The following is a 108008-nucleotide window of genomic DNA, read 5'->3' on the forward strand; positions in this document are numbered from 1 at the left end:
TGCTTCTGCTTTTTAACACTCAGGTGAGACGTGAGGTCCTGTTTCTTCAGCGGTGAAACACCGTTTCCATATTACGCTGATGTCTGCCTGCCACGGGGGCCATACATCTTCATCATACGTTTATTTACCCTGCGGCTACATTTCTGCGCTTTATATTACTGGTACTTAATATTAATAATTATGAAAGTCAATCCCCTTTATCAAATGCAGACACGCTGTCCTAGCTGTAGTAGACTACTATCCGGGAAACATCAATCACTTTTCTTTGTGTGTGGCAGAGATCGTAACGTGAAAAGCTAGATGAAGGCGCAGGAATGCTATTAAACGGAGAGCAATAATCTAAAAGTCATGCTGGCAGCGATGTGTACTGTATAATGCAATGTGATTCCTAATACAGATCACAAGAGAGGTATCCCCGGGTGTTCGAGCAGCACGGGTTAATGCGGGTCTCGGAAGGCATAAGTAATATCTTATTTCAGACTCCATGCATTTTCTTCTCTTGGTATTATTGAAAGTGGCACTCACCATCAGAGGCTGCGATGCTGGTGTCTCTAAAATAACTGCGCTGTATTTACATTATTTTTTGGAGAAACGGTGTTGGCAGCTCGACACGTATCAGAAAAGGCTGTTCCATTTTAAATGTGTGTGTTAAAAAGAATGAGCATTGTTATTCTTTTGTAACTTATCCTAAATTATTTAAGGGCTAAAAGAGATTAACTGGCTCGGAGGTTCGGAGTTTTTGTATCTGTACCGGCAGAACACTAGATTATGTGAGTATCCGTGGTGTACTGTACGGAAAAGGTTTGTTGATGAACTCAACTAGATACATTATACAATAGCGTGTCCTTTGATCTCGGAGTGAACACAATGTTTCTTTCACGTGTTATTTTCGATTATAATCCCATGCCTGTTTGATATACTAGGCTGTGAAATTAGCCCTGTGCCCAATGGCATACCCTCTCTAACAAAACAAGACACATGCCTCGGAATTTACCATGCACGTTTCCAGCCTGATTGGCTCATTTGGATTCCCCAAAACACTGACAGTTCCCGACGCCGTCTTTCTATGCAGTTCTGAGATAATCAATAACATCAATAACTTCTACTCTTAAAACGAAGGCGGCGTTCCATTGGACGGGCTCGGTGTCTGTCAGGAGAGCTGCCCCGCCCACCCGCTCTTTTCACACCCACTTTGCCCTGCCCCCTTCTCCCGATTGGCGAACCCTTCTGCCCGTCATTGCACTTCTGGCCAATCCGCGGCAAGGGGGCCGAGCATTTCGCCTAGTACACTCTCGCACTAAGCAGCATTGTAGGCTCGGACCGACCCCGTGCGCGCTGTGGAGAAGAGTAACGGCGAACGAAAGAAAAGCGACTGAACCGGGAGGAGGCTGTGGTGTTTTTTTTTATTTCTTCTCCCAGCCGACAGAAATAATTACGATTTTTTTTACCGGGAAGGGCCTGTTGCCACAATCGAGTAGAATCGTGGGGGGGGGGAAGCGAGGGACCTGTCCAGCAAGTTTTTGTTTTTTATTTTTTTTTCCGGGGGAGGGGGGGGACTTTAAAAAGGAAAAAAAAACCCCAAACAAACACAAAGAGAAAAAAAAAGAGAGAAAGGATTGTGTGTTTTGTGTATCATCTCGGTTCAAAGATGATGGTGGGAGAGATCGAAGTGAAGGAGAGACCGAGGCCGAGTCCCGACTATCTGATGCAGCTACTCAACGAGAAGAAGCTGATGGCGAGTTTGCCCAATCTCTGCGGCATCTTCACGCACCTGGAGAGGCTCCTCGACGAAGGTAAAAACAACGATAACAACAACGGCGGCGGCGGTGGTGGTGGTGGGGGGAACCCGTGACAAAATGAAGGTGGCTGTAGGGGGAGGCGGGGTGAGAGGGACGAGGCGGCCGGGGGATGTGGCACACCGCGCTAGGCAGGGCAGGACTGGCCGCGCCGGGGGGGTGCGGCGCCCGGGCAGCCAGCGGGGCCAAGTCCGGTCCGGTCCGCCCCGGGGGTGTCCCAGCCTGGACCAGGGCTGCTCAGCCCGCTCCGGTCTCTCCTTGCCTTCACGGCTCCGCTCGAGTGAGGGGAAGGGGGAAGCGAAGAGAGGGCGCACAAGACAAACAAACAAAAACAAAAAAAAAAAGTTTGAAAGAAGTGCTCTTTCGCCAGCCCCCGGCTCGCACGCTACGGACCGCGCTGCTGTTGTGCTCTTGGGGCTCTCCGCCGTGCTTGTGGTCGCTTTCGGTCCAGTTTTCTCCGTAGGGAGAGATGAAATCTCTGGCTTTTTGTTTTCTGAAGGAGGGGGGGGGGTTTGATCCCCTTTGCTTTCCGTTTTAAAAGTATGTAACTCCTGTAGTTAACCGTGTTGGGTTGTCCCGAGCTGGAGTCAAAACTTTTTATTAAAAACAAAACCCCCATGTTTCTGTAAACATCATACAATAACGTCAATATTTACCACTGGTGTTTACGTTGTTAACGATAATAAACACGGAAAAAAAGATACAGTAAAATAAAAGCGGAAATGCCTTCAGAATGACTTATTGAGTCTAAACCACGCTGTTCCGATTGGCTCTACGACAAAAGTTTGAGACCATCCCGGGTTTGGGGCAGTCTCCCAGTCTTAACTTTTCCTTTTGATTTGAAACCGATTGGTTTTGGTTCTCCGCGGTTTGAATACCTCCACTCTCGAAATAGGCCTGTTGCGCATTGGAAATAGCAACGACTTTTTTTTAATGAATTGGCAGGCTGCGATCTTTTCTGAGTTTACGCGAAGGACCCTGCTGTGGTGTGTGTGTGTGTGGGGAAGGGAGGGTTGTCTTTAATAATCCTGGTATTCACAGACGTTGCGGGTTTTTGTTAAACCCGCCAGGTCGAAGTTAGAGTTCGAGGTGGGGATAAGGTTTATGTAATTTGGTGAAATATGTGACGCTAGAGAGCGCCACTTTGCCCACGTTTTTCGAATGGCTCTTCAGAGAAACTGCAAACAACGGGAGTTGAGGACGGATTTTTAGATCCGATGGGATTGTATTGTACTTTTCCTCCCTGTAAAAAAAAAACTTCCGTGGTTGTTAAGGCGGATAAATTAATGCTGCAAGTCTCATTATACGTTCTGAGATCGAAGGGAAGATATGAGATTAAAAATTGAACCGTGACACTGGCAAGCTACACATTTAGCAAGAGAACTGACATCCACACCGAACTGGCAGTTTCCGCATTGTCTCCAGCTGTTCTCAGCCCTGCTTACTGTAAGATGTTTTTTAGATGCTTTTCAGGTTCAGTAAATTCTGGAAGGCAACATTCTTGCGTAAATACAGAGCCGTACCTCCTCTGGGAACATTGCGCGTACCTTTCTAAATACCGTTGTCTTTTTGTGGCACATCTGACTCGTGAGAGAAAAAATAGAAGCAGAAAGTTTTTTCACCGGCTGAACAAGTTTTTCGAGAAGCGAGGTGGCATTTCTGACATGTTTCTTAAAACGTCGTAGATTCTTTGTGGCCGTCTTGGGTTTCAGTTACGCACTTGGACTTCTCTGCATCGCACGAATGACGGTATTTTGCCTCAAACACACAGCACCTATCACCACTTTGTGCTTGTTCAAGTTAAAATTTCAGGGATCTCCGTTCTCGTTCCGTCTTTTTGCCCATTCCATGAACATTTGCCACGATCATTTCGGTGGATTGGCAGCAGTTTGTAATGACCTCATGCGCTGAGAATGGCCTTTCTGTCAGCGATTGGCCAGCTGCTCTCTCTCTACTCTCTGCCTGGAGCCCGAGATAGTCATTCTTTTGCGTTATGTTGGGCCCTTGGATGGCTTAAGTTTGCTAGGACATCTAAGATTTTCTCTTGTCCTTTAGGCATTTCTTGAATTGATGTTTTAAGAGGAGGGATTCACCACTTAATGCTCCCCCACAACATTAAAAGGAGCTTTTTTTTGCAAGGCTTAGCCAGACTTGGCGTCCCATCCAGGGGTGGGATGAGCATCACGGTTTCTCTAGTACATGTAGTGCTGCAGAGACCAGAATCTGGGACGAGCTCTGGTCCGACAAGCTCACAGGGCGCTGGTATGGACATCGCCCTTTTAGCCAGACTTGCGGCTTACCGTTTCAACAGTGTGCCCCTTCAGACCCTTCAGCCCTGTGCACAGAGCCCCCTTTTCCTCCAGAGAGGGGACAGGATGTGAGGTCATTGGGGTGGGAACCTGTGTATCACAGGCTGCCTCTGTTTTCTCTCCCCCTTTCAGACTGTCTGAATTCTAGGCCCGGTCGTTATGCTTCACATTCACACAAAGGGTGGAAGCATTGCTCGAGAGTTCGGCTGAGTGCGGACATCTGATGCCTGGCTTTCAGATTCGGGCACGAGATCCTGAAAAAGTGTCCAGGAAGGCGCTTTCTTGGCTACCCGTGGGATTTTGCACACATTCACCCATTTCAAAGCTGTTTAGCTCTGTGGATGTGCTTGGTTTGTTGCTACTGAAGCACAATTCCTCTGGCCTGTTCTCTGTGTCCTTGTGTGGGGTGGCAGTCTAGACAGTTCATCTGTGCTCAGTTTGCATGCTTTTGTAAAATGGACAGGAGGAGGGCTTGCTTCCTCCTCAGTTTATACCACGCTGTGCTTCTTGTGCAGAGAAGCACATCTCTTTTCGTGCTTCCAGCAGCGGATGTTATCCAGTGCTCTCCTTCCATGCAGTGGCAGTTAGGGATGGAAAAGTGATGCAGCGTTATAGTCACGACATCAAAAAAAGTATGTTAATATTATAAGTCAGAGTGGCGCGGGATTCATTTCCCTTTTATTAGATAAATGAAAAGACTGGCTTTTTTAAATCAAAAACAACAGTATAACCTCGTGATCTGAAGTAAAAGGAGAGTTGTTTTTTGCTGTGCTCCGGGCGTTGCTGCAAAACCACAGTCCCCACCCCAATGTGTCTGCTATTTAGCAAGGCTGCAGTGAAGGCTCCTGGAGTTCTTGCACAAGCACAGCGAGTCATGCTGCTATTCTGGTAGCGGAGAGATGCCACTGGAACAAAAGCAGCTGTCCACCGGTGTTCAGTGTCACCTTGACGAAGTGCGATCAGATCAGAACACGCTCTCTAAATAACAGGCACTGACAGGAGGGCTTTCTGGGGAGGATTTCTGCGTGGCCACGCTTTGTTTGCCACCTGCCCAGGACTGCCCTGGCAGCTGTGCCCACATGTCTTCCCCGTTCTGTGAAACTTGTGCCGTCTCTGTGTGGCCGTTGCCACGGCAAAGTGTAATTGACACCTCCGCTCTCCCTCGTGAGCCCAAGCACTCCCCTCCCCACAGCAACTGCTGCGGGCTCCTGGCAGGAAGAGGGAGGTGGCTGGTCCCCCCTCCATGGCAAGGTGGGTGGGGGGTTAAACGGCCCAAGGTCAGCTCATGGTGTGACTGGCCTTTTCCAGATTCCTTTGCCTTGCAGTTGTGCGCCTTTCAGAGGTGACACCAGCTTTTTTGTTTGTGGCACGAGGGATCGCCTTTCACTTTAAAGGAAGCACGCGGAGAGATCCAGTTAGCAGGGTTTAAGAGTGCGGCGGCAGACGGCCTTACTGGTTTGCGAGTTCCAGGACTTCAGTCCCTTGTAGGAATGTCTTTTATGTGCACTACTGGTTTGAAAACAGCTCGAGTTTTTCTCCATGTTATTGAAAAACATGAATCCCAGGCTGCTAGTGACTGCACAAGGCCAGACTAGAGAAAAGAACTGACCAGCTGCTCCATACATACTGTCACTGGAATACATGTACATTCCCTTTACTGCTGTTGCTTTGTGTCTAATGCTTCTGCTACCTCAGGTCTGCTTTAAATCATCAAAGATCGGAAAATACAGAGAAGAAACACAGAGAAAGAGTGATGTTAAAATGCCTTGAGATTCTCCACTGAGGCAGGGAATCTCATTTACAGACACAGTCAATATGTAGGAAGTGCTTTTCAAACAAGTGAGTAGGTAAAAGCAGAAAAGAGCAAGCCGTAGCCCGACAGAGATACAACTGGTGTTGAAGTCTGTGCCTTTTTGTTGTATTTCGAAAGACTGCCATGAGAGGCCTGTGGTGAAACAGATTATGAAATAGTTCCTCTGTTGGCGAGTCTGGGCCCAGATGCTTGCTGTGCTGTGCTCCGGTCTCAGAGTTGAGTGCCCCCTGCTGATTTTCTCTGATCCTCTTTGTTTTGAGGGAGGCATTAAAGTCCTTGGTTACTACAGAGCTGTCTTAGCTCTCCAGACAATACAGAGGAGTAATTCTGTGTTGTAATTGTCTTCCAGAATGTGCTCTAAAGTTCCAGAACTCCTGTTCAGGCATGCAGTTGTAATTGAATGATGCTGTGCTATGAATACTGTCATGATGAAGTGCTGCAGAGGTGTGTTATTAACGAGTTTGAAGTGCTTTTTTTTTTTTAAAGTGGACTAATCGTTTTGTATCATTACGTGCCAGAGTGTGTGTAACAGCAGCCTGATGATTTGCGTCACTCTTATTTGGTCAATCGAGGCTTTCTTCCCAAAACAAGAGTTGCTTTATAGCCGTAGATCCCCAGTGAGGTTCTTTTTGTGAGTCTCTGTTGTATTCAGTTATCTCTGCCACACTTAATTTCCTATAGAGGTCACGGTTTCTGAGTATTGCAGCAGGCCGAACTCATAACCCTTGCCACACAATCAATGTTTATCTAACAAGATTGAGTGTGGAGGATCGTGAAGGAATTACCAGCAGCTTTGAAATATTCCCGGTGGTTGGTAATAATTCAATTCCATCCCCCCACACAGCATTTAGTGCTTGAAATTAAAATGACACCACTAAGCTGGAAGGAGAACTGCCTGATGATTATGAAACGCAATTATGAGTTCAGTGTCTCTTTTTTAAAAATGCGACTTGGCATGTGCCACTGGGAGGCACAGAGTTATGGATTGGGCCTTGCTCAGCTCTGTTGCTGGGTCATGTTATAAATGGGAGTTGTGAAAAATTTGACGCGTTTCAGCAGCGGGTCCTAGCCAGAAGCCTGATAGTTGATAGCCTTGCTGTCTGATTTCTGCATGTAATGTGTTCATGAGCACGATGGCATCTGGCATTCGTCCTAGTTGGGCCTGACAGTCAGGTAAAGCTGTGCAGTGCTTGTCCCCTTTTATCTCAGCCTCTTCTGAAGGCAGACAGCGACAGGCCTTTTATCGGAACAGTCTTGATAGAGCATAGAGCAAAAAAACAACAGCCCTTTACCCTTTTCTCTTGGTTCAAAGATACAGCATTTTGTTTAAATTTGTGCTTGTGTCTATCTAGAAATGAATCTCTTTGTTCTTTTTTACCACTTCAGGCAGACCTGAAGAATATTTGAAAAATATCGGATTGATATTTTTTTAGGCTAGGAGTTATGTCCTTGTGAAATGACGTTTCCTTTCACTGCAGTCTATAGGGTGATTGGTGGAGTGCATCTCTCCTGTTAGGAAAAACTAACAAAAGTGTGGTGTCGAATGTGGCGCCAGGATAGATCTCCTGTCACCTGGTGCTGGAACTCTGTTTAAGTTGTAGAAAAGGGGTTTTCGACTTGGATGCAAGAAACTGTTCTAACGAAGGAAGTAACGCCCAGCTAGAGACAGGAAAGCTATTGAATATTTGTTTTTCTGGAAGTGAATCGCGTAACTACAATTTCAAAAATGCCATAGGAGTGTACAAAAATTTGAAAGCCAGTGTTTAATTTTGTATTTCAGATACAGCTGTCATTTAGTTTTTCCTTTTCGGTGGGCTTCTGTTTTTTTTTCTTTCACTCCCGAAAGCGCATTCTTCAGGAAGGCAGAAGAGGCCTCACCCTGTGCATTCTTCAGCTTCCTGAAATACCTCCTGAGGCACAGTGGCGCAAGAGCACTGCTTGTTTTGCATTTAGTCTCTGTAGTTCGGAGTTGTGTGTAAGGAATTTGATGCAGCACTACTAAAGTAAATTGAGTCAAAACATTTTTTTTCTTTATCACGGTTATCTCCAGAGACGTATTTCCTCATCTTGCATTGCTTAATCTTTATCCTTAAAATACTATATTAACTATAGAGGCTGTTGCATTTCATTTCTCATGGGTGGGAGTTTGCTGGTTGTGGTGTGCTGTGAATATGAGGCTTCGGAAATGTCTGCTTTAGTATTGTTGAGTCTTATCATATGAAATTTAGATTTTATGATTTTAATCAATGGGCTAGTACAGTAACATTTAATGACGTTTTTTATTCTTATTGGTTATTGTAACTTATTTTATTTATCACATGAGGCTTAAATGGTGTAAATCATTTTCTTTCATGCAATTTTGAAAGAAAAGCATTACCTTTAATCCAGTTGGACTAGACCAGATCTGTCTGCCCAGCAATGCATACTTCTCTGCATGTCAATCTCGTGGTCTCAGGTTTGCAGGAGCCTCCTGTATTTTGCTAGTGTCAACACAACATTCACCAGCAGAATGTACCCAGTATCTTATCAAAAGAATTCCAGGAGACATTTGCAAAGCCCGCTCTTGACCTCTCTCTGTTGCTACATTTTGACGAGCATGAATTCAGCTTCTTTTTTTAGTCTGAATTGTTTTTTTCTTAATCAGTTATGCTACTTTTCCCTCAACATTGCTTCTTAATTTGGTTCCAGTTTTAGTAAATACAGATTGTTTTTTTTTAGATTAATGATTTGCAGTTTATTCCATAATGAGTCTCAAGACCAGGACTGCGCAGCTGTGTATAGGAAGACACTCAGCTCTGAATACATTAAAGGAAGAGCTCCAGTAAGATTGTATAATATTTCAGTGCCACTCATGTCAGTGGGGATAATTCAATGACAGTATTGCAACCTCTAGATTTCTGGATTATAGAGCTGTAAACATTTTGCATTGCCTAGAAAAGAGAGTAGTATTGACGCTGACTTGTGCAACATGAAAAATACACAATTACACCATTAGACCCCAGTGAAAATTCGACTCTTTACGGGGCTTTGCTTAACAGTAACTTAAAATGTTAATTTTTTACGTATTGAGTGACTCTTGCCTGTGAAAGCTTTCATTGATCAGTTTGCATCCCTGCTACTCCTGATGATATTCTGTGTTATAAATCATCTATGAATAATTTACCTGGCCCTAGCAGCTTGTGTCGTTCCTATTATACTATGGCATGTATTTCACAGGAGCAAGCGTGCATTAACCTTCGACTAGAAATAAGAGCCAGCCATTTCTTTTTCAGTGCTTCCTCGTCAAATATGTAGAAAAGTTTTGTGTTCTCTTTAAGGATAGAAACTTCAGCATTTGTCTTCCTACAGTTTGTGGTGGTTTTGCATCACTGCACTGTTTTTTCAAGATGGTACAGTATTTTGTAACCTCCTGGGGAAGGTCTGTAGCCTATTTTAACAAACATCTCTAACGGACATGAGCGGTCGGAATACCAATAGCATGTCAGAGCTAAATAATACCAATACAGTAAGTGTGCAGAGATCAGAACAAATAAACAAGTTGCATTGCTACTTGAAGTGCAGTCTCCATGTACTATTAGTGTTTGACTTGCTAGCCTTTTTTTTTTACTCCATAGCTTTCTTTCTGTCGCTGCCTTAGAAATCACATAATGAGAGAATAAAGTAACTGGAAGTCCCGGTGGGGCTTGGGATGATTAGACTACGGATGCTGCCAGAGTGGCGAATTTCAAGACCTAGGATTCAGGTTTTGAGGCAGTGAGTACTCGCAGGCTGCTGATCCACAAGTAAATGGAAACAAGCATCATTAAGCACAGGGCACTTAAAGGACGGTTTTACCCTGTGGTGGGAATTTTAAAAATCTGGGAACAGTTGGCGCCATAGCTCTGTGTAACCCTTTACTTGAGACTGAACGGAGTGTATTTCCGAAGAGGCTAGATGCCACTTGAAAATGTGACTCGTCGCGTAGTGGATGTATTCAGATTTGAAGGCGTTTGTTCCAGGTTTTCATTGAACAGCAGTGAGGCCTTCAAAATCTTATGGTAGAAACGTGTGCTAAAGGCTGAGCGATCCTAGTTTTGCTTTCTTTGTGGTTCAGGCATTAAGAGTATTTTTTTACTACTTGGGATCTTGCACTCCCTGCAGTTTTTTTTTACAGAAAGGTTGGAAGATTCCAAAATCCTCCAGTTTTTCTTGGGACAAATGAACACTTAACTGTTCAGTCAACTGTGTCCAACAAGTGGTCATGTAGGTGTGGGCGAGTGCTGGGTTTGATTCTGGGGTGAGGGGACCTTCTGTGTGGAGTTTGCACAACCCTCTCACCTTCCCGAGACTGGCTGGCCAGGTTGATTGCCTGCTTGGATGTCCTGTTTGGGGTGTGATCCCACCTTATGCCTTGTGCTTTTAGGATGGGCTCATGGTTGAAGCAGCTCTCAACCAGGAATAAGCTCCCTCTGGTAGTGATGAGCTTATATGACTAACAGTCTGTTACAAGTTCTTCATTTGTTGTTCTGGGGTGAATAAGCACACTAAATAATACCAAATATAGTAAGTGTGCAGAGATGAGGACAAATAAAGATTTGTTTATTACACCTGGGTCCTTTTTATTGAGTACACTTTTAAGCCTGTAGTAGCTGGAAATGTGCAAAGCACACGTAGTAAGATCCTGTGGTATATAGTACAGTCTGCCAAAGGGGATTTTTTTAATTCTCCAATTGGAGAGCCACACACCTGACCTCAAATCTGTAAAAGTGATGCGAATTCTGTTCTCAGCGCTTTATTTTCCGCAAGCAGGCACTTTTCTCTGGAGGTTGCCCCCATGTATCTGCTGCTTCTCCGTTTCTAGCCCTCTCGGCTGCTTGAAATGGTTTTGCTTTGTGCATGGCATGGCGGGAGAGGGGTTAATACAGCGTCAATTTTAAATTCTCAGTCCACTTTGTTTTTGTCAAAAACTGTATTAGCTAATGGTGTGCGCTCTGTTATTCAGCCAGGCACTGGTGTCAGATGTGTTTGCTGAATAAGCTGTGAACAGTGTCCCGGAAAAGTTTCTGAACTGGAGGACACCAGATGCAGCTGGTTTCCTGTATCTGTTGTACTGTGTTGGCCTCTTCCTTTATTTTTTTTGAGAGGTGGCAGATGCTGAAAAAAAGCTGACATGTGGTCTGACAGGTTTGACTACTTGTTTTTCCCTTACTATTTGTTTATTGAATGTTTCACTTGATGGCAACTGTGACTCTTGTCTCTTAAATAGATAATGAAGGCAGTCTGATGTTTGTGACGAGTCAACTCTTTTAGTAGGATAGTTTACTAAATTGCAAATTCCAGTTTTTAAAAATCTGGTAAAATACTGCTTTGCTAGAGTCACGTGAAATGGCTAAACATAAGTTAATAGGACAGTTTTTGAGGACTGTTTTATCAGCTTGTTTTATCAGTCTCTGGGGAGGGCACAGGCAAAATAAACAAGAACTCAGATAAGAGAATTTTGGTGGAGGAACAGAAGTGTGTGATAATGTCTCCTCAGATAATATTCAAGAGAACAGTGGAGGAAAAAACATACGATTTCAAACATCGGAACAAGGATATGGGACGTCTCCCGTCTTTACTTGATGGCTGTAGGCCACCGAGTTCATTTCATTCACTAAAACAACAGTTGCAGTAGAAGTCAGTCTGTTTTCGATGTAGTGGAAAATCACCTGTATAAAGGTGTGGAACCCCAGCCCTGGAGGACTGCAGCTCTGCTCATCCCTGCTTCAGAATGAAGCTCTGGGGTTCAGACAGGGGAGATTGGCATATTTTGCCTCCCGTGGGCTGCCAGTGGGCTTATTTCACTGACTGGGTTTAGTGACCAGTCAGTCTGTGGCCATTGTAAAAAGTGGCTGTGGTCAGGGCTCTCATTCTGAGCTACAGTCCAGAAGTTACCCCTCTCCTCCAGCAAAACTAGCACTGCTGTCTGAGGCGGCTCAGGGCCACCTCGAGTCATAAAACGATTAACTAGTGCTTTCATTTCTGTGATAAGGTATAGCAGCCACTCTGACTACCAGCTTTTTTGTGTTGAAATGAAAAAGTAGGGTGAGAAAACTATAGTATCTTGCACTCCTTTGACAAAACGTTACCCACTCCATGTGTGGCTATGCTTGGATTGTCATTTTTGCAGCCGTGTCTGAAGTAGAACATACCAGACTTCCTCACTGCAGGTTTACCTGCTGTAGACCTCTGTAGCAAAGAAATTGTCACGGTCTTGTGGTTATTTTTAGCTTTATTATTGTTTAATTGTGTCATTGTCCTGCACCTTAGAAGTGTGAAAAACACATTGCTGCTTCTTAAACGGTGTGAAGAATAGTGAGCTCTTGTATACCATAACATCACTTTATTAGCCCTGTACAATTTCTTGCATTAGGAATTCATCTTTTCACATACCCCAGCTTGCTCTCCATGAGACACAGACACACAGACAGGGAGAGAAGCTTGGGGTCAGAGCGCAGGGTCTGCCATTGTACAGCGCCCCTGGAGCAGTTGGGGTTAAGGGCCTTGCTCAGGGGCCCAACGGAGTAGGGTTCCTCTGCTGGCTACCTTCCAGCCCCAGGCGCAGATCCTTAGCCAGAGAGCCACGCTCCGCCCTCCCTGTTGTATAATAGTTTCATGGTCTTTCGACAGTTGTACTTTTCTTCAGTAAGAAAATCTTCTGAGTACCTAAAATGAACAAGGTGAGTGTTTGTACACTGATACGTACACTGAGGTTTATTTTATTCCAAAAAAAGCAACAGAATTTAAAAGCTGTTCAACTTTATTTCAAATGCATTAGCATGTGTTTGTACTGTGTGGATCTGGCTTTTCATTATTTTTAATGGTGAATGAAAACCTTTGTGTATTGTAAAGGTGTTATTTGTCAGTTTTAGCACCAGCAGTATAAAGGACTTCCCGGGGTGACACTCCTGTATCTGTCACTCATTCACCTGCTGAAGCAACACGAGCGTCTGTTGTATTGCAGTGGGCTCTTTGTGTTCTGCAGGCTTGCCGTTTTGGGTTTTGTGAATATGAATGCAATTCAGAGAGAAGACAAAGCTTCCTACGGCGAACATGCATTAATGCAGGAGGTGGGACTGCGAAGTTCATCTGACGGGGGGTTCAGGCTGATCGTGGGCTCAGCTTTTGAAGCAGATTTTTATGAGAGAGTCTGATGCTTTTGCAGGAACACTTGTCTGATGCCTTTTTACCAGAGTAGCAATGGCATGCGAGTGCCCACTCTGTGGCATTGGAATTATGGCCTCTGCATTAGCCTTCTGTGACAGTGACACAGCTTCACTCTTGTGCCAGTATTAACAGAAGGGAGGCTTCTGGCACCTGTAAGTTAGTAGTGATTCTTTTTTTTTAAAAAAAAGAACACGATTGATAGGTTTCTGTTTGTATGGGTGTCAATATTTCTGAAACAATACTGCTCAATGTACAAGTGATCCAGATTAAATCTGAGATGTGTGGAATGACTAAGCATTTTGAGATGTTAACCATGTTTTCTGATGTATTGAGAATTAAATAATTTCAAAACACTGAACCTCACAACAGATTAAAATGATGTGACTTATTAAAAAGTCACATTTTATTAAGTCACCATCTAAAATATTTCTTTTTTGGTGGTAATGTTGGTTCTTAAATCAGCTTCTAAAGACAGTTGATTATTCTTCAGCACATAACTGCAGTTATTTGAGTGGCAGGGCAAGAGAACAGTGTGAAATAGATCCTCTTATGGCCCTTCGTAAGTTTTTTTTACACAAATGTAGACATATTTTAAGCTTTATCAAAGGTGCAGTAAAGTAGTCTTAGTGATTCAGAAATTGGCCCACTGCAGAAACCTCTTATCCTGTAATTGATACTGATAAGGTGTGCATCAGTGATTTCATACATCATGCAATGGTTTCTAAGATTAGATACAGAAGGGAGTTATTTCTTGAAGGCCTCTGTCACATGGCATGGACCTGTTTTAATAGATGTTTATTAACATTGCGATTTGGTAACTTGAGCATGTCAGAATGACATTTCTCATGGGGCAATGTCAGCTTTTAGGCTGATGAATTCCATTAAAGAATGTTTTGGCATCTGAAGTTAGGAAATTGTAGACTTAATTTCTGTTAGAGATGACATTAAGAATTGATATGTGTGAGAATGGCTATGCAGAATGGAATATTTTTAGTGCCACGGAACCCTGCAGTCAATAACATTCTGTTTTGGGCTTACATATGCTTACATACGAGCAGAGGCCAGTTGGTCCATCTAACTTGTTTGGTTGCTAACAGGAAGCTGATCCAAAGATCTCATTCTGGGAAGAGCACTAAAGAGCCCTGGTCTACCTCAAGTCTGACAGACCAGTAATATTGTTAATAGTTCCTATATACATAGCAAGCTAAGCGTTACGAAGGTCATGTTCAGAATGAAACAGCTGTGCTTCATGTCGTACTATCTCTTTATGCTGTTTCCTCAGTTTAAAATGCAGGTTGAATTTGAGTTCACATGTAAAAGTGATCCCCTTCAGCCCACAATAGTTTGGACACTTCCTTCCTTTGTTTGTGTTTTTTTTAAAGTGAGAAACGATACTGTATCTTAAAGATTCTTTAATCGTGCCTTTCAGAGGTATTGACACTGGCGGTATGTATGTGGCAGAAACTGAACTAAATCAGTATTTTTCTGTTCATTCACATTCTGGCAATTAAATCTTTTGTTCCCTTTGTTGCGGGGAATTAGGTGTTTTCAGAAAGTGACTTTGGACTTAATGACGGGGTGCTAATATTTCTGAGAGGCCGCAGGGTGCTGTGTGTGTGGAGGTGGGGCCCAGCCTAGAGTGGGGATAGAAAGCTTGGCTTGAGTTATCTGCGCAGAGCACATGGAGTTGTCGGTTCCTTCCTTCCTTTTCTGACGGCTGGAGCCTTCCTGTCATTGTGTGTTTTGAATTTAAGAGCAGTCGTGTCCTTCCTGTGTGTGTTCACAGGCCTGCAAATAAAGATGAAAGAGCCGACTATTGAGATCGGTAACTGGAACTGCAAAATTCTTATATGCAAACTTTATAGTGTGGAATTCAATGTAAATTTTAAATGATACTGTATTTCCCCAAGTGAAAACTGCTTTGAGTAGCTAGAATGAGTCTTTTTTTCCATTTTCTTTCTTTTCCTGCTTGTAAACAACAAATAGCTTGATCTCCTGCCTCATGTGACAGATTCAAGTCCAGTTACATGGCACTGGCTTAGCTTCGAGATTAAAGAGGCAATGGAAATGTTTTAAGACGTTCAATTTCCCTTGGGTTTTGAGAGTGGAATTATTTCCAAATTACTCCAGGAACTTAATTGATTTCCATTTATGAACACCCCTGCTCCACTATTGCTTCACCAGCGGCTGCTCTTCGAACAGTTTGGCCAGAGGGAGTGAAAGGAAATTAGGTTCAGCTGAATTCAAGAAAATCAGGCGCTTTAAACTACAGGATTGTAGATATGGGATCCAAGCAGCCAAGTCATGATGTGGATGCTGGGTCCCTGGGGCAGTCAAGAGAAGTCTTGCTGGAGTTCGTGGATCATTAAGTTGCTAAAAACCAGGCGAGCTAGAGGGACTGAACAGCCTCTTCTCATCTGTAGCTTTTCTTTTGTAGCTGCTTGTGCTTTGACATTGCAATCTTTGGGGACCCTCTTTTTCAGGCTTCGTCTGGACTCTCTTCCAGGAACTCTCGTCTTAAAAAGGCCGTGGATATCCTGTTGTTTTATTCCTTTGTATATGCAGTGTTTCTTTTAAAGGTTTCCCGTTTCCTCTTTGTGAAAATTGTGGTCCTGCTTAAGGTATCCTCTGTGTGGGAAGTTGTGCAGACGTCTCATGAGGCATCCGGGGAAATAAACTGGGGGAAGAGGATCAGCGCCAGCTTCAGCACTCGGGGTTCTGAAGAGGTTTCATTGTTGGACACCGGCACCCCTCTTCCTCTGAGTCAAGCTCAGAGTTTTTCAAATTAGCTGGTTTTTCTGGCCTTGTTGCTCAGCACAGCAGTATGTTCATCAAAGCAGAAGCATAAACAGAATCGAGCAGAACTCATTCGAGTGGGCAAAGAGTAAATGGCATAGGGAAACCCAGGTGATATGAAGTAGGCAATGGTATCAACTCGCTCTTTTGTGCTTTGGGATGCATGTTTTCAGAAGTGAGACTAAAAGACAAACTGTGCTGCTTCTTAACCTTTTTTTAAACATTCCTTCTATAATTATTGCATAGTTTCACCCCAGGGAATCCCAGTGCCCCTTGCATGTAGGCTGGACACCCTATATCCAGTATTGAGGTGTGGCACCCATTGTGCACCAGCAGCCCCACTACACAGCTGATCAGTGAAAAACTGCATCGCCAGCTGAGTAAAGATGGAATGTTAGGTAGGCTAGATGGTGCCACCTGTGAGTGGCAGTGATGATTTTTATACATAGCAGGCAGGTCTGTAGAGTGGGAGGGTTTGAATCAGTCAGAACAGATATTTCAGCCCATAGTGAGGGATCCTAAGAGGGCTCTGAGAGAGCAGGGTGGCTGAATACTTTCTGTGGAATGGCAAGAGGTACAGACCTGCTCTGAGAACATTGTTTTTGTCACACTTGATTGTGAGCTGGCTGCAGAAGGAGTTGGACAAATAATAAGTTGCTTAAAATGGGTGCGTGGTGAGTTAGTGACGAGGAGTCTGGTGAAGAAAAAGTTCATGGACTCGTCAGGAGTCTGCTAGCATGCCTGACTCAGTTTTAGTCATGTCTGAATGACTTTTTTTTAAAATGAAAACATTGCAGCCGCCTTTTCTTTTTCCCAGGGGTGGGGAGTGTATTATGGACTTATAATTTCACTGGGGGCGTCATTTCTTTCCTGCTCAAAGGTTTTCAAAGTGTGTGTGCATCTGGCATATTATTTACTTAACTCTCCAGGAGCTTACTTTATTAAATTAATATGTAACTTCAATTTAACGGTATGAGACTGATGTTTGATTGAAAAATGTACGTGTTTGCAAGCAAAGAAGACCTGCTTTATTAAAACGAGCATGGATGTGCTCTGGATACAACACTAAGCAGAAAGCACTGCATTTCAATTACACATTTTAAGTTATAGGTATGTGTTTATTATTTATATTCAGCTGTTCACTTTTCCTTATGAATGTTTTTCTAAGTATGAAATATGTATACCCCTTTTGTTTTTTTGGTTAATATAAAAAACAAGCAGGAAACAGAAGGCACAGTTATACTGGTTATTTTAGAAAGTGTGTCTCAAGTAGGGCCCAACTAAGATGCTAATTCAGAAGGCTGGCACATTTCACATTAGTGTGTTTTTTTAGGGAAACTTAATTTTTCATTCAAATGTGATGCCTGTGTGTTGTTTAGTCTGATCTCTGTGTTTGAATTGCGTAGCCCAGGTCTTGCTGCGATAGTTAACTGTCATTGTATTCCACAGTGTGTAATACGCTATTTCATGTCACCAGTAGTTCAGGCGCAGAAACCAGTGTGCTTCGTCCAATAAACGTAATGTGACACACGAGAGCCAATGACTGAATGCAGCAGGTAATACACAAATTCTAGCAAGCTGGGTTCTTACTGCGGTGTAGGGGTGTCCATTAAAGAATACTGATCAGGAGATTAAAAGTTCATTTGAAGTTTGTCTAAACTCTTTCCGATTGGAATAGTTGGCTTTTCAACATTTCAGTTTTCATCATTGTCTCCATAAAACCTCCCCTCCCCACTGTGATTTTTTTTAAACGGGAGTGATGGAGTCACTTAATGTAGTGATGGAGTAGTTCAGCCTTTTATTCTCGGAGCTGAAAGGAAAAGGTTGGAGCCTGAAGCGCTACTCCTGGAGTAATCTCGCTTTTCTCCCAGATCGCCGCCTTTTCAAATACCTTTTTCCAATGCTCCCCTCTTTCAAAAACCTTGCCAGCGTCTCTGCTTTTCCTGGCTGGGGGGATATTACCCAAAGAGGCACATATTCAAAAGGCCTTGATTTTCAAAATACTTTTTTGTAGCGATTTCACTTTTGCAAGCTGGCTGGGGTTCCGATTTGGGCCGCGTGTGTTAAAGGCCCAGGAATTTGGTCTCTGCCACAGGCGATTCAAGTTGCCAATTTCCCTAAATTTGAGGAGCAGCAAGCAAAAGGTAATATAGATGTATTGTAAAGCTATGGCAACTACTCCAGTAGGTGGAAGATTTCTGGTTTTGGAAAGGGTTAAGAAGAACTGACGTGCCTCTGAATACAGTAGGGATAGAATTTAAACTTGTTGCTCCAAATATTGTTACCCAACAAGGGTATCTGCTGCACAGCTAGGAGTGCTCCTTAAGATTTTCGTGTTGGGGGGGGGGGGAATGAAAAGCCCAGTTTAATAAATACTTTCTTTATGAATGTCTTTTATCTTCAGAAGCTGATTTGAGAAAGTGGGCACCCTTGGTAAAGGTAACAAAACCAGTCCTGAAGAGCCACTGTCCAGTAGCTACTTAAGAACAAGAAGAGTGTTCAGCTTGTTATTGGGTAAATAAGGGCTCAGGTGGAAGGGAAAGAAGCCTTTTGGCCCTGGAGTGGACTTGTGCACCCCTATGGCTGTGGGTGTTGTTTGGGTAAACCTTGCAACAGGTTTCTAGGCAGAAGAAATGTTTTTTTATTTCGGCATGCTTTATTTTTGTTGTAATTCTCTTGCTCTATGTTCTGTTTTCAACACTGTTGTCAGGATGTTTCACAATAACAGGAACTACCAACTAGACAATTTTTGGTCTTGCAGAAGAAATCCGTGAGGGCTTCTAGCAAGATACACAAAAGATCAGGATTGTTTTTTAAATACAGTCTACTGACGCCAGCTAAGTGGGTTTGACAGACATTAACAGAGCTGTCATGTTTCTGAGTCTGCACTGTTGCCAACAAAGTCACATTAAGTCACATTGCAGTTGGCAGCTCTAAACCATAAAACATCTTTAACTTCAGAAGTGCTCAAATATTAATAAGGCAGCATTTGGCAGATGTTTTGGCTTCTGTTGTTGCAGGGTGCTGTTTAATGAAGTGAAATTATTAGCTTAGTATTTTTTTCCTCCCTCAGAAGTTGGCAGTCAAGGAAGAAACTTCTCATTGGGGGTTTATTCCAAGATGAAACATGCGGGTGTTGAAAGGTTCAAGTAAATTCAACTTTTGTAGCCTAAAGATTTTTTTGTCTTTCAAGTCTTAAAAGACAAGCTTGCAGTTTTTTTTTGGTTTAGTTGCGTTTTACCTTGGGTGGTTGAAAACCCACACTCTTTATCCCCAAAACAGAATTGACAGTATTGTACTTAAAAAAACCTACTCAGTGTTTGAATTCGCCTTAACATTATTGCCAAATTTTTGTTAGCCACTTTACCTTACCTTATATCTGTAGCCACTACAGGCTGTCAAGTAATGGTGATATTCCATTGATTTAAAGTAGTAGTTTTCTATCTCGATATTTACTCTACATGACTGACACATTTACAGTGCTAGTCTTAAGTCAGGAGTAAGGGGGGAGATCAGTACTTTAGGGCCATGCAGCTGGGTGCTTGGATAGTATTTTCAGTCCCTTCCCAGGAAAGGTTATCAATACAGTTTGGGCTAATGCAAGAGTTCCCAATTCTAGTCCTAGGAGACCACATACCCGCTGGTTATCATTTTAGTTTAGCTTAAGGACATAATTGAAACCTTATGTGATCAAACAAGTTGCTCATTTTAGACTACATATAAAATACATGTAAAGTTTTATTTTCTATACAAAAGGTTGAGATTTTACTTATGAAATACAATATTTCCCTACATGTTTAAGCATTGACAGTAGTCAAACATTTTGATTTAATTCTATTAAGTCAATTAAGAGTTCTGTTGTGTAACACATCTTGACTTTAGTTGGTGAAACATCTGTAAATGTTGCTGCTTATACAAATGAATACCCCTTGCAGTTTAGAAAAGTGTTGAAATCTACGGTCTGATTTTCAGGACGTTCTTTAAAAGCAAGTTGAGGGATATAGCCGTTTATTAGTTCAAGATGAGCAACAATAAGGCATTGTCTCAAAGCAGACCTGTCAAGTTATACCCTCCCTGCGTCCTCATTATGGGTAAAGCTCTTGTAGTGTGCTCTGATCTCAGTGTGCTATGGCTTCTTGGTTTCTTTTTTTTTTGATGCGTAGGTTGATTTCTGAAATTAGACAGTGTCAGAATATTCTTTATAACTTTTACTTTGTTGCATCAGAGTCTCCAGTGTATCTTGATGGCTGAACAGAAAGGCATTTGTTGAGAGAATTGGTTGGTTTGATGCCTTTGACTTACGAAAAGTCTGAGTGGCTGGGTGTGTACTTCTGTATCGTAACCCATTACTCATTTCTCCATTTCATCTAGTATTTTAGTTTTTTTTGCCTCCTTTTTCCTCTCTGTTCTCAATTCACTCTTTCTGTGCTTTCAACCCTCCAGAGGAACGCATGGAGGCTGCCTGATTGAAACAGTTTGATAGTCAGTTTTATTTAATGAATATCTAAGTAAAGATCTGTTGATGGATATGTGTTCGCAAGGATGAAGAAAATTCTCGTGCCCAGTGTTTGCCTAGTTACTGTTTTTGATGCTCTTCTTTTTAAATTTGTTTCAAACCACCCTGCGGTCTGTGTGGTATCTAAAGCCCTGGTATAGTGGCTGGGACACTACACACAGTAGTGGGCGCTGTCTTTTGGATGAGTCATTTTAAACCGAGGTCCTAATTCTCAGTGGTCATCCCGGTGTCCAGGCCAAATTTCCTCCCTTGGCCTTTGCCGTGACCTCCAGATTGTCCCCGTGTATTATCGGTTTGCGCTTGCCCCGCGATGGACTCGCTCACTGCTTGCCAGGCTCCGGCTTCCCACAACACCTCATGGTATAAAGCGGTTTGGCAAATGACATGACATGAGGTGGAAGCACCTCTAAGCTCCACTGAATAAAGTGTGGGCTGTGGGTCCTGTTCAGTAGTAAAGTGAAGGATGGCTGTTGTGTTGAATCTGAGGATAAGGGTGGCGTGGCAGGAAGTGAGCCAGCCTGTCAGGTGAGCCCTCAAATGCTGGAAGAACCCTCATGCCTGACTGGACCGTAAGTAGTCTGGTGCTTGTATCGAGCAGAATGTGTGGCTCAAGAAATAGTCAGAGGTCTGGCTTCATCATGAATTAACTCGGCTGCAGGGCGTCTCCTGTAGAAATGACATCATTGTTTTTGGGGTAAACACTAAAAAGAAAGCTAAATTGAGGTTCTAGCTGCACAGATTGCAGAAATCAGCACCTTGTGTAATATAAGACTCCTTTCAGTGTAAATACTGCAAAATGTAGTATAGCAATTTAAAGTGAAGAAGAATGAGTTGGTGATGTGTGCTATATAATGTAAGGTAGTAAACAACTTGACTATGAATGCTGCTGATTTCTGTAAGTGGTTGTATGGTGCCTTTGCATCAAAGGAGAAAAAGATTGCACGTTCTTAGAAAACCCATAAGATTTATTTTATTGCAGACGATAATGTGGATCACAGTAGATGAAACCAGTCAAATATCTTGGACTAACCCCCAGCTGTGAGCCTCTGATGGGTGGTGGGGTGTGGATTAAAAAGATTGACAATTCGGAAAAGCCACCTGACAACGTGTTAAATTTTTCATAAAGGCTGACTGATGTTCCATTTCCTGTACAGACATGTTTAACTGGTATTTCTGAATTATCTCAGAAGTGCATCCCTTCAAAGTAGAAGAACTTGTTCTTATTTGTGGTAAAGCCCCCATCAGATTTTGCTCTGATTGATTTTAATCTATGCTTTCCAACATGATAGGTGCATGTGGAGATAGTAAATGTGTTTTAATCATGTTTACTTGCATCTCTCTAAAGTACATTCCAAGCGACTACTTCAGCTTCTCTTTAGCTGAAGGAAAAAGGCTCTAAAGGGATTGAAGACTAGTGAGATGGTATTCCTGTTTGCTTAGATCTGTTTAATGTCTTTATGATTCATAAACTCAGGTGGGGTGTATTACCAGCTAATTCCTTTAAAAAGACCATTCAGTAGACGTCTTCTAGAAGAAATTAATGCCAGATTATGGCAACAATTGACAAGTGGTTCTAAAGCTTAGGTTATAGTCTCACTGCATGATGGCAGTGGAGCATAAACAGTAAAAACAGGGCCACAAACAACTGCCAGAGAATTTTTTTTTCAGGTACGGTTTGCCACAAACCCCTTGCTGTACGTCAGGTTTGTGACCTGGAGAACATTTTTTGAGGTCATCTCCATTGTCCTTGGTCTTTGCTGATATAATGTGATTGTGTGCCGTACACAAATACAGCAGAAGGTAAAATGAGTCTTAAAGACACGGCATATACGTTATGCTTCCTACTGTGAGTTACTGTTAAGCTTGGTGATTGTGGCAGTAATGTTGACATCTTCAAACATGAATATTGTAATAATAATGAAGTTATTCAGAATAATAATAATGAACTGTATTTATGTGGTGTTTTTTTTTAAAAAGATCTCAAAGAGCAGTTCATGTGTAAAAGTGAATCCACTCCGTATTCTACTGAGGCACGGCAGCTATTCTGTGCCAGCAGCCCCAGTATAGAGATAACCAACTGGAGAAGTGAGATGTTAATAAACCAGTTAAGGGGGAACATTAGGTAGGCCAGATTATGATAGCCCAGGTGGACTTTAGGTCTTCCATCCCAGCCCAGCCTTGCTCATTAATTTAAGAGATGCAACAAGATCAGGCTGTAGAGTGGTAAAGCTAGTGCTTGTCAAAAGCTGGTATTGCAGTGAGTGCTGGACTTTGTCTGAATGATTAGATTGGGGCTTCAAGAGTTTTTTTTTTTACAGAAAGACTTTGTGTACTAGATTGGTTACCATTTAATTCTTAACGTTTCCTTGCTGATTTGCACTACTAAATCTTTATTTTATTTTCAGTATGTACATTTACGGTGTTAGCATTTAGGCTGTCACAGATTAATGTGCTGATTGAACAAAATTTAGTGTTGTACATAAATTAGAGGTTTACACTGGCTGCAGTTCACAGTATGATACTAGCAGGTTTGAGAGTGCTCTGGTATGCAACTATTGATTTGTGTTTTCCACCAGAGATAATCTGTGAGGAGCTGTGTTGGCAGTGTAGTATGCTACTGTTAAGTATTAGAAGAACGATGTAAAAATGTTAGGCTTAGAGCAACTTAGGCGACAGATTTCTGACTCTGCAGGAAAAAGAATAATAATACAATGCACATACAGGGATTCACAGCGGAAATGAGGCTAACAATAAGAGCATCCCTTAAGGCTGGTCTCTTTGACACTGGCAAGAAGTTGTGGCTTGATGTTCTGTGTTGCCTGTCTTTCCCTGTGGTCTGTCTTGTTTAGATATAGAACTAGTCATTGCTCTAGCACATGTGCTACTGAGCTGTCTCTGCATGTATCACAGCAGCAAATTGGATTACTCCTAGGGAAACATCAGATTAGACCCTAAACTCTAATCAGGATTTGTGCTCTCAAAAGAAGCCGAGATTATTTCTAAGAAATGTTTTTACAAAATTCACCCAATGGCTAACTTTTACCACCTACTGATAATGGGCTTCAAAGTTATTTCCATTGCACTGACAAATGCACTAATGTTTCTATACATGAAACCTGTCTTGCTTTAAAGATAGATCCATAATGATGTATTTGATTACTGTAGGTAGGGTTTTGTTTTAGAGTAGACGTTGGGATGTTTTGCTATAGCTCAAGGTGGTTTTGTATGATCCTTGAGAATGTGGTGCTTGTGGTTGAGGTAATGGACGATGCTCTCAAATTTCCAGATTTAACAAACTTGTTTAGATCTCAGCAGGCTTCAGTGAATTTATACGCAACTGTACTGAGTCGAGTGCAGTTCTGAAATCTCCAACCTTGGAAAGAGTCTTGGATTTCACACTGAACAGGTATCTGGATGAATGAAGTGGATGGAGAGCAGCAGCAAGAATGATAGGATATCCTCTAAAGTAAACCGATGGGTTTGAGTAACAATGGGGATAATAAAGTGTTGTTATAAAATATCCTAATTTTCAAATTAAAGTTTCCTCTTCCTAATGTATTATTATTGTAAAAGCAGTGCTGGGCAATTGTAGATTTTCGAGGCACTGCTGAGATCACCATTTCAGTCAGAAGTGGTCTTACAAGCTTACTGTTCTATACAGTACCTCACTCCTTTACCTGGCTATTTTTAGGATCTAAGGTTCACCAGTTCAGTATGGCTTCTGAGGTTTCATGGCTGTAGGAATAGTGTACGTTGAATGTCTAATTTGACTGGAGTGCTGTTAACTGGAGTTATGGACACTGTTGAGGTTAAGTTAGGAAATGTGTTGGTAGTATTGTCAACCTATAGTTTGTGAATCACAAAACAAGCTTTCAGCAAAGTGTGAAAGCTGTCATGGGACAGTTTATGCAGTTTTAGAAGTGTGTAATAAAGATCCTTTTTTGTCTAGTCATTAAGATATGTTTCCTTAAATCCTTTAATAGTTTTATGTAGTGCTTGCAAATTCAGAAGGAAATTACTTGGGCCTTTCAGAGTTGATTTGCATATTGAAAAATGAAATTGGGCAGATATGGCACTGCTTACTTCTGTTTCCTCATCTGTTGGAGGCCCTTTTTCTGAGGCCAGCAGATCCTGTGTTCACTGGCTGCACCAGATGGCTGTTCTGTTCTTCTGGAAGTCCTCTCCTCCAGGAACGTCGCCACTGTAGTGCAGAGCCCGAGGCCTTCCTCTGATAGGACTTGATATCCATCTGGGATCACGTGGAAACGCCTGATGCTCCCTTGAAGATTGGAAATGGATAAGAGTGGCTCGGAATACTGGCGTGATCCGCGTGGCAGATTGAGGGACACTCCCCTTCTCCGATTTTATGAAAGTAAAAGTAAAACAATGCATTTATTAAAAGAAGTCAGCTTTTAAAACTCTTTAAAATTAATTCTCTCAAAGGCTCCTCCTCTTCAATACCTCTGAAATCTTAAAACAAGGCAAATGGGACCTACACCTTCCCTGAAAAAATAACCCTCACACTCAAGTGTAAGAAGAAGCAGTGTCAGATTTTAACACTACCATGTTGTACAAATGAGCACAACACTGGAGACCGAAGAGAGATTTGAATCCCACAGACAGTATCTGAGCAACTTCTTATACTGACATTGCAGTCTTTGCTGTATCAAAGTTAAATTTAAAGTTACATTTAACTCTTTGCAGTTTGGAGTAAGCCACCCCCTCTCCTGCCTTTTTTGTGTTACAAAATGATCTCTTATATCAATAACTTGGCAGTTGTTCCTGAAGTCACTGTGTACAGCAGCAAGTAGAAGCACTACTTTTAGTATCATGCAGCACATATATCTTGCTCTGTGACAGGCTGGTCTAAAATATCTCTTCTTCCCGAAAGCAGGCGAAAAGCTCCACATCCCAGAGTCCTTTGTATACCATAGGAGAGTAACATAGCGACAGATGCTGCTAATTTATGTCTGAACACACGTTTCTATTAGCGGGTGCTTGAGTAATAAATTGGGAGCATTACAGCTTATTGCTGCAGTACAGTGGGGTGTCGAAGCAACAGCCTCTATATCATTCTGTTCAAATTGCACATTTTTAATTGCACATAAATATCACTTACCAACTTAGCTGTTTCCTAATATCTGTGTTGGTGGTGGGGTGGAGTTGGGAAAAGCAGGATATATAGTTGGTTGACTGGGGGTTTGCCCACCCTGTATCGCTGTTTCCATTTTTTTTTCTTATTTGCTTGACTGATTTTAACGCATTATAAGCAATTTCGGCCTTGAAAGCTACATTTGCCGGGGAGGACAAAGACAAATGATTTGAAAGCGAGAGAAGCGGGGGCTAATTTTTTGGTAAGCCAAGCATTTAAAAAGACTTGCTGCAAGCTTGCAAGCTTAAATTAGAGGTTGTCATGTGCTCCGCGCCTCCGTGGATTGTCTTGAGTGGCCGTTTTATGCTAATGTGGCATTTCAGTGGGTGGGGAAATAAAAGCCAGACCTTTCCAGGGAAAGGCTCTTAGATGAATGATCATTTGTAAACGAAGACTGCACTTCTGCCGGCAGTTAGCAGTCGGGCAAATGGTGCTGTCCTCTGGAACCTACCTGAAGAAAAACTCCAAATCTCCGTTCTGAACCTTTCTTAGCTGAAGACCAGGAAACTCCCGTTTGTGATGCTGGAGAAAGTGGTAGCTTCTCAACCCCATTATGTCTGATCTCTCTCTCCAGACATGTTGAGGGGTTCCTGCTCACTCTGGGGAGGAACATGGTTTCACACTGACTGCAAAACGTGAAGCTGTCGTCTCTTGCCATTAAGTTAGAGGATAGGCTCTAGTACTGGTGCTATAAAGCAGGGTTTCCTAATTCTGGTACTTAGGACCCACACACACCCTGGGATTCGTTCCAAAAAAGCACCCAAAATGAACGCTTGAAAGACCTATAATAGGTTTAATTTGAACTCTTTGTTTTCAGTTCCTAATCATGTAGGTGGTTGCCTTTTGAACTATTGCTTTTCTTAGTAACTTTTAATCTCCAGCCTTTGAGTAGAACAAAACTAGCAAAGGTTCTGACCAAGTAAGTTGTAGGATCAGTTAAGGACTCATTGAAGTAAAGGGGTGAACTGCAGGGAAGACCAGTAGGTGTGTGTTCCCGGGATCAGGATTGGGAACCCCTGACAATAGCATTGTAGGAGATGTGTAGTAAAGTTCAGTCTCCTGATCTGTACCGAATTTAGAACAATCAGTAAGAAACAGTCATTGTTTTATTGGGAAACTTCATCTGAGCCAGCCAGTCAGTCATTGCCTTTGTGTTTAACCTTTTAAAACTGGGTAAATGCACATTTATTATTACAGACGTGTATTGGCTTTGAAGATTTCCAGATGGCAGCACCGCACATGACTCTGAGACAGCAGACGCACACAGATTATATCAGATTAAAATCAAATACAAGCAGTCCAGCCAGATCTGAAATGTAATATTCCTGTATCTGTTTAAACTGTAGCCTATACAAAAAATAATTTAGTGGGTCATGGCTGCCACACAACAAATTTGAGATGCCTTTAGCTCATGGTATCCCTTGCTGCAGCCAAGCGATGACTTCACTTGTTCCTCCAGTGGTGTCCTTGTAGAGTCCCCTGGTGGTGGCTATTGCATGAGAAACCAGGACTTCACCATGGATAAATATACTGAGTAGCATGGCTGTATTTCGATTCCAATGTATGGGCTGCCATTTGTTACACTCCTGGCATGCATAGGTCTTTGTTCCAACTCTGTCAGGTGTTGTTCCCCCATTGTGCTAGCCCCTATTGTTTTCACCACTGCTTCTATCCATCTGTTTCACAGATGTGCCTCCATTATGAATTGGTATCAATCATTGGGATAAATCGCTTGCTGTGGATTCAGAGAAGACTGCAACAGGCCGTGTGACACATCACTTTGGCTTGGGAGATGCTAATGATTCACTGCCATATCCCCTTCCAGTAATTCTCACATGAGGAATACCCTGGCAGAAATATGCTCATTCGTTCCATTGTTTTTTTTAGATGGGGAGGGTTTCTGATGAAGTGGGGGGAGTGCAGACCTTGTGTTCGGATAGGATTTCTAGGTTAGATTGGAGCTCTACACCCTGAAAGTGTGTCTTGGCCACTGATGTTTCAAGTTTTGTCTGTCATAACATTTGCAATCCTCCTGTGTCTGTTGGAGGGATATTGCTTTGGCAATACTTTCTGGGGTTTTGTTATGTTTTGACTATTAGCTCCTTGCAACATGCTCATACTCTTTTCAGACATGACAGGAATGTCTTTTTTTAAAGATTAGCTGTTTTATAACTGTAATCACCATTTTCCAATATGTTTGACCCTGATGTTTGAACAGAAGTAGTTTAAGCCTAGTGCAGTGTGTTATAGTTGGAAGTATGACTAGTGTCTGTACATGAGGCTTTAATCACAGTGTTACGCCAGACATCTGCTCTCATCTGTGCACTGCATGGGCTGCCTGTGACTAAAGGAAGGCCTTGTCTTGTTGCTGCGATGAACTCATGCTTCAGATATTTGGCGAAACAGAGTGTGTAGCCTGTGTTGCTCGAAATGTCTCATTCTGTTCCCCACGCATGTCAGCAAGCTGTACAATTGTGGCCGTTTGTTTTATCTGACAGCGTGATCAGAGTTGGAGGCATTTTTCACCGTGAAAGATTGCTTCTTTCTCTCCACCCAACCCCCCCCCCCCCACCCCCCTGCTCCTGAAAGGGACGATTTAAGTAGACATGTATCTTGGGATTTGGCGAGAGCTGAGCCTTTTTTTAACTCTTTGCTTACAAAATGTTTTTGTCCCCAATTTCACAATCTTTACACACTTATAAGGTAGTGGATGGGTACGTTCAGAATATACAGCATATGTATAACCTGGCCGCCTTGTTTTATATTGTGATCAGGGAGCTCTTGGTTAAATGACAGTTTTCTGTCTCCTGTTTTTCACTACTTAAAACCAGTGTCTGCTGCTGTTACATACTCATAAAGGCCATGACTGATTCCAAGATCATTTTCTGTCCTTTTGCAGCACTTCTGACAGTGAAGGTCTTTTAAATGCAGTAACTCTTAAGCAGTACCCTGGGTATTGAAATGGCAAGCAAAGCTCTATACTCATTAGATTCTCATTAAATTAAAAGTTGGAAGATGTGCCAGTGAAATATTGACCTAACATTGGTTTACTGAACGTTTCCACATCTGTTTTCAGTAAAATGGCAAACGCTATCAGTTGTGGGAATATCAGAATGTTTTCAGCTCTTGCAGTGTTTTTATTAACCTGGACTTTTCTTTCTTTCTTTCAGAAATCAACAGAGTACGGAAAGACATGTACAATGACACAGTCAATGGCCTCATAGAAAAGCACCCTTTGGAATTACCAGAGGCAGTCGGGCCCATCGTACACCTACAAGAAAAACTCTTTGTGCCTGTCAAAGAATATCCAGATGTAAGTACCTGATCATGCCTGCCCCTTTTGAACTGACACAGTGTTACCTGGTCCTACTTTGCTTATTTATTAATCCCTGTTAAATTGTATGGTAGAAACAATAAAATTTTCCACTCTGGGAAGGTGGCTGAGACCAAGCAGGCTCTAATCTAAAACATTACTGAAATACCATGAATGCTGAACTATTCTAACAAAATTTCAAATAAATTTGCTACCTGCAAGGCACCAGAAAGTCTGAAACCGAAAATATAGCGAACGAGACGCACACAAAGTATTCTTGACCTTTAATCTAAGACACTGCTTCACTGAGCTTCAGAGCTATGAACTTTCTTCTCATTTTCACTGTAAATCTATATTCACCGACTTTCAAATGCTGGAGCTAGATACCGGTGAAATTGTAGAGCATAAATGCTATATAGAAAGTGGGGGAAAATTGTTTCCCCTTCAAAAAAATCTGAACTGCTCCTTCCCATCCAACAGTTGGGATCTTTTATTTTTAATCAGGCCCAGCATGGCCTTGCAAGCTTTAATCTGATTTGCGCTGAAGTAGTCAGTCTTTTCTCCCATCTTCTAAGCGTCCCAATGTCCTGTGTGGTCAAAGTGGAAGAATATCCATGTCGCGTTTACAGGGGAAACATTTCTCTTTCTAATCTGTCCATTGGAAGCAGGGCAGCTAGATATTGGACTAGTCAAGCATGAAATGCATTTTCCCCTTGACAAGCTTGATAAAGGGCTCCATGCTGGCTCCCAGTACCCCCTCCCTTCCTGTTACACAGCAAGGGCCATAGGTACCAGGAAGAAATGCTTAGCTCTGGTCTGTCTGGACAGAGGGCAGTTCCATACTACTGTTTGAGGCCGAGATAAAGATTAATATTTGTGTGGTCCTAAAGTTGCATTTTGTTTTTATTTCAAGTCCACCTTTTAATTTATTTCGTGTGGTTGTGCTCTGCATCCTCCATGATGACTCGCTGGTTGCTCCTCGTTTGAAGAGAAGCAGTAAAAACACTTGAGACATAGCAGGTACTCTCTTATGGGGGACGGTGTCCTGGTGTGAACTCTCAGCTGCTCACATAAACCTCTCCAGTACAGCTCAGTAAGGTGTTGTGAAGGTGTAAATTAAGCCTTTCTTTTTTAAAAGTCATTTGCATTCCCTGGTGGATCTAGAGAGTCATAGTGGTATGTGCTTGTACTTAATAATAGTGTTTTAATTGAGGGGCCGTTGTGCATGACCTTGAGCATCTAAGTGATGCTAAACTAGGCCCGTATTGTATACTTCTTAGAGGAAGTTCAGTTACCAGATGAATGTCTAAATACTTACTGATTGTGAATCTGAAAAGATAGATTTGCTGTGACAGATCTTAGTACAGTATAAGAAATGCATAATTTTAAAGATAAATGATCTCACAGAGTCAATCATCTGATTTGCCTAAGCTGTGGGTGCAACACTAGTATTGTGGAACAAGAGTTCCCCTGTCCTTGGCCTGGAGAACCACACATCTCCTGATTTTCACTTCAGCTGAGCTTAACTTGTGGATTTAGAAGCCTGACAATTTTTTTTTACTTATGAAATTGAATAGTTAAAACACCACCTCAAGCATACTTGCATATCAAGCCCATTAAGGGTTTAATTGTATAACTGGGAACTCAGCTGGAATATAGACCAGCAGGCATTTGGACCTCCAGGACCAGGATTGTGAATTCCTATTGCAGAAGACTGATGCAAGATGCCATATCTGAAAATAAATTTGTACAAGTTCTTCTTTTAATCTTGACCCAGATTGGGAAATTCATTCAATAATTGCTGATAATTAAATTTGTATAATGCTTCTGTCCTACCTTATTAATTTAACAGCTCTCTTAATGGGCACTTCAAATGCCAGGGCTTTTGGTGCTAGCTTAAAATCTGTAACTGTTGAGATTTCAAAGTGCTCCTTATATTCATGACTGTACTGTTGAAGATCTGCAATATTAGGTCTCTTAGCTCTCTGAATTATCTTAACAGGCTCATTAGAAGCTGTATTAAAATATAAACAGGCGACTTTTTTATGCTGTTTTGTTACTCCAACACTTGACGTTTTGTTTATAAATTGGCTGCTGTCAGCAGAGTATTTGGCTTTCTCTGACTTTACCAAAAATATGCGCCAATGATATTGGTCTTATTTATTGCTGAGCACAGAGCTACTGTTCCCTGTTAATAACATGAAAAAGACATCTGGTCAGGGACAAAGTGAAGGCTACTGTACATTTTTCTCATCGCTCCCAAGCCTGAATGCCTATTTTTCTAATGCTGGGCATGCTGGATTACAGAATTTATTCTGTATGGAAGAGCTGCAGTTTATTTCGCATTGATCGCAGTGTCTCTCGTTTCTCGTTTGAAAGTAAAACAAAACCCCCAGCCAATCAAGAAGTTTCTCAAGTTTCCATGGGGGAAAATGTGGTTAAGGCCAGCCAGTTTAAATGTTCTTGTGCAAGCAAGACTTTTGAAACTTTCTTCCCCTACAATCGCAGACGTAAGTATTGGCACCCTCCACCTCTGATTTCCGCAGATTTATGAGGTGTTTGCTGAGCCATGCTTCTCTGACAGTGGCACGTCGTTGTAATTTATCGAGCGCATGTTCATCTAAGCCAGTGATAATTAAGATTTCAAGTGAACTAATTTGAAAGACAGGGTTTGAATACATATTTTGAAATCTCCATCCACTTAGAGCCTATGGACTTACATACATAAACACATTCATTATATACAGTCACAGCAATATTTCATAAAGCAAAATACTAATCTAAGAGAACACTAGAGAGACATGTTCTACTGAGAATTATTTTTTTACACTGCAGTTCCAATGCCAAATGTGTTATTGGCCCTGGAGGAAAAGGGTGCTTATGTCTCACCACCCTGTATGATCCTTAAAAAGCTCGGCTGCTGATCTTGTAGTTCTAGAGACTGATTGCTTTACCCATTATTGACAAGGTGCTGTAGTTCTGTTGCAGTAGTGTTTTTGTCATAGGCTTTGAGGGAGGGGGGTTCGGCAGTCTGTCAGCAAGTACATGGCTGACAGAGTTAATTTTACACCCTGATTTAGGATTGTGATTTCTTTCCCAAATCCAGGGAAATCGCAAAGGTTTCCTAACTGAACGGTGAATGTTTTATGCGATAAGGTTATTTGTTTTTATTCCCTGCTGGTTTTTTAGGTTTCTGACACATCTTCAGAGGCCTCTGATATTTGTCAGTGCTGCGTGGCGTGTTTGAGGCTGTGCAAGCCGGTGACTGCTTTCCAAGTGCACCCTGCCAGCGATTGCTTCACTCCAGCAATTCTATTGAATCCTTTCCCCCCCGAATGTTCGTTCCGAGACCTAATAATTAGATTGTTTTTGTTGTCGCTGGATTGAAGATTGGCACAGTGTGCCAGCTAGAAAAAAAAATACATTTTGCAAGATGCTGCTTATAATTTCCCCGAATACGAAATCTGTAACGCTAGTAGGAGACTCCGGAAGATGTTAAAAGTTTGACATTACATGCATTTTCCAAGCCCCAGAGGGAGGAGAAATATGGAACTGCTCATCAACGTCAGTTTATATTCGCAGACTTTTCAGTGACCCTTAAATCTCTCTCTTTAGATCTTAGTAGGAACATATTGCATCTGTTTTATTTCCGATTTGTTATTTTTGGATTTTTCGCTTCCTGGATCTCAGTGATTTTGTATTGTACTTTCACAGCTCTGACAATTCCAAGAAAAGGCTTCTGAAAAAGATTCTCTAGGCTGAAGCCTAAGAATCCTTTCTGTCTTGAGCACTTCTTTCTGTGCTGAAGCGATGAAATCGGATGCACTGTAGAAAACCAATGAAATGGCTGGAAAAAGAAAGGCAGATGATGAAGGCTAACCTTTTCCTTTTGAAGGAAAGTGTTTTGCAGTTCTGTATTGTGTATGTCGTTTGCAGTTACTTTTCGATGGAAGGAGGAGAAAAAAAACGGGGGAAAAAAGCCTGTTAGCAGTGAGATCTGATTAGTGTTTTATTTTCAAATGCCTTTACTGGCTTGTAAAAGCCCATTTTTCTTCCCTCAACCAGCTGTTCAAAAACGAGTTTGCGATAAAGACAAACAGCTGCCTGAGTCACTAGAGCTTTTGTTAAATAAGGCCTTGAGTCCTAATCTAGCTCCTTCAGGCTAATAAGCGAAGCAGAGCTTGTGCGCAAAGGTCCTTAGTAGATGTGTTGTGCTAAGTCTTAAGGGAGATTAATACAGATGCTTTGAAGAGAACTGGCAACAAACCACTTACAGGAAGAAACTTTATGGGGTTATAAAAAGAACTGATATATTGCTTGGTAACACAAATTCTTGTTCGCACATCCACTTGGAATTTAGTATTTTTCTTTGTGAAAATCGATCTTTTACAGCTCAGCAAAAGCAGTCCGTCATCAAAAAGCAAACAATCTGCAATGAAACTTTTTAAAAACGCTGTGATTTGTGGATCGGGCACAAGCTTTGCAATTGGGGGTTTGTCTCAGCCCTGTAATAAGTAAATGGAAGCTGTTAGCCGCCTCCGGTGTCCATGGGTTTCCGTAATTGCCTGTGCTCTCGAAATCTGGCCCCTCTTTCTTTACCTCGAAGTCTGCAACTCTTATGGCGAATAGATTACTGGCACGGTAATAGGCTCATGTCAGCCAGCACAAAGGGCTCATTATCAAAACTGACCGCAGCCGAGCTCCTCCAAACTTCACTCTGCTCCTGGACTCGTTTCCCCCATGAATCTGAAGGTCGCCACAGCTTCTTACAGCTGCCTACTGCAGCAGATCTTTAAATTGAGAGAGTGTGCGGGTTAACAGAAGAATCCACTCGTTAGGCTTGCTACCATGTCAGTATTCCTTCTGTTGGTGTAGGTGCATCTGTTTGATTCATGCCAGCCATTCCTTGTCTTAATTTGCGGGTTATTAAAGCAACTTTTGAAGCGGAATGACTTCAATTGAGCATCACAAATGACTTCCAGGTTTTCAAACAGCAACCTGATTCATCAAAATTTAGTTGCCACATGTAAGGCATTGGGGGATATTTATAGAGCGTTTTTTATTTTATATTTTCTTTTCCAGTCTTGTATGTAACAACTGCATTCATAAAATGATGTATAACTTGTTAAAATATTTTTTTTTCAAAAATGACACCAAACAATCCTGGTATTTTAATGTCGGGGCTTTATTCACAATATCAAGTCTGCTTTTGTCATTCAAGATGCAGATAAATTGTCAGCTTTCTATTTTGCAAGAAGTTCAGGACAGAGCAAGCATGTTAGAAAAGACTATTTGCAACTTAAACCACTGAGCTTTTTTAAGTTTATATTTGTCTTTCTTGTTACTGTTTCTCCACTGGCCTTGATAAGCCTTTAAACCGGTTGACAAGCAGATGGAAAAATCATACTCTTCTTTACATGCTTGGTAGACTCATGCAATTCCAATTTCCTTTTTTACAGACGCAGGAAATTGAAATTAAAGAACGTGAAGTAACTTTTAATTGGGCTCTTTGGGGTAGGAAATTTCAGCCTACTTGCCTGCCTCCACTTCAACATAGTAACACTTTTAGGGGCTTTTTGTAGATAATTGCTTGTTAGCTGTAGTGTGTGGTTTTTTCTGCTTTCTGTGTGAATACCAGTGCCACAGAATGAGCTGAGAAAGGCCAGTTTTATGACTAGTATCTAAGTTGCATCAAAGATTCCAGGATGACTTAAAAAACTGGCTTTTCTGAATTTCTGAGTGCTTTGTTGTAGATAGCTATTGTTGCATTTAAAATAAGATGAAAGGACTTCAAATATGCATTCCTCACTGGATAGACTAAAAAGTGCATACTTCTTTTTTATATATATTGGTAGATACAGCCTACATTTGGAATTCTATTTAACATTTATCATACTCGGACTAGGATTTTTAGCAGTCAAAAAGATGGACCTGAGAAAAATCAGGTAGTTGTAAACTTGGAAGCGTCTTGAACCTATTTCATGATGGGCTGCAGTGTATTTTACTGCTGTACCAGAGGAGATTTCTATTTCTGAATCAGCTGATACTTTGGTAGGAAACAAGTGCAAGTCTTTTAAATGACAATATGCAAAAAGAATTGAAAGCATCCTTTTCGTTTCCAACTTTGCAAACTTAATTAGGGTTTGGTTGATTGACCCAATAACCTTGTGGATTCTTAGAGTATGCTGGATTATGCAGTAAATTGACTTTGTTGAAGAAGGAAAACTGTATTGGGCCAGAGTAATGGTATGTTGGGTTACAAATAATGGCTTACTGGCCTTCACTGTTCAGACTAAAAATAGTACACGTTTGCTAACGTTTGCTGAATAGTAGGCCTGTATACGTAATGAAGACCTATTTTTTACTACTGCTCCATATCGGTAGCCAAGTAGGAGTTTGGATTATGCATAGGCTTTCAGAGACATGAATTCCAATAACTATTCCGCCATGACTCAGTATTTCCTTACTACAACCAGGTTAGCTTGTCACGATTACCAATCATATTACTTTTCCAGTTTCTGTAATACTGTTAAAAACGGGATAGATGCATTTTCTCTCTCCCTTTTCAAGGCTCAGGTCCAGGATTCTAGCCAGAAGGTGTTTATCAGTGGTGATCAAAGCGTCTTTCTAGGTGTTGGTATAATCTGTCTGAATGATAGGCTTTGGAGCAACAGTACGAAATGTAGCCGTTAAATTGAGAATCCATCTGAAGTGATTGCTAGTATTGTCTTACGCTGTTTGTCACTGATCTTTAATACAAAAATCATTTATAATCTTCCCTGCATTCAGTGCTTGAATGCCAAGGGTGAACTCTTCTAAGCTTAGTTCACTCTTATCTCTGCCACAGACTATAGAGTTTTTATTTATAATGAACATTATTCATTCCTGCTCAGCCTTGTTTTCTGTGCTGAAATGCCTTTGGTCTGTGTTGCCACAGCCTTTTGTAATGCCTATATCACCTGCAACTGTCGGGGCTTACATGGACAGCATTGCACTTGTCTGAAACCTTTAATGCCATTTCTGTGCACACAATGATTTGCTGTATGCTTGATCTCTATAGCGTATTAGCCTTTGTCAGATGTTGCAAAAATCAGCTTTTTTGAGCTGTGTTCTGAAAGAGAATTGTACATTAGCAGTAAGTGGCACTTTTCCGTGTAACAACACGTATAAAATGCAATGATGCCTTTTATCTATTCCCATTTATTTATCTGTAACATGCATCCATCCATTTTCTAACCACTCCATCCGATTCAGGGTCGCGGGGGAGCCAGAGCCTGTCCTGGCAAGCAGCAGGCGCAAGGCAGGGTATAGCCTGGGTGAGATACAATTCCCCCTCAGGGCAGAAACACAAACATGCAAACAGTTGCACCAGGATATTACTCTAAGCATCTAATAAGGTAAAATATTTTCCCTATAAATTGTAGATTACAGGGAAATTATAGATTATTTCTTGCTGATGAGGACATATCACACTGTGCTTGCAACCTTCAAGTATCCATTCATCTATTTTCTAACTGCTGCTTCCAGTTCAAGGTTGAAGGCAAGCCAAAGCCTATTCCAGCAAGCAACGGGCCCACCCTGGTCAGACCATCAGTCCAGCACAGAGCCAACACAGACGCATACACACTCACACCAGGGCCAGTTTTTCCAGTTTAATCTTCCAGTATGTCTTTGGACTGGAAGGACATGGGAGAACCTGGAGGAAACCCACATGGAACATGGGGAGAACATACAGATTTGGCCCAGATAATACCCAGGTCTGGAATTGAACCCTGGGGCCCCAACACTGCGAGGCTACAATGCTGAACACTGCTCCACCATGCCACCCTCATAACATGACAATAAAGGGAAAAATAATATGATTCTGTGTACCCAGTTGTTATCTTGCTTGGTTGGTTATTGTCCATGTTCTAGGTTGAGTGCTTAATTTGTGGGGTTTACTTCAGTCCACCACACACAGAATGGAAAAACGTAGACGTGAACGGTGATTATTTCAGAACAACTGTCACGCTCTTTTAACAAAATCTTCAGTCCCCCCGTCCAGTGGATTAATGTGGAATGTCGGCTTTATATGAGATGGTCAAAAGGCTGCTGTCACTCTGTGACAGCTATATCTCTTTCCTAATGCTCTATTGATCAGTGTTAATCAAGTTCGAACATAAACCCATCTGGAATTTCTTTTCTTTGTTCGCCTTCTGCTAAGAATTGTTTGCAGAACTCAGTCAGGAAGAGTTCCTTGACCGGATTTAAGCCAGAGCCTCTGATGATAACCTTTGCACTTCTGCATTCCTTTGATGCAGTCCTCTTTCGTTCCGGATGGCCTAGATAATTTTCAATTCCAATAGCTATAAAAAACGGATCTATGCTGTGCAAACCACTAAACCTAATTAAAATTACACAGGAGAAATGAACTATGAAGGCAGTGCATTTAAAAGGGCCTGTTTACTGTGTTTGTTTCATTAAGTGTGCTAGTGCTCAAATTCTCCAGTGCTCCAAACTGGAGGCCGTGATTAAACGCAGTGGCTGAAGGGGGGCTGTCAGCTTCGCTGATCGCCTTTCCCGAACAGATTTAATTACAAATCCCTGAACTGAAGGTCCCGGCGCACGCACTTTGTCCAGATCTTGGAATTTCTTTCATGTACCATTCTGCCAGCAAGGTCATTACCACAGCTTTTCCTGGAATCGTTTCCCAGTAGCACGAGTCTTGAATTATGATGGTATAATAGTTAGACCGTTTTACCCTTGATTTATGAAATAATTATGTTCCTTAGTAATATATATTTTATAAATTTGTATTTGTCATAAACTTTCTTAAAACCTTTGTCATAACCCTTCTTTATTTTTTATTGATTGTTTTCTTCCCAGTACAGTTGAGGGGAGCTGTTTAGGACAGCGGATAACAGCCCAACATTTTACTGCTCTACATTTGCTTCTGGTCACCTGAACTCCTGGTGTGCATTGAGCATACACTGATCTTTGTGTCTGTGTGCTGCAGGACATTAATTGTTATACAAGTTATTCATGATGTAGAATTATGCAGAATGGTACTTAAAAAATGAATGTGTATGACTCCAAAGTGATCAGCTGTAATTATTGTAGGTTAAGCATAGTGTGCATTTTCTATGTGTAGTTCAACAAGCCTCTTGTCGTGTTTATATAGAGTGACGGTAGTATTCTGTTTCTGTTTACTGCTATTTTTAGACGTTGATACTGGTCTTTAGACCAGCAATTGTTACAGGTGATCAGGGATGACTTATTTTTCTTTTATTCAGACTGGGGTCATTTTATGTAGCCTTGATTTATAAGAATTGCTCGATGTCTTTTCTTCCCTCTTATTATCGGTGGCCAGGAAAATCAGTCTTTCCCTTTTAATGGTGACATTCAGTGTAACCTCCCCTCTCTGCCTTGTGTGACTTAATGTAAAAGCCCCGTGGCGCTCACCACAAGATGTAGGGGTCATGGGATATTATCATAACTAGACGTTGTGAGTGGTGTACGACTTGACGAGGTTAATTGGTACCAATATTGAATGGTGTACAGTCTGCTTGCACACAACTTTATTTGGGCAGAGCTGAACAAAAAAAAAACTTAATTGAATGATGTGGCAGCAATATTAAATTCCACAGAGATGAATTGATAAACTCCAAATAGTCTTTTGGAAAATTGGAGAGAAGGGGCTGATGGGTAGTAGGATGATTTCTTGGGTGAGGGCTGTTCTCTGTGGAGCCTCAAGTGGGTAAGACGTCTCTGCTGGCTCAGACGATCCTTCCTGCTGGAGGCCAATGGACAAGAAGGCTGGGGCGAGGGGTGGCAAAATTATGACATCTCCTGGGATTCCGGAAAACTTTGCCCCATCCTAGTTTATCCATTTGGCTTTCTTTCACAAGAGGCAGGTGACGGCCTTGAGATTGAGAGAGGGAGAGAAAGAGTGCTTGTTTTAAATAGCTGTGCTCAAGCCAGGAATTTACTGTCTGCTTTTGAGACCTAAATTTGTGGCTTTTTTTGTACTTCGTTTGTGGTTTTCAGCAGAACGGTGCTGTGAGATGCGTATAGATTTGGAAGAAAACTTCAGCTAGTTATTGATTTTACCTTTTTACAGGGTCATTTTAACCACCTGTGTATTTATTTCACCTTATTTTATGGGCATCACCCGGTCGTACCAGCAAATAAACACCTTCCTATTTCCCCCGTCAAGCGTCTGTGTGTGGCTCATAGCTCCTGCTGAGAAGTAGAATCCACCCATTTGAGCTTGCTTTCACAAATTCTTCTGTGGGAGCCAAGCTGAGTCTGGAGACTGAGAGTTCTGCATAGTTCTCTTTTTCTCTCTTTTAATGTGAAATACTGTCGCAATTGGAACTTGTTGCTCAATTGCTGATGTGACTTCACTCTCGGAGGGGGGGATGTTTTAGGAAGGAAGTGCCTGATGTTTAAAAATACTTGGGCTCCGTCACAACCAACTTCTGGTTTTAGAATGTAATGAAAATAATTTAGTCAAATTCATTCTGATTTTGAAGGTATGCTTTGAGTAAGACATTCTAAATTTGCTTACACTGTTGGGGGGAAAAAAAAAGTCTTCCAGGCACCCACATGTGGCCTTAGCGGTGATAGATTAAGATGAGATAAATCTTTTCTTTTAAAGCTTCTTTTCTTTCCGCATTCTCCTGAGGTCAGTCCAGTGTAACAGCTACTTTTTTGTTCATCTCCATAACTGGAAGTCCTTAAACCAAGTTACAACGGTGTTGTGCACTACAGTTACCAAGTAGCTGTAGAAAAGCATGTTTAGTGTATTATTAGTTTGAAATGCAGAGCAGCAGATAATAAATTCTCCACCTTTTGCTGATCTTAGACTTTTTTTTAAATGCATACAGTACAGATGGATTGGAGAAAGGCCTGCATTAGCTTTTAGCCCTGAAACTTTTTTAATTCAGCGTCACACTCAATTCCACAGCCTGTGGGACCTCAAACCTTTACACTAGAACTCCACTTACTACAGTTTCTCTGCCTGTCCCTACTCGCCTGTTTACAGCTGATAAGAGGGTAAACAAAGGCCCCTTTAATGTAAGCATAATCCAGTCCTATGAGGCCATTTGGGGGGAAAATATGCCGATTTGCTCATTTTGAGGAAATGGATAAAAACATGATCAGGAAAGGTCTGTCTCTCTAATCTCCTAATGCTTTAAATTAGGAATGGGAATAACGTGATGGAAATGGTCCCCTGGAACAGCAACTGGAGAAATATTTAGCTTGCAAGAAAATATCGTCAGTTCCATCATTCAAGTCTCGTTAATAAAAAAGACATTGGGTGCATTACTGTTTTCATATGTTAAACTGTATTACATTATAATATATATTCAGTTAAGATTGGATTGTCCAGGCGGGCTGAACAAAACCACAGTATGCATTTCTGCTGTGAAGCTGAAGTCCAGCATGATTTTATTATAAAATCAGGAGCAGGTGTGTAATCTGTTAAAATAAGACTGTATGGAAAAATCGCACTGAGGTCAGATGCTGTATACAGTTACGAGCCCACTTACAATATGTGCTCCTTCAAGTGCTTGTAAAGGGAAAATCAAGCACTGTTTGACCAGTGCGTATTTGCCTGGATGCCTTTCCTGACACTAATTGTTAGGCTGTGTAAATGTACTCAGTGGCTGCCACGAAGCACAGGAATGCTGAAGCTGGGGATGTAGGCTGTCTTGGTGCCACAGAGGATGTGCTCTTAGTTAGAGGTGTCCTAATCCCTCCATAAATATGGCATGTCCTGTTGTGGGCTGTTATTGACACCTGCTGAGGCCACTCTTCTGATTGGATGTGCTCCTACACACTGATGGCCAAAGGGCAGTTAGGATTAGTGATTGAAGGCTGGCGGGGTCAGGACCTAGTGTCTGTGATTGATTGACTGCCCCTTTACATGCTGTAGTTTTTATTTTCTAAAAGCAGGAAGGCTTTCCAGGGAAGCCAGACTCCGTTCCCACCCCAGAGATGAAACACTTCTGGAATGTCTCGTCATGTAGGGAAGTGCACAGAAGGCTACAGGGTTAGGGGGCTGGCTGCAAGAATCATTTGCCTTTGTCAGTAATGCTGGCACCCTGAGCAACAATCCCTTTCCAATCTCTAGAACATTTGGCCAGATATTGTTTTACATCCTTGGAGCTTAGCATCAGTGTTGCCCTTGGAAAGGGCAGTTTGTTAATCACCTTCTCTCTCCAGGAAAACTGTCCAGAATAGCAAAAGAATATTAACTCAGAGCTTTGTAGTTTAGCCCTGGATTAGTGCTAGTCTTGGACTGCAGAAATCAGCTGCCAATGGAATGACAAAAAAATGAAGCCTTTATTTCTGGACACCATTAACCTCAAGCTGTCATTGATGAGCCAAAGCAATGTGGAACCTTGCTATGAGTGTTTATTCATATTGTGAAATATTTTATTTCTTCAACATACAATGTTGTTTTGCAAACACTGCAAAAAGCCAAGTTCTATAATTCCGTGTTGATGCCATCCACTGTGTTCGTTCCACCATCCAGTGGCACATCACCTTCTACATGCAAAAGGCTGAAAAAATAATTTGAAGCTTTAAGGCCCCTTCAACATTTACTGCAGAAGAGCACTAATTCCTCTTCTGTGGTGGTGGTATGGGGTATGACCAAATGGCAAAAGGTTGGAGTTTCAGTTAAATCCCTTGTTTTTTAAAAATGTCCTACTTCAAATTTTTGGTTGTCTTGTCTGAGGTAGGATAAAGAAGACTTCCATCCTCCCGTCAGTGTGTGGTAATTCTTGGTAGTTTTAGATTTGCATTGAAAGAAGCAAGATTTGTGTCTTTGTGATCTGTCTTTGATCATCCAGAGCCATTTCATCCAGAGAGATGCTTTGAAGATGTAGTGACGTTGTCCTTGCAACAAAAGCGTATTCCCAAATCCTAAATTGGTATGGCTTCGAATGACATTAACATGGGAGCCACACCATGCCATAAGTTTTGAAATCTTGAAAGAAACAGAAACATCTAGATGAAAAGCTTGGATCAAATTGGATACTAGTCACTAAATAAACTACATGTGCCAACTGAGACTTTATTTGTAGCTTTTGTTATGTATACAACTGGCTTCTCTGATCCAGAAGTCAGTGTTCTTCCCTTTACATTTTCACAGCAGAAAGTAAGACTGATTCCAGCTTGATGTCTGCAGGTTTATAGTGATGTGAACAGACAGCTCACTCTACCCTGAGGTTATGGGAATAAGTTTCTTGATATGCTTCAGGCTCAGAGGCTGCTGCAGAAGTGGCAGGTGTCCCTCAGGCTCCGTCACATTTTATCATCGTCCCGGCTCTCTGGGTTAACTGTGCTTTGACTTTGCATTGCCTGGATTGACCCTGACAGCCCCCCCCCACAGAATACACATATCTCTAAACATTGCAAGTGATTCTGGCTGCACTGTTAATCTGTGTGTTAGAAGACTGGCAGCCGCAAAAGAAAATATGTACTATCTGAAACAATCACGGGATTCAGATGAACAAACTGGCCCTTACCAAGAATAGAAAAGACCCTATTTCATAATAGGGGACTCAGGAGTTTAGAAAATGTTTTTTTAGGACTTCCAGCCTGTAGTTTGTTTTGTCTTAATTTGTGACCATGTGGTAGATTTCTATCCCCTTATGCATATTGATGAATGAATACATGTATAATGTTCCCTGTGTCCATGTGCTCTACAAAAGTAGCAGTGAGCAGATTCAATGCCAGTAGTAATATTGTGCTAAATGTCTAAAAAACAAGGAGCTACGCCAGATTGAACATCTTCATAGTTCTGGCTGTGATCATGTTTTCGTCAACTTTGCTGATGTCAAGCTCTCATTTTAGAATTTCTTAAGACATTTTTACAGTCTGAAAAGATTAATAAAAGACAACCTCTCCGTTAAAAGGGATTGAGGAATTAATCAGTAATTCACCGGTTTCACTGCAGGATGGGGGATACAAGGATCTCTACTCAATGGCTTTTCCAGTCTAAGCCTCCATATCCCTTCTTTTGGGTTTTGCTCTGTACTCCAAACACACACCTCCCCTGTTTATTTTAGGCTTTTTTTGTAAAATGTAATGGATTATTTCAACACATTTCTTGATCCTTGTAGAAGCCAGTTTCAAGTGGAGAGGATTAGAGCAGTAAATACTTTCCCCTTTGGTACCAATCTGAAAAGCTACTTGAAACACACAGGTCTGGATAGGAAAGTTGCACTTTGCCTCAGAATGCCCTTAATTCCTGTACTGCTTTTGTTTTCACCCCCAAGCAATTTTTCAGCCAAAGTGATGATCAGTTTATAAAAGCAGTAAGACGACGAGGCTCCTCTATTGATGAATTCTCAATGTCGTTTCTGGAGCAGCAATACTGATGAAAGCCGATAAGCTGTCTGATAGTTGCGCTGTGGTAGAACATGCTACTCCTGGTGTCCTCGCTCAAAAGCTTAATCGCTTTATTGTATATAGCACATCTTGTTTTTAGAAGATGCCTTATGAGCCCTTTTCATTTTCAGCTTGAGACAAGTTAAACAGCAGTTCAATGCTGAATGTATCGGATGGTTTTAACTGACAAAAGTTTGCACTAGCAAGGTTTTCTGGGAAATAAACTGAACCAGAACTCACGAATTGTGATGCTGAAGCTCAGGGTGCAACAAGAATTCCCACAAAGACATAACTAATTTTTAATTTTGTAGCAGTTAAATCTGACCTCTTCAAGCTAATAAAAAAATGAAATATAAGTTTGCACTTAATCTTCTGTGGCTTCTCCCACTGCTGATTGATTATAATGCATCTGTTAATGCTCTGTCAATGGCAGTGTTCTGTTAGGAAACTTCTTGTCCCAGGTTCCAAACAAACACCTTTCCTCTCCTGTATTTCAGTATAACTTTGTTGGGAGGATTCTCGGCCCGAGAGGACTGACCGCCAAACAGCTGGAAGCAGAAACTGGTTGCAAGATCATGGTCCGGGGGAAGAGTTCGATGAGGGACAGGAAGAAGGTAAGCTTATTTGTTGGGGGAAATATCCCCTCTCCCTTTCCCTGTAGTAGCTTTTCTGAAATCCGCAACCCCTCCAGTGGCCCTTTTGCTGCACTTCCCTAAAGAAACTAACACTGTATGCGTCGGCCCTATCTTTTGTTCCCCAGATCCAATTGTATTTAACGTGAAATAATAAAAGCAGCACATGGAGCTGCCAAATAATTCTTCAAACTGTTTTAACTCTTAACCGTTTTAAAAATAAAGCAAAACGCTTTAAACAAAGTATAGAAATGGAAACCTGCACAAAGAAAATGGGTTAACACGTGAAGAAAGAAGACAACTGACCACCCTATCATGTTTTTAACTAGCAATATCTACACTAGCTATACTTCTCCCTGTAGACTAATTTCTGCAAAATCATGTTAAAATGTTCATGTAGGGACTTAATGGCACTACTGTGTACTACAATATTAAATTCAGGTATGCCTATATTAAAATGATTGAAATTGTTAGTTTGCTATCATGATTAGGATTTTTCTCCACGAGATTTTCTGAATCTTACGTGAAAATACAGCCTGATCAAACGTCTGGCACATTTCCAGAACATAAGCAGAGAGGAAAATAGCTTGTAAAGTGATGACAGTATGGCTGCTAAGTTAAAGAACTTATTTTGAGCTGGGGTTGCAGTTGTTAAGATTTTAGCTACAGTTGTAGATGAAAGAACATGTTGAATGTTGCCTACAGGTTCTTGGACAACACAGCAAGAGAACTAGTGCATTACTGTTCCTTATATAGTGGAAAAATGTTTGATCTTATTACACATCTTCAGAAATGTCATTGAAAATCTAAAACACTTCTCTGTTTTGTCGATGTTAAAGAGTGATGTTAGTCTAATTAACAAGTTGCATTCTTTTATGAAAACGGAAGATCTTATGAAAACAGCTTTTATTTTCCATATAGACTAATGTACAGCTCATGGTGGCGTACGTTGGTCCGTAGGAATAATAGCTCTCTATTTCAGAACAGAAGTAGTTAATTTGAGATGCTAGCTGTGTCTTAGTGTAGTTAATTTGTCAGAATGCAGAGCTGTTTTATAGAACAGTCGCCTGAGACAGGAGAGTGCACTTTATATTTTCCTTTGGGGAAGTCCTGCCTAGAGGGTGAGTGATTTTGCAGGAGGCGGGAATGATTGCTGAATGCAGAGGATTCCCAGAAGAGACCCCATAACTGAAGATTCAGTTCTGCAGCTGCTGTGTTCTAGTGTTTTTTTTTATTACTGCCTGCCTGGGCTGAGCAGGTAAACACCAGATCTGTAATCTCCAATGAGTCGGCTTTAGATAAGTCCGTGTTTGTTTGATTTCAGCCACACTGGGGTTGTCTGGCTATACACAGGATAGAGTGAATTGAAAAACGTTTAATTGGGGAAACATAAGCTTTTGTAGCTGTAAATTTAGACGTGTTCAGTTTGATTACGGCATACTTTGATTTTAATGTACAACACTGCACCTACCCCTTTTCATTATTTCCTTTCCTTTGCTGAGGTGCAGAGACTTGTGGCTGCTCTGGGCAGTTACTGACACGTAACTTATTGATTCAGTTTTTGTACTGATTTTTTATTTTGTAATTGGAGTGGGGCTGGTGGGGGATTGTTCCTGAAAATAGCAATAGAGCCATACAATGTTCACTCTTCCAAGTATTTCAACCACCTACTTTGGCTTCTGTCTTCTTTGAATGGGATACAGTGGTTCAGTAGCTCTGTGGGAGCTACCAAAATCAGCCCCATATTCCATAGCACATGAGATTTCATTACCAGTCTAGGGAACTTGAGTTATTTGGAGCTGATTTTCATTCTTTGTTTTTATTTTCAAACATTCTCATTGAAAGGAGGCAGAGTATATAATTCAGTCGGTTTATTCAGAATCCATTAACTCTGCTGTCTTTATTCTCTCAATAATTTAGTTTCTCCTTCACCTCAGGGCCCGGTCTGTTGGTGGCTAACAGAGCAGGGAGATGGGCATGGCCGTAGAGTGGAACCACTGCGCAGTTGCTTAAGCACTAGGAGGGATGGGAGGAGATTCACAGTTTCAGCTTAACTGGGTAAAGGAAAGAGGTGGAGGTAGCTCTCAAAGGGGTAGTTCCTTTAGCTTTCAAGTCATCTGTTTTTAATCATTTTTTTTCACTGATCTATTACAGTCAGAACTTGGCCAAGATATTAGGATCTCCACCCTGAATAGCTTGTTAGACCGTAGTGAGCAGCTTGGCATTTGTAAGGTTTTGATATTTGCAGCCTTCCTACCAGTAGTATCAACCTTCATCATCTTCTTCAATACCTTTAATACCAAATGGATCACATAATTTAATGGGAGTCTGTACAGTAATGTTCCTTGGAAAAAGTCCAACCAAAAATCTAAGATTTAAACTTTTTTGACCATGTCAAAAGTTTATTATTCCATTAGTAGTCCTCCTTAAACTTAAGCTATCTAAAAAAAGAGCCACCTGACCTAGCGCTCCCTAGTATAACGTGAAAGGAAATGGAATGTTAAGTATCTGGTGGTATTGAATTAGATCTGTTTGACTTCTTTTACCATTTTAATTATAATGTACTAAATTTAAACAAAATAATGTTACTTGTTGATTTGATAACAAAGGCAAGGGTCGGAAATGGGGTTGAAGAACAAATATATATTATTTTTTTCATGGCCTTCAGCAAAGCAAAGTGTAATTTTTGTGCTTGGTCCCTGCAACATCAGGAATTGATGTTAATCTGTTATGTTTTTGACAATTTCATTGGGATTTATTATTTTTCCCTATAACCCTTCATATTTTTATGTTGTGACTTCACATAAACTAGTTTCTGTTGTGATGAGCTCTTTTTATTTTGGTGGAGACAAAAGTCTTTGTCAGGCATGTCCAGAACCCAGCAGAGTTTTAGTCCTAAAAATGAGATTAAAAACATTGGAGGAGAGCAGCTACTCCTTACATAATATTAAAAAGCCAAGCTTTTTTACATTTTTGTTTTGAGCAAGGAAACATTTACAGGGAAGTGGTCTAGTTGAATCTGGCTGTTTTCAGTGTCTTGACAGCTCCCCAGGCAAGCCTACAGCACAGTGTTTGAGGCAGGTATTTGGAAGGTTGCTGTGTGTACTAGGGCAGCAAGCTGTGAATCATGGTGGATTGGAAGAGACATTCACAGTTCCTGTTGCCTGTCATACCAGAAAACCATTGTCCTTTCTCAGGGGTTGGGTAATGAGAGATTTTAATCTAAAGAAGACAAACACCAAAACAAGCAAAGCTTCCATTTCTTAACCAAGATCAAGGTGGCTTGTGGTCTGAGCAGATCACACATGAGAGAATCATCACATACAGAATCTTTTGTACTTGGTAGAACACAAGGTTTTGAAGTACAGTGAGCTTTCTTCTTCAGACGTTGCAGCTGTGTATCTAGTTCTGTGATCACGCTTTCATGGGATTACTGTAAGAGTAAAGAAATGCTGATTGAAGAGTTGTTTTGAGTTTAGTGATCATGTGTTCTGAATGATCAGCAAGATTTTTGTACTGTTCTTTGTAAGTGCTCTAATTTTCTTTATTTTCATTTGTGGACTTCTTTTATTTCTTTCATTTGGTTTACAGTTGCTAGTAGATGCAGTTGTTCCCACTTGAATCCCTTTGGCCTGATGGCATTTAGAGTGCTAATGATGTGGAGTATATCTTCCCACTGGAACAGGTGCCGCAGTTGAGACTGAGACTTAGTGATCATGTACAAATGGTGTGAACTATGCTTACTGCAAATGTCCCCTAGCTGTCTGTGTTGATAGAATTGTTATTTTTAGCTTGCTGTGATTTTAGACATCAGAAGGCGACACAGGCCCTGAATTGTACAACGCACGTTGTACAGTGCAAGCAAAGCACCTTTTGAGGACAACCTACAAGAACTGAAAACTTGTGCTGTGTTATTATGCTGAGCCACCTGGGAAATGTCCTTGAGAAACCAAAAAACTACCTAAAATATTCATTGTTTATTAATGTAGCTTTTCTTCACCTGTTGACTTCAGAGAGTTCATATGGAGCAAGTGCTTTCTTAACTGCACAACAGAACAGTTTCTTGGCTACTATGTCATAGTGTCTCCAGTTTTCTGGAGATTTCTAGTCTGGAGTTCAAGCCTAGAGCTAAAGAAAATATCCTGCAGGTTGCAAGAAGTGAAGAGATTTTACATGTTTAATGTGTTTCAATTTTTCTAAAATAAAACGTAATTGCAAATTAAAGAAATACCATAATGCAAATCTTTAGGAATTGTTGTGCTGTTTAGGAATATGGTGTATACACTTACACTGGCTTTCTTGAGCATTTTGAAGAACAAAAGAATGTGAAGCCATTAGTGACAAACTGTTGCAGGCGATACATTTGTCTGTAATTGTTTCATAGCAACAGATTGCCTGTACAGTCTGTTCAAAGCTCTTAAGTTTCACATGTGTTGGGTACAGTGCCTGCTGGGATTCACAGTCTACATTTTACAGTGAGACAATTCTGTTGCTCAGACAACCTACATTTGACAGCGGACAAGGAGTTTACTAACAGCAAAAAAAAGTGTCTTATATCTGTAACTCCAGTAGTGCTCCTGTCTGGGTGATGGTAGCTGTGTAGTAGGCTTGTACTTTAATTGTAATGGCAGATCTGAGTGTGATTAGTTTACATTGGCCAAGAATAATATGGTGATCTAGCCAGTTGGCCTTTAGGAATATAATGTATACACTTACACTGGGATGGTTTTATGAAGTATTTTGAAAAACAAAAAGTGAAGCCGTTTATCACAAATTTTTAGCGATACATTTAAGCCTTTAAGTCAACTGCCTTTGAAGTGCTTGCCTTAAAGTACTAAATATGGGTCTACTAAAAGTAGTTTTGGCAGCTAAACTGGTTGTTTTGTCGATGTTTCTAGCTGTTGCTTATTTCTTTCTACCGCTCTATTTTTGTGGCACCCTGACTGATCTTTTATTTGTCGTTTTTGCCGACTGTCAGAAGAGCAGAGTAATGCCATGTGATTTTTTTGAGAGTTAAGAGAAATAATCTTGGACATAATTGGGAGAAAGACAGGAGTAGAAACACCGTTCTCTGACAGTAGCAGCTCTCTTTGTGGCGTTTTCTCGAAGGCTCTGAACAGGCATTTGTGTAATAATCAGGAGCACTTTTCCTTTAAGCCCAAGGCAGTTTAACACTGTATCCCCTCCTGCTCAGATTGGTGCACACATGAAGCGTGGGCTTGGGCTAATTCGTGTGGCTGCAGAAAAGCAGTTACATATGGCTGAGTTAACCTGTAGGTCTGGTTCTATCTCTGATTTATCATACTGCTTACTCCTGAAGAAGCTGAGAGTGCAGGCCAGGGGTAACTTAAATCCCACGGTTGTACTATATTCTTCATTCAGCATGCAGTCATAGAGTCCTTGAGGATTTTGGAGGTGCTGCTATTCAACCCTGAGACTACAGAAGGATCCAATGAAAAGATAAGTGGGGGTGAGAATTATCCAATTTATGTGAATTGAAGAGTATTCTGTGAATTTCAACATTTAAAAGTTCAGATTTTACCCCAGCCAAGGTTACATAAATGAAAATTTACTTTTCTTTGCCAGGTCTCAGCAGTTAGTGCCTTTTTTGCTCAGCTATAACAGTAGCATATTTAAAGGTGTGAATAGTCCTAATTGTCAGGTTTTTTCAGCCACAGCTTGCATTTGTGAATTCTTTTCCTCATAACTAAGCAAATCAAAGTGCTTCTCAACTGTATGACACCAGCACCTACATACTGAAGATCTCTTGTTCTGCTCCAGCGTCACCCCACAACAGAATGGGGTCAGGAAATGAACATCTCATTACACATCATGCACCTTTCTAATCCACTACACTATTGAAAAGAGCCGAGCCTATGAGGCACAATTGTGATGGTATTGGTGTTTCTTTTGATACAGGAAGAACAGAACCGGGGCAAACCCAACTGGGAGCATTTAAATGAGGATTTACATGTTCTGATCACCGTGGAAGACACTCAGACCAGGGCAGAGATCAAGATGAGGAGGGCCGTGGAGGAGGTGAAGAAGCTGCTAGTACCTGCGGTGAGTAATGACACCAGTTGGCACCTGTGATGGAAGAGTTCTACTGGAGCAGAGCTGGGTGGCATGGTGGAACAGTGGTTAGCATTGCTGCCTTGCAGAGCTGGGTTCAATTGCAGGGCTGCTATTTACATGGAGTTTGTATATTCTTCCTGTGTTTGTGTGTTTCCACCAGATGGTCCAGTTTCCTACCAAATTCCAGAGACATGCTGGGAGGTTAATTGGCTTCTGGGACAATTGGCCCTGGTGTGAGTGAGTGCGTTTGTGTCGGTCTGCCCTGTGATCTGTGACTGAGATCCCCTGCCTTGCGCCCATGGCTTGCTGGGATAGGCTCCGGCTCCTCCACAACCTTGAATTGGATGAAATGGATCGATGGAACAGAGCTTGGATAAAAAAGCTGAAAGCAGTCACATTTAAGTGTTAAGTGGGTTTCAGAAAAATGTTTTGATCTAGATTTTTTTTTAGTTTTGCAACTTCTCCCATTGTCATTGAGCATTACTTGAGGTTCGCTTGTCAGCAAGTTTCTATTCAGATGTCTGAGATGCAGAGCAGAGTAAGTTGACAGCTGTTAAGCCTGGGAACCCCGGTGAGGCGATGAATGGCAACACTGACCTCCTGAAAAGCATCCAGGCTGTGGAGGCCACAAGTGATTGTTTATTTCAGAAGCTGCTGTGCCTGAGGCCCTTCTGCATTAATGTGATTGTGCTCACAGCGGGTTTGGAATAATTTAATCAAAGTTTCTTAATCCCACTAATGCAAGGTTTACATTTTGTATTTCTTCTTTTTTTGTGTATGTGGCAAAGTATTGAAGAGTCCCACCATTATAAACCATCAGGGATCAGTTTGTGCGATGGGTTCTGGAATTGTAATATAGGGATACGTCTTTTATCTGCTGTATCCTTACCAGCCCTGCTTCCTTGCATTTAAATATAGTGCTTGTCTATAGGAAGGGACCACTTTACCCCCCACTGAAGTGCAGTTGAAGCAGAGAAGTGTGAAACTATTTTGCCAGTTGAATTAAGGGGAAACATCAGAAAACTAGATTATACAAACCCAGAGAGGAATTTAGACAGTGGAATAATTCTGTTAAATTCAGAGCTCCATTGCAAGCAAAAAAAGTATTTGTGTGAAAGATTTCTTATTTGCTGCATTTTCTCATGTAACCTTTACTGTTGGAATTCAGCAAGATGCACAACATGTCCGGGGAGCAAGGAGTTACAAGAGGACATGCCTAGATTCTGATGTTCCTATGTTTTGCTTTCATTCTGACAGAAGCAAAACCAAAAAAAAATGGATCCAATGAGAAAGCAGTTTTCTCACTAAAGCAGAACCGAAATCGTCTGTCGATTTCAACACTGGTCTTGCACGCAGTTTAGTTCTTCCCTTTAAAGCTGCAATAAAAATAGTCATTGGTGTGGGTGCTACTTAATGAGAAGGCCTGAGAGCTAGTTGGCCATGGGATATACTTTGCATATGTGGTAGCTAGAATAGGCATTCAATGACTCCAGGTTGTGGAATATAATGATTTCAGCTCTGGTCTGTGTGAAAGTAGTGCAGGGAAAGATTATCTTCCCTCAACAGGTACAGCACAGAAAATCAGACCTGCTCTGCTCTCTCGCAGTACTTTGAAATCTTGGAAAAAACAACGTGATGAAATCCTACATGAGACGTTGTCATGCATTGCTATATATATATTCCTGCATTGATGACTTGTTCTGCAAAAACGAATCTTTGTTCCTCATTAATATATGACTATCATAAAATGTATTCCTGTATGTCAGTAGGTACAATACTTCCACCTTATGCCAGATTGGAGGCCTTGACTTCCGAGTCTTTGACACATATCAAAATGTTCTGCTGTGCTTTCCCTTTGTGACACAACCCAGATGAGTAGCAGTTTAGCATTAAAAGTGTTAAAACTAAAAGCACTTTCCCTCCTGGATCCCTCTCCGGTTGCTTTGCCATTGTTTTTCCAGTGTTCCATAACCCCTCACTCCAGAGCGTCACTGCTCAGTGTGGAGGAAGTAATTAGGGGGTATCGTACAGGGGGTCCCAGGTCATGGACAGTGAGCATGCACAGCTGTGCTACATACATTGCACAGTATTCAAAGAGAAAGGGAATCAGCTTTCAGCTGTTAAGTAATTATTTAGGCTTATGTAGTTTAGGCCTTGCTTATAAAAGACATGGGCAGCTGAAACTGGAAATAGATGGGGAGGAGTGAGGGTAGGAGGGCACTTAAGCAAAATCTAATTTCTTTTAACATGCTGAAATAAATTTGATTAAGCCATTGAGGAGTGAACTCAATAGGTACATGAGTTTAACGATGGGCTTCTCTTTTCTATTCAAAAGCGTGAAATTGTCTTTATTAAATTGCTCAGGAAACAAATAGGGTCTCAAGCATTTTTTTCCAGCAAAGGAAGATTTAATCGCTTTGCTTTGAATTTCTTTTAAATGTGCTGCAGCTGTTTGTATGTTTGGAGCTCGAGTGAATCCACACAAACATAGAATCGCTTTTAACTTTTGCATTAAAGTGGTAGGAGCGCTGCATATTTTAGGTTCTGCTAGCTTTTGCAGTTATGAATCCTTAACGCCCACCCTCTGGCCATCAAAGAGTCCACTTTGGAAGCCTGTGCTGTTCTCTGCGTTTGATTTTGTCAATAGGGATTTCTAGGCTGAAGGAAGAGAAGCATAGACCTCAGGCACCTAACATTTGTGTCAAAAACAAAGACATTCAGTGACATTCGGATAGGCAAAATGCCCACTGCCAACTAACAGAAAGTCATGACCCTGTATAACCGAGAAAGGAAATTAGTGAAACCTTGTGTATTCACATATTTCCACCCTATTTCCAATCTGTCACTGGATTTGCCAGATGTCATGTGGCTGAAAACGGCATGTCACGGGATCAAATTAAATTATCTCGCTATTGGCATATTCAGGCACAAAGGATGTACTAATTAATTGCAGCTACAGCTTGCATAGTCTTTACGTAAGTATTAAGAGAAACATATTAAGCATACCAGCAAGACTAAAGTTATGGCAAAGACTTGCATGTTGCAGTTAAACAGAAATGGTTACAGAGGTAAAAGTAAGTGTTGTGTTCAAGAATGTTTGTTTGAAAAAAAAAACACTGAAAATCACATCCTGTAAATTTGAAATGTTATGTTCTTGGGTCCACGGTATAGCAACCAAGGGGTCTGTTATAATGAGGATGGCGGAGAAAATGCAGATATTGTGGCAGGTTTGCATGAGATGATTCTGTAAGCAACAGACAACCTGCTCTCTTTGATCTGTCTTTGCTGTTGTGAACAGACAAGAAGGGGCACACAAAGTTCCAGACAGTAGCAGAAATGATGGAGGGCAATGTCAGTGCAAATCAATAAGTTGGAGTCTAGGGGACTGGACCTGCTAGAGATTGTAAAGGGCTCGTTAGCAACAGAACTGCAGGGTCTTCTGAGGGCTCTTCTGTTCTGATGTCTAACTAGATAGGCAGTATACACATGTTCAAAGAGATAATTGCATAATGAGTCATACAGAAAAAATGCCACAGTTCTAAATGCTCCCACTCCTCATGTTTTTAACTACCAGAAAGCTCCTAAATCATTCAGAAATCTTTAGTTTTAGCTGCTCAGGAATGTGACATGAAAAGATATTTCCGTGAGTGATCGCGACAGCCATGCCTGAGCATCACGGTGTGCGTGTAGCTCTGCTCTTCGTGTATTTGTGTGGGCGTGATTTTTGTTAGAAATAAATGTGCTTTTTGCAACGTCTAAAGAAACCAAATGGCACAAAAGGAGTCCTAGTCGCAATAATTACAGAACTGAATGTTATTAAGGTAGACCAGATTCTGTGTTCATCTTTATTTCAGTTTCCCTGGAACGTTTTGTCAGTAGATACCGCCTAATAGATCAAACACCACCTAACAGACAGATACAGATCCATTGAGCAGGGGGAAGGTAAATGTGAAGAATAGCCTACTGCAAACGAGAGGCATCTTGCATTTAACTTGCTGCAGCTCTTTTAATTAGTAAGCCACATTAAGAAATGTTCTCTAGCCTGACCTGTAAGTGGGAAAGTGGGGCAATTGGCCTGCATTTCTCTACAAGCAGCAACATGCTCTTTTCACAACCTAGGCTGCTTTTTTCTCTTCACTCAAAAGTGGCATCGGTTGTTCATATATAAATGCAGTGGATGTTTCTCCCACTAACAGTAATCCTTGTTACATGAGCTTAATTCGTTCCTCAAAAACTTGTATAACAGAAATTAAATTCCCATTCATTTCCGTGTTATAATTACCCATTGGTTTCAGAACTCAAAACCATTTCCTCAAACACCAAAACTCCATCTAAATACAACACTGAATGGTATCTCCATATAAAAAAGCATAACTTGAGTGATAAATGATTCAAGTAACATGCTTGAAATCATTAAACAAGGCATAAACAATAGATAGGAAAACAAAAACATTCCTGTTCATTTACAGTACAGTAGATGCATTGTTAGTCATTAGCAAATGCATCAACATTTCTGTAACAGTGATGTAGTACTATCCTGTACTATATCACTTAACACACACAAGCCTTTATTATACGGAAGTTAAAATCAAATAAAAATTGAAGTAAATTCCTCATCCAAGAAAAAGCAAGAAAAAAGAATCTCAACAATGCTTCACAAGGGCCCAGCTCGTAAGAGTCAACATCTGTTCATTAAATGAAAAAAATAATAGGAATTTCTCCTTTCTAGTATAAACAAAAGCTTGTATAGCGAGGGATTACTGTATTGTTTCCCAAAATGCTAGGAAAGGACTTCAGGACCGCACTGCAGGTCCTGTCCAGAGCCGTTTGTGTTGAAGTTTAGCAGGCCCCTGCGGAGTCGAGTGTTTTCAGCCAGGTGCACGGGACTCTGTTTTGCTTGTGCCGCCGCCGCTAAGCAGTACTGAGCCCCTTCATGCAGCCGCTTATCTCGGTTTCAAGGAAAACACCGTTTAATGTGCATCAGGGTGGACCAGTAGTAGTGCTTTAAATGGAGAGCTCGTTCAGGTATGCGTTTGGCACTTGTAGTCAATGTGAGGCGCCAAGGACGTGCTAACGAGCCCCTAATTTAGAAAGCGGCGGGATCACATTTCTCCGCGATCGGGATTGTCACATTGTCCTCTCGCCTCTTTATATAGAGACTCGTCATGTGGAAGTAAACAATCTCGACGCAGATAAGACAGCTGCAAGAATATTTCAAGCACCCCAGGGTCCATATATGGCACCTTGGCTGTGTCGCAGGGCGTGATGCAGACGCTTATGCATAAGACACATTTTTGTAACAGACCGCTTATGTGAAAACCACCACTTTTGAAGGGTGCACATTTTAATGTGCCAGTGTTCTTTGATATGTTTATTGCATTGCGCTGTATTCAACTAATAAGGACATTTCAGTAGTCGGTTAAAATACTGATCTATGGTGATTGGTTTCCAATGTTGGCCTGTCCATCAAGTTCAATAGTAAATGAGAAAACTAAATACATATTTATAACACTGACCAACAAAGATAACCAATAACTAATTTATTGTACCCATTTAGATCTGCTGCTCTTATATACGCCCATTATATATGCTGGTGTATATATATAGTGTATTGTTGCAGAGAAATGTTAGAACCACCTTGGAAATGACTACAGTTAATGATTGATGCGTAAGAGTCACACTGCATCAATGCATAGAAAGGGCCAATAAACCTTTAACAATGTCCCTTACCTTTGCTTTCTTATAGCCTTGTTTCATTTGTAAAGAAATATAAAGTTATCTAAATACTACAGTTTTTTAGTTGTAATATTAGAATATTATAACATTTATATGTTGATATCTAATTTATAATGGTTGCATTACAGCTATTTATGCTGATGTGAAATATCGGTGTCAGACAGATTCGGTCAAAAGAGAAAATGATCGGGATGGGGAGCCTCAAGTCATGCAGAATGCTTGTGGTTTGTGCTCCATTAAACATGATTTTTGCTTGATGCAGATTACAGATGGTGAAGAAATTCATAGCATGTATTACTTATTTTAATTTCCCTTTAGTTATGAGGAAGTGTCATTGTCTTTAATGACATTTTTCGGTGAAATGCAAACCCCATTATTTGAAAGACTAGGCATGCTGATCTCAAATATGAGCCTAGCGCTTATGGATCTGCAGGTTTATAACTGTGTTTTACAAATTAACTTGAAACAAACTGTTTTCCTGAAGAGTCCACAGTCCTATGATTGACTCTTACAAATTTCATTGATCCTGTACGTATTTTGCCATAATCCATATCTTTCTTTTTGATTGAGTTCACAGATGAGATTGTATTAAATACTGTTGCTAAGCCATAGAGATGCTTGATTTTTAGAATTGTTTCGTAATGGGGATAAAGAGAGATGCACGCTGACAGCTGGATTAATATTGACATCTCTGCTATCCATTACAGTATTGACGCAGTGGCTTTCTTATTGGTGCCCTAGTATGAACATGATTAGACAAGTCTTCTGCAGTTAGTGTTTTTAAGGTCAATGTACATTTAATGTTGTATTCTTAGGTCTGACCAGCCTTTTGATACATAGAATATTATTCTTAGCAATTAATGGGGCATTTAAAGAATTGTGGGCATGACTAGGACGGATCATAAATAGTTTTGATACACATTACAGACATGCTTTGTAAGAGGTGTTTAACCCAGTTTTCTAATAAAAGAAGTACTATCTTGAGATCAGATATTGGCGTTCACACAAACACACACAAAAAAGATTAAAGAGAAATAGAGATTGATTTGAGGTGTCTTTTTCTTTGTATGAATAGAGAGAGAAGCGCAAGCTATTAGGTCAGTAGCTGTAGAAGCACCCAGACCCTTAGTTCCTGCAGGGAATGAAGATTAAGGTTTTGCTGGTAGGTACTGATGGCATTTTCCCAATAATACGTATGGATTTGACATTATCATTCCCTGGGTGTTTGCTAAACCCTGCCACCCAGAAATGTTTTCCGTCAGACTATTGTGGGACAGAGTTTGTAATCCTTTTCTTTTGGATGTGACATTTTCTCAAAGCAAGTAGGAGGAGGGGGTGAGGTGGTGTGTGGGGGGGGGGGGATCAATATTTAAGAAATCACAAAGTAAACAAAATTAATGCCAGGCATAGGAGCAGAAGTTGTAGTATGGCTGAAAGTCCAGAAAGTAACACTATAGAGTGGTCCGGGTGACATTCATGCATTTAATCATTTAGTAGTCTTGGAAAAGGGCATCTAAATGGTCACTCTCAAATTGAGGGGGGTGGGGGAGGAATGTATATAAAACGGATCCCAGGGCAATAATTAGCTTTTTTGCTATCTCTTATAAACTTCCTAAATTGGATTCTATAGTAGAGTCACAGTGAAGCCTGGGGCCCTTTTTTTCTCAAGCCAACTGATGATACAGCTGACTTGTCTGTGTGATAACACAGTAGCCTCATTTAGATCCATTGCTAATAAGTGGTGTTCTCTAATTGGGACCTGAACAAACAAGGATTGGGAGAGTGATCAGACGGAAAGCGACACCACAGTTTGCACGCCTGCAGGGGCAGAGATGCATTTGCTGGATGGAAGTCAGGGGTTTTGTTAGAAGCGGGTCCTGTGTAAATCTCACCGTGTCAGGACATAGCTGTACATTGTAAAGCTGTGGCTGCACACTGATTGCCAAGCACGTAACAACATTTCTGAATGCTTTACAGCAGTGATTCTTAATTCCACTTTTGGGAGACTGCTGGCTGTCCAAGATTTGGAAACTGCACCTGACCCTTTTAATATCTACATTGTTTCACATTTCTCCCATTTCCTCAAATGCATGTACTTACACAGCAACATGAAAATTATAAGAAGCAGTACAAATTGTTTTTTTTTTGCTGGAATCCTAAATCTGGAAGGCTAGTGTCTTTCTAGGACTGGAGTTGGGGAAAAAATGCTCTACAGTAAAGATCACGTTACTGGACTTTTTATGTGATATACATACCAGCCTCTCTTGTGTTTTACTGATTTCCTGGTATAAATTGGCAGTGGACAGAAAAAAAAAATCAATTACACCATTCTGTGAAAGTCGGGTATTCAAAGTTAAATCATCATGGAGGGTTAATGTTGATTAGAATGTGAACTTACAGGGAGTGGGGGATAGATGGATCTATCCTCAAGGGTCTGAGAAGTGTCCCTGATCAGCTGGTTTGACTTTGATTTGTGTTTCCGGCATTGGTTGGGCAAGATGTCAGAGGCTAAAATATTTTAAAGATGTGTGAATGACTCAGCAGGGTGCAGAATGGAGGAGCCCGTCATAATTTCCTCATTCTCCCATTGTGGTCACAGAGGTGGACACTGTAAGCCAAGGTCTAAAAAGACAGTGGCGAATTGATGATTCCAAAGTGGATGGATACATAAATGATGGCTCTAAATGTATTAAAATATGCTGTGGCCATTTTATAAATTTTGAAAACTCCAGGGCATTTCTCTGAGCTGTGCGTGTCTGCATCAGCACTGAGAGGCAGGAGGGTTTTAGAAGAATTTAAATTAATTGTATCAAGGAGGACAGGTTCTAGAGTTTTTTTCCCCCCTGAGTCCTGTCTCTGGTTTGGGGTAGGTTTCATGTCCATTTACAAGACAGAAGGCAGAACTAAAAAAAAAATGTGATACCAGTTAGTTTTCTTTTTGTTGTTCTTCTGCTATAAAGACAAAAGTTTTGTTTTCTCCAAAGTTAGTTCATGAGGCTCAAAGGCAGAGATGGAGGAGAGGCACAGTTGACAAAGAGACTCGACTGCTTTGTTCCTGCCTTCAGTCTTCGATAACTGTGGAAAGTGCCCTGGAGCAGAGTGACTCTGCAGTGCCTCATATTTCACAATGAATGGACTGTCCTTGCCACGAACAAAGTAGCTCTTACAGCAGCTTGAGAAAAGCACCCCCTGGCTTTATTTTCTGTTTGTTGCTCAATGGGGTCTCTCTGATGGCATACACATCTATGGCTATCTGTGGCATTCAGGATGTTTGATTCTTCAACTAGAGTCATTCAGTGCATAATGTGCAAAAGCCTTTTGTAATGGCATACCTGGGAGAGCAAAAAGCATGTGCTTGTGTTAACAAACAGCGATAGATCTTTTTATTTTCAGAAATCGTACAGTGGTATCTACCTCACCAAGGGTCGTTGTTCAGGGCTTTGACTTTATTGTGCAAGAGGAGATTGTGATCGGTTTCCTTTTAATTATCAATCAAATGGAGTGTAACACTTGAAATGGGAATATACTTTTTTTTAGGCATTATTTAAAATATAGTTCCTAAAATTTTGTAAGATAATGGTTTAGCTGCGACTGAGCATGAAAGATTCGTGAAAGCACTCTTTGGTAAATGTGTTTTTAGTCTTTGATTTTCATTTTCCTGTCCTGTTTCTTAAATTGAAGAATAAAATCCCACCATAAAGGGTTGATGGGTGTGTCTGGAAACATGTAGTTGACAGGTTCATGAAGCTTAAAACCAGCAGGTTGTATATCTAGGTACAGAAGCTAATCACAGCAGAAGAACAAGGCTGCTGATTAACAACACAAATCCATGCCTGGTGTGTTTGTTATAAAGTCTGTGCTGTAATTTGTACTTTGCGGAACAATGTTCCCAAAAAAATGATTACATACCATCTGGCCTCATCTAGCCATATGTATCGTTCAGATTAATGCTATGAGTAAAATGCCTTTATTATTAGTGATCTTACAAAGAACACCTTTCAAGGTTATGTTGCTCTTGTAAGAGTAAATAGTCACCATCAATTATTTCACTTTATATGGAAGCTTGTTTAGATAGTTCTGCTTTCTAGTGTAGTGAAAAGGCCAGAGCTAATAAATATTCACATAGCCATAATTTATTAAGTCTTCAGTAATGACTCTAGATTTCGGGTAAAAGATATGCTAACATCACCTTTGGAACAAGCACAGATCTGGATCAGGTTGTTTGATTTTGTCGTGTGGGGCCTGATGCATATGCTCTATCAGAACATTGATTTTACATCACAGATGCAGCAGTACTGAGGAGAAAGTTCGGCTGCTCTTTGTATAGAGTGCTGGTTGAGTTACAGCGGGCCTCTGCAGTACATGACACCTTTTTGATTTAACAGTAACATCACCCTGACAGCAGGTCAAACAGGGCCATGTGGGGGGTTGTGGGAAACGGCTCATGTCCTTGGCTGTATTGTCGTACCCGCTGGCTTATACCATCACTTGCAGTGCCTGGCGACCTTCACACTTCCTCCATGTAATTCCAAACTCAGTGGGCAGCATAAGATGCCACTGTGACACTGGCGTCAGTTCTGTTGCTTTGCCTGTGCCAGTGTTTCAGTGGGCATGCTATGGTCCTTCTGCTGTGGAGTTTCTCGCTTTCACTCAACATTTTTGTGAGAAATGGATCCATGCAGCCATTGTGAGCCTAATCACCAGAAGTCATGAACTGTTATGGGTTGGTTATTTTTTGTTTTGGAAACTTGAACTTTCGAAAACTCAGCCTATCCTGTGTGTGTGTGGGGTTTTTTTTTTAAAACCCAAAAGATATCTTGTAAACGGACATCAGACTGACTGTTGTTACCTGATTGTGCAGACTCTGGGCAGTTGCAGAGTCCCAGCTGAACAGTCTTCATACTGGTAAACGAAGCTCCTGCTGACTGCTCCTCTCTAGGTCCTGTACTTGCCAGCCTCGACGTGTCAGTGCTGCCGTCTGTCTCTCCGTGTGGAAAGACCATGTTTAGAGCCGCAGTCCTGTTCACTAGTCGGCTACCGTGATCCGGCATTTGATCAGCCATGCAGTAAAAATAGAGGCCCGGTGCCTTCCTGTTATTCCGACACTGAGAAACGACATCACCCTGTCTATTTTGAGATCTTTCATGTCCAGTATCACACTAAATCTTACACAGCACCAGGCCTGAAGCGCACTGCTTTACACTGATCTTGCTCCCTTACTTCCCAAAAAAACATGAAAGAACTTCATTCAGCCCCTGGCAGCTACTGCACTAGAGTGCTATTGTTCTTCACTACCTTAAAAGACAATTTGATTTTATTTCCTTAGATCTGCCTTTTCTTGTTTAGTAGATTTATTTTGAAAATGCCAATTAAAGAGGAAAAACAAAGAGACCATCTGCAAGCAGTGCACAAGACGGCTAAGTGTTTGCTTATCGTGTTTTTTTTCTTTGTGAGCGCTTCTGTATCTCTGTAGTTCTGTGGCCTAACACGGAAACCTTGCAGCTTGTTTCATTTTTTTTTGCCTCTAAAGGCTTTTATTTTTTGTCAGATATCCCCGTTAATTAGAACTACTAACCCTCAAGCTTGGATATTTTTAAATAGGAGTCTTTTTGCATCAGTTTATCATGAATGAGGTGAGGATAACATTTTTACAACTGTAATGCATAATTTATGAAGACAGCCTTCTGTTGTGTATTTGTTGTCTTATTTTGTTGTATGATCTTTTTATCTGTTCTGGCGATACATAGTGGCTTTTTGGGTTTTAGAAATGCCTAATGCACAGTACTGAATGCCTGCTTTTGAGTCCAAGTCTGCTATAAGACTACCATGAAAGCATTGTATTTATTTTTAATGTTTTCAGTGTAAATGACCCTGTGCTGCTGTCTTTTGAAATACCAGCAGCCTCTTTTGTGAACTGAACTTGGGTTTTGTGCTATGTAGCCTTCTTTGAGCTCTTCCAAAGAGGAGATACTTTTCTTTCTGCAATACAAATGTCAATGTGAAATCTAGAGTCTTATTGTATTGTTTACATCAAACAGATTGACAGTGAAGGGTTTTGGCTCATTAAAGCAAATCTCGCCAATTCATTTGTACAGTAATTTGTTTCTTGTAGTCTATTGCGCGCTCTGCACTGTCGGCAAGTGTACCACGAATTTCAGTCCCTTATGTGAGCTGTGATATTTCAGCAGAATTTTAATTCAGTACTGCTCCAAAATTCAGGGAACGGCTGGCCGTTGTAAAGGTTATGAGGCTCTCCTGATCGGGGGGAGACCAGAAGGTGGTCCAGTTTAATGACTTATTACAAGGAATAAGGTTCCTGGTTTAAGAGTCAGCCTTGAGTCAGTAAGCCTTGTTCTATCACTGTGTGCCCTTTTGATCCAACTAAAATCACTGTACTTATTTTGACTCTGCATCACCTAGCCTGTAGGTCACTTTTAAAGGCTAATTCGGAAGACCAAAGATCCTTTTTCTGCAGTGTTGTGCTCTATATTCTGAATGTTCTGTCGTTGTATTGAAGGTCATTGTCAGTCACACCTGTCAGTAGAAGAGATGGGAGGAAATTATACAACAGAATTATATTGACTTGAAGAAACGGGAAAATACAGACATACAAGCAAATAGGCTGATATTTATTAGGTAGCAGTTGACCACACTTTGTGTATTATTAAAACCAACATTTTCAATTTTGTGTCCTCCTTGTATTCGAAATAACTGGGAAAACTCATCACAAAGTCCTGTGCACTCAGTTTCTACATGGAGTAATGTATGACACCTTTCATGTGAGTCTGTTTTCTATCCTATTCAGAAATGCAGACACAGAAACTACTGCAGCAAAAGAAATTAAAACCTAAACAGCAGCTACAGTGTGGTAGCATTTTTTCAGGCTTGCTGAAGAACGTTGGTCTTAAACATCCTTTTTTAATGATTTAAAACTATGTAGAACATAAATTGTATCTTATTTTTCAGTTGTGTGTACACTGCAACCCAACATATAACAGTTCTTTGCAATCCAGTTATTTTTTTCATTGCTGTACTGTTTCTGTTGATGTATGCATAGAGAGAGGTTAATAACAGGCTCAAAGGAACACTTTCCTTGGCGAGGGGGGCTGTGTGTGTGGATACTGGGTTTACCAAATTTAGCCAACCAGCAGAGGTACCGCATCCTACTTAGACCTCTAAGGAATGGGCACCGTTGAAAAAAATTGCACAGCCCTTTGAGTTGAGGTCTCTGTCGATATTCACTTGCTTTGAAGCCCAATAATCCCATTAGTTGTAGGCAGATAAATATGGAGAGAGAATGGTGTTTATGCTTTCCCCAAATTGGTGTGAGGTTATTAGCCGCAGATGTGCCAGGTTTGAGCTGCAGCAGCTGTGGGACTTAGCAGACTGGGAATGCCCTTGGTCTGTACTATTGCAAGAAAAATATTCCTTTCATCTTTTTTCTCATTCAAGTTTTCCTCCTTAAAAAAGGAAACCTTGATTGCTCTTGCTCTTGGAGGCCCAAAGCAACACCACTATAATGGAAGTACGACTCGCCATTCCTCTGCGTGTGATGCTTGATTTCGGCAGCTGTCATGGTCATTTCCATTTGATAGGTCCATCCGATAATGAGGCATTGCTCTTTCTGGTGTTTTCGAGCAAGAAGTTTAATCAGGGAGGGTCGCCTGAGCAGATGTGATGGTCACGTGTTTTGTTGCAACATTCTAACATGAACTCGGTTACATAGGCTTACTCTTGGGAATATCAAAGACGCGTTTCAGCAATTCTCCAATTACACATAGCACGGTAGTTTCAAAGGGAATGTTAAAGGAAAATGCAGCAAAGAGGTCACCAGTATATTCATTACAGACTATTCATTTTTAAGGGGAGCATAGTTCTGAGCATTTTTTATATGTTCTGTTCATTGATCTTTTCTGAGAACTAGAACTGTTAGTCACAGTTGTTGTTAATTTCTTTATCAGCCACGGTTGTGTGACACCCCTTGTCCTTGATGAAGTGGCATTTTGCTCACCCTGCTTTGTTTGTTACAAATGCATGGCAACTGTCATCACAGCAGCACTGCTTCCAAGCTCTTTAACGCCGGCACTTTTTATAAAATGGGTCACCTGCTTTCCTTTCAAAGGAGTGATGAGTAACAGTTGCCCTGCCACTGGGACGTGAGCTGCCCCAGCCTCTCACGGGTTGCTAAGTCTGAGGATGCGCTGGGCTTTCCGTGAAAATGCGGCTCCAATGTAAATCCGGCAGTGTTTAAAACCTGAATCAGTCTCCGAAATCCCTTAAAGATATTCTCCGCTAGATCTCCTGGCATTAAGGGATCAAAGCAACAGAACAATGTATTATCTGGCAGTGAAGGGAAGTGGAGAGAATCTTTCCAGACAACTGTCTCTCTGGGATTTACGGCATGTTCGCTGGTAGAGAGACACGGATTGTTTTAATGTTTTTTCCCCCCTGCGCTGTTTCACTGTAATGCCGGGTGTTCATCAAGCCGACACGGGCTAATATGAGCAGGGTTTTATGTTCGCAGCTCACAGCGGGGAGAGATGCTGAAGGCTGCTGTTTTTTTCTGCATGGCCAGGCTGTCGTGGTGACAAGCTGCTGACCACATCTTCCCAGCCCTGAGCCAAGAGGGGTTATTAAAAGTGGATAACATCTCATAAAACACTTCTGGACTGTTACATATTAGCTCACACCTAGCTGGAGTCAGAAGTTGTTTTTCCAAGATTGCAGAACAGCAGTACAGGTGCTCGACTCTTTTGACAAGCGTCCATTGCTGGTTCTCTCTGTGCTCCTTTCTTGGACAGGAACCCAGAGCCGTGGTTATGATTTGAATTATCTTCTAATTTCCTGACATGCCGGTTTTCAAACAACATAACTTTTTGCACCTTGCCTCTTTTCTTAACCTTCAACACATCAATATGACAAACATATTCAGATGCACAGAAGCTCAAATGAAACCAAACTAAAAATGGAAATGTCTTCTGTTGGCAGCTGGATGGAATTTAAAGTTCTGCTATCTATTAGCAAACAAGACTGGCAGAACGACCTGCTGTCATTTGTACACCACCTTGTGTATTGCCCATCAGTGTAGTACATCTTATCATAGGATCTTGACCAGCATGTGGGTAACTACTTTGAAGTTGATGCTTCCCACAAAATGAGAGTATATCGTACCTGATGGAGAAGCAGTGTTTTTGAGGTTACCCTAAGGGAAATGGTAATATCTACTTTTTAACACGTTCCACACTTAAAGGGCTGCGACTTCTTTTTTATTTTTGGTATGGTGGCAAGGCTTTGTCTCCTTTTTGATTGTGTTTAAAAGCAAGTGTTTCCCTCAACTACCTCCCTGCTGCAGTGTTTCTTCTGTCTGTTCTGAGCACTTAACACAGCTGCGCTCCCTCCTTCCTTTCTCTCCCCATGGTGTCCCCCAGGGCGACTCCCCTCCCAGTCTTGTGTGTGTTAGATAAGAGCCCCAGGCGGCTTGGCTCCGTCTTGTGAAATAATCAGTATTCGCCAGATGTCACTGGCAAAAACAGCTGTCTCGTGAATTTCGCCCTTCCATTCCCCCGATTGAGTGAGGTCGTCTGGGCTCCTTGCACAGTCCGGGCTAGAGTTCGCCGAAATAATTAAAAATCCATTGCTTTTTTTTTTCTTCCAAAAAGGGGCGCTGCCTTTAAAAGCTCTCTGAAGGCCATGTTGAGTGGTTTCAGGTTATTTTCGTTGTAACTGGACTCTCCTGCAGTAACTTGATTCACATACTCCCCCCCTCCGTTCTCTGTGATCAACAGCTTAGCCGCAGAGGAAAAACATATTTTAGAGCCAAAGTGTCAGACCGTTGGGGAAGGAAGGAATGTTGTTTTTGTGTGGTGTGTGTGCGCGCGCGTTTGAGAGATACTAGGTCTAAAGGATCCCAACCCAGAGTAAAGCTACCAGCAGAAGCAAGAAGCAAGGACTGTCTGGAGGGTCACCTCTGTAGGATAGTGTCGTGTGTTGAAATTTAGCTGTAACTCCTCTCATTGCTTCCACACACATTGAGAAAGAAGGCACTGTTCCTGTCTTCCAGAATGCGAAACTGGGCCAGTGGTCCGTTTAATTAACCAGTGCATGGTCTTCCAATCCGGTCGTGAGGAATGGGCAATATTTTCTCTTCAAAACTAGCACTTCAGTGGATGTTTAAAACGTTGTACTTCAGAAGTTTGCCCAGAATAATTATTGACACTCTGTAGTTTTGAAGTGTAGAATAGTTTAAAGGTTATGCCCGGTCACCAATTTCAGTTCTTCAGTTCTCATCACCAGAAATTATATAGCATTGTAATAGCAATACAAACCTTAGTAAAGGAATCTAAATAATTTTGAAGACTATCAGTCATCAGTTCTGTGTGCATTAATGGGGTTGATTTTTTTTTTTTGCTTCTAAACTCATCATCTCACACAAGTGGAAACAAGCCCAGTGTAAAGTAATTGTAAATGCATTCTTCAGTTGGGATGGGTTCTGCTTTTGCTGAAAGCCTTCGGGGGGGTGTTGACGAGATCTGTGTGGGGGGTGTGGAGGAGATCTGGCAATGAGCTCCGTCTGCGACGCTACCGAGAGCCAGATTGGAGCCAGAAGTCCATGTGCTGGAGGAGCCGTCTCATAAATATTCCCCTCCTGATGGAGTTTACCGCTTGACTGATTTTGCAAATAGGCTTTATTGATTAAACCTGATTCCGTTGGATACCACTGCTTTATTGAGTGCTTTGCAGAAAAAGGAAACTTTCACTACTTCTTCTTGACGAGTTCTGCAAGATTCACTCAGGTTTTACTTGTGCTAAAGCACTTTTTGGAGGAACTAAACAGTGGTAGCTCTTTTTTTAAAAGAGTTTTTTAATCATTTAAGAGGCACACCAAGAATGTCCATACAAATTTTATTTTGACACTAATAAGAAGGTATCTGGATGCGTTTTAAATCTTTAGTAAATGTAGTGTGACAATAACCCAGGGGTATAGAGGTGGTTCTTGGTTGCTTCCATTAAAGATTTATAAAAGCTGTCATGTATAGTAATAGGAGGCACCATAATCTGGGTGAACAGGTATTAAATCAGCGTTGAATGTACATAGAAGCTTGTACATCATGCTGGATTAGCAATTAAATGTTAAAAGCATGAGTTATTCCTGCTGCAGCACAAAATACCCTTGACACATGGTTACATAGTAACAAACAGAAATGCAGCTGAAATCACAACCTCAAAAGATGTGCAACAGATGAGTAGCAGAAGGCAGAACTGCTCCATCATTAAAATGGCATTACCCTCTCGTACGGCATTACATCGATTCCTTTAAGTAACAGATGAGAATCAAGCTTTCACCATTTATTTAGCCTGTAGCTGCTGTTTTTATTACCTAGTTTGATTGCTGTATCTGTATGAAATGCTTGGTCAGCATGCTGGGAGTTGTTAGCTGTAGGGCCTGATCTGAGAGAGTTCCAGGGTTGGTTGTATTTGTATTTACTCTGTCAGCAACTGCAGCGATACCGTCCCTTCAGTAGGTGACCTGTTATTCTCTGGAGCCAGTCCCAGAGCTTGTCTGCTTTGCTCTTGCTGCACCCTTCACCCCTTCCTTGTCTGATGCATGCACTTCGTGTTGGCTCACTCTCCTCTGGCCAGTGGCAAGCGCAGGATGAAATCAAAAGGCGGGATGGCACCTTCTTCCCAGGAGCCTCTTTGACTCCGCGACCTGCAAATTTATCAAGTGCTGCTCAGCCTTGCGCCTTTGCGCTGCTTCAGAGATGAGCTGTGGCGGCGTTTTTCCCTTTTCCCTCTGCAGACCGATCTGTCAGAGCATGCCACCCACCCAGTCATCAAGGGCGCAGCACACTGCGGCTGGGGCTGTGCCCGCTCGGTGCCAAGGACACAAGCTGCACTTTTGTTTCCGTACTCACTTACTCGCAAACTCTACATTTGGCGGCATTCCACAAACAACGAAAGAATTCAGTTGAACTGTACTGAAAAATACCGTTGCGATCCAAGGATATAGGGCTCCTGGCAAGTAAGATGTCGAGGATATTTTACAAGCTGATGGTTTTTATTAGCTGGCTGCAGCTACTGGTTCAGGACCTCGAATCCATGTCTGAACGCACAAAGGTCAAAAACAGTTTGAATAATGTAAACTGTGATCTGGAGTTTGTATGTACATGTATTATAAAGATATGCTAACCTATTAAGATCAGTGATTCATGTAGAAAATGATCTTAGGCGACTTCCATTTATCAAAATTCTGAAACAACCTACACACAGCTTAGCCACTCTGAGACAAGCTGTTGGTTATCGCGCTTGGATTGTGGTAGCTGAAATGTCTAAGGGCACAAGATCCCTTGGGTAAATGGTAAGAGGAGCCATGTTACGTTAAGAGTTTGTAAGGAAAATGCAATTACTACAAACGCTAGAAAGAAATGTTACGGAAACTCGGCGACAAATATGAGGCTGAGATTTTAACCAATGATGGAGTCAAGAAACCAAACGAGTGAGAAGGACTGGCGCCTTGGTATCCTATCTTGTCTGTTGCTTGCAGGGATGTTCTCCGACTCTGTGTGAGATAAAGCAGTCAGAAAACAGGCGGAACAGTGTGAACTTAATTTTTGAATTTTTTTGCAGATGGTTATTAAAGTAACAGACCTCCTTCTTCAATTATTGCATGTGCATTTGTTATTTTTCATTTAATGTGTCTGTTGTTAATAGAGTATGTTTCCTGGTATGTTGGTAAAATCGGCAACAACTCAAAAACCAACTTGCCTTTGTTTCTGAGAAATCTGGATCTGAGATCCTGTATTTCATAATGTTACATGTTTATCTTTTGACTCTTGCCTTTTTTCCATAGTGTCCTCACTTAGAATAGGGTCAGTAAGAACTATATGGAACTAGAGACCTAAAAGAATGTCTTTGAAAGAGAAGTGGTCAACGTACTAAACTATAGAATGCTTAAAAGCTGTGTTTTGCCGCATTTTCTAGTCCTTGCTCTGTGGACACACATTTAAGAAGGAAGGCCTTTTTACCCTATTCCCAGTCAATTAGTCAATCGAGATCTTTAAAAGCAATATGTTGGCGTGCATCTTGAAATGCTACAACTGAGATTTACTAATCTGGCACCAGTGGCTGTCTGTTGATTCTTAAATGTTTTAATATGTGATCCTCAGACTGTAGTAAAAGTAGTCACAGATTCCTTGTCAAAGCTTTTTTCTTTAATTTACATCTTTACAGATGTTTTTTTTTTTACCAGCCTTGGTTTTTGCGAACCTTTGTTTCAGAATTTTTTTTAATAAAGGTGAAAATAAAGCTACCCAGTTGGAGAATGAGCTTTACAGCCTTTTATTATTACAGGCATCTACTGAAAACCTCCTATGGTATTAAAGAGCGTTTATTATACAATTATAGTAATTACTCCCATACCATGCTTCCAGTTTGATTTAGTGTTAAAAAAATGAATGCATTTTTCTTGCATACTGCTAAAAGTAGCAACATCGCTTAACCCGTTTTGTATATTATTTTAGGTCTGAGGTAGGGTGAGAAAAATGTGAAGTGTAGTGACCAGTGAATCAAACAGTGTCCTCCAAGGCTTCAGGGGGATTATTGTCTTGAAAAAGTGAATATCTTCTTCATTTCACTGCCGCACAAGTATAGCGATGGATTGTGCGTTTTAGGAATATTAGCTGATTGAGAGAGATTTCAGCTGCATGTAACACTCCCACTTGATCCAACTGGGGGTGGGGTGGAAGGGCTCATGGGAAGGCTCAGGTTTGACTTCATGCCAAGTGTCCAGTCCTTTAAAGAAGATGGTAACCTTAATTGGGACACCTGCGTCACGTTGGGCTATATAGTTAGCCTTGCAGCACCACATGTAAGGTTTTGCATGGGGGCTACTCACTTGAAGAATAGATCATTTTAAGACTGACTCTTGTTTTGCGGCAGCCAGCCTCTGTGCAGGCCTGATGAAGTTGGGGGGTGAATATCCGAGTGCTGAGGGAATCGGACCCTGAATTGTAGCCGTTGCCTGTGGGCGAACAAAATTAAGATTATAAATGTGAGCTGCACCCAAGCTGTAGTGATGAACACATCTGCTAAAATGGATTGAACAAAGCCTTTGGCTCGTAGATCAAACTGCGCCGTGGTCTGGCCTCTGTACTGCATTCTCTCGCATGACAGCCACTGTATTTTGTCTGTGTTTGGTGACTTCAGGTACAGTGGGTAAAAAAAAAACAGTTGGGCGTTCCGTTGTCATGGTTATGTTTTGTTGATTTGCTGAAGGAAGCAAGTTAATTGCAATCCATGAATAATTTCAGTTCCTAATTGTGCCATAATGACTTTGCATGTTTATGTATTTATTTATCCAAATGGGACTAAGCCTTAATTGACAGGGATGGAATTAGCAAGGTTATGGTGTGCATTTTTAACAAAGGTCTGCTGGAGAGACCAAAAATTAATCAGGTTAAAACAAAAAGGTAAAACAATTCCTTCTGTAAGTGTTCTTTACGTAACAAACTGGTTTGTTTTTTATGGTTCTCACTTAATTTAAGAGGATGTCAGGCACAAATCTCTTCCTGGGAATTTTTTTTGTTACCTGTTGTTCCTGATTTATTTTTGCTGTCTTGCAGGCTGAGGGAGAGGACAACCTGAAGAAAATGCAGCTGATGGAGCTGGCTATTCTCAATGGCACATACAGAGATACCAACATTAAGACACGTAAGCTTCACTCTTTCAGCCTTTCCCAGTACATTGCATAAGAGAGGTTAAAGACTACAGGAGGCTGTCCGGCCTGTCTTGCCCTTTTGGTAATTAGTAGCTAATTGATCCAAGGATCCCATCTAACTGTTTCTTGAAAGAAGCCCAGATTTCGGCTTCTTCAACATGGCTGGGTAGCTTGTTCCGTACTCTCACAACCCTTTGTGCAAAGTGCCTCCTGTTCTCACATTTAAATGCACTTACGCATAGTTTCCACTTTTACCTTTACACTTGCAGATGTATCATTTATCGAGGCCATTTTATTCAAGACCTGTATGTAAAAGAAACAGGCTTTCTGAGATAAAAACACAATCTTTGCACTGCCCACCAAAAACACACGGCTGCTTCTTCGTATGACACATCACATATATATATCATAGGACATATAACATATGTGATACAAAATATCATATATATTTAAATAACTGTGACAGTGCAGAGTGCTAAACTTAGTAGCTCCACAGTAAGACACACTAGTAGTAATATAGTAACTTTGTACATCATGCAAGAACTAAGGCACATGTTCCTTGGTAAGCTGATACATGAAGGGCCCTAAATTTGTCACAGGGGAAATGGAGCACTTTGTGTTTAGGAGTCACTTGTTTTACGAGAGGTGTTGCTACTGGACATTGAAATGTTTGATGGGAACATTGGGTTAAATTTTGAAATTGTTAGGTTTTAAATTTTCTTTTGAAAATTAATTCAGTATGTATAATGACTTTTTAATGATTAAAAAATGGCAGAATAACATTTTTTCTTAACGTGTTAAAAGATTTTGAACAGAAGACTCCCAAAATTTAGTTGTAGACTTGGATTTCTTTTAGCTAGCATTCAAACACAGTGTTTGTGTCCTTTACTGAAAGATTCTGGGCCTTGCGAAGCACATTGTCCATTAACCTAAAGGAATTATATCCTGTGTGAACAAGGACAGGGTTTGAAACTGAGATAACATCTACTGGTCTGTACTTGTGCACTAATCACTGAAAACAGATGCAGTTTTCTGTTTTTTTTAACAGAGTGGCACTTCTGTCATTTTAAAATGGTATAAATTTTTACAGTTTTAGTGCAATTCATGTTAATGTTGGCTCCACACAAGGTAACGTCTGACAAGCCAGAAAGAAGATACGCTTTCAGTTTTTTCTTCTGTTACTTTGCTCCTGATGAATTGAGAGCGACAGCTTATCAGTAGAAAATCAGACTCTGATTTACCGCATTTATTGTGGTGTGTAGCCAGTGTTCTGAAGGAGTGACAGAGGACTTGATGCTTGCTGAAGATCTTTCCATGTGTTCTTTCATGTTGTCTACAGCACACCTGTAGTCAAGTTGTCAACACACAGCCCTTTCATTTTGGAAATGCTTTATTCTTGGGGAACTTTTTGGCTTTTGCTGACTTGAATTCGCTGGCATGTTTGTGCATGATTTATCTGACCTCTTGCATTTAAGACGTGTTTTTAAGCAATGTCTTTTTTGTCATTCAGCCCTGATAACGGCACTTAAAAAGTCAGTTTTTATGTACTGTGCTCTGGAAATTTATCAGCATAGGCTTGCTTATGTTGCTTCTTTTAGTTTTCTCTTTCTTTCTAGTTTTCCTGAAATATTAGAGAATTTCATTTAACTGACTTTTTATCAGTGCCTGTCTTATTCACCAAATGTAGCCGATCAGCAAATAAACTTAATATTACAGCTGTTTCGGTTGAACTGCTGACCACACACAGAATTTTTATCACTGTAAAAGCAGATGATTTTCTTTCTACTTTGCTTCAGTGCATTGCAGTTCTAATGTAAGATTAATAACCTTTATCATGAATCAGTGCACAGCAATACTGTAACATCACAGCTGTTTGAAAAAAAACATTCTGTAAAAGACAGTGTTGATGTTAATGTTGTCTTGGGCCAAAATTAACATCAGCATGTAAACAGTTGTGCTACTTGGCATTGCTATCAAATGATCACAAATGCAAACCAGACTGCATTTTAAGCTGAAATGATCCTAATGCTTCCCAGATTTGTGGAATACAGATGGTCTTCAATAGGCAGGACCTCTGTGGACATCTGTCTGTATGACTTCCTAACCCATTCAAGTTTTGTTGTAATTGTATCTCCTAGAAGACACTACTAGAGACGATTGCCTTGATACTTAATATCTTGATCGCTTATAAAAGACCCTGCATCTTTCACAGCAGGGAGGCAAATTAGGAATGGGACCTGTTTCTCTCTGTGACATTAGGGTCCATTTCAGCAGGAGCTTTTTTTCTTTCTTTGTGATATTTGCAGTTTACAATTTATTGATGTGATTAATGAATTGTACATTTGGTGGTTACCTCCTTGTCTTTGTTTCAATTTGGTTTTGGGTTTTCTTTTTTGTTTTGCGCTATGAAGTATTGCTTGTGTGGTTCACCATGATCATTGCATGGACTAATTTTCCTTTTCCCCCTCCCTCCCCCATCTTGTTCCTGCTGTTTTTCATTTTCTCATCCTGCTTTTTTCCGCCTGCGATTTTTCTGCCCACTCCCTGTCTTTCCTCCTCCTTTCTCTCCTTCACCCCCTTTGCTTACTGCAGCCACCCTTGCGTTTTCTCTTGCAGCGGCTGCCGCGGCAGCACAGGGCCCCAGGCTCATAGCTGCACCCACGGGGCAGGTTCTGCCCCCCTCGGCCCTGAGACCCCCAACACCGGCAGGGACCCCCATCATGAACATCATCCGGCCCATCCAAACGGCCGCGATGATACCTAATGGGACGCCAACCTTAGTACCCCCCACGCCAGATGCTGGCATCATCTACGCATCGCCCTATGATTACCCTTATGCCCTGGCCCCCGCATCTCTGCTGGAGTACCCCATCGAGCCCAGCGGGGTTCTAGGTAAGCGCCTGTGGGGCTTTGGGACAGTCGTTAACCCTGGACAGGAAAGCAGCTTGTTGTACAGTGGCGTAATGGATACAGCCTCTGGGAGCCAAGGTCAGGATTTGTTCAAAGGTAAATACATCGTATCGAGCTGAGGGCTTTTGTACAGGGACCCACCTGTCTTCACAGCGTGGGACGAGTGTATTTTTATGTTTAAAAAAAACTTGTGGTCCGTTTTCCGGGATGTTGTCACAGTTGGGATGTTTTGTTTCCACGTTCCTGCAAGTTCACAGGGCCGTCTCTGAAGCAGCAGATGGCGAGCCCCTGAAACCCTTTTGGCTTAGTTTGTTTCTGCCATGGGCTTTTCCATCCACCACCGCTGAGGGCCTTTTTTTAAGTTGCCCGAGGCAAACAGATCTCCAGAGATTTTTTGTCTTTTGAAATCATTCCTTGTTTCACCCACTTGAACCAAACCCGGTTCTCATAGATGCCTCTTTGTGGAAGCCCAGTTCATGTTCCTTCTAAGCCTTACACAAAAACCGCTTTGTAGACAAAACTCCAGGCACATACGGTTTTGCTCTCTGTCGGGATACATCGCAACGCTGATGTTGACCAGTCACACACTGAGATTGCAGTAAAAGTAACTTGTTACCCAGCTGCCGGACATTACAAAGCTAATTTAGGTTTCTAAAATCGACATTTTCACTGCAGTTTCAACTTGACAGAATTCAGACCACTTGCAGGCCAATGGAAATCGAACAAGCCAAAAGATTTCAATGCTCATCTGCCTCTCACTATGCTTACTTCTATCAGTGCAGCACTCCAGTTTTTCATTTAGGCCTTTTTAGTGTTTCAGGCGATATCTGAATGATTGAACTTAAAGTGTACCTCCCACAGGTCCAATAGCTGCCTGCCAGTGCATATCCATTTTAAATCTACACAGTTGCCTTTTTTTTTAAAGCTGGATGTGCAATATTTTTTAAAAATTGAACTGAATACAGTATGTAGGTTCCACTTCAGATATCTTATCAATTCTCCTCAGTATTTCTACAAAATAGAACTTTTTTTAGTTATTTAACCACTTCAGATTTAAAGTGCTGTCAATTAGCTCTCTTCCTCATCTGCATGCTCTCTAAAGAGCTGGAATGAGGATGGAATTTGTGACCCTGGGTTTTTCTGGAAGCTGGAGTAGGTTTTGACTCCAGGTCTTGTCAAGACTGCTCGAGGTGGTGCTGCGAGACCCAGATGAGTGTCTATAACCAGCACTTTCATCTGTGCTAAGGTCCGAATGGAGATCAGGAAGCTATTCCTCGGTCCTGCCACCCTGTTTTATGTTCTGATCCACTCATCTCGGCGCCCACGGGCACATTTGAGCAGCAGTGACCACGTTGACCCGTTCCATTTTGATAGCACTCTGGACACAGGGAAGAAAATTATTTGCAGCTGAAGCACTTAAAAAAAGCTGAAAATGCACTCGGCTCGGTCACAGTTAGTGGCATGACAATGCAGGTCCCTCTACAACTGGTTATAGGTTGATTAAAGCAGGGACCTGGTATATTTAAAGAAACAACTTTCTTCGGCGTTCGCATGTTTATAACTAACAGCGATAGCCAAAAGGAGCTGCGTCTGCCTACCTTTAAAAATAAGTTAAACAGAAGTGCTAAAGACCGGTTTTAAGACCGCAATAGTGTCTGGTCAAGGTACTATAGGTACTATATATACAGTGTAATATCAAGACATGTGAAATGTTCCAGTACTCTGAACTTTATTGATTTTGATGGTTCAGAGTTGAATTATCTAAAAGTTTTTGCCAAATTTAAATAGTTGAGCCCAAAACACCACATTCCTCTTTAGTTTACAGGGAATATTGTAGCAACAGACAACTGGATCTGCTTTCCTTTAACTTCTAAAGAAGACCACATACATCTTATGTGCCTGTGGTTATGATGGACTTTTCTGTCAATATGAAACATGCTCATCTTGACAGGCACTCTTGGTTACAGTTTACATCAGACTGTTGTAGGTGACCTTTCTGTAACTCGTACAGGCACATTCACACCAGGGCATGAACATAATTTCCTGCACAGAACAGAGCATCATTTTGGTTTACATAAGCATGATGTCATTCTTTTGGACATTCTTCAACACCGTTTTCAATAAAAACACTCCTACACAAGATTTGCTCTCAAAAGACAGCTAGACTGAAACTTATTTCATTTTTACTTTTTTACTCCCTCTAAGTTAAAATATGGAACGATTATGATGTTGTCCTGGGCACTAGTTTGCTGTTGAAAAATCGCTAACATCTTCACGGTTTAATTCAATCTTAATCAGGGATTAGAAATGAGAGCAGCTGATTAATATATGCAAATGCTTTTAACAAATTTGGCATTTCTTTTCTCCCATAACATTTGTTTTGGTGTATCCATCTAAAGATTAAACCTAAGATATTGTCACTTCTGTACAAATAGGAAATTAAGCCATTAAGTGAAAGTATTAGACTAAATCGAACTTCAGCTAGCTGCCCTGAAAACACTGAAAGGTCAAAATGTAATATCTTGTTACACAAATCATTTTAGTTGTCTGACATTTGAACCTAATTTTCATGATACAAGATTCTCAGAAATGGAATAATCATTTGCCCATTGGCAATCCCTGCTGAGAGTAAATTACAGGAATAAGCAGCCTTTCATGTGGCCGGCTCCAATGTTTTGAGTTTGAGCAGTATTGGCTGTGTTCTATCCAAGAGCTCTTGAGTTTTGTCTCTTGCAGTGCGGTGGAGTAGATTCTGTTTCAGTGATTTTTTTTTTTAACGTACTATATGAATTAACCCTCTCATCTCCTGAGCTTGTTGAGAGACATGTAAATTTAAACAACAGAAGGCTCATCCTAAACTGTTGTGCGCTTCTAGGCGAGGACAAAAAAAAACATTCCTGACTAAATCCTGAAACAGACTCAATGCAGGTATCTTTCCTACAGTCGTTACAAATGTTTTGTCTCATGTGAACCTCCTGTAATATTTGATACTGTGGAATATTTAGTCTAAATTATATAGATGTAAGTTATGATGTTTATTTTCTGTATGGAAATGTATGTACATATGAAAATGTTTTGTTTTCTAAGTGATTTTCTAATACTGTGGACCTATTGCAATCTAGGAGCAATGGCAACTAAAGTGCGGCGACATGACACACGGGTCCATCCTTACCAAAGGATTGTGACCGCAGACAGAGGTTAGTTTAGTTAACACATCCTTTTTTGTGTTGCTGATTTTGTTTTTCGCTCCATCATGTCTTAATCTGTGGTATGCAGTTTCGTTTACAGAAACAGATCTCAATCCTCAGGTTTGACTTAGTTTACATTCATGTGACTTCTGTAAAAAGTTTGAGGGGGGAAAAAAGTGATTTCTGCATTACGTTTTTCTCTAAATGTACTGGTTGTGCCAAAATGTGAAACTCCCACAATGTTTTCAAAAAAGACCAAATTCAAGTGGAATGGAACCATTAGCCTGATGCACCTTTTCATGCCAGGAGAGGTCTAGGTTTTTGACTAGACCTTTGGTCTGCAGCGCATTTCCTGAAGGTTTTTGGAATGAAAACGAAAGTCACAGTTCAGAACCAGCTTTTTAGGATTTTTTTTTTTCTCCACTGGATTCGCGTTCATGGTCATCATTCAGATGGAAGTGATTATTTTGCTTCAGTGTGTTCAGTTGTTGATTTGCTTTCAGAATGCAGAGCATTCCATACTCTGCTTTTCCCCCACTCGGGGCCTTAAACAATTTTAGGTCCACCTCTACTGAATTTTCCTTTCAAAGATGTGACTATTCCACACCACTTGGTTTAAGGAGTGTTGAAGTACTGCAGGTTTGAGATGGCTGGAATTAACTGAGGTTATATAAGCTATTCAAAATAAAAGGCAAGCTTACAGACAATGGGAAGTTAGGAATGCTGGCATGAGAAAATTCTTTTGAGAATTTGGAATTAATTATGTTCCTTGAACTCAGGTTGAGTGGATCAGGGCTAGGTGTTGATTGTACCATTTTAGCTGTTACTGCTTGATCACGCGTTTGTGATCAAGATGGACCAACCTGCACATTTAATGCTGTCCAATGTCAAAGTTATCTTCTTCAATTAAAGCAGGTAGTTTACATTGTTTAGTGTACTTTTTGGGGAAAAAAGAAGAGGTACCTCTGTTTTATATCTGGACATTTCTAGAGCATAACCCAAAAATGTATTTTTGGCACCTGTATATACTGGTAAATAAAAAGGAGAGCCAATGTGAAGAGTTCAGCTTTTCTTTGTCTATTTGACACTAGGGGACGTCTATTAACACTAATCCTACTGTATTGTACATAACTGCATTTCCACTTGATGTTTAGAACTAAAACATTAATTTTTGGACTCTGCTTCTATTATGGGTATTGGGATATTTCCTACACTCTTTGCTCTAATTATAATACTTTGATGATTCAGGTGGGGGTATTAGTGAAATCATGATGTAAGTGCGTCATGATTAACCTAACAAGTCATATATTCATGGGGAGAGAATTGAGATTTCATTCATTTTACTGTTAAAATGATGTCATTCCAGTCTTTTCTTGCTGACACTAATATCCTTTCTATTCTTTTTTTCTTTGTTTTTTTTTTTGTTTTGTTTCTAACCACCTAGCCGCCACCGGCAACTAACACATGACCTTCTGACCTCTGAATTCTTCACCCAATGATGAGCTGACCAAGCCTGCCTGCTGAGCAGTTAACTGGTAATCGCCTTGCTAGCCTGTCTTGGAAGCAGCGAGCTAAGGCACCTGTACGCATCGTAACCTAACAACATGTTAAAAAACAACTCAACTACAGCAACTCGACTACACCCCAACAAAACTGTGTTTTTTTCTTTTTCTTTTCCTTTTTTTTGTTGAGTCTCAGCTTGTAGTCTTGGTTTGGGTGGATGGTATCCAAGTATCTGCACTGAATAACTAAAGCAATAAGGTAACCCCATCTCCCCCCCACCCCACAGCTCTGTCTCTGTATGTATTGTTGAAATGAAGCTAACCGATAACCAGATGATTTATTTCCTGTGATGACTGGATGCTGTTATGAGGCATCTCTCTTCCAACCCTTTCCCATCAGTGTCACAACTCCACCCCCCTCCCTCCGTCACCTTGCCTTAGTTAGGTGGTGGGGATGTGAGACACACACACACCACTCATGCCAACTGCAGTGTTCTGTCTTTTCACATGTAGCCCTGTCTCTAAAAACTCTGAAAACTTTTTTTTTTTTGTGTGCTGACACATTATGGGTGTGCCTGACTTGGCTGCTGTCTGAAGCATGGCTAAAATTATTGCAGAGGAGCTTTTTATGTTGTTGTTTTTTCTCTGACAAACGGACAAGGAATTTATGGATTTTCAATAGAAAAGAGAGGTCATTTTCCTTTTTGTAACTGGAGAATTGGCGGGTTGGTGTGTGTGTGATTTGGGGGGTACCAGAAGGTGGCTGGTGTGTGTGTGATGGGGAGGATTTTCATCTTGTTACTGACCTTTATGTTGCTTATCCACAAGGTCAATAATAGTGCCAGGCTTTTTTCCCACCCTAAAATAATCCAACTTTAAGAAATTGATTAAGGTATTACATATACACATTCAACCACAGGGTGCCAAGCTTTTGAAAGAGTGAGAAGTGTGCTGTTACACACTGAACAGTTTGGGAGTTAGTCCACTTCCCAACCAGATGCTGGTTAATATTTTCAGCAGACTGAGGTAATTGAGTCCCAGTTTAGAGGCATGTGGGTGAGGAAGAGTTTGTTTCCGATTGAGACGGATAACATGCTGAAACACTAAGGGGCGTTTTAGGCTGAGAAAGGGAGTGATTCTGCAAAGAGAGCTCTCAAATATAGATTTCCTAATTCTTTTTGATCTTCTTACGATTTTGAGTTGAATTAAAAATCTGTTCAAATTCTGATCCCAACTTTACAGCACATCCACAATGTGTCTTGCACAGTACAAGCCGGTATAAACAAACTCCTGTGTTTGTATGATTTTTACTCTTTCTCAAGAAAAATAAGAGGATGTGAAAGCCATGCTTGCCTGTTTTAATTGCTCTATTACGTACCTGTTCTATATATAAAATGTAGATACCTGTCATTGCATATAAAGTACAGAGGAAAACAAATTAGATACTTTTACAGGGTGCTGGTGAAGAAAATATATTTTTGGCAATTTTAGCTTTTTATACTTAACTTGCAGTTACAAAATACTAGAAAAAAAACAAAAAAAAAAATAAAATCTAACATAAAAACGATGTGACATTGGATAGTAGTGGCTGGGAAAATAAAGACCAAAATAGTATATCTAGGAATGTTGCAAGAAACTTTAGATGGAAAATTTAAATTTTCAAAAAAGAAAAAAAAGTGCCTTATTGATGGTCGTTTCTTTTTCCAAGTGTTAATTAACATTTGTTAGTGTCCAGCGCACACCAACCAGGAATAGATGCTCCATAGAAAGGGTATTTGGAAAGATGACACCTCAGAGTGTAGATGTAGCTCAGTATTCCCCTGACTAGAGCTACTGATATTATTCTATGCAAATAAGAATAGCAGTGACTCGACCAGCTAATATTTGTGCCATGGTTTGTCTTCCTGAGTTTGTTAGGTTTTTGTTATAATCCTATCTGCCATTTGAACAATATATATTTTTAATTTTATGATTGTCACTTTTTTTTTTGTTAAACACTTGATCGAGAACAAACTGCCAATTGAAATGCATACGCCTGCTGGGCTGTCATTTTGTTTGGAGGGTAGAAAAGCTTCAGTGCTGACTGTAAACCGCTCGTTTCAATAACTGCAAACCTCGCCTTTGTCCCATAAACCAACTCTGTGACCTATTTATGCAGACCAGAGGTGGCCAAAGGCATTCGTGTTGTGAACAAAATGTTCTTTAGCAGCGGCCAATTCAGACAAGAAGCTGTTGACAAGCAGCACGTGGACAAAAATCCTACTGCTTGTTATAGACACGCTTTATAATGATTGGGCACCCTGATGAACCTTGAACTTTTTTCTACATAGCAACACTTGGTCTATGCTACTGTTGCCGAAAGGTGGGAGATTTCGTGGAGAATCACAACAACAGTGTTAGGGATCACCCCCAAGTTTAAAGCTCACCCTGTGATGCTGTAAATCCAAGGTATTACCTGTTCATTAAAAATTCACCAAGTGCTTCTCAGAGCTTTTTACTTCAGAGCACAGTTTGCTCCCCCAGTTTTTCAGAAAGGTGTTCAGGTGCAAGACTCTAGCAAGAATCAACTGGGATTCTTTGTTTTGAGGATTTTTTTTTCTTCTTCTCCCAAACAGTTTAGCTGGAAGTGTCAAAAGGGGTGGTAAATTGTGCACTGGAGCAAGTAGCTTTAAAAGTTAGTGTTGATAATACGAACCCTAGTGTCAAGGGGGTAGTAGGTTATTGACTCATTCTTAGAAAATGGTCTGAGAATAAAATTGATAAAATGAAGTTAAGCTTTGCCAAAGGAGGGCCTTTGCTGCTATAAACGTACTTCCACTTAACAGAACAAAAAAATTGGTTGTTGAATTTGGGGAGTTTTGATTTTTTTTTTTAAAAAAGGAGCAGAATGATTTTTCTTTTCCCACCATGCGTTGCCAGAAGCCTTAAAGCCCGCGGGTTTCAGTTATCTAGACGACTGGGATTAATCACACTGAAAGAGATAAAGTACAACGCAAAAGGAAAGCAATGTTGCGATTTCTGTTTTCTCCCTGGCAGACTTCATTTTTATTTTAACCTCTTACATACTGTTACAAAGGTCATTGTTCTATTTTTCAGTGTTATTTTGTTAATGCAATATTAAAGGAAGATGTAGAGAGCAAGAACAAATCAGTATTTGACAGTATTATGTACTCCCTCAGCAAAGTTACAGAACTGTGTGTGATGGTTATCAGGAGTACAGATTATTGTACCATATTCAGTCTATGGCCTGCCAATATGTATGATAATGTAATTACAGCCATTGTTACAGGTTTATAATGTATTTTTCTAACTTCATTTTATATGTATATTATAAAACATTTTCTGACTCCTTTTTTTCTGATAAAAGCCCCACTGCAAGTTTTTTAATAGTTCCTCTTTCCCTTTCATGTCAGCCTTTATTCTCCTGGTCCATATCATTGGGAGTGTTGCCTTTTTTAGATTTTTTTTCCCAGTTCCTAGCTTGTTAATTCATTAGCCTCTTTATTAGTTCTCTTGTTATAAGTATTTTTACATTGCTTGCATTTAGTTTCCATGGTGTTTGCTGTTATTTTTCTTATTAACCCCCTGGCATTTATTTTAATAAAACATTCTAGTATGAATTTTACTAACTTGCTGATATTATTTTTTGTCTTGTGTTTTTTAACCTGTTGAATGAATGTATGGTCTGGTTCACTGGACTAACAAAATTAAAAACCTGATGTTTGGCCACAAACACACACCTTTGCTCACACAAGCACATACACACCACAAGCAGCCCCTGAGAGACCTGCTGACATTTCATCTCAATCCAACTGCTGTTTGTCTTGTCGGGCTATTTTGCACTGTTTAGAACAACTGAGAGCTGCTTTATAACTGGTATGAAAGTGGATCGTACCAAGGTTGAGCTATTCCAATGAGCGGTGGTGGCGCACACACAGAAGGAATTGTGGGTACAAGAAAAAACAGGGCTTTGTTCAAAATACAGTACGTGACAACTTTAATTAGTGATTGTAAAATGCATTTTATGCACAATTAGTGTGGAGAGACTGCATACAAACCTTTGTGGTCTTTGTGGCTATAGGTAAGACTAGCTCAAAGTCAATAGAGAAGCACACTTACACTTCCACAACTGACTTTTATACTTGTATACTTCAGAAGACAGATTCACAGATTCAGTTTGATTCAGGCTGAGGTTCTTGCTCATTTAGTCCTCACAGGGGTGTGACTTTGCAGAGCGAGTAAGCAGAGAGCTGCAATATCACCTTCATAAAAAGTTCATCGGCTCGTCGGCCTTGTCTAAAAAGCAAAGCTCCCATTCATGAAACTAGAAAGAACACTGCAGGTTGGGGTCAGACCCCTTCTGAAGTTCTAGCGATAAAAGAGCTCAACTATCTTAAGTTTCTTTCATGTCAAAGCTATTGGGGGAAAAAAATGTCATCTTAGAAATGGTGTCACCACAGTAAGCTAAATAGATTCTAGGTGACATCATAAAACCTAAAAATAGTCTTTAGTTGCATTTTGAAATGTCATTATCTAGAGTTCAACTGTTTATTTTTATGTGCCATTACACTGTTAGGGGGTTTAAGAAAGGAAAGTCAGTGCTACCTGCTTACATTTGATTTTTTCCCCTTGCACCTTGAACCCACATTCTAGTGCCACCACTGCCAGAGAGAGCATTTGGGATCAAACTTATTTTTCTTCCAATTAAAATCTTCTTTATCTTCCTCTGTTGCCTAAAAGCTGAAGCACATCTTTGTGTACTAATTTTTCAGTTCAATTGTTAGAGCTTCTTTTCTTTCACTAATGAAAGGTGTTCCAAAACAAAGGCGCACAAGCAATGATTAACTTATTAATCTCTTCCTCTTTAACCCACTGAGTGCTGGATACACAAACACTTTTTGCACTATTCAGTTTTGAGAATGCTGCAATTTCACGATGTGTTTTAATGCTTCAGATCCCCTGCTGTAAACTTGATTGAGTAGGGGGGGCGGCTTATGCATATTTTTGTGCACTGTGATTAGCAATACTCACAGTCCTTGCAACAGGAGTTTCAAATTTAGCACTATTTTAATAATCTGGAGTTGTAACAATCACAGAAAAATTAGTGTGTGCACCAGGTAAGATGATAGTTAACTTTTTAAAGTTAAATGTCAGTCTGAAGATTCTAAACTCTCTTCAGAATCGTATTTGTTCTCCCCCAATAACTGATTATATTATAAATTTGAGGCATCTAAATTTTGTCTGATGTGCTTTCAGATTTCATGGGTGTTAATTTTTTCACATGGTTTTGCATTTCTAAATTAGAATGGTATGCAACCAGTTGCCATTACTTACATTTTAACTTGCAGGAACAGTCCATCAGTGCCTTTGTAGTAATGGAAAAATCTATTTTTCTGCTTCACGGATTAAAAAAGTTAATTGCATGTCCTTGTATCTTACACAGAGCATTTTCAGCATGCTGAAATTTTATACTTCTATATTTTATAAAGATATAAGACTGGATGTTTATGTACAAACTGGAATTTCTTGACCAAAAGCTATTTGTTTTTTTTACTTTTCCAACTAAAATGTTTCACTTATCTGTAGTTTTTGAACTGCCTGTGCAGTGACTACAGAAATGAAGAGCTCTAGCACATGACTTCCATGTGATATTTTTCCCAAGGCAGGTCCCTTGTTGGGTTTTTATTAAACTCCAAAACCTGTACTCGGATTATTCTGGTGTCTCCACTGTAGCTATCCCACACCTCACAACTTAGTTCCTGGTAATTTTTTAATGTTTTTTGGTTGTATTTTATACTACAAATAAGCTGCACATAATCTCACATTTATGGCTCACTTGAGCTGCAGAAATATCAATGGATTGAAGTGCCTTTCCAATCCTTATTCCTACAAGGTTGCAATAATGTCATGCTCAGAATTACAGCTTTTGAAAACATTCCTGCTTTTGTCAAGACCCAAAGAAAAGCCAAAAAGATGTATAATTCTGAAACAAATGGCACTCAGAGGGTTAAAGGAAAGCTATAAACCAGACAAACTCTAAATTGCAACTGGAGATTTTTTTTTACCAATGCCAGTGTGCTTTAAAATAAAAACTGTTTTGACTTTTTAAATTAAGTGTTTTAACATTCTGTATGATGGGAGCCGTTTATGAGATATAGGGAAACACTAAACATGAAATTTTAAGATTTTTATTAGTTATATGAAGTCCTATTTATGTACCGTAGCATTTTTTGTTATTGTTTTATGTTGTTTTTATAGTAGAGAGGGATAAATTGTAATGCCAGAAATGTTGATCACACCAAAAAAAAAACACAAAACAAGCTGTTATGTGTGCAATAAAGTACCATATTACAAGTAGAATGTGGCTGTTTGAGTGTCCACTAGCCCCTTGTATCGTCGCTGTCTTTGCTCCTGTGAGGATCTCAGAAGATGCTACGGTAAGTGTTCTACAGAGAGATTGTTTGGAAAGCTGGGTTTGCACACAAGTGAATCGGAATTGCCATTATTCTGACTTCATTTAAAGCATTGGAGTTACCACTTACCTGTTTCTATTTAAATATTTTAATGGTTTCTATGGGTATACAGTAAATACACACTGAAGATTGTTTGGTAAATGCATTTTGGACAAACTGTTCTAAATTAGAGGAAGCCTTTTGGCCCATTTGGTAGCTAGTAGTCATGCTCACTTTTAAAGCATTTGTGGTTTTTCCTTGAACTTTGAGGACAAACATTTTGGTGCCATTTCAGTGGGGGTTTTGCCACTGAAGTGTAAAACCTGAGCTTCTGTCCTGATGGTGCTTTAGTAATAGCCTTAAGCTCTCGCGTGATAATGCATTATATCCACATTTATACACCAAGACAGGTGTACGTATAGTTTACACAAACCACTGCTTTTCCGTAAAAAGGTCTCCCAATAGTTTTCCTTAAATGGCATTTATCACATTTAGTCTTGTCTTTAAATATGTATATGCTGGAAAAGAAGCTAACACAATGCTGTACTGTGTAGATTTCACTTGGAAGCATCCTTTTATGTTCAATTTGTTTTTTTCATATTAAAAATATTACATGGTGCCATATACAGTAATGAACAACTGTGCACACTTATGGCATGACAGACTTGATACCTAAACTAACTATAAATCTAACAATATAAAAACATGCTTCTTTTGTATCCTTCTTTTGAAATTGCAGACTCGGTCATCCAAATATACAAGCGTCTTTAAGCTGTTCTTAGATATCTAGTGATGTGTTGACAACAACATGAACTTTGAGGGTAGAGGCAGAAATGAAATGAGTGAAGTGGATTTAAGAGTCGTGAGTTCTGCACTTTCTATGTCAAGAAATCATAACCATTTCAACTGGTAATCCTTTAGGGGGAGATGCGAAAACTGCATTTCTTACTAAATAAAAGGCAGAGAAATGGTTTCAGAAAAGATTCTCAGCCTTTTAACATCTCTGCCTTGATGCCCACAAACTGCAACACAAAAGATCCCTGAAGAAACCATTAGCACTTTTGCATTACATTTCACAGATGGGCAGTAAATTCTTGATTTGCACCAGTTGTTCGCATGACATGCCCGTTATGAAAGAGCTGCTTCGTGGGCTCAGGCTAGGAATTGCGCACGGGGTGCTGAAATCAATAACTGTGCTGTAATGAAAGAGGTTGAAAAAGCTGCTGACAACTGGGATGCATCACGGGTCTTTCTACAAATATTAGCACACTGAGTGACGGCCACAAGAACTGCACAAAGAATTATTTCCACTTGCGCTTTACAAATCTCAGCAAGCAGGCTGTAGGGTTATCCCTGGACATTCCTTTGATGCTCAGTGTTATATAAACCGTGAGGTTTAAGTGATTACCCAGACCAAACAATAGAAATTAAGTACCTGTGTGGGTATTTAACACTTCTCCCTTGAACTGCATCTTTTTGAAAGGATTATGACGGGGGTTTCCGTTTTCAGCACTTAAACTTGTTGGAAGCTGCCCTTTAACTATTGCATCTTATCAGTAAAACTAAAATCTCAAAGTCTTGGCGGGGGGGGGTTAGAAAAAAATGGCAGATATTCCATTCAAGCAACAGTAGCTCGATAAAGGCGGTTGGGTATTTAAGAGGGGGCTCCTGATCCCCATGTGGGCTGGGCTGGGAAAATGAGCTGAAGGACCTGGGAGGGCTGCTTTGTGTTAGAGGCGTCTCTCACTGTTCAGAGCTGTACCAGGGGTGGGGGGCAATGATGTGACAAAGAACTGACATTTACCAGAAGCCGGGCTTGCTTGTACACAGGAGTTCAGGTTCAAAGTCATGGAATTGGCATTTGGCCTCTGGCAGTGAAAGATGGCTGCTTCTACTTTTCAGACACCTGGGATGGGTGGCTCTTCACAAGGCAAGACACCCTTGAGAGAAAGAGAGAAACATTCTTTACTCTTTTTTTTTTCCCCTCCTTGTTTGTGTCACTTGCTCTCTTCTCGCTTGTTTGGAATGTGCCAGGGGACTCAGTGGAATACTGCTGCTCAAATGAGACACATTAGCAGTTACTATCATTTGGCAGCCTTGGGATGTAGCCTTAATGAACAAAAACTCGGAGAATACAAAAGACGAGTTTCATAAAAGAAATGGAAAGATATTATAAAAGATCTGTTAAAGAGAATCACTAATGTGACCTTTTTTCAGGTTGTTTTTTTTTAAATAAGTTCTTACACATACCTAGAAGAGGATTTAAGTCCTGGTGTGTACGTCCCCAAAAAATGAATGTTCTGAACGTGGGAGCTTGCAATCGCTTTGCTTTGTTGAAACCACTTTAAACATTGTGGTCAACTGTATATTGTGCTCAGTTCAAGTAAACCAAGTAAGTCCGCTCTAATGTGACAGGAAGTCAGAAGCCAGATATTGGTCCCACCTTCTCTCCAGCCTGTGAAGATTTTGCGAAGGTGTTTTCAGCCGTTGTAAGAGGTCGCCGTTCGGCTCACACCTGCGTTGCTATGCACTTGTCAACTCTAGCTGACCTCTTGTTGATGGACTATTTTCAGTGAGTATTCATGAGCCATGCTACCTGCAGACAGCAGCTGGTTATAATCTCTGTGCTGCCCTGTGTCTCGTTGCCCATGCCATTGTCCAGTCTTTCCCACATAACCCAGGTCAGCTGTCTTCATACAACATTGGTGTGTCATTCTACTGTAGGTTGCCTGGCTGCTCAGCTTCCCCCTTTGGTGTCAGTTGTGGGTTCCTGCAGAGTCACAGCTTGGCAGGTTTTTAGCTATAAATCCTGCAGGACTGTCTCTCTGGGACCAAGGTTTAAGACTCCAGGAGTCTTAAATGAACCTGAAAGTTACTGCAATATCCACATCTAACATGCCGTCACTGATCAAAATATTAGGAATAACATGCTGTTCTTTTGCAACTTGTGAGAACAGCTTGAACAATAATTTGTCATCTACTCCCAATCCTAAACTGATCCTCTGAGCAGTTTTGCCTTTGACTTTGAGATTGTGATGAGTGTAATGGTTTATTGGATTAAGCTACATATTCCATGGATTTTCAGCTGGTATGAGATCAGGAAGGTGATGGAATTCTTTCACATGCTGCTCAAGACAGGCAAACATAGCCTGCTACTAAGAAAATTATGTATTTGACCAAAGATTTTGCAATATTTTAACAACTGAATATATTTGATAACACAGTTGAGGTAGCCCACATCTTCTGCCCTGAATTTGTGTCTGTGTAACTTGTAACTAAAAGTATTCATACAGACGTTAATCTGTTTCCTATAGGGCAATGCTTTCTAAGTGCATGATATTAAAACTTTTTATTGTACATTTTATAAATTTTACAGAAGATATTTTTACACTTAAATGAGAACAGCAACATTTCCTAATGAGCTCTTAATGAGGAAAATGGCTGGAAGCCAAAAACAGCTTTAAAAATCTTGGGGAAGGTTAAATCCAATTCTTACAATTACTGTAGCTCGCTGTCTGTTTTGCCCCCCAAAGTAAAAGTTAGGGTGCATGATAATGTGAAACATTCCAAGACAAATGACTGTGTTGTCTCTCAATGTGTTCTTTCCTTTTTATATCTAATTAATCCTCTCTCCACGGGTGTAAACATTAAGAAGGATGCGCTTTGTCTCAGATTAATGTTTCCTGTCAAATTTACAGTCTTACTAAATTCACAGGCACTGCAGGAATTAGTGAGTCATGCAGTCAGAGAGTTAGGGAACAGAGAGAAACAATCGGGGAATGTAATCAAATTTACAGCACCGAAAGCAGGATTTGCAACACCTAAATTGAATAGGAAAAGAAAATAATCGGAGGCTTCAGATAAGATCATTTATGGCAGTCAGGTTTATACTAGGAGATTCACACAGAATTGTCAGTTTCCAATTCTGAACTGGTGACCTGGTGGATCAACTAGAAAGTGTGAGAAATAATACCTGTGTATGTTTATGGTATCTAGAAATGTGCTTTTTTAACACTGACCACATTATAGTACTGTTATTTTAGCATAAAAAGATATGACGTTGTTGTCTGCATAAGATACAGTAAACAAAAAGCTTAATTTCCCTTTAGTATCTGTTCTGTTATATTGGGTTTGTCCAGTTCTGGTTCAGGAGGACCAGTGTTTCTGCAGGTTTTCTACTGTAGGTGTCTTAAAGGCGGCAGCAGCTAAAGAGCTCAGAGAAGTTGTTACATTTGTCCAATGAAGTCAATGATGACCTGGTGTAAGTTTCTGAATTGGAATGAAAGCCTGCAGGCACACTGGGTTTCCAAACAGGAGTGTACAGCCCTGCGCTAGAAGAATATTCCACTTTTCTAATCCATGGTGAGGCCTGACCAGTCCATTAAAAATAACTACATGAGACTGTAGGAAAGCTGGCCGTGCAAGGTGCTACACTGAAATATGATTTGGACAAGAGAAGCACACATATGTCCCATTTTCAACTTGGGCAACAAAATACAAATGCACATTCAGCTGCCTTTCTAAAAAAATCTCAATAGTATTGGAATGAAATGTCAATATCCAGATTACCAGACCCTGCCTCCCTGCTGATCTTGAAGCCATCTACAGTACCTGAAAAAGAAGGTGAAACGTTTATTAAATATATTCTGTTCTTCTTCCTGCATTCTTAATTTTTTTATATAAATACTCAAGCTCAGAGCCAGAACTATACCTGTCACCACCAAGACAGCTGGCAGCCTTCATTCTCTGAATGAAAAATCTCTCCCATCCATTCAGTTTCCTATCTTAAAACCCTGTCGTGATGTTGGCAGTTTTAACATTTAGCCTGAGCCATTAACGCTACTTTCAACTAAAAAAAAAAACAACCTCTCTGTATGCTTTCTCTGTGATGTGTCTGTCCAAGTCCTCCGCTAGGCTCAACCTTTACGTAGCTTTGGAGATTTGACAAGGCCTACCCTAGGAGGAAAAGGAAGTGCTCAGGAACCTGATATCACTGCTCTGTGCTGTCCAGGTTATTTTATTTTTCACTGAGGCCTGAAGACACTGAGGGCTTAATCTCCTGTCTCTTCTCATCTGTGTCTGTGTCTCCAGAACTGTCACCGCTGTCTCTCACTCCACAAAACCATAGGTTAAAAAAAACACTAAAAGAAAACTGCTTCCAAGCCTGAAAAATAAATTTGTCTAGATCATAAATAGGACTGTAGGGCATGTCAGGAAAATCAGTATAAAATAAAGGAGACAAACTCCCACACATTGATCTTTGCCAAGGCATTTTATTTCTAAAACAAATGTTTTGGTCAGAGTGCTACTTTTTGTTGTTATTGTTGTTCTTATTTTTTAAAAGTAGCAAACGTTAGTACTTGTTGTGCTGTTAGTACTTCTTCAACCTCAGAAGTATAATGATAAGTTGCCGTTAATATCTTGTGAAACATATTTTACATTTGTGTTTTCCACTGAATCTTGCTTATTTCTATTTAATAATATTTAAATCCCGGGTTGCATATATTTATATAGTGTATACAAACATAAATGTGAATAAATCGGACCACTTGACTGTCTCCAAGGGAAGTGACTTTTTTTTCATAACCCTATATTCTTTTAAAACTACTAAGTAAAAATGACTTCTTTTAGTAGTTTCTCAAGACGTGTACTAAATCCCTTAACCAAGGGCCTGTTAAAGTAACAATGCATTCTACTAAGCCGAATCAGTTTTTGAGTACTGCATATACAGTATATATTTATAAAATGTTTTTAAGATGGGTGGCACAGTGGTTATTACGCTGTCTTACAGAGCCGGGGTCCTGGGTTCAATTCCTGGGGTGCTAGTTGTGTGGAGTTTGTATGTTCTCCTGTGTTTGTGTCCTTCCTCTCACAGTCCAAAGACACTGGTAGAGTAATTGACTTCTGGAAAAAGTAGCCCTGGTGTGAATGTGTGTGTGTCGGTGTCTGCCCTGCCCTGCAAGGGTGTACCCTGCCTTACACCCATTGCTTGCTTGCTTGCTGGGACAGGCTATGGTTCCCCTGCTCCGGATAAAGCAGTTAGAAAAGGCATTGATGTTTTCACACATGCAACCTTGTTAATAATAAATACATTTTATTATGTATGTCAAAAAGGAAAGGAATGTTTGTTTAGCAAAATCAAGAATGTTTTCTTTTCATTGGAGAAGTTGTAAAGCTCTTTCTTTAGTTTGTCCAATGTGGCTTCATAGTCTTGTGTTGTGTTGACAGTTCAGTGAGAGGGTGAGACAAAGGTGTCAAGTGGCTTTTTTGTAGCAGATTGGTTTCTTCAGCAATTCAGCTTCCTACCTAAATCTGCTAACCTACCTTTAGCTTGTGGCAAGAAAAACATATTGACAATTTATGTGAAACCGAATGTGAACATAATCTGCCACTGTATCTGACTGTGAAATGAATTATTGAATTATTAGCATGTTTACTTAGAGCACAATCAGATGACCAATACCTTTTACTTTGCTCAACTAAAATAGTAAAGAGTATTTATATTCATTAAAGGAGAGGTTTTGACAGCCAGTCAATTAATACCCCTTACAACTTTGCAGATTTCAGTAAATAATCAACTAGTGAAATAAAATGAGAATTTATTGAGAATTAGCAGAAAGGCTAAAGCACAGAAAGGCCTGCACATTGTATAATAACATTTTTGCTGTGTCCCGCAGAAGAGCAAGGCTGACTCAAAACGTCATGCTTGTTATTTTTCAAAACCTATTAAAATTGGTCCTCCTAATCTTAAACCAATAATTTGCAGCTCAGCATCCCATAATCACCCTTCCTCGTATTTCAATCTCAACCACCTCAACCACGGCCAAAACGAAGATTCATTATCTGTTGTTTGGACAAGGATTATGCAGATCAAGCCAGCTTAAGAAGGAGATATAAAGACTTGTAATAAATTCTTGAGCTGCTACAATGTACCATCTAATTTTATGCTGCATGTCACTCCCTTCTTTTTTATTATAACTGTATTAATCAAGAAGACAGCTATTTCCTTGCTAATCAGAATCAGTCACTTTTGTCAAGCCCCAAAGCCCAGAACCCTGTTGGCCATTGAAGCCCAAGGATTACAGCAAGAAGAATAGCTCATTAACAGACATCTGCATTTGTGGGATAATTAAGAAGCACTTCCAGTAATTGATTAATTTACGTTAGCATCCGGGAACTTTCTTAAGGTAAAATTGTCTTTTCATTCATTTTTAAATGCAATATGCCACTAACACCTCAGGGCACATAAAGACCCTTTCTGCTTTTCACAATAGGCTTTAAACACATATCCTGATGATCTGTCATGCTTGTTCTTAATGTTAACAATCTTTCTCTTGATAAGTAGGTCACAACGTTTGGAACTGTAATATGCGCAGCTATACTGTGCACGTGCCAAGCTTCTGATTCAAATTGACAGGATGAAAGAACACAAAGCAGATGTACAGGATGGTATCCTGAGGGCCTGGTGATTCTGAAGAAATGCATTAGTCACTCTGCGTAATGGCTTTTGCCTCCTACACCCCCAAAGCAGAGTCTTGAGATGTGATTGGAAAACTGTTAAGCAGCACCAAATGCAAAAACCGCTTGAGTTGGAACCTGAAAGCACCAGGTAACCCTTTGACTTGCAACCCAAATATCGATCTGGTTTTTATTGTGCCTGCAATGAATGACTTGAACGAATGCCTTAATTAAACCTATTATTGACAGAACTGCTTGAAAATGATCAGTTCCAAGATCTTCAGCAAATGAGGACTTTTAAATGATCAGTAACATCAGGTTCCTTAAATGTTCCAAAGGCCTCAAAGCAACCCCTCAAGGAAAAACTAAAATGTGCACATGCTGTAATGCTCAGAGTCTATTATTTGTATTTAATAGAGCAGTGAAAAAAATATTTAAGGGTTGTGGGAATCTAGAATAAGCTACATTATTGAATCTGATACCCTAAATTCATTTAATAAATATTTGGATGAGATTTTTGGATCAATTAGGTACTAGCGGGAAAATAGGCTAGATACAGTAGATCAAGTGGTCTCATCTCAATCGTAGGCATTCTTACACACCTACAGTAGGAAAATGATTGTTACTTAAATCCACTGTTAGGAATGCATAATACAACGATAAAGGAGCAACCATCCTTTACTAAATCACCTCAGATACTTTTACTCTTGCATTCAAAGCAATCTAATGACCTATTTAATGTGGTCTTGGAATTTTATGAAACATCCAAAGCTTTTATTAACCTTGCCAGGAGCCATCAACAAAAAAAAAGTGATTTTCACAGTCAGCAGTTTTTTTCATATGTCTGGGAGAATTATAAAATGTGTTTTTCAATAGGAATATTTAGATTATTTTAATAAACGATGCTTAATATATGACAGCAGCCAAAGTGACAAAGGGTGTCACCTTCTCAGATAACTAAAATGATTGGAGCTGTTACAGTGAGCTGACAATGGGCTCCCATTGAGTTATACAGAATGAACTCTTGGTTCTATCTTGAGAAAATACTGTAGATATATACATAGACCTATATTCCAATTGCCTTCACACCTTCATTCATTGCTCTTTAAATACTCAGAGGGGCCTGTGCTGCTCGGGAAAGGTACCCAAACTATTTCTACACATTCCACACTGATTGGCAGGTGCTGTAGGGGGCACCTCTGAATAAAGAGACTGATAGATCTAAAATGACACGAGATCACAGACGACATTTTAAATACAGCCAAGCCAAGCAGAAGCAGTTTATTCCATCAAGAATGTCTCAGTGATGTTATGGAATTCAAATAAAAATCCCGAGAAATCTGGAAATGATTATTTGCTGAAGCTTCTAAAACAAATAAACAGGAGCTGCGAGGAGAGATGTTGCTGGAAGAAATGGCAAATGAGTTCTGATATAAAAGCCCAGAGTTTTGCTTTAATAATGCAAAGTTACAATGAAGGACGTTTAGGTTTCTTTCTATCATTTTTTTAAGTTCAGTTTACAGCCAAGGTTACAGAACAACCATCATGAGAACAGGTCTTACAACCTGTGCAAAAGCGAGATCTTGGCAGTACGCGATATTCATTTTTCACAAAACAAGACACAGACACTGAAGGGCACAGCCACCTTGTTCATTTGGGAGGTGTGCTTCTGATCCCTTCACAATGGAACTTCACAAAAGAGACCATATTCACTAAAGCCTAAGGTCTAATGACATTCGTATGTCCAGAGAAGCAGAAAGCTGCAGTCCCATTTCAGCAGACGAATTTCCTATGAGGCCCATAATCAAAATATGCATTGGATAAATGTACAAGTATATATATATATTAGTGTCTCCAAGTGAGGATCAAAGGTGATTTTCAGATCACAGATCAGGAGGTAAAAAAGTCTGCGTACTCGGCTTCACAAGATATGTACAGTATACTGCCTAAAAAGGTGCAGAAAACTGCCTATCTGAGAGTTGCACTTAAAGCCCATCTGTGAATTATTTGACAATGATGTATGAAGGTGCAGTGCTTGCAAATACCATTCATAAAGATTTCAGAAATGAAATACAGTAAACTCTCAGTTTAATTTACTTCATTTTAAAAGAATGGATTTAAAAGACAAAATATGCTAAATTTGTAAAATCAGACATACCAATATCAGAGCATTTGCACAAATAATAAAAAAGGTACAATAATAACTGCATAGGTTTAAAATTCAGGAATTTTAATGGTTCCATATAGGTGTACAGTAGATCAATTGCTTAGGATGGGTGTTTATTCTTATGTTCTAGTGAATTTTCTACAGTGTATTTACTACACATGAAATATAAAATAATAAATAAAATATCCCAAAACCATACATAGTATATATTTCTCATATAATAGTGTGTTTCTGGGCTGAAAACTATCATGAGTGATATTTACTTTCTGCAATAATGGACACTCCCCCTGGGAGACATTAGTCCTATTAGGGTTTACTGTATATCAATAAAACATTGTGATGCAAATATAATGATAACCAGCCTTTACTATTTGTGAACTGAAAGTTAGTAACAAAACCGTAATCCTCACCATTAGACTGAACCCCAGCCTCGGGAGTATTTGTTGAAGGTGTCTTGTTCTACTTTGAATTCTTTACAAATCTATTGATCTGTCTAAAAATACATTTATAAAACGCAATTCTGTGACCACTGAACTAATGCGTGACCGAACGTATAACTGAGCTCTTTCAAACACAAAAGTACAAGGACTTTACCTCTTCACAAACTGTTGACCAGGCATCATCATCATCATCAAGAACATGGCCCAAGTCTTGTTCTCAGGTCCCCATTGGTGACTTTAATTTTTGTGAGTAGCAAATCAAATATGATAAGCACTGGGAGCACAATGAATACTCCTACCTTCAGTTCCTAGGTCCCAATAACAAACCTGAGAATCTTCCGAGTTTCAAGATGTTCATTTTATTGCCGACAAAGTGCAATCTAGCATAAAGCACTGACAGTTTTACAGTAGGTGCCGATTAGGAAGATTAGGTGCCAGGGTAATCAAAATATTACCCACTGTTTGCCTGCAAACGTATAATGCACACTAATAATGCCCTCGTTAAAATGTGGGAAAAAACAACACTAGAAACACACGCACAAAGTCCTCCCAGGAAAAAAGAATCCAACTTTTGCTCAGCTATGATACATGAGCTAATGTGCAAGCAGAAACGCTTCAGGAAATCTGTATGTCTGAACTGATATCTTTTATTCTTTTCAAACATAGCGAAGGTGACTAGGACAATAACCACAGGCAATTGTTTGGAAATTTTTGCGAGACTAACATGTCTCAACTAGCCAAAAATCAAACTCCTCTGAGACGCACAACAGCAAAGGCAGGTGGTTTAAGGACTAGAACTTGGTAGCAGCTGTCGCCAGGGGAATTTCTTGAGAGCCAAACAGAGACTGAGATGTGTGTGTGCAAGATGAAAGTCTGGACAGTTTGTCTCTGTGTATTATTCTATGCACAATAAAATTTGAAATGTTTCCAGAATGGATTGTGTATAGTGAAACAAATGTAGTCTATTATAGTATATTATAGTCTATCTATATACATTTGGTATATTTAAGAATCTCACATTATTTATCTCCAATATTTTTAAATCTCATTGTCTGAGCCTATATGGAAGAAGTGCCTATATGGAAGAAGATGTAATGGAGTTTATAACAAAAGTTTGGGAGGGATGTTGATATATATCCTTAAACATTAGGAAAGTGTATCTGAATTCCACAAACGTTATGATGGGTTTGCCCATCATCAGATAGCATCAGAACTGCTATCTTTTTTGACTGCACAACCACTGGCTGTTTACCCTTCACAATCAACAGGTCATCTCCTTCCTTCAGCAATGCATCAACAACCCTACCTTTTGTGACTTCCAGCAGCCTTCTTTTACACAGCACTGGACACTGAGAAAAAGGTCTGGTCTGCTACCACCTGACATCCTCAGGAATCATGGCTAGTACAACATGGTTGGCCCACTACTCTCCCTCTTAAGGAACATTCCTGTGGTTTTTAGCACCAATATATGATGATGCTTTCACAGTCAAACATGGCCCGTGATGCCATAACAAGACTTGTGCCAGTGCTTTTTACTGGGGAGGGAGCTGGAAGACTTATTAGCTCTCTGGAATGAAAATTTTCATTTTTTAAGGACCCCCACTTTCAAAATGCTGCACATTGTTTGTAATGCACTTCAGTGTATTAGGTTTTTAGAAAACATCACCATTTTTATTTCAGATTTGAATAGTGTGATGTAAAAGCTGTGTTTTTCTCATTTTTATTCAGTCTGAGATGACTCTCTGGATAGCTTTTGTCTTCAGCTACAGTTGTTTTCATTAAGAGAGTAATCTAGCACTACTGAAGCCTCAGGCAGTTCTGATATCACCCTAAAATCTGTGCTCCTCTTTGAGCAAAAATGAATAAAAATATAGAAATAAACAGCATTTTATTTAATCACTGTAGAAGCAGTTATAGGCTTTAGTACAAAGCATAACTACATCTCTTTTGGGGAAAAAGGCGTGAGTGTATTCAACCAGATTACATACTGTAATTAGACTGACTCTTCTCAGCACAGTTTAAATTAATTTTAATATTTAAACAGCAATGATGAGGCTTATGAACTAGCAGAAGGAGCACTCGGATTTGCTTTATTAATCATTGATATCTATAAATAAACATCTCCTAATTTAGTCTATACGTGGAAAGTTATGTTCAATATCTTAGTATTTTTACTTGGAAGATCCAACTCGTGGCATGTAATACAGTATAAAAATGTCAGCTGCAGTTAGAAAAAAATCAAACAAGATTTCTTTACTAAACATTTGAATTGCAATCTTGTCTTTTAAAATCCCCTCAGAATGTGCAGCATGTTGGCTTCGATAAGCAACAACTGTTTGTGCCCTGAGGGAAAATATTTGTTTCATTTTATGGTGTAACCTCAGCTCCAGCCTGCTGATTTTTTTCATTTTCCAATTTTAATTTACAAGAGATGAACTGCAGTGTACAGTTTTGAAGGCTCACTAATCCTGCATTTAGCCAACCTCCTGGCTGTAGGAAGAGGACGTTAGAACACCCTCACAGAGAGAGAAGTCAGGGTGCAAAGGTGGAAGAGAGTAAAGTGATCCAGAAGACAAATGCAAGAGACAGTATTGATAGTTTTTCCAGGAAGTGACATCATAGAGAATTACAAGATAGAGTAGTAAACATGAAGGAGACCTTGGATGCCATCATAATTCTACTGTTTCATCACAAGGCTGTGTTCCTTCTCCCCTTTTTTTATCTTCTATACTGATGTCGGAGCATCTGTGAAAATCGGTTTAGCATCAAGTTTGCTGGTGACAGTGTAAGTCTTTCTTCTCACAGAGCCTGGTTAAACACAAGGACCCTACCTGGGCGACTCTCTCAACTGGTATGATATTTCTTACCTTGAGATGTATGTGTGAATCACAAAAGAAATGATCAAAAGAACAAAGAATTCCCACATCAATCCATGGTGAGTCTGTTGGCATAGTTCACAATTACAAATACTGATGTCATTGTAAAGAAATCCCAGTATATGGTTTGAGAAAACTGAGTTTCTTCTGGAGTCCAAAAAAGAATTCTATCAACTTTTTAGAGCTCCTTTATCAAAAGCATCTTAACATTTTCCTTTATCTGTTGGTTCATGTCAAAAAGACAAAAATCACCTTCAAAAATGTGGTAAACCTCAGCTCTAAAATCATTGGTGATCCTTTAAGACCCCGGCACAGCTTAATACCCAGCAGATCCCAGGGAAGGCCTGTGTCATCACTGAAGTCCCATCACATATCCCTCATCAGTCTTTTGAACTTCTGCCCTCAGGAAGACGTTTTCACTGTTTGCAGTGCAAGACAAATAGAAGAAAATTTAGCTTTGTTCCAGAGGCCAACAATGAGTGTGAAGACATTTATCAATGTGATTTCTATTGGATAGAGCCCCCTCTGCAAATGTAGAGTCCTTTCAATGCACATGGACCTTTTGCTTTTTATGCTTAGAAATGTTTTTTCTTCACCAGTTTTAATTTTTGGGGGGGGTGTGTTGTCTGTTGCACTGCTAACCATTTAAATTGCCCTCCTTAGTGATGAATAAAGTACTTTGAATTTTAACAGAAGCTGTCCCAGACTTGTATGTAAGTATGTAAAATAAAAAAAACTCCAATAAAACGTATCAAGATACTTTCACCTCGGCAGAAATTGCACCAAGAAAATGCACCAGAAATTCACCTTGGCAGGTTTGCTCAAGCCCTCTCAAGTTGCTTAGGGATTGCTTTCAGAAAGCAGTTCTCAAGCCTTTCCACAGGTTCTCAAAAGGATTCAAATCAGAACTTTGAGTGACTCAAAGACATTCACTTTCTTTTCCTTAAGCCTCTCCAGTGTAGCTTTGGCCTTCAACATTGGATCCCTGTCCTGCTAAGAGCTCCATTCATTTTTCTTCATTTCTCATAAGCTTTTCTGTCCCTGCTGAAGAGAATGCTTGCATCCCTATAGCATGAGGCTGCAATCACCATGCTGGACTGTAGGGATGGTGTTGACTGGGAGATGGTCTGAGCCAGATGTAACACTTGACATTAAGACCAAAGGTTTCCAGTTTGGGCTTTTCTGACCAGACCACCTTTAGCCACATTTTTGCAAGATTGATCTGGTGCCTTGTTGCAAACACCATGATGGATATTACATGGGTCTCCACTATACAATACATGTACCTTTCATTTCTTGATGATTTAGTAGACTGTGCTAACGGGGAAATTTTATTTTGAGTTTTTATAGTTTTGTACCCTTCCCTTGGTCTGTGCTTTTAAATTATGACTTGTTTTGAAAACTCCTTGGTCTACCTAGTTGAATCTTTGCAATTAGACTCAATGAATTGTGTGGTTCGCTACGGTAACTGTGTAAAAATGAATGAATTTATGTTAGCTAGGGCAAAGGCTTTGAATACTAAGGCAATCATGACTTTTCCCATTATTCTTTCAAATTAAGTATCTATTTTCTTCTTTATTGTTGTTTTCTGCTGTGGATTCATGGAGTAGGTGGTGTATATGACAAAAAAATTAGCACTTCAAAGTGTCATGACCGCGAAGCTTTAAAAGAACAAAAATGTGAAAATTGTGCAAGAGTCTGATCATTATTGTTCATCATTTTGTGAGACACTTTATCCAGTACAGGGTTGCAAGGGAGCTGGAGCCTATCCCAACAAGCAATGGGACACAAGGCAGGGTACACCCTGGATGGGATGCCAGTCCATCACAGAGCAGACCCACATATACAAATGTGCACACACGCCTAGTATGTCTTTGAACTGTGGGAAGAAACCCACCCAAACACAGGGAGAACACATAAAATCCACACCAAAAATGCCTCAGGCCTGTGAGGCAACAATTTTAAGCACTGAGCCACCATGACCAACATCAAGGGATTTCTCTAAAATCTTCCTATTCTGTTTTTTGTAGACAACCCTAAAAGATTTACAAAAGAATCAAGACCTTGCCCTTTCTCTAGTGCAACACAGTAGTGTCCAGATGGCTCTTGTTTTGCTCAGTTTCATGATCATTTTTTCATCTGTTTTGTAACTATTGTGTTCCCTTGGCTTCTTTTTGTACTCCAGCCAGGACTGTGTCTAACAGTCTTCCAAGTCTAAGGACGGCTTGGGTCTCTGAAGGGCGTTCAGTTCCATGTTACCTCATTTCCTGTGCTTAGTCTCTGCTTATTGGCAGGTAGTCAGTCATGACTGGCCCAGGAGGTTTGTGTCTATATGACACACTGGCCTGAACAGTTACTTTTCCAAAAACACTTAATTAAAATCACAAATGAAAATGAAAGGAACCAGTGTATAGAGTTTTTTTTTCTTAGGTAATGACTTTGGGAGGTGATGCAATTCATCACATACTGTGCTTTCCAGCTACTGTACACTGGATGAAGAAACTCATTCATTTTGATTTCCATGATGCAGTTGTAATGATGACAGCAATAAAAGCAAGGATTATCATCTTTGAAAGAAACATTCTTTAAAGTACATAATCATTTAGATATAATCAAGAAAAACAAATATATTTTTGTGAGTTTATTAGAGCACATGCATGTCACTCAGTCCTAGTACTGTATTACTTCAGGACCATAATGTAACCTTTGAAAGGTAATAATTTTAGAGTGTTTCAGCTATTCCTTCCAAGTTTGCAATTCATGTTAGCCTGTATTTACATTTAAGAAATCAGATCAAAATATAAAACACAAAATCAGAAAACCTGGGCTAAAATCTGTAGTGAATAAAACGTTCATTGGTGTTACTACTGGGCCCAGGGACTCACAAGAGAGTTAAGTACACACATACACAAACAGAAAAGAATCATGACTGGAAGAAAACACAAAACTATTAAATAAAGCACATTAACAGATCTGTCTTCAGGTGATAGGAAGAGAGAAGAAGTGGGATATAAATCACAGGAGAGCAATGGACACAACAGGCGAGAAAGTGTCCAAATTCTTTCCAAACGAGATCTGAGGGAAGAGGTGTGTTTCTTTGCAGCTAATGCATTAATATATTAATGTCAATTCAATCTTAACTGTTACCTGTGGATACATACTGCTAAAGGACAGCCAAGTTCAATTCAGAAAAGGGTTCCCCTGTTACAGATTTTCATCCTACTGTTTTCAGATTTTCCTACTGACAAAAGCAGAAAGCAAGAGAAGCAAAAAAAAACAACAATCTAGTCATTTACATTGACTTTGATAGTACAGACAATAAAGACCTTTGATGATCAAGTGCTGCATCTGCCTTCAGAGCAAAACATCTGAGTATTCTAACCTAATGACGAGAGGCAGGCCAGGATATACATTATCACAGTTCCTCTTCATTTTGGATACTGACCCTATCATGAAAAACACATGGCAGGACATTAAAAACCTTGGCACTACAAGCAAAGAAAGAAACTGACCCCTACCTTCACTGATGACGAAGCTCGCATCTCAGATAAGCAAGAACAGGTACAGCTTGCAATTAAAACATGAGACAAAATATGTGAGCAGTAGCAAGAAAAGCAAATCTATGCCACAGAGAAGTGGCAAAATGCCAGGATAGTAGTCCAGTGGTCAAACATAGAGACTGTGGATACCAATAATGTATTAGCACACACTGACATCCAAATCAGGCTAACAAAAGCAAGAAGAACATTTAACTGTTTCTCCATTAGCATATCAAACATGACCAAGGTAACATTCTACAACTCTACAAGACTTTAAAGTTTTGATAGTGGCCATGACTATCCTCCAGATTTCACTGTCATATACTACTATCAATCACCTAAGACATCCACTTGGCTTTGAGCACAGTGAGCACATTACTGGCTCCCAGATGTATTAAATAACTAATCAGAAACCGCTACACACCAGGATTAGAAAGAAAGACCATACAGAGTTAGGAATCATACTTAAAAAGGAGAATGTCACAACTGCTGATAAATAACGACCAGCACCCACTGGGTAAAGGAACAGGAGATGGTCCAGCCATGATACAGAAAGACACCACCAAAGATTAAACAGAGTTCACTCAGGACAGGAGACCAAGGAGGAAAGTTGTTTTGTGCACTATATTCAAAATCTTATCCTGAAAGGACACAGATTTTATCACCTTTTACCGCACTGAATGAAAATCATGCCAGACTGAAGATGTTGTGTTATTCAATCTTGTCCCCAAATATATTCATGTTTCTGTTACTTGTTTCTCTAATTACCAGAAACAAATAGGAAATTCTTGGCATTCAAGACCAATAAATCAAAATTCTTCCATGTTGTTAATGTCAGGTTTTATTTTTTTCCACTCGGTCCTACTCCATACCTTTTCATTCTTATTTTCATTTTTCAGTGCAGCCTGTGTTTACCAGGCAGGGCACGTGTCCACTCGTCTCTGTGAGCCAGTAAACAAACTGAACACTGGGAGAAAAGCCGTTGACAGGTACTGTAGAGGGGTTTTATTTTAAATATTAAGTTTCAAAACATAAATAAATAAGTCGAAAGAAAACACCTTTTGCCTTTGGCACCTTCTAAAACACAAAGCGTTCCCAACCCTCCACTACACGATTTGACAAGACAGTAAAGCAAAGGCGCTGTCCTGTCAGCTCTGCGACAAGTCAAGTGTGACGTCTGTTTACAGGAGCTGAGCTGAAAGATGCGAGGGAGCGTGGACACTTCAGAATATGTCAGTATGCTGCCTTCACACTTTGATTTCAGCACTGCAGTAGGCTGTCTCCTTTGCTGTGATGGTGCACAGAATTGTTCCTCCATGGCCAGGGAGAGATGAGTCTTTCAGCTTTTTTCAACTAGACTTGTCATCTCACTGTTTTTACTTGCTGGGTTTTGTGTTCAGTTTGCAGCAATTAGCAAAGCCTAATGTCTGTTTTGCAAACATGGAATGGTAATATTAATGGAGTTTACAGCGAAAGTTTGGGAGGGATGACAACAGCCAAGTTCAATCAGGAGTTGCTGTCAGTAATTCACAATCACTGCAGTCATTTCCTTACCTAACACATTATAAATACTGTATGTTACCCCCTTCTCTCCCTCGCATATGTCTTTTTGCAACCCTTGTCTACCCCATCTCCACCTCTGCAGCTGGTCACTCATCACTCTGCATGGGGATCCTATGGCCAGGATGTTATCCCTCAGTCAAATTTGACTAAAAGACTCCATAATCCTGTCAGTTACTGACTTAGTTCTTGGGTGTTGTCATTCCTAGTGAACAGCATTTAAAAGTACATCTAGATGCTCAAAAGAATGAGGGAGACAATTTGTCCTCAAAAATGCTCTTATTGCTAGCTCCATAGCTCTGCCCTGTGACAGTTCACATTTCACAGACACCTCCTGTGCCAAACTCAATCGAGCAACGTTGTTGCTGCCACTCAGCACAGTCTGCAATTTGGAGGAGTGCAGAGATTGTTCATCACCCCATCACAGGCTTTTGAAATCCTGAACCACAGTACATCATATTGACCAGAATGTTTTCAATCACTTGAGACAGGCTAGTGGACACCATCGCCACATGACCCGTGTTGAGGTCCATCATGCACCGTTTCACTATCATCCTTATGCAGGAACAAAAATTAATTCTCTTTCTCCTTTTGTATGGTGTCAATTATTGTTAATTTACATACATAGCTAATCTGTGTAATGGCTTTGTTCTATTTTGTATTACCTGTTGTGGATAACACAGTTTTATCCTTACCTGTCAGTTCCAATATGTTGTATCACCATGTATCTCAGTCCTGAATGAAATGGAGGCCACCTGTCCATCAGCTGGAGCCAGGGGGCAGAGCTTTGTTTATCTTGACACTAGGGGTGTATCAAGTTAGTCTTTGTCTAGTCTGGCGTCAGTGTTGTTATAGTACCGTGTGTGATTATAACAGCCTGGTGTTCATACATTCTTTTGGAACTGCTAAGTAGGAATTTCTTTGAAAGACTGCACTTTGCTGTTTTGTTGAATGTCTTCTCGTTTTGTAAATATGTTTCTGCACAAGAGCAGTTTCGTAAACACAATCCCTTCTGCTTGTTCTATTTATCAGGCTTGTGGGTTTTTTTTTACTTCTGTGACCACCCCTGGATTTCCTATCAAGGGATTTTATTACAAGCATATAATGGTTTCACATTATCTTAATTTGGAAAGGAGCAAAAGGGGAAATATACTCAATGCTGTTGGTAAGCCTTCTGCCAACTTTTTGAAAAATCAAGGCCTGTGCATTTGGAATATAATAATCATGGAAATCCCAGGCTAAAACCTTTGCAGGGCCGAATTCTCTCCATACTGTTGCTGAAGGTGCTTCCCTCAATTGACTCAGAATATTTTATTTTCTTTATTTTTCTTTTCAATTTACAGATATGTAAATTCTCTTCCCCATTAAAGTGTTCACTTTGAGCATTTAAATTCTGATTTACAATATTCACATTAAAGAATGTGTATTTATCATTTGTAATTCAGGAAAATGTAACAGGTACGGAGTGAATACTTTTTTTCTTGAATAGCATTTCCAGATTTGATCTTCAAAAGTCCCCTTATAAGATCATGATTCATAAAACAGACTAATCTAATTAAGGAGTACAGTTCCAGAGTTTGGGAGATGGGACAGAAGAGTTTGAGAGTTTAAGATTTTCTGCTTTATAAAGAGCATCTGGATATACTCCAGTGAAGAAAGCTGAATGTCCTAAAAATAAGTGGAAATAATGACATAATGTCCTCTTTTTTTAACAAGCACAAGTGGTATTTCACTTAAATGAAATAACAGAAAGATTTTAGAGGTTTGTTGTTTGTTTCACCCAGTTGTTTTACTGCTAATATATACAATAAATAAAATACATTTTCTGAAACAAAACAATCATTAGCCCCAGAAAAGCATGGTCACTCCAGGTAAAAACTACTGGGAAAAAATCATCAAGTTAGCTTTATTTTTTTTCAAATGATTGCATAATGATGTAAGAAAACAGCTACTCACAGTCCATGTAAATAATTCTACTTAAAAGCCACATAAAAAAGTGTTATTGCTTTGCTTCTTAATGTTTTTGTTTGCAGTTAGCACAAAAGGATTCTGAAAATTATACAATAAAGTTCAATAATAATGCTGCAATCAGATTTTTATTCTAAGAAAAACATAATCCAAAAATCATCTCTAGTGTCAGTTTTGATTTTTAGCACCATTATTAATTGATCACAGAATTAAACCGATATGTACAATAAAGGCTAGGCATCGGACATTAAAAAAATCAATGATCAGTAAAAAAAAAAGTAGAAATAATGGAGCAACACCATTAAAAGTAGCATTAGCATTTTGGAACTGATCTCCTTAGATCTCAGAATCTAAGCAAGCTGGGACTGGTCAGTACTGGGATGGGAGACCACCACTAAGGAAAACCAGACCGGTTCTCTAAGTGGTGTTATTTGAGTGGTAAGTTGACAGTGTCCTTCAAGGCATCCTTTAGTTTTAAACCTGACAAGCCAGTCATGAAATATTCCACAGCCAGCATTAAAGTTGTAAACTCCAGTGTCCAAGCTAGATTCCGCTGTAGGTTTGCACAATCTAACATAACTAAAACATGCACCTAAATTCATCTGGTGAAGCAATTTCTCACTCTCCACCTGCTGTGCCGTGCATTAGGGCCGCTGGCACATGTTGGCTGCTCTGTGTGACTCACATGGGTGCTGCACGTCAGTGGTGAATGAAATGAGTTCCCTCTCCTTTATATAAAGATCCCAGGGATCAGTGGTTACAAACACGGCTATATCAATGTTATATGAATATTATCATAGTGTTAATCAAATATTTTACAATACTCAGATCTTATTCTCTAAAAATATACTCTACTGCAGCAGTAACAAAGTCATACTATACAAAGCACACAAACTGCAACCCAGAGAGTGATTCAAAGACAGGTGAGCCCTGTCTTGTTCCACTTCGGGGATGACATGAACAGCACATGGAGTAGGAGAAAGAAGACTTGTTGGGTAAAGAAACATGGAGGAAATATTATTAAAAATGCGATAAGGCAGAACATGTGGTTGAGACTATAGTCAACATCCTAACCTTTCTTATTCCTGAACTGAAAATGCGTCTGACTATTTACATTCATTCTTTTTGATCTGTGCTGCATTCCCAGGCACATTATCTGTAACCTCTGTAGAGCACATCTCTTCAGAGACTAAAAGCCTTGCCTGCTTGAGAAGGTGTCTCTGCATTCCGTATCAAAGGAAAGACAACAGACAGGATTTGATGCGAGTGACTCACAGGTCTCTGTGAAGTGAAAAAAGACTGAACACTAAGTCGGCCTTTTTGCAGAGCCTGTATTAACGATAGCAATACAAATATTTAATGTCTGTCTATTCTCTGCGGTTAAAAATATTTCTAATCAAAAGATGCCATTTTTACCCATCCATTTCTAGTCCAGTTTTCCTGGTGAGGGTCGGTGCTAAGCACCATTTTTCAGTCAAGATTTAATTTTAACATTAGAACAGCAGATTACTGATTAGTAGCATGGATATACCTATAAAGCAAAAGCATTTGGCCACACTCAAAGAACAATGTACAATTTGAAAGGCGTATAATATTAACTCACAGTCTCCTGACCAGCACGTGTTAACGTACTGTATTATGACAAAAGAGACAGCCCACATTGTAGAGGAGTATGTAAAATGCTTTAATTCTGAATGAATGCCTCAGGCACAATGAGCTCACTTGCCATCCTTTTTAGGCACTCCAGAGTCAAAATAATACACTCGCTCAGCGGCTGGCAAGTGACTTATCTGAGGAGCAGGATATAGAATTCCACCCCCTTCCCAGACCAGACCAATTCCCAGATCACAATCCTACTGAAAATTGTGGATCCATTTGAATGCACAGCTAATACCCTCATCACAGCTTCCACCGAAGACGATGATGCTCATAGGGTTATACTGTTCAATCTATTCTCATTCTTGTGCTGAGAGAGTATGGACAAACACCTCAACAACGTGGTGTCATTTAACAGCAGTTTGAGTGGAGGTCAAATTCTACTCCCACAATTCTGCTTCTCCATGTATACAAGCTCCCTGGCGGAGGGCTGTGTGCTTCTTTTCAAGTGCCCCTCCCTCCACCCCAACTTCATCACTACAGCATTTTCTCCCCTGTTCATTCCTCACAAATGACTGGCGATGTCACAGCACTGACCTCTGACCTGCACCATCTTTCCCTCTGCCAGGTGAATTAAACCCAAAGTATTAAGTATTCCATCCCTTTACCTTCCTCGTTTCATTTCTTCCTTCTTTGAATTTGACTGAACAGCTGAAATTTTTATTGGAATGGATATTATCACTCATCACTTCCAGTAACCACTTATCCAATTCAGGGTCATGGCAGCCCAGAGCCTATCCCAGGAAGGTGCCAGGCAGGGTAGATCCTGGACAGGACACCACTCCATCGCAGGGCACAAACTCACACCAGGGACAATTTTCCCAGAAATTACCAGACGCTACCAGTATGTCTTTGGACATGGGAGGAAACTGGAGCGCCTGGAGGGAAGTCATGCAAACTGACAAAGTCCATACAGATAGCATGGCAGGAATCAAACCTAGGACCCTAGCACTACAAGACAGCTATGCTAACCACTGCACCACTGTGCCATTATTAAAATTTTGAATGTGAAATGTCATAATTTATCAGTTATGACAGATAAAGAAGAAAACAGAACCAAGATGTGCAGTAACCACTATAATGGCTCAGAGGAACATGTAAAAGTATTTTCCTCCCCCCCTCCCCCCGCCATAAAAACATTTTATGCTGTCAAATATTACTGAAAGGGAGAGAAATCTTGTAAAAGACTTCTTATTTTCAGGATGAAATCCCTTGCATACTTGCAATGCCTTCATTTTCAATCTCTGAACTGATTTTACTACCGCTCAGTGAAAAGGCTTTTCTGACAATCTGAATCTCCACTGTGCATTTTTAACGTTGCCAGCTAAAGAGCCAAAGCTAAGGTTTATGCATTGGAACTTTATCAAGGTATTAACAGTTTCCTCTACCTTTAGAGTGTTAACTGACTGACACAAATCACTTTAAAATGTTTGCCGAGCCTTCTATGCCAGTCTTTCCTCTTTCCATTTAAACAAAGACCCTTATGTTTTATAACCAGTGCTGTATGTGTCCTGTGATAGAAACGTGGTAGCTGAAACAAGTAAATTGGAATCAAAACAGAGAAAGTACTTATAGCAATTAGCATTATCCAGCATTTGGGCTTCAATGGACAGAGGAACAGCTACAGGGAAAGTTTATCTAAATTCACCGAGAAGCTTTGAAAAAGCCTTTTGTCACACTAAAAATAAAGAATGGGGAACGGGATAATATTCAAGCTTAACATGAACAAATTCACACATGCGGCAGCAAAACCACGACTGTATGTTAGAAATAGACTTTTTAATACGAAACACTCAGTTGTGCTCCTCAATTGTTTCCGAATAGGTATGATTAAAGCTCAAAAGATGTTGCTAGCAAATCAGAGCAAA

General features: G+C 40.3%; 1 protein-coding gene across 4 annotated transcripts; it reads left to right on the forward strand.

The window, feature by feature from the left end:
* Window positions 1–1270: 1270 nt before the first annotated feature.
* qkia (QKI, KH domain containing, RNA binding a) lies at window positions 1271–81649 on the forward strand. 4 transcript variants are annotated; one of them, XM_088933127.1, is made up of 8 exons: window positions 1271–1793; window positions 28738–28880; window positions 43763–43879; window positions 49817–49960; window positions 70330–70417; window positions 73017–73430; window positions 76457–76531; window positions 77967–81649. In XM_088933127.1, the coding sequence occupies exons 1-8, from the start codon at window positions 1649–1651 to the stop codon at window positions 77981–77983; spliced, it is 1143 nt and encodes a 380-aa protein (XP_088789253.1). In that variant the 5' UTR covers window positions 1271–1648; the 3' UTR covers window positions 77984–81649. The 4 variants fall into 4 exon arrangements, with proteins under 4 accessions (XP_088789253.1, XP_088789257.1, XP_088789256.1 ...); XM_088933131.1 differs by having other exon boundaries at window positions 73041–73316; XM_088933130.1 differs by having other exon boundaries at window positions 1273–1793; window positions 73017–73316.
* Window positions 81650–108008: the final 26359 nt, after the last annotated feature.

Source organism: Atractosteus spatula, chromosome 14, assembly GCF_055471065.1.
Source record: "Atractosteus spatula isolate fAtrSpa1 chromosome 14, fAtrSpa1.hap1, whole genome shotgun sequence".
In the NCBI taxonomy this organism is placed as follows: Eukaryota; Metazoa; Chordata; class Actinopteri; order Semionotiformes; family Lepisosteidae; genus Atractosteus; species Atractosteus spatula.

Excerpts from the sequence above, each read along its gene's own strand:
- qkia (XM_088933127.1), top strand. The coding sequence starts at position 1,649 with ATGATGGTGGGAGAGATCGAAGTGAAGGAGAGACCGAGGCCGAGTCCC. Across the intron at positions 28,881-43,762 it reads CTGTCAAAGAATATCCAGAT|TATAACTTTGTTGGGAGGAT; the intron begins GTAAGTACCTGA and ends CCTGTATTTCAG. Across the intron at positions 49,961-70,329 it reads AGAAGCTGCTAGTACCTGCG|GCTGAGGGAGAGGACAACCT; the intron begins GTGAGTAATGAC and ends GCTGTCTTGCAG.